Source organism: Portunus trituberculatus, chromosome 21 (assembly GCF_017591435.1).
Source record: "Portunus trituberculatus isolate SZX2019 chromosome 21, ASM1759143v1, whole genome shotgun sequence".
Lineage (NCBI taxonomy): Eukaryota > Metazoa > Arthropoda > Malacostraca > Decapoda > Portunidae > Portunus > Portunus trituberculatus.
Window position 1 is genome coordinate 17,032,233 of NC_059275.1, and position 130,000 is coordinate 17,162,232.

At 42.8% G+C, this 130,000-nt stretch overlaps 9 protein-coding genes across 27 annotated transcripts in view; 6 read left to right on the forward strand and 3 right to left on the reverse strand.

Annotated features, from left to right (window-relative positions):
- The first annotated feature begins 3,401 nt into the window (after window positions 1-3,401).
- LOC123506964 (U5 small nuclear ribonucleoprotein 200 kDa helicase-like) lies at window positions 3,402-12,546 on the forward strand. Its single transcript, XM_045259422.1, is given in 4 exon segments — window positions 3,402-3,559; window positions 4,918-7,903; window positions 7,906-10,050; window positions 10,053-12,546. Coding segments are annotated over 4 exon segments (6,396 nt in total). The 5' UTR covers window positions 3,402-3,514; the 3' UTR covers window positions 11,273-12,546.
- A 1,388-nt stretch (window positions 12,547-13,934) lies between these two features.
- On the forward strand, window positions 13,935-35,056 carry LOC123507182 (myotubularin-related protein 10-B-like). Of its 7 annotated transcripts, none has more exons than XM_045259860.1 (15): window positions 13,935-14,110; window positions 16,916-16,957; window positions 17,750-17,816; window positions 22,073-22,209; window positions 22,581-22,754; window positions 22,916-23,073; window positions 23,608-23,700; window positions 23,875-24,036; window positions 24,751-24,879; window positions 25,208-25,279; window positions 26,965-27,110; window positions 27,492-27,641; window positions 27,774-27,946; window positions 28,146-28,316; window positions 28,523-35,056. In XM_045259860.1, exons 1-15 carry the CDS (start codon window positions 14,048-14,050, stop codon window positions 29,066-29,068), a joined length of 2,283 nt encoding a protein of 760 aa, XP_045115795.1. In that variant the 5' UTR covers window positions 13,935-14,047; the 3' UTR covers window positions 29,069-35,056. The 7 variants fall into 7 exon arrangements, with proteins under 7 accessions (XP_045115795.1, XP_045115796.1, XP_045115798.1 ...); XM_045259861.1 differs by having other exon boundaries at window positions 25,214-25,279; XM_045259863.1 differs by lacking the exon at window positions 25,208-25,279.
- A 767-nt stretch (window positions 35,057-35,823) lies between these two features.
- Window positions 35,824-53,000, reverse strand: LOC123507185 (mucin-5AC-like). The gene is made up of 5 exons (XM_045259870.1): window positions 52,280-53,000; window positions 44,931-45,193; window positions 40,656-40,790; window positions 38,374-39,540; window positions 35,824-38,124 (listed from the first exon to the last, which is right to left on the reverse strand). Exons 2-5 carry the CDS (start codon window positions 45,132-45,134, stop codon window positions 38,080-38,082), a joined length of 1,551 nt encoding a protein of 516 aa, XP_045115805.1. The 5' UTR covers window positions 45,135-45,193; window positions 52,280-53,000; the 3' UTR covers window positions 35,824-38,079.
- Window positions 53,001-56,213: 3,213 nt separating this feature from the next.
- LOC123507183 lies at window positions 56,214-67,898 on the forward strand. 3 transcript variants are annotated; one of them, XM_045259868.1, is made up of 12 exons: window positions 56,214-56,338; window positions 59,103-59,190; window positions 59,541-59,736; window positions 60,054-60,198; window positions 60,529-60,689; window positions 62,422-62,547; window positions 62,878-62,982; window positions 63,107-63,201; window positions 63,954-64,091; window positions 64,391-64,495; window positions 64,722-64,934; window positions 65,291-67,898. In XM_045259868.1, exons 1-12 carry the CDS (start codon window positions 56,229-56,231, stop codon window positions 65,462-65,464), a joined length of 1,656 nt encoding a protein of 551 aa, XP_045115803.1. In that variant the 5' UTR covers window positions 56,214-56,228; the 3' UTR covers window positions 65,465-67,898. The 3 variants fall into 3 exon arrangements, with proteins under 3 accessions (XP_045115803.1, XP_045115804.1, XP_045115802.1); XM_045259869.1 differs by having other exon boundaries at window positions 56,309-56,446; XM_045259867.1 differs by lacking the exon at window positions 56,214-56,338 and adding an exon at window positions 57,565-58,610.
- On the reverse strand, window positions 66,913-72,131 carry LOC123507186 (beclin-1-like protein). Of its 2 annotated transcripts, none has more exons than XM_045259871.1 (8): window positions 71,700-72,131; window positions 70,932-71,087; window positions 70,096-70,247; window positions 69,298-69,504; window positions 68,967-69,154; window positions 68,590-68,863; window positions 68,053-68,273; window positions 66,913-67,753 (listed from the first exon to the last, which is right to left on the reverse strand). In XM_045259871.1, the coding sequence occupies exons 2-8, from the start codon at window positions 71,038-71,040 to the stop codon at window positions 67,633-67,635; spliced, it is 1,272 nt and encodes a 423-aa protein (XP_045115806.1). In that variant the 5' UTR covers window positions 71,041-71,087; window positions 71,700-72,131; the 3' UTR covers window positions 66,913-67,632. The 2 variants fall into 2 exon arrangements, with proteins under 2 accessions (XP_045115806.1, XP_045115807.1); XM_045259872.1 differs by having other exon boundaries at window positions 71,581-71,909.
- Window positions 72,132-73,826: 1,695 nt separating this feature from the next.
- Window positions 73,827-84,800, forward strand: LOC123507187 (histone-lysine N-methyltransferase Suv4-20-like). 3 transcript variants are annotated; one of them, XM_045259873.1, is made up of 7 exons: window positions 73,827-74,010; window positions 79,305-79,481; window positions 79,652-79,814; window positions 80,190-80,308; window positions 80,624-80,963; window positions 81,099-81,235; window positions 81,401-84,800. In XM_045259873.1, exons 2-7 carry the CDS (start codon window positions 79,324-79,326, stop codon window positions 83,388-83,390), a joined length of 2,907 nt encoding a protein of 968 aa, XP_045115808.1. In that variant the 5' UTR covers window positions 73,827-74,010; window positions 79,305-79,323; the 3' UTR covers window positions 83,391-84,800. The 3 variants fall into 3 exon arrangements, with proteins under 3 accessions (XP_045115808.1, XP_045115811.1, XP_045115810.1); XM_045259876.1 differs by having other exon boundaries at window positions 80,777-80,963; XM_045259875.1 differs by lacking the exon at window positions 73,827-74,010 and adding an exon at window positions 74,275-75,415.
- Window positions 84,801-97,510: 12,710 nt separating this feature from the next.
- LOC123507156 (exportin-1-like) lies at window positions 97,511-111,594 on the forward strand. Of its 4 annotated transcripts, none has more exons than XM_045259804.1 (20): window positions 97,708-98,022; window positions 98,879-99,110; window positions 100,585-100,701; window positions 100,975-101,149; window positions 101,322-101,428; window positions 101,657-101,887; window positions 102,176-102,295; window positions 102,547-102,675; window positions 102,813-102,968; window positions 103,145-103,336; window positions 103,603-103,806; window positions 104,036-104,309; window positions 104,497-104,660; window positions 104,883-105,017; window positions 105,314-105,418; window positions 105,556-105,795; window positions 106,025-106,219; window positions 106,417-106,669; window positions 107,349-107,617; window positions 107,786-111,594. In XM_045259804.1, exons 2-20 carry the CDS (start codon window positions 99,102-99,104, stop codon window positions 107,930-107,932), a joined length of 3,222 nt encoding a protein of 1,073 aa, XP_045115739.1. In that variant the 5' UTR covers window positions 97,708-98,022; window positions 98,879-99,101; the 3' UTR covers window positions 107,933-111,594. The 4 variants fall into 4 exon arrangements, with proteins under 4 accessions (XP_045115741.1, XP_045115742.1, XP_045115739.1 ...); XM_045259805.1 differs by having other exon boundaries at window positions 98,954-99,110; XM_045259806.1 differs by lacking the exon at window positions 98,879-99,110 and having other exon boundaries at window positions 97,511-98,022.
- An 894-nt stretch (window positions 111,595-112,488) lies between these two features.
- Window positions 112,489-130,000, forward strand: part of LOC123507159 (exosome complex exonuclease RRP42-like) — a 30,244-nt gene continuing 12,732 nt past the window's right edge. For 2 of the 5 annotated variants that reach the window (XM_045259809.1, XM_045259810.1), the window contains exons 1-5: window positions 112,489-112,790; window positions 113,304-113,500; window positions 113,960-114,125; window positions 114,222-114,416; window positions 114,727-114,885. In XM_045259809.1, the coding sequence (XP_045115744.1) occupies window positions 112,734-112,790; window positions 113,304-113,500; window positions 113,960-114,125; window positions 114,222-114,416; window positions 114,727-114,885 (774 nt within the window). In that variant the 5' untranslated portion in view covers window positions 112,489-112,733. Of the gene's footprint in view, window positions 112,791-113,303; window positions 113,501-113,959; window positions 114,126-114,221; window positions 114,417-114,726; window positions 114,886-116,082; window positions 116,330-118,701; window positions 118,918-121,265; window positions 122,536-130,000 lie in introns of those variants that run through there. The other 3 variants (XM_045259811.1, XM_045259814.1, XM_045259812.1) reach the window with 3 other exon arrangements.
- On the reverse strand, window positions 116,505-122,334 carry LOC123507157 (venom carboxylesterase-6-like). The gene is given in 14 exon segments (XM_045259808.1): window positions 116,505-116,742; window positions 117,108-117,231; window positions 117,364-117,523; window positions 117,752-117,927; window positions 118,324-118,474; window positions 118,910-119,003; window positions 119,216-119,312; window positions 119,713-119,783; window positions 120,230-120,344; window positions 120,427-120,580; window positions 121,298-121,362; window positions 121,365-121,419; window positions 121,787-122,008; window positions 122,192-122,334. Coding segments are annotated over 14 exon segments (1,662 nt in total). The 5' UTR covers window positions 122,198-122,334; the 3' UTR covers window positions 116,505-116,570.

Here is a 130,000-nt window from a genome sequence, read left to right on the forward strand (position 1 = left end):
TGTTCTAATAGAGTGTCTCCACCCCTCGGCCCCTCCCACCGCCCATCCGCGCCCTGCCACCCCCGCCCGCCCCGCCCCGCCCCTCCCCGCGCGGCCTCCACAGGGGCGGGCGGGGCCATTGTGGAGCGCTGGGCCGCCCTCCAATTTTCCTTTAGTTACGGCCCCACAAGCGGGTTTTTCTTCTTTGTCACAGAAAACGGTGATCTTTTCGGGGTTTGTTTATGACGTGAGGAACGAGAGAGAGAGAGAGAGAGAGAGAGAGAGAGAGAGAGAGAGAGAGAGAGAGCGCGGGAGACTGTGTGTGTGTGTGTGTGTGTGTGTGTGTGTGTGTGTGTGTGTGTACATCCATGCTGCGAAAGTCTCGACTGCATAATCATAAATTTCAGTGAGATAACGTCTTCATTACCAACAATTTAAGATAAGAAGAAAACTGTTCGCAAACTTTTCACACACACACACACACACACACACACACACACACACACACACACACACACACACACAGATCATGAAAAGTCAGTGTCTGAGGAACATTAAGAAGTTCAGTTTTCATTATAGAACGGTGGACATGTGGAATGGATTGAGTGAAGAGATTGTAACAGCAGAAAGTGTGCACAAATCTAAGGAAAAGTTAGATAAATATAGATGTGGAGACAGACAGGTCGCTATGAGGCCCGCTCGAACCCTGTAATATACAACTATTTTAGTAGGTAAATACACACCGCTGGCTCACTGGTCACTGCTAATATTCTGCGGCAATACGTGGGTTCGATTCCCGGTGTGGTTGACTAACATTTGTAATTATTGTTTTTTTTTCTTTTTTTAGGAACTTGTATGGATGTGCTTCTTAAGTTCTCTCTCTCTCTCTCTCTCTCTCTCTCTCTCTCTCTCTCTCTCTCTCTGCGTGGTAATGTTCGCTTCCCTTTGAAAAAACTACTCATGAGAAAGCAAACCGCTGAAGAATGCAACCTCCCTCTCTTCCTCTCCCTACTCGTACTTGCTTCTACTTTCTTCCTTCTCCTTCCCTCTTCACCTTTTCTCTTCTTTTATTCCTTTTTTACCTCTTCTTGTTTTCTTTTTATTCTTTAGTCACCTCTTTCTCTCACTTTTCTTCCTCTTTGTGTATATTCTGAAACACTTAGGCACGCATCACCATACACTTACAAAAGACTTGAGTTGAATTAAGTTTCACGGTTTATTAACGGTGGTTTTCACAGTTCTAGCGTCACGTTGACATTTCTACATTATTAGCACGAGAAACCCTTTGAGAACCCGACGGAACATCACTGTGGCCTTGGAAGAATAGTCGTATAGTGAGAGAGTAAAACCTTTCTGAGCCATTGCTTCCGCGCATCACCACCACCACCACCACGAGCAGCAGAGGCGCCTATACAGTAAAAGTACCACCTTGGCCTAATAGTCTCGCTACTTGTCCAGATATAATTACCACTAATCACCCTTATGCTACGCTAGCGCGCCATTAAACGCACCACAACCTTGCAATTATCATGGCCTACCTACCCTCCTATACCACCACCACCACCACCACGGCCACCAGCGCCTCGCCATTACGGAAACCTCATCGCCACGGTTCTTTTAGCATAATTACACACCAGGTTAATTGGATGTACCTTGGAAATAAAAAATCCATTATCGATAAGGCGTCCCGTGGAATCTGTTGGCAGCCATAGCGGTGTTTGGGGCGCGGGGAGCTGGTCAGAGGAGAGGGAAGGAGTCTGCAGCATCTCCCTCCCTTACATAGGTCCAGTTAGGTTAGGATGTTCTGGGGCTCGTAAACGAAAGCAAGCCACATAGAACACTGAGAAGTAAGTTTCGTTAGGATGACATGGAATAAAGGGGCAGTAAAGTGTGCTAGGTTAGTGGAAAAGACTAAGGTAAATGTTCTGAAGCTCATATACTGCAAAGCAGATAGAGAACTGTGGTGACATGGAATAGACGGACGGTAATAATGTCTGAGGTTGATGAAAGAGACGGCAAGACAAATAGAGATGTAAGAGATGAGTTTGTATCCCAAGAAGTAAACGGCAACTACATACAGTACACTGCGTAGGGTTAGATACAAGAGCAGAACTAAGAACATTATCAGTAAGAGATGCAGAAATGGTGGCATGATTAAACTACAGGGACTTTTTTTCATAGTGAACCATGATGGTGATGATATATGGTATTAAATTATATTTTCATTCTTCAGCTCCTTCATCCAACTACTCTCAGTCTCTGCCTGATATGCAGACTTGCTGTCATCAGTAGCTGTCTCTTGGTGACTGAGATTTTAGTAAATATGTCCACCTCCGTTTTGCTAGACAGCGTCACATCTTTGCAGATTATGTCCATACTCGTATCAACAGGGTGGTAACGTACCTGTCAACCGACTGTGGTGTCTTGCCGAAAGATTTTGCGTTAGAGATCATAAATGTGTATAAAATATATATATATATATATATATATATATATATATATATATATATATATATATATATATATATATATATATATATATATATATATATATATATATATATATATATATATATATATATATATATATATATATATATATATATATATATATTTTTTTTTTTCATTCAATATCTATTTGTTTCAAAACAAATGCAGGATGAAAACACAATGTAAACACATGATACAATATGAACACCACATATCCTGAAATTGGAAGAAAATTAAATAGATCAGAGGCTGCTGTCGTCGCATGAAGAAAGCTGCCGCCGTGCTGGGGACAGGCGCCACACTGCATGGATAAGAAGAAAGGGACAGAGAAGAAGAGGAAGACACACCCAAGGACTGACAAGCTGGTGGTGCGTGAAGTGAAAGACCCTTACATCACTGCCAAGGAACTGAAGGAAGCACACCCCGGTGTTGGGAGAGGTGTCATATATATAACACTTGAAAAAGGAAATTTATTTCAATTTGTTTAAAACAAACACATAAAAAAAAAACATCGCATGCAGAGAAAATAAAATGTTAAGATTTAAATCATAGAAATTACGTAAGACTTAAGCAAAAAACGTATGGCTTGACAGGTATGTGGTAAGCTACCGTAGGTGAATTCTGCTTTTGTAGTGTTGTGTGCTGCATCTGTCACCAGCCCTCAGCCATCCCTGCTATGTCCTCGAAATATTGATTGCAAGATGCAGTTGTGACTAGTGACTGATGCGGGAGATGAGGTGAAACTCAAGCGTCAAAAGTGAAGAGTGAAGATCAGATAAGCCCGCGCCCTCTGCCTCGCCTCGCTCCACAGACCACAACAACAACAACGTTTGTGCATCATGGCAGATCAGACCGCTCGCCAGCTTCAGTATGAGTACAAAGCGGTGAGTAAGATTTCTCACGGCCTGTATATACACTGAGACGATCTAATTGGAATTATGGGGTAAGGCTGTGATGGGGAGGTCAGTTGTGCTGGAGTGAAGATCAGTTAAGCCCGCGCCCTCTGCCTCGCCTGGCTCCACAACAACAACAACGTTCGAGCATCATGGCGGACCAGACCGCTCGCCAGCTTCAATATGAATATAAAGCGGTAAGTAAGGTTTCTCACGGCCTGTATGTACACTGAGGGGATGTACTTAGAGCCATGGGGGGAGAAGCTCACTTATAGCCTGGAGTGGTGGGGTGCGGGCACTAGGGAGGCGGCGAGGTCCTGTGGCTGTGCTGCCCCACCGCTAAATTTTAACATCCAGGGATATTGTGAAGGAAATGCATTATTTTGTGGTTTATTGAAGTAACCTTACCTTGCTCATTAACAAACACTGACTCCTTATCTCAGCCAAACTTAATGCACTGGTCGAGGGAGAATACGTGGTGGTTGAGGCAGAAAACGTCGTGGTTGAGGCAAGGGCTGGTGACGAGGTCTCCTAAGTTTTGATACTATTAGTTATTACCCTTTGAATTGACTGGCGTAGTCTACAAATACCTGCAGAAAAATATAATGAATAGAAGGAGTACTGTATTAGGCAAAACCAAAGAGCAGCAGGCATCTTTGTTGGATGAAAGATAGGAGGTGATGAGTCTGATCAGCTGAGTGATGGCAGAGATAGAGGATATAGGAGATCAAGAGATATGGTGGAAACCCTTAAAATTATCAGTGGAGTGTATGACAAAGATGTACGTGAAGGCTTGTTTAAAAGCCAGGTAAAGATTGCAAACTCGTAGTCACAAAAAGAAAATATTTAAGAAAAGAGCAAGATTAGACATCAGAAAGTATTCCTATTGTAATATGGTGGTGAATAACTGGAACAGCCTCCCAGACAGTGGAATAAATGAATCACTTAGAGAGTTTGAAAGAAAATTAGAAAATGTATGGAAAAATGAAGAGCAAAGGTTTAATTATACTGAAAAAATATGGAGCCTCAATCACAGGTTTGACCACACAACCATAAGATCTAGAACATTTAATTCAAAGTTGGAATCACAGGCCTGAATCGGCCTCTTCCAGGAGTTGTCTGTGAGTTAAATTGCAGCCCACACCAGGGGCTTTTATCACAAGGCCTTGCATCCCTGCAGGAGCTTCCAGAGGAATTCATGTAACCTTGTGCTGTGGGCCAGTGAGTGAAAAGAGACTGCATTAATGTTCCATGTTTTTCTCGAGGTTGAAGGTTGAAAATAAGAGTAAAACTGACTGACTATGATTGTTATTCCAGATATCAATTAACATTTGTTATATCAGGATTTTTCTGTTATAATATAATCATAATGTGTGAACTGTCTATTTTTGTAACTACTGGATATAAGAATAATCTTTGTATGTTGACTGTTTACCTGCATTTAATAGCTATATAGGTCACAGTAGATAAAAAGACATTGCAAATTATTTCACTGATGTATAGTCTGTATCCATCAATTACTCACCACCACTGACTCCTTCTCTCCTCCTGACAGAACTCCAATCTTGTGCTTCAAGCTGATGTCCGGCTCATTGAGCGGCGCAGCAAAGATGAGGCAACGGGTGAGGTCATGTCCCTCTCTGGCAAGCTGGAGGGGACTCGAATGGGTGACCGGTACCAGCGCACCAAGCCACAGCAGCCCAAGGAGGAACAGCGGCGTTCCAAGAAACAGAAGCGTGAGGATGCGCCCACCATTGCCGTCAAGAACATGAGCATTCTGGAGTTGGACGACATGGCTGACATCTTCTACCGCCCCAAGAGCACAGAGACCAAGCAGACGTATGAGGTGATCCTGTCCTTCATCCAGGAGGCTCTCGGGGACCAGCCGCGTGACGTGATGTGTGGCGCCGCTGACGAGGTGCTGGCGGTGCTCAAGAATGACAAACTGAAGGACCGGGAGCGTAAGAGAGAGACGGAAGAGCTCCTCGGCAACCTGGCAGAAGAGAGGTTTGCCGTGCTGGTCAACCTTGGCAAGAAGATAACAGACTTTGGCCACGACACTAAGACAGTCGCCAGCGAGGCAGTGCTGGACGAAACCCACGGAGTCAATGTCCAGTTTGAGGACTCAGAGGAAGAGGAGGAAGAGGATGTAGCAGGGGAGGTGGGTGAAGAGGAGGAGGAGGAGGGTGAGAATGAAGATGGAGTGACAGGATCTCATGCTATTCATGCTGAGAACCTGGCTGGCCGGGAGCAGGGCGGGTCCAAGAAGGAGCGCACACTGTCACCTCATGACATTGGGGCACACTGGCTGCAACGAGAGCTGAACCGCTTTTACAACGACCCCATCCAGGCACAGACCAAGGCCAGCGACGTCCTGGAGATCCTTAAGTCAGCCAAGGATGATCGTGAGTGTGAGAACAAGCTGGTCCTCAATCTGGGGTATGACAAGTTTGAGTTCATTAAGGTGCTCAACAGGAATCGCCAGATGGTGCTGTACTGCACACTGCTGGCCTCAGCTCAGTCCGAGGGAGAGAAGGAGGACGTGCGGCGCATCATGCTGGCTGAGCCAAACCTCAAGCGCATTTTGGCCCTCCTGGAGAATGAAGAAGAGGCCATGGATGTGTCCAAGGACGGAGAAGACATAGGAGGCTCCCGGCCCCGCAGGATCAACACAGAGGCCATGGAGACGGATGACAAGACGGGTCAGGTTCCGGGCCACAGGGAGTTCATTGACCTGGAGAGCCTTGTGTTTGCCACTGGCTCCCATTACAACTCCAACAAAAAGTGCCACTTGCCTGAAGGTTCTACTCGACAGATGAAGAAGGGTTACGATGAGATACATGTCCCGGCACTCAAACCTAAGCCCTTTGCTCCAGATGAGACACTGGTGCCCATTGCCAACCTGCCAGCCTATGCCCAGCCAGCCTTTGATGGCTTCAAAAATCTGAACCGCATCCAGAGCAAGCTGAACCGGGCAGCCATGGAGAGTGACGAGAACCTGCTGCTGTGTGCCCCGACTGGTGCTGGTAAGACCAACGTGGCTCTGCTCACCATCCTGCGGGAGGTGGGCAAGAACACCAACGCAGATGGCACCATCAATTCAGATGCCTTCAAGATAATCTATGTGGCTCCCATGCGCTCCCTTGTAACAGAGATGACCCAGAACTTCTCCAAGAGGCTGGAGCCATACGGCCTGAAGGTTGGGGAGCTGACGGGGGACCACCAGCTCACCCGAGAACAGATCATGGAGACACAGATCATCGTGTGCACGCCGGAGAAGTGGGACGTCATCACACGCCGCGGGGGAGAGCGAGCCTATACTCAGCTGGTACGTCTCATCATATTTGATGAAATTCATCTGCTTCACGACGAGCGTGGCCCTGTTCTTGAGGCACTGGTTGCCCGAACACTGCGCAACGCAGAGACCACCGGGGATGCCGTCAGACTAGTGGGACTGTCTGCCACACTGCCCAACTATGAAGATGTTGCTGCCTTCCTGAGGGTCAACCTGAAAACTGGACTCTACTTCTTTGACAACAGTTTCCGGCCAGTCCCGCTCTCCCAGCAGTACATTGGCATCACGGAGAAGAAGGCCATCAAGCGGTACCAGGTGATGAACGACATCCTGTACGAGAAGGTGATGGAGCACGCCGGCAAGAACCAGATCCTGATCTTTGTGCACTCCAGGAAGGAGACTGCCAAGACTGCCAAGGCCATCCTTGACATGTGCCTGGAGAAAGATACGCTCGGAAACTTCCTGCGTGAAGGCTCGGCCTCAACTGAGGTGCTGAGGACTGAGGCAGAGCAAGTCAAGAACAATGACCTCAAGGGTCTCCTGCCGTACGGGTTTGCCATCCATCATGCCGGCATGAACCGCGTGGACCGTAACCTGGTGGAGGATCTGTTTGCCGACAGACACATCCAGGTGCTGGTGTCCACGGCCACCCTGGCCTGGGGTGTCAACTTGCCAGCTCACACTGTCATCATCAAGGGCACACAGGTGTACGACGCCAGCAAGGGCCGCTGGGTAGAGCTGGGTGCCCTGGACATCCTGCAGATGCTTGGTCGAGCCGGTCGCCCACAGTATGACACCAAGGGCGAGGGCATCCTGATCACCAACCACTCTGAGCTGCAGTACTACCTCTCCCTCATGAACCAGCAGCTGCCCATCGAGTCCCAGCTGCTGTCTCGCCTGCCCGACCTGCTCAACGCCGAGATAGTGCTGGGGACAGTGCAGAGCGTACGGGAGGCGGTGGCCTGGTTGGGCTACACCTACCTCTACGTGCGCATGCTTAGGAGCGGCACACAGTACGGACTGCAGACTGAGGGCTCTGACAAGTACATGCAGCAGCACAGGGCCAACTTGGTGCACTCTGCTGCCCTCAAGCTGGAGAAGAGTAACCTTATTAAGTATGACAAGAAGTCAGGCCACTTCCAGGTGACTGAGCTTGGTCGTATTGCCAGCTACTTCTACATCACCTGTGAGACAATGAGCGTGTACAACCAGCAGCTGAAGCCCACCCTGAGTGAAATTGAGTTGTTCGCGTGTTCTCCCAGAGCTCAGAGTTTAAGAACATCATGGTACGAGAGGAAGAGAAGCTGGAGCTGAAGAAATTGATGGAGCGCGTCCCCATCCCCATCAAAGAGAGTGTGGAGGAGCCGAGTGCCAAGGTCAACATCCTCCTCCAAGCTTACATCTCACAGCTGAAGCTGGACGGCTTTGCCCTCATGTCTGACATGGTGTATGTCACCCAGAGTGCCGGCCGGCTCATGAGGGCCATGTTTGAGATTGTGCTGCACAGGGGCTGGGCTCAGCTGGCTGACAAGACCCTCAACCTATGCAAGATGGTGGACAAGCGCATGTGGCAGTCCATGTCTCCCCTGCGGCAGTTCAGGAAGATCCCAGAGGAGGCCATCAGGAAGCTGGAGAAGAAGAGCGTGCCGTGGGAGCGACTCTACGACCTGGGCCCCAATGAGATTGGTGAGCTGATCCGCATGCCCAAGGGTGGCAAGATGATCCACAAATACATCCACCAGCTACCCAAGCTAGACCTTGAGACTCACATCCAGCCCATCACCAGACAGATGCTCAAGGTGGAGCTCACCATCACGCCAGACTTCAAGTGGGACGAGAAGGTCCACGGCCGCTCCGAGGCTTTCTGGGTGATGGTGGAGGATGTGGATGCCGAGAACATCCTGCACCACGAGTACTTCCTCCTCAAGCAGAAGTTTGCAGAGGACGAGCACGTCATAAAGTTCTTCGTGCCGGTGTTTGAGCCGCTACACCCTCACTACTTCATCCGCATCACCTCCGACAAGTGGCTCTCTGCTGAGACTCAGCTGCCTGTATCCTTCCGCCACCTCATCCTACCAGAAAAGTACCCTCCTCCCACAGAACTCCTGGACTTGCAGCCACTGCCCATCACTGCCCTGCGGAACCCCCAGTACGAGGCGCTCTACCGCTCCCTCAACAAGCAGCAGCAGTTCAACCCCATCCAGACACAAGTCTTCAACGCCACCTACAACTCCGACGACAGCGTGTTTGTGGCGGCCCCAACAGGTTCCGGCAAGACCCTGTGTGCCGAGTTTGCCATCCTGCGCACCTTCAGCCAGGATGAGAATGCTCGGTGTGTGTACGTGGCCTCCAAGGACGAGATCGTGGAGAGCATGTACGAGCACTGGCAGGAGAGGTTCAGTAACCTGGACAAGCGTGTGGTGCTGCTGACGGGTGAGACTGGCGCTGACCTCAAGCTGCTCAACAAGGCAAACATTGTGGTTAGCACCGCCGAGAAGTGGGATGTGCTGTCGCGTCGCTGGAAGCAGAGGAAGAATGTGCAGAACATCAGTCTGTTCATTGTTGACGAGCTGCAGCTGATGGGTGGCTCTGACGGCCCCACACTGGAGGTGGTCTGCTCCCGTATCCGCTACATCGCCTCCAAGATCAGCCGTCACATTCGCATTGTGGCCCTCAGTTCTTCCCTGGCCAATGCACGTGATGTGGCCCAGTGGCTCGGCTGCTCCTCAAACTACACCTTCAACTTCCACCCCAATGTGCGGCCGCTGCCCCTGGAGCTCCACATCCAGGGCTTCAACAATCCCCACAATGCCTCCCGGCTGTATGCCATGGCCAAGCCAGCTTACCTGGCCATCCTCAGGCACAGCCCACACAAGCCGGCCATGGTGTTTGTCCCATCACGCAAGCAGAGCATGATAACGGCCAGTGACTTACTCACCTTTGCTGCTGCAGACAAGGAGCCCCAGCGTTTCCTCCTGGTGGGACAGGAGGAAATGGCTGAGTTCCTTCCACAGATTGGGGATGAGATGCTGAGGGAGTTGGTGGGCCAGGGTGTTGGGTACTTGCACGAGGGCCTGACAGCGCGGGACCGCCGGCTGGTGGAAAGGCTGTTTGAGGCGGAGGCCATCCAGGTGGTGGTGGTGAGCCGAGCACTGTGCTGGGGCATCACTGCTCCAGCACACCTGGTGGTCATCACAGACACTCAGAGTTACAATGGCCGGCTGCACACCTATGAGGACTACCCCATCACAGACACCCTGCAGATGGTGGGCCGAGCCAACCGTCCCATAGAAGATGACGAGGCCAAGTGTGTCCTGATGTGCCACTCCTCCAAGAAGGACTACTTCAAGAAGTTCCTGTATGAGCCGCTGCCCATCGAGAGCCACCTCGACCACGCCTCCATGACCACTTCAATGCCGAGATTGTCACCCGGACCATCGAGAACAAGCAGGAGGCGGTGGACTACATCACCTGGACCTTCCTGTACCGCCGCATGACTCAGAACCCCAACTACTACGGCTTGCAGGGTGTGTCCCATCGCCACCTCTCCGACCACCTGTCCGACCTGGTGGAGACCACGCTGCATGACCTGGAGGAGTCCCGCTGCATCACAATTGAGGATGACATGGACACTGCACCACTCAACCTGGGCATCATTGCATCCTACTACTACATCAACTACACCACCATTGAGCTCTTCAACAAGTCCCTCAACAGCAAGACCAAGATCCGCGGCCTCCTTGAGATCATCTCCAGCGCAGCAGAGTATGAGAGCGTTCCCATCCGCCATGGCGAGGAGGACGCGCTGCGCCGTCTTGCCCAGAAGGTCCCCAACAAGCCTGAAGGAAAGGTGTCTGATCCCCACACCAAGACTAACCTCCTCCTGCAGGCACATCTCTCACGCCTCACCCTCAGTGCTGAGCTGCAGCAGGACACTGAGTTGGTGCTTGGACGTGCCCTGAGGCTCATCCAAGCCTGTGTGGATGTGCTGTCCTCCAATGGATGGCTGGCTCCTGCCCTCTCTGCCATGACCCTCGCCCAGATGGTGACGCAGGCCATGTGGTCCAAGGACTCTTACCTCAAGCAGCTGCCGCACTTTGCAGCCGAGATTATTGAGCGCTGCGAGGCCAAGGAAGTTACTTCTGTGTTTGACATCCTGGAGCTTGAGGATGATGACCGCAACCGCCTCCTGCAGCTCTCCGACGCCCAGATGACCGACGTGGCACGCTTCTGCAATCGCTACCCAAGCATCAACCTGGACTATGAAGTGATGGAGTCTGACCAGATCACCAGCGGGTCAATGGTGAACGTGGAGGTGGTGCTGGAGCGTGAGGATGAGCCAGGGCCTGTCATTGCCCCACTCTTCCCACATAAGCGAGAGGAGGGCTGGTGGGTGATCATTGGAGACCCCAAGCCCAACTCCCTCATTTCCATCAAGCGCCTCACCCTCCAACAGAAGGCGAAGGTGAAGCTTGACTTTGTGGCACCCAGTGAGGGAAGCTATGAGTACCGCCTCTACTTCATGAGTGACGCCTACATGGGCTGTGACCAGGAGTACAAGGTGCCTCTCAGGGTCAGGGAAGCTGAGTCAGAGTCTGAGTCAGATAGTGACTAAAATACTAAGAGTTTTTGCTTCCAGTACAACAAACCACTTCATTCCTTCTCCACTGTGTCAGAATAAGGAGTCCCAGAGTTTTGGTGGTGGCTACAAGTGGCTCCCTCTAACTCTGGAACTCTTCGCTCTCATGTGGCCTGGAATGAGCTGTCCAGTTTTATGGATACTTTATCTTAAGGAAGTGACTGGCATGCACTACTGGCCACTGCTTGGTGTGTGTTTTGTGGTGGTGTAGTGGAGAGCCAGTGATTCTCCTTGGGGGCGTTTGTGAACACTTTCCACAGAACAGATGTATGAAGTTGTTATCGTGCCGCCGTGTGTGGCAGCCTGGCAGATGTCCATATGTGTCTCAAGTCATCTGCAGCTCCTTTGCAGAGTACTGTAAACAATGTTATTCCTTTTATGTTGGTTATGTATATTACTGTATGTTGTACAGTATATAATCACATGCAATTGATGTGAGGTTCAAACTTAAATCATAACTGGCAGTGCACAAATGAACCAAGAATGTATATACATTTTATACATTCATTTACTTTGAAATATGAGATATATATTTAATGAGATATATATATGAACTTTGTATTGGAGAGAAAAGGTTCATCTTGAGAACTTAGAAATCACCCTATTAACTAACATCACACTTTATTTAGAGTGAACCTAGATGACTTCAGTAAACCAAAATATATATAACTACACACTGTAGGAAGAATTAATTACACAATTATCCATATATCATCACTAACATCTCATCATCATCTACTAAACTTGCACTAGACCATTTTATTGAACAATAGAATAAAAGGAAGTGAAATAGTAGTATGGGAGACATTTGTTGATTAACTATGTACCTGAAATGTGTGGTTAATTCTGAAATGGGCAGAGGTGTTTGGCATTAAATCCCTTTCACTGCTACTTGTCACAGCTTTTCTTGTTCTGCCATTTCTAAACATTGCACTAGCCAGAAACTGCAATTTATTTATTTATTTTTTTCATTTATTTTGATGTTAGATTGTATTCCTTTCAGTGTTGTAGATGATTGTGAAGACTCCATATATTGCTTGTCTTGTTGTGGTGTGAACTGTTGAATACCACAGTGAAAGGGTTTGGTGAGAGTTGTTGCAGATAGTGAGGCAACATTCCCAACTTCACTTCAACTTCATTTCGACCCACCATTATGTTTGACATCCTGTACAGGGGAGAATATAATTTTGTACAGTAATAGTGCCCTTTTTTATGTACATTTTCTCAGACATTAAAATTATAGAAAGAAAGCAACAGTAGATGTCTTCCCTTGTATTGTTCACTGGCTATATATAGATTTATTGTTGAGGGAAATGCTACCATTGTGTCTGTCACTTTATATTATGCCCCTTGATATCTTATATATAAAAAGAGATGGCCTGGATACTCTCTCTCTCTCTCTCTCTCTCTCTCTCTCTCTCTCTCTCTCTCTCTCTCTCTCTCTCATCAACTTCCAAGCCTACCATTTAGTCGAGTGAGTGAATAATTTTAACAAGGCACTGCAACATTTTAATTTCTTCTATCATCATACTGGTAATCGTTAGTAAGTATCAAAACCACAGGAAACAATTGCATATCCGTATAATGTTGATTTACTTGAACATTGTCTGTGCCTCATAACTCTGTAATGTGCACGCCTCGAGAGTACGCCCACCACGTGCATAATATTATAAGATTGACAGTTCTGGGTTAGCAGCAGGCATGGTGTCAAATACAGGATGCAGGATATGTTGCTATTTATGTCAGTTAGTCACCGCTTTAATTGACAAGTAAATGAAAGTAAGGAATATAGTGAACTGGGAAAAAAATTGTTATGGATGAGTTAAAGAAGAAACGGGTAGGTAGCAAGTAAGGAATGTTGTTATAGTCACCGCTTCGCAAACAAGTGAAAAGTAGAAAGAAAAGTCATGGTAGCTAAAAGGACCTCGTAGACTTGTGCAACATTACTGCTGATGCGTTAATAGAGGAGTTCTTTAAAAAGTAACCAGCCTAAAAAGTTTCGGTCAGTTATGTTCGAACGCCTCTCGATGGCTTAACATATCAAACCCAACTAAAACATTTCACTTTTTTCATGCTGAGTGATTACAACTTAAAGGATATTTATAGTTTCCCTTAATGTAGAATATGGCGATATAGAAAAAGGTTCACTACAAGAGGGGTACATAATGCTGAGCTTATAAATGACAAGAACAATAATTTGCATACACTTACATAGAAGAAAAGGGATAAACATGAATACAAGAGCAATAAATGACACAAGTGGTGCTGTCTATCTGTCTATCTGTCTGTTATAATTAGTAATAACTAATTGTATACGTGTTTACATGAAAAAAGGCAAGAAATGAATATGAGAACAATAACAAATGAATATCCTGTTTATTTGTCTGTCTATCTGTCAGAGTTAGTTATTCTTTATACATATATTAAAACAAAGGAAATAAGGAACACGAGACAAGATATATATATCCTGTCTGTCTCTCTGTCTGTTTGCCCGTCATAGATGGTGATTTAGAAATATATAGCAAAAAAAGTGACAATCTGTAAATATAATAGATAAAACAAGACAATAGAAATTAACCTGTCTACTTGTCTGTCTGTATGTGTGTATGTTTGTCCTTGTGTCTGTCTGTCCGTGTGTCTGTCTGTGCAAGGAATCGGACACGGTGTGTTTTGGGGCAGATATGTCAAGATGAGACCTACATAGAACATCATTTTTACCCTTGAATTACCACTAACCCAGCCTCCTGCACCATGAATTCCCACAGGAAGGGCACGCCCTCGGCCAGATTCACCACCTACATAGACTTTGAGGAGGTGAGTGATAATAAATAAGTGTTTTTCTATTCACGGCCCAGTACACTTCCCATTCATTTTCGAGTCATATTTTTTTTTTTCACCTTTTTCTGTGCATGGTGTGATTTTATGAGCTTATTTTGCGTGCTTTAGTGATGATTTTTGTATTTCGTTCATCAGTTTTACGCCTAACTCCCCAGTACCTAGTTTACCAGTATTGCTTACTCACTAATCCTGTATTCTCACCATTACGGAATGACTAACTTGCCCGTATTGCCTGTTCACCAGTATTATTCACCAGGATGTACTGGTTTGCTGTAGTTTATTTGTTATTTTTTTGTGTATATTTTCCCCAGTACTTTGTTCACCAGTATTGCTATCTCACCAGTCTCATTCATTCACCATTAACTGTGACTGACTTACTGGGGTTGCCTGTCTGTCAGTGTACCAGTATAATGACAGGATAAGTCACTAGTATCTCACCAGTATCTAGTTTCCCAGTATTGCTAACTCACCAGTTTATTGTATTCACCTCTACAGCCTGATCACCAGTTCACTGTTATAACCTAACAGGATAGATCACCAGTTTTTCACCAGAATGATTTAGTATATGTGACTTTTGCTTATCTTGACAATATTTTCAGCTTTTTTTTTTATTTGTTCTTTTAGTTTTTCATTGTCAAATTTTCTCAGTATCAATTTTGGCCACGAGTTTGAAGCTGGTCACGGCAACATAGGCTGTTTCACTGACGCTTGTTCTGATTGGGCAATTGTTTTCTGTCTTCCCAAACTCATTTAAGAGGGAGGTTTCAAGACATTTATCCCATTGTTTTTGGCTAAATATCTCAGACCTGCTTGGGAACTGGCATCAAAGTAGGTCTTTCGGTTTAGTCAGTTTTTTGGTTTCCTTGCCCAGATTTCCCAAACAGAATAAAAAAAATGGTAATAATAAATTGTGTATGTGGTAGCATGTGATTCTTGACAGCTTCTTCTCACTAGACCAATGGCTGTATGTGCAAAGATTCCCTAAGTGCTTACATTGTACTTTGTGTTGAGTTGGGCTTTGTACTTAGATTAGGTGAATGACTAAACTTGAATTGAAATGAATAAGGACAGTGCCAAAGTCCCTCCATATAGTTCAAGAATAAAAAAGAAATAAAGATAATGCATTAAAATTACAAAGACAGTCTGAAAGTCCCTCCATACACTACAAGAACAAGAAAATAATAAAAAAAAAGATTACTTTATGATCAAGCTTGAATTAAAATGAACAAAGACAGTTCCAAAGTTCTTCCATACACTACAACAACAAAAAAACAATTAAGAAAACACATTCTTTACCTTCTATAGTTTACATTTTTTCCAATAATCAAGAAATGACTACCAGATTAACTCTTCCACTGCATCATAAAACACTTCACAGCATTAAAAACACTGTACATATTCTTTTTACTGTCTGTTAAAAAAAAAATGTGTTAAAAGAGCAGATTTTTTGGTTTCTCGTCAGCATCATGTTAAGAAGGCTGTATATTGTAAAGAAATCTCTCAGAGGGGTTTGAGATGAAGGCCACACATCTATATTGGTAGTGAATGTGTTACGGCAAATAGGAACCAGCCATAATGCTCCTGAATCAGTCTTAACTCTAGTAAATGAAGCTGTCACCAGACCCACAAGTGCTAACTGGGGACACTGTAAACCATTCCTAAAAACAACTGCAATCCCTTGTGTCATGGAGAGCTGATAGCATTGTATAGAGTGGTACATTGTTTAGGAGTGCTGTGAGAGAGTGATAAGGAATGAGAGCAGTATAGCACCACATGCCTATCCCTACACTTACACTGACTGGTCTGATATCTGCCACAAAGCTCACACATTAGCCTCCTTTGAATCAGTGAAGGTGTGAGGGCCTTGCAGATTCCTCCCTCAAAGACGTGGAACTTGACTGTATCATTAGACCACTTCCTAACATCATTTTAAGAGATCTAGAGTATGTGCTGTCAACCACTCAGGGCAAACATAGGTTCAGTATTCCTCTTAGCCTATTTTGTGGTGACCAGCTACAGAACCAGGTGAAATTCAAGGAGTCTTTAATCCCCCTCACTAGTTTTCCTCAGTGTTCATAGTGTTGTGCCACCCACCACCATGTCATTTGAGTTGATTAAGGTAAGGCCGGAGTGACATTTAAAATACTGACTCACTCAAAAGTCTGGACACATCAGTAGTATTACTTTTTATAACTTTTTTTTTTTTTTTTACAATTTGAATATGAGTATGTGAAAAGAAGATGTTGATTCATTACTATTGAGTGGATGTGAGGAGTGATTGTAAATGTTAGATATTGAAAACAGAAATAAAAAGGTATACTTTTTTTTTTTTATACTATGTGGGCTTTTCACAGGAATTTATGGGCTAAAGGGGATACTTTTTTGGGTACCTCCTATCTCAAAGCCCACTCGCTAGGAAACCATTGCCCTGAGTGAGAAGCCCAACCTGCACTCAGACCGTGGACAGGATTCGAACCCGTGCACTTAGAGACCCCTTGGATCCCAAAGCATGCATGGTTCCACTGTACCACGGCAGCCTCTGTGTGTCTGGGCTTTTGAGACACCCTGTAGAATACACCATGATTATTAAACACTGCCAAGATCCTGCATGTTAACGTAGACCAGTAAATGAGTAAGCAATGCCAGTTAAGTAACTATTGCATCATTAGTAGCTTTGTGTGGCTAACCTTGAATCTCACGCAAAACACTGACGTACGTGTTAATCCTTTGAATGTTTCTATAGATCCCCTTCTCTTCCTTTGCTCTTCCATAAATGTGCAGATTAACGATGGACTCACTACAGTGGGCGAAACTGTGCCGCTGGTAAGTAGCATCACATACCTTATTGTTGTGTGTCATTACTGTTGCTTTGTTGAGTGAATGGGGTTGGGTGAAATAAGGTTAGGTTAGGTTAGGTTAGGTTAGGTTAAGTTAAGTTAAGTTAAGTTCGCGTTGCTGTGTTTCAAGATGCCGTGTTCCTACAGTGAGTTTTGTTATTGAAGTTATTGAAGTTTTGTTTATTATCAGAAAGTCTTGGTTTGTGCATGCCTACTTGTTATCTCTCTCTCTCTCTCTCTCTCTCTCTCTCTCTCTCTCTCTCTCTCTCTCTCTCTCTCTCTCTCTCTCTCTCTCTCTCTCTCTCTCTCTCTCTCAATTATTGGATATTAGGACATTGATTTTATTGTAACTACTGTTAAAGAAAAAGAAACAAGATAGATTAAAATGAAAGGCTCACTTATTGGATATTAGGACTTACTGATTTAATATACTGTAAGAGAGATAGATTAAACAGCCATGAAAGCGTTAGTTACTTGAGTGTTTAGATATTCAAGCTAACTCTCTCGGACCTGCTCGAGGACTGGCATCTAAGTGGGCCTTTTTTGTTTAGTAATTTTTGTTGCCCTTGGCCAGATTTCCTTTCTTATATCAAGGAAAAAAAAGCTATGGTGTTTTGCTGCATTGGAAGAATAAGGACAAGATAAACTAAAACCACACATGAGACAGCCTTTGGAGTTTTGATATTTAAGTTATAAAATTTTGCAGCAATGAAAGAAAAGGAATATGACTTTCTGAGTACAACATTAACGGTCGTGTGTGTTTGTGTTCCTTCCTCAGAGGCCAATCGATGTTCCCGAGGAGACAAATGTGGACGAGGAGAAGATAGAGCCTCATCTTCTTCCAGGTGAGTGTCATCTTTGTCGTCTCTGCATCCTGCCTTGTGTCGTGTCCTCAAGGTTCTCTCCACATGTTGCCAGGTCTGTTTTTCTTGCTGTCTTCTCCTCCCATACTTCTCACCTCTTTGTTTCATTTTGCTTCTCTCTCTCTCTCTCTCTCTCTCTCTCTCTCTCTCTCTCTCTCTCTCTCTCTCTCTCTCTCTCTCTCTCTCTCTCTCTCTCTCTCTCTCTCTCTCTCTCTCTCTCTCTCTCTCTCCCTGCTCCCCAAATGAGGTTTGAAAACATTATGGTAGTTTAGTGAGGCAGTCTGTGGGTGGTTATGTAATGTTTCTATCCTGTATAGGGCTTAGGGGATTATGGGAGACTATTATTAGAAGGAGGGGCCAAATGCAAGTTGCATTTGTGGGGCTTCCCAAGAGGCTGTAGCAGTGTGCCTCCTTTCCTCACTTGCCTCACTGCTGCTCCTGCTGACCCTCTATTAACACCTTGGAGATATTGAGCATTCTTGCCAACATATGGACGCTGACCCGTGGCACAAGTGCTCACCATGTTCCTGGACTCTCAAGGCTGCTTTCCTATCCTACAATGTTTTGTGTGTACACCCTGACTGCCATGATCACCACAGTCATTGCATTTGTTGCCTTCATCTACATTGAGTACAGGCGCTTCCAGGCCCTGGAGTGGTAGTGGTGCTGTGATTTGTGTGCTAGGAGAGGAAGGCAGTAGTGTGGGTGGTGCAACACTTGAGGGAGAAGCATGATGTTTGTTGAAAAAGAGAAATGTGGTCACATACTTACTGGTAAGACATTCCCTTGGATATGGGTCAGTCAGTGCACTACAGATGAGGTCTGTTCACTCACTCTTGTAGAATGATGAAGGGAGAACAGTGCAAGAAAAGTTAATATTGCCAAGTTAAATAAGAACAAAGTACACATTGACTCTGTAATCTCCCAAACATGGCATCTGTGAGGGATGAAAAGAAGGTTGGCAAGACGGTGCGGAAGACGTCCCTGGAGGCCAGCATTCCCAAGCCCAGCAATGAGGAGTCCATGACGCTGCGCAGGGTGAGGAGTGACACCATGGCCCTTGTTGTCCCAACCTTCACCACTAAGTTCCTGACAGATGACAAGGACGATTCGTCCAAGAGTAAAAAAGTAAACCTAAATATTCCTGGTGCCGTGTCATACCAGGCTGAGAACACGGCAAAGGTCCAGACCAAGAAGCCTTCCAGCGGCCGGAGACGCAAGAGCTCGGCACAGCAAGGAATAGTGCTGGATGTTGCTGCTCTTCACAAGCTCAAAGAAAAGCAGGAGAGTGATGACAGGATCAGCATGTGTAGCTCCATGCAGTCTGTTAAAAGCAGCCAATCACCTGACCTTTCCCCTACCAACCAGAATGGTGAGCAGGCCCGCATGAGTCCCAGCTTCCACATCACCTACTCTCTGGACACTGAAGACCGTGCAAGCCTTGGTGGCAGTGATGCATCCTCTGTGTATCACTCCTCCTGCATGTATCCACCAGAGGAGGGCCCAGTTTCATTTAGTAATCTTCTGGAGGACCCACGAAAGAGCAGGAACCAATACAAACGCCGCATGTCTTCTCCCATCATCCAGAGCCTGAAGCAGCAGCAGTCACAGGATGCCAACAACACCAAGCCAAGGGTGCGGACGTATCCTGATGAGGATCGCTGCCACTCCTCCCAGGGCAATGCCAACTTGTCCTTTGAACTTACTGGATTGCCATCAAAATCAAAGTATTACTCCACTCAGGAAGACCTTGCTGCTACCTCCATCCCAGACCATCCAGCTTCAGTACCAATCCAGCGGAGGGACATCCCAAAGCCAGCCAGCAGGGAAGACCTGTTGACACCACCAAGGAAGGGTTTCCGTGGCAGCATTGACAGTCAGACACAGGAGAACAAAAGAAAAGACTCAAACAAGGAACTTGCCGACCAACACTGCCGTTCCAACTTTGGCATAGTGCTGAGTGTGATTTGCTTCATTTTGTTCCTGTGGTACCTGGCCATGGTGTCCAGCAAGTTTATCAAGTCAGCTCTCTCATTCCAGTACTTCAGTAAAGCACCGTCAGTTGAACTGGGTTCAGTTCATGAAGTTATTGTGTACATCATTGCTGAAAATGGGACCGATGGAAACACATGAGATATTGTCACAGATGCAGGCATGACAGAAAGGTAGTGTGTTGTGTACAGCATGTTGCCAATCACAGATGTAAAAAAAATTTTGTTTGGAAAAAAAAAGTGTTAGTGTATTCAAGCAGAACATTTTCTACACTGCAAAGATTTTATTTCAGTGAATCTTTAAAGAATGTTTGGGGTGCAATTGTGAGAGTAAGTATGTGTAGTGCATGCAGGTACCTTATCTTGGGTACCTTATGTGTGAGAGATGTCAGCCTGGCATACAAACATAATAGAAATGGTCTTTAAAGTAATCAGTGCTGTAACCACAGCTCCATCATTACATGTGTAAGCAGAACATTGATACCTCAGCAGTACATGTGGTGCTCGTTTTATTGGCAAGATCAACAAGAACTTTTGAGAATCCTCCAGCTTGGTGATCACTGTTACAGAAAAGGCTACAAATGTCTTCATAATAACTTGATCAGGATGCCACGGGTACTGTGTGTGTGAAACCTTTTACATGCTTTCTTTTCTTCTTATGCTTTTCACTGCATGCTTGTGAGAGGTGTTTGCATTTTTTCTCTTAATAAGCATCAACCAGGGATTCTGCATCTCTTGGGTGTGAAGCAAGCACTTTGAATACTATGGTACCAGTTCAGTGTAAATCATGTATTCATGTCTGGAAGGCTGCGTGTATTTTCCAAGCTGTGATGTTTGAAAGAAGACAAAGTAAATGTTTCAAATAAATATCCTTTCCTTAGCTGTGTTTCTGTTGCCTCATTGCAGTCCCTCATCAGCAAGAGAGAGAGTGTATTCCCTGAGGTATGTTTTGTTTCTCCTCACCTATTGTATCACCACCACTCCCATTAAGTAGAAGAAGGAGCCAGGCATCCCTATTGTTGTTACCCATCTTAAACTTACCCTCCACAAATAATAGGTAATAAGTATTGTCCACCAGAAACAATGAATTAGTGTGTACAAAAGGTAATGACTTCAGAAACATTAAGCTTTATCCATTCATTGAAGAGACCTTGTGTGCAGGTAGATAACATGTAGCGTTCCTGTAGATAGTAGAAGGTTTTATCTTATCCTGGTCATTGATAGTGATGGGAACAGTAGAGGAGTTACCTTACTTATCACTAACTTTGCCAAGTCACTGTGTTCATTTATATCTTGGCATCTGTACATGAAGGGGTGTTGTTAACAGAGAGATAAAAAAGCATTTGGTAAACCCTTTCAGTGATGGAATTTAGGAGAGTTCTGATTTATTGATATTATGAAGTTTCATTTCGGTAGATTTTTAAGTCGCTTCATTGTTATAAGTATCATATGTAGGAGGTTTTGTGGATGTTGAATGTTATGTTTATTTTCTTATTCTGTTCAGGAATGACAATCTTCAATCTGTTAGTCTATGTATACATAAAGATTAAGGGGATGAAGTGAGACGAGACATTATTACTTTCATAAGCCACTCATGGGTAGAGAAAAAAAGGGACAAATTACCCTGGTGCTTGGTGTAGTGCAGGAGGAGGAGGAGGAGGAGGAGGAGGAGGAGGAGGAGGAGGAGGAAGCCTTATAAAGTGGTGGGTGATTCCGTGAATTGTGTCAGCACTCAGGCTGTTATGCCACCTTATTTTTTTAGCTTTACTTACTAATACACAATGATAATACCCACACATCATTGGCTCCAGGGGGTGAGATGGTGGACAGATGTGAGGCAGCTGTTTTATTATTATTATTATTATTATTATTATTATCATTATTATTATTATTATTATTATTATATTATTATTATTATTATTATTATTATTATTATTATTATTATTATTATTGTTATTGTAACAAGATAAGGAAGGCCATGAATAGATAGAGAATTTTATATTTCATCTATTTTTTATTTATTTGCATATTGTAATTATTTTCTTTATCTGTTCTATTTATTTGTTTATTTATTTACATATCTTATCAGTATAGCATGATATCTTCCTATTTTAATCATATAAAACATTTGATGAAGCTTTGCAGATTTGCAGAGAGTCCATCATTGATCAGGAGAACAATAAACACCAGTAGAACATGCATCTTCTTCATTTCTGACAATCACCGCTGCTCCCTTTCCCTCCACAGGCGAGATCATGATAGCGAGGGCCAACAACGTCCTCAAGTTTGCACCGCTGAAAGCCAATCGAACTGGCATCTCCGGCACCTTGTTTGTCACCAACTTTAAGGTTTCTTTTGTCACCTCGCTGCCGGTGGAGACCAAGGTAAGGCAGGATTTTCTCCTCGTTGTAGACGTATTGCAGTTTATTTTTACCTCCTACTTATTTGTTGCACTTTTCACACAAGATTAAGAAAAAAAGAGATTGGATTTTTTTTTTTTTTTTTTTTTTTTTTTTTGTCTGTTTTGTAGTCTGTGATTTCCCAGCCCCACAGTTCACACCTCTCATTTGTGTGTATTATATTATTAAGTGGCTTTTATATGAATAATACTTTTTAAAGTGTAAGTTATTATCCTTGAAGTGTGTAAGTCGTAGGGTGTCATCGGGTACGGTCAATGAACAGCAGGGGCTTCACAACCCTTTGTGGCTTACACAGTACAATAGGAACCATAGCATGGCTTCCTCTCTAACTGCAGGAGAGAGACATGCACAGCAGGAGCCTTCAGAATCGCTTCCTTGGCGTGCATGACGTATGCCTCTCGGAAGTGGACATGGTCAACCAGTTTTCTGAAGACAGTGCCAAGAAAAAACGTTTGCTGTACAACACCCAGATGCCTCCCAGACTCTCAGGACTGCAGCTGGTGCTTAAGGTGACCTGCAACTACTTCACTTTGCCTGTAGAGTGTTACAAGAGTCAGAGAAATGAATATGGCTTCCTCTTTTCTTGGATTCCTGTGTTATTTGATTAGGAAGACAATGAAAAGGCTGATGAGCTGATGAGATTAAATCACTTTGTCTATTTTCTTTTCAGAGCCTACGTGTCATTAACTTCAGCTTTAAGTTCACACCGACTGGCGAGGACATCCGAGTGGCCCAGGCGTTGCTGCATCATGCTTTCCCTACCTCCATAGACCACCTGTTCCTTTCCTGTGGCTACGCGCCCTCCTCACCTGGCATTCCTGACTTCTGGTGAGCTGGGCAGTGTCTGTCATATCAACTCTGGGTTATTGGTGCTTGCTGAGTTTTAGGAAAGGCTTTGGGATTTGTGTTTTACTTAATTGCATATATCGCTCATTTAATCATCTTGTTTGTGTGTTACTTATTAGTCTTTGATGTCTTTCTTGGTACCACACTGGATATTTATAAGTTGTGTAAGTTTTATTGCTTTTCCCTTTTCCTTTAGGGATGATACTCTCACATTGATGTACAGTTATGTTGTTTTATAATATGAAAATATTTATTCAATGTACTTATCCATTTATCAGTTTACAATTGAAGCAATTCACTGTACATACCCTGTTTTGTTTCAGCAACAGTCTGCATATATATGTTTTCTTGTACTTGTATTATGCTTGTGCAATATTGTGCTCCACTAGACTGTCCCTTTCACCAGGGTGTGACAGGGCTAACAGTATGATTGACATGTGTATGAGTCTGTTGTGCTTTGTTTGTGCCATCCGTTGTACACAGAGTTTGTGTTGCTGAACTTAATTGTACCCACAGCAGACCGGCTGACTGGGAACATGAGCTTCAAAGAACTCGGTGTCCCAACTGGAGGGTTTCCAAGCACAATGAGTTCTTCAATCTTTGTGCATCGTAAGTATTTCACACCTATTGTCTCCTTGTCTGCTTCCCTTTTATTGCATCTCACAACATGCGGGGAATACAGTGTTAGCTGCTGCCATAGAGACTGTGTTAGATATCTCAGCTGGTACAGTATATAGATAGATCTGAGGTGTGGTGTTGGCAGCATCTCATTCTTTCTTCCAGCTTACCAACAGTCCTAGTTGTGCCTCGAGACCTTCTGGATGCACAGCTGGAGCAGGCAGCCCAGCATTTCCAGGGGACCCGGCCGCCAGTGTGGTGTTGGGGTACGCCTGCTGGTGCAGCTCTGGTCCGAATGGCCCAGATATCGCCCAGCATCACTGACAAGTTGGTAGTCTTAATGTTCTTGGTGTAGTTCAAGCTTTCTGTTCACCTAAACTCTTTGCATCTCACAGTACCTGTTGCGTGTCTTTCTACCTCTGGTTGCCTCTCATTTTACTTCTACTTCACCTTATCATACTCTCTTCCTCATTTTATTCTCTCTCGTCTCTTTTATTTTCTTTCTGTACTGAACTGCAATTTATTTTTCTGTCGCATCTTCGTGTCTACATATAGCCCTCCTTCAGACTCACAAGATGTTAATACTGTAATATAATACATAGATGTGTGAGTTTTCTGGTGGCTGCTATGCTTATTTTATCTTGAAGCAAGTTTGAGGAGATTCAAGGAACATTAACTATTTTCTCGCCACAAGTGAAATATTACAAGGTATGATTATCTTATTGTCAAGGTCACTGCTTTGCACAACACCAGTATAGTAATGAGTGTGGTTAAACCAGGGTGCTTTGCTGTCATGTAAAGCAATACGCACAGATTGTTGAGGGGTAAGGGATTGGCAACAGGCTCACCTTTCTGTGGTAGACCAGTCCACCCTCACCCTCATGAGATGCACCTTACCAGGACATCTTCTGTAGGAGGAAACAGTTGAAGGGCTGCAAGTATATATAAATCTTTTAGTGTTTTTACCTTTTAAGTTTTATTGCTAAATTTTGTAGCATTTTATTTTAATTTTTAATTCTGATTCAATTGTTACATTTTTAGCAATGACAATCCGGTGGCCCGTGTCCCTGTGCTAGCCTTGCAAGCTGCCAGTGGCTTCCTAGTGGGGAGGACAGGATGGCAATGGGCGGAGAGGGGGCTACACCTCGCCCTTGAGGAGGGGAAGCCTAGGTTGTTTGAGAGTTCTATCTCTTAATATAATTGGCATTAATATTACACAGAGAAAAGGAAGTACAGTACTTGTTATGTGGAGTATTTACAAGACATGTGACGGACATTAGATTTTCAGGAACATTTATCATTAGAATTCAGTGAGGACAGAATTCATTAACAACCTAATCCACATGCATGGCACCTCATGTAATACATGTAATACAACTGTGTGTACTTTTTTGCAAGGACTAGTTAATTGTGTGAGAAGGTAACATTTATAATGTTCCCATAGAAAGAAGCTATAACAGCCAAAATGCTTACCTGATGTTTTCATGTGTTCTCTAAGCCACAGTAGGTTGTCGGTGTCAAAGTCTGTTGGCAGCAACATGAAGAAAAGGAAAGTGGATGAAGCTTCCCAGTGAGTGAGTCAGTCCTGTGACCATGTGGTGCCCCCCAGCTCTTGTAACCCAGCAGTAGCAGTAGTGGCTTCACACCTGTGGGCTGACTGGCAGGCTGTCTATCTGTCTGTCTGTCTGTCTGTCTGTCTGTCTGTCTCAGTAACCTCTGATCTAAATTGCCTGTGTTGTGAATCCTTATATCACTCCTTTTTCTAGACATGTAATGCAACCTTCCTGCCTCTGCTGGCCTAAGGAATAACATACATGTCCATGCTAAGCTGGCTGTGATTTGATGCTTAGTAAATAACAAAAGCATCACTGGATACCTCAACATGCGGGGGGTTTCCTCATGAGTCAAGCAGTCTGTTTAACACTGCAGGTGCTACTGAATAATATCTAAGCTTTGACATGCATCTTTACCCATTAAGTGAATTAGGCTTGGCAGGGCATCTTGTAGCTATGAAAAAACAGATTAATTACTTGCATTCAGAAATATTGATCTCCTTGTCTTGTAAGTAAGGGGATGCCATAAGTAGTGAATAGTCTCTACTGCAATACCCATAAGTGCGTGAATATGACGTTGCTTGGACTCCTAACAGGGAAACAGCAGAGTGAAATAGTGAGGCAGCTTTGTAATCCTGCTGTAACAATCTTGTCTTTCACTGGAAGACAGAGAGGAGGTGCAGTTTGCTTCACCAGGGAGCTTGGTTGCCTTAGGATCTGGTTGAATGAAATAGTACTAGAGAGCTTAGCTTGCTGCAATACATTGCCACAAACACACCTAATGAGCCATACACTGCATACACTATATACCACTACTAATCACTGCCATCTGCAATGTCAGTCTTGGGGAATGGAGCAAATTTCATTAAAGTGGCTTTATAGTAAAATGTAAGGTAATTATTTTAATTTTGTTTTGGTAAGTTGGGCTTCATGAGTTTATTTTCTTTTGTAGGATGAAGTTAGCTATGTTGTTTTCATGTAAAAATCTTAATTATTCACTGTAAAGAACAAGTAAATGCCAATTTTTTTTCTATGCATTAACATTCTAGTGTATGGACTTATCATATCATTTTTCCTCCCCTAAAACATACATAAATAGCATTACCTTTGTAGGACCTCATTATATATCTACTTTGTCATGTTGCTAAATTTTTGTTTCTTTAGTTTCTTTAACACTCCACAAACATTCCTCTGGTTTCCTGTACCTCCAGCAAGTAACAGTGTAATCTTGGTGTGCTGAACGGAACACATCATTCTGTACGTTGGTTCATTGTGTGTGGAGATGGTGACTGGGATTGAGTGTATCAGAGTAATGGTGACAACAGGAGCATTGCAAAGGTTGGGTAGTGTGGAAGATGAGGGTGACTAAGTGAAGATTGTTAATACCCTACTATAGAGTGTAGAGTCAAGAGTTTGACTAAGAAGAAATATAATTGTGATCTGAGGATGGACTTGAAACCAGAGTGAAGCCGATGACTATGGAAACTATAACGGATTTATTGATTTAAGGATGTTAAGCACATGAAGATAAATGTACACTGTAACCTTTGAAATTAAATGTTATGATTGCATTTTACATATCATCACACATTCACATACTAAAACAATATGTATCACCTCTTGTTCACATCACACATTCTTCATGAGCCTCACAGTCACGTTAGCACATTATGTACCAAGTTCCTTCCCTGGTGTGTTACAGGCAGCAGGAGAACAGGATGATGGGGCTGGTGCATCGCTGCCACCCTATGAGGCTGCAACCAAAGATCTTCGACCTCGACCAAATACTGCCTTCCCTCAAAGAGATCCAGATCTCATACATTAAACTAAGAGAGCTGCACACACCTGGTGAGTGAAACATAGTAATTTTTGTTTGTCTTTTTGGTCATCAGCTTTTTTTTTTTTTTTTCTGTTCCTGTGAACGTTTATGTCTATGCATCCCTCTGTTACATCTGTATATGTACAGGCAACCCTCGCTTAACGAACAGGTTACGTTCCTAAAAACCGTTCGTTGCATGAATTTTCATTAAGCGAACCAATAAATAAGTTTGACCCATGACTTGAACTTCCATTGAGAGTAAACAAAGCGAGAGTGCATCGTAGTGTTGAGTGAACGTTCATTAATCGGGAGTTGCATGTAGTTGATTGTTTTACTGATCTATGTTTCCATATCAATTTATTTTTGTTTTCACCTAACATCATACATCTTTTCACCGTGTCTTTTCTCAGATGACCCAACACAGTTCTGGGAGCAGGACCGCCACTACTTCAGCCGCTTGGAATCCTCTCGCTGGCTTTCCCACGTTAGCAAGTGCCTGGAAGTGGCTCAGAATGCTGCCACAGCCATCCTGCACCAGAACAGCTCTGTCATCCTCCAGGGTGTGTCCATTGCTGGTCACTGTTTGTCTCATTACCCTCCTTTTGGAATGTAGGAAGCCAGGAAAGCAATGACTAGGTGAACAGTTCAGTAATCCCCACAGTAATAAGGCCATTCTCCCCTGTCCACCACAGATGCCAGTGGGTGTGACCTGAGTGCTGTCATCTCGTCCCTGGTGCAACTGTTGCTCGACCCACATGTGCGCACCATCCGTGGTTTTCATTGCCTCATTCAGAAGGAATGGGTTGCCCTCGGACATCCCTTCACCAAACGCCTCGGCCACACCAGAAACCAGGTGGAGGAGCAGGTAAGGTGCACTGAGGGACTGATCAAGCAGCATAGCAGGAGTTACAACCAGTTCCTTTGTCTGTGAGATCTGTATTTGTGTACTACATGACTCAGATACTGCTGATGCTTTAAAATGGAGAGATGGAACAGTTGTTAAACATGAAAGTGTATAGTAATAGTACCAGAAGCCTGGAATAGAGAGGTAACCTTCCATGCAGAGTCCAGTGTGGCTGCTGTTCCTGGACTGTGTGTACCAGGTGAGCCTGCAGCACCACACAGCCCTGGAGTTCACCTCGGAGTACCTGGTGGCCCTGTGGCACGCCGCTCACTGCTCACTACACTCCAGTTTCATGTTCAACTCTGTCAGTGCCAAATATAGTGCAAGCGATGTAAGTATTGGTCGGTTTCTTTCTTGCGCTTGGTAAAAAGAGCAGTTGCATTATATGATCAAGAATTTATGAGATATGCATATTGCATTGATTCTCGTCTACATACACAAGATTTTCTTTTCATGAAAGCTTTGCAGTAAGTTGAAGGTTCTGATAGTATTGATATCCTAAAGTATGAATGACTATTGGTATGTATTGCTTCACAGGTCCTTCAACGAGAGAACCCACAGCAGCCAATTTACTTGAGGCCAGTGTGGAGTTGGTGGGCTGAAAACAAAAGTATTATTGAAAATGAACAGAATGGATCTGATGAGGAACCTTTGGATTGTAAAACCTCAGCTAGGGAGGCTTTCCTCAATGTCCATTATATTCAGAAACTATTCAAATCACTGGCCATCAGTGGGGCAGTGAGACGCATCAGTGACCCACTGTCCAGCGCCTACCACACCTGGCAGCATATTGACTGCCTCATGGGAGAAACCAGGCAGCTACCCTACGACCCAGCCACACCCATCGTTCCCTTACAGCTGGATGGAAGTTTGAGGCTGGACACCAGTCTCAGTAATCTCCGGCCTTGGCTCAACTGCTTCTGTGCCTGGCTGTCCGAGCCGGCCATGCTGACGCTCAATGACTCTGAGTCTTTGCTGAAGGATTCCTCTCCGGCCTCCCACCACTGGTCACACATCCATGAAATGTACAACACTATGAAGGATCTCTTGTCACAGAACCTAACCAATGGAGCTGCTCAGTAGCCTGTCTGGTGGTGCAGTTGTGAGCTGCAATGTAAGACTTCATACCAATCACAGTGTTGGTTAATTAAAAAAGACTTGTGATAATCACTTTTTCAATCATAGACTGTGAAAGTCAGCCAGGCCTGGGTGTCGGCTGTTGGGTGTTAGCTCTAAGAGTGATGCCCTTGTTGAGTATCACAGCTCACCAAAAAAGGTGAATCTGTGAGAAAATTAACTACAGATAACATGTGATTCTTCATACTGGCTCATAATATCAGTATGAATGTTTTGGGTTTTAAACGGTGCATGTGTGTATGTGTGACAAGTGGAAAGGGTTGTGCTGAGAATATTCTTCCATTGTGGCCCCCAGTTTATCCAATGGGAGTGTGTGTGTGTGCATCATGTGTTTATTGAATATGGGGGACTTGTGATTGTGGATGAAGGGAAAGTTTAAATTAAGATGGGTCAGAAGTAATAATGTTTGCAAGAGTAACAACTATGTCTTCCTTCAGCCAAAGTTTATAATCTGTGTGTGTGTGTGTGTGTGTGTGTGTGTGTGTGTGTGTGTGTGTGTGTGTGTGTGTGTGTGTGTGTGTGTGTGTGTGGTGTAGTACTTGTTGGTATACAGGGGTATTGAGACTTTGCTACTTGCTGGACACTGGAATCGAGGCAACAGTCAAGGTTATCTGGACCTGTAGTGGTGTGGTATGTCCTCTGAGTAGTGCCATGTGACCTCATTGTTGTGGCACCATAGAATCAATCAGTCAGTCAATCTATACTTAAGCACATTCTAAGGTCACTGATTGGTCAAAAAATCCCAAAGAATAAGTGTGTGGTTCATTATTGCTCTGCACAATATAGAATGAATGTCACAATATGTATCAAATTATTCCTCATGAAGTGAAGATCGTCCTGGTCAGAATAAGCCGTGATTAATTGCAGGATATTGTAATGTCTTCGTGAAATGTTGATGTCTTGAGTCACAGTAAACATTCAGGATATTGTGATGTCTTCCTAAAATGTTGATATCTTGAGTCACAGCAAACACCCCTTATAATGAAATTAATCACTCTTGTTATGAATATGTTTACAATTTCTTTAATTAGAAACTATGTTTTGATTCTTGCCTCTTGTATTCACACATGGCAGACAAGGCAAAGTTGCTCTTAGTTGTATTTATATTATTTAATTCAAACAGACTTCAGTGCATCATCTTACCTAAATGACCCACCAGTTATGCAGTTTGTAACCTTAACACTCTCTCTCTCTCTCTCTCTCTCTCTCTCTCTCTCTCTCTCTCTCTCTCTCTCTCTCTCTCTCTCTCTCTCTCTCTCTCTCTCTCTCTCTCTCTCTCTCTCTCTCTCTCTGACACAAATTTCAGTTCATTAATTTTTGAGCCAAACAAGACATCAGCTTTGCCTGTGAACCAGTTTAAGGGACCAGGTGGGCAGGTGGAAGCTCTTTATGTTAGGGTGGATACTGTGTGAAGGTTGTATGACTCATCTTATTTTTAATTTCCCCTCTCCCCTTCCCCCATATGTGGGTGTGACATGTTTTCCATTCCATAAGTCCGAATTCCTTAATTTCTGCCTAATATAGGGGTTAGTGTGGGCATGGCTGTGTGTATGTGTGTGTGCATGCATGTTTGTTTGTTTGTATATCTGTCTGCCTTCCTACCTGCCTATCTGTTTGTCTACCTGCCTGTCTGCCTCCTTTTCCTCTGAGTGATATCACTGTGGTGTGTGAAGAGTGCCTTGGGTATCTTCACCACATCTGTGTGTGAGACTGACTGACTGACTGAATAATGAACACACAGTGGGATTGGATCATGGTGTTTTAACATAATGATCTCATGTGCAGATTTAAGTCTCGGTGGAACAACATATAATTACCCAGTATTTGCATTGTAATTATTCTCCACTCCAGAGTCACAAATATATATATATTATGCTATATATATTTATATAGTCATGCATAAGTTCCTCTTTTGGAGTTTTAAGTTTTGTGTGTAGAAGAGAATAAATTCTGCGTCGGCTTGTGTAGCATTTTACGGTGTGCTTGTTTGTCACTTGATGGTTTAGTTGTTAATGTATCGCTGACTTTGCCACTTCAGCCTGTCATGTTCCCTTGAATTAAGAACATTTAGTTATGGAGTTTTCAGTGGCATTGTTTGTCACCAAAATGATATATATATATATAGTATATGTACATGTAAGTACCTATATAGCTTTTCTCTTAAGTTATGTTGCCGTATATGAAGATGAAGGAATTCTTGAACTAAGATGGGTGGAATGTGGGTTGTGCATTCCCTTTACACTTAGTATGTACTGTATTTGCTAATGAAAGCTTACCTGCTTTACAACCTACCTGAAGTCAGAGTGTGTAGGCTGAGTCCCAGGTGTGCGCTGCGTCCACCTGCGCCGGTCATTGCGTGCTACTCAGTCTTCCTGGGGCCACTGTGGGAGCCTGTCACGTCTCAGGGTGAGTGCCTGGTAATGGTGGGTCTGTAGCACTGCACCCCCTCCCTGTCCTTGGCCCCACAGCTCCTCAGCTCCTCACTACTGAGTCTGGTTCAGCTTGTCCTTGTCCTCGTGTGTAGAGTGAAGCTGGAGTGCGGGAGTTTGGTGTATGTATTTTTTTCTTTTTATGTAAATCGTATTCATACCTCATCTGTTTTTTACCATTAATACTTTTTAATAAGGATGTTTAGGGATTAATTCCTCTTCAAATGAATCAATGTTTTGTTATGAAATGATTAGCACAAAATTAATGTTCTAGCACTTTATTTTATTAAATGTGATGCACTCTCTCTCTCTCTCTCTCTCTCTCTCTCTCTCTCTCTCTCTCTCTCTCTCTCTCTCTCTCTCTCTCTCTCTCTCTCTCTCTCTCTCTCTCTCTGCTGATTTTATATATTTGTACATGAACTGATAATGTTTGATGGAGGGAAAAGGTGAATTAGTTACAAAAGCAGTAATCACATTCTCCATACATTCCCAGATCTTCCATTGCTGCTGCACTGATATGAAACACAGTGTGTGCTGGAGAGGACAGTCAGGTGTGTAACAATTTTTTTTTTATTTACTTATTAATCTTTTTTTTTTTTTTTTTTATCTTATTTATATTTTTATTATTATTTTTTTTTATTTATTTATTTATTTTTTATTTATTTATTTTTTTTTTTTTTGTGGTGGAATAGAACTTGAAATATTGAAAGTTTATTCATTGTAAGCATTCATTCAAAATTGATGTACAGAAATAATTTGCTGTGATTATGTAAGCAATAATTAATTGATTTTGATTTGTAAGTTAAAATCTGACTTACAGAAGTAAGTCATGAGAATGTAGTGTCTTGTGGTTATTGTGTATGTAATATTCAATGTTTTTTTCTACATGGAGTCTCAGACAGAGGTTGGGTTCCCAGCACATCTGTGAGGCAGGGGAGTGTTAGGGTCTAGTGGGTGAGGTGCAGCCTTGTGGTAATGGCTGTGCACTGTTGTGGCTCTGCTGGCATCCAGGACTAATTCCTTGTACACTTCTGTAGTAATGAGTGTATAAAAGACACCATGCTTTTATTAGAATTATTATTATTATTATGTTATTTTATTATTTTCTTGAGAATACATATGTGGTTGGCAGCTCTACTTTCTTAAAGAAATAGAGAGCTACATAAGGAAGCATGAGCACCTGTCAGAATTCCTGGAGAAGCATTGATAATGATTAGGAAGTATTTAGAGTAACCATTCTGTGGGGAAGCCAAAGTGTTATTGAGACTCATTGCCTCCACACCCCAGAAGATATGTTTGTTACCACCTCTGCTCAGGCTCGGAGAACAAACAGAAACTGATAAAACTTGATGTTGTGATGTTTAGGTCACATATGAACTGTTGTTGAAGGTACAATTCCTGTACAGCTAAGTACATTTATAGAAGTTTGCTCCTGGTGTTGAGAATTGAAGAATTTAATGTTTTACATTATTCTTATTGAAACTTTATCAAAATTGTTACCTTGGTATTTATTTTGTATGTGTACCTGTGTTAGTGTGAATACCTGTCATTGCCAAATGTAGGAGGAAGCAGGAACCAGCAAGAAGCAAGGCATTCCACCAGGGATCACAGGTTACCTACTTACCAAAGATACTAGAGGTGGTGGTGTGTGAGAGAGCCAAGCACGGACACTCATTAAATGGCATGTTACATGTTTGAATTATGAGGAAGTCTTTGTCTTGATGTCTAAAGTGTGGGTGGAGTGTGATGTCAGATTCTTTATTGGTGAGAAGATTGTCTGGCTGTCTGGGGCCTCAATGTGATGCAAAGATGCCATTGTTTGTGCTCCACTGCATGGCTGCACTTCATTCATGTTGTTTTAACTGTGTAAAATCCAGACAAATCCTGCACATTATTTGCTGAGAATATTCATATTGAATACCATGTAAGTACCATATGTATTTGTCTTCACAGGGGGTATAAACTTTAATTAGTTGTATTTCATGTGTATATACCATTAAGTTTTTCAAGTTGTCTTGTATATGCAGTTTTATGGTTCCATCATCCTGTGACCTCTTGTGGGGAGCACAACAGTGGGAAAAAAGGAGGGTTATTATCACAGTTTGATGTGCTGCCATAACAGCCAAGCCAGCCAGCAGAACTGGCTCATGATATTATTACTATTCCATGACTTGGCCTTGGTCATGTGTGTCTTATTGGCACCCCTGCTTTTTGCAATGCAGTCCTTCTTCCACATGTTGTGTTTCTGCCATAACCATTGTTGTGTAATGGTCCTGGGACATGCTGTGTACTGTGTCCTGAGGAAAGACCTGAGGATCTAATGGAGGCCGGCAGAGTGAGCCTGAGTCTCTGTGCTGAGTCCAGTGGTTTGATCCCAGCCACACTTACCCAAGGGTGACACATTTTCATGATATTCATATCAAAGTGTAGAAAAAAGATACTATTTTCAGAGAATAACTACTATTTTGTGTACGTATGTATCTTTTCCAAGGGACGGGAACAGATTTTCGTGCTTACTTTCGTAGAGGGAATACTTAAAGCAGCAGCAGCAGCAGCAGCAGCTTGGTCCAAATTGATGTCAGAGGGCAAATATTTAATGTATTTAATGATGCTTGCTCATATTGATGATGTACGAGATTCATTTAACCTAATAATGATTGTGAGGATGTCCAGTAGCCTTGTTGGGGAAACTATATGCAATGTAGCTTTTCCTCCCACCAGAGTCAGTGCCCCCACACAACACTGTTCAGCATCACTCACTGTGTGTCAAGGCTCCTCTTATGTTGTAAGCAGATTGTACAAAGGTGTTATCCTCAAGCTGTGGTGGACTTTATTGATATGTTGTTATTTCTCTCTCTCTCTCTCTCTCTCTCTCTCTCTCTCTCTCTCTCTCTCTCTCTCTCTCTCTCTCTCTCTCTCTCTCTCTCTCTCTCTCTCTCTCTCTCTCTCTCTCTCTCTCTCTCTCTCTCTCTCTCTCTCTCTCTCTCTCTCTCTCTCTCTCTCTCTCTCTCTCTCTCTCGTTTCCATCTTATGTTACTTGTTTTCACATGTGGTTGTCTTCCTATATGCTATACACACACACACACACACACACACACACACCATCAACAATTTGAAAAGTTTAAGGTTGTGATTTGTCATTTAAAATACTTCCTATTTAACAACTAATATCTCTCTCTCTCTCTCTCTCTCTCTCTCTCTCTCTCTCTCTCTCTCTCTCTCTCTCTCTCTCTCTCTCTCTCTCTCTCTCTCTCTCTCTCTCTCTCTCTCTCTCTCTCTCTCTCTCTCTCTCTCTCTCTCTCTCTCTCTCTCTCTCTCTCTCTCTCTCTCTGTTATCACCATCCTTGTCGTTGTTGCTGTTACCGTCGTAGTGCGGGGAGGGCCGATCAGTAAGTAAGAGCTGCTGCAGTAGACATTCTAGGCGCCTTCGGTATACTGTACATCCATTGACTGGCTTTATATTAGAGTACTATGAGAAGTAATAATAAAGAAATGTTTAATAGAACTTGAGTTTGCTTTCAGGTCTTGGAAAGAACAAGGTGAAGAGGAGACAGAGAATAGTAAAGATAACAAGGAACAAGAGTTTATGGTCCATATTCCAGAAATGCTTTGTTCTCTCCCCATAATTATTTTCCAAGGCCACAGAGATGATTAGGGGAAGGTTTTCAAGAGTGTTTCTTCAGTTAATAATGTAGAAATCTTGCCACTGCCTATAGAACCATAAAAACACCTTAAAAATGCTCTTCTCTCACTATGGCTATTTTTCAAGACTGCAGAGATGATTAGGGAGGGGTGATTTCAAGAGTGTTTCTCCAGTTAATGATTTAGAGATTTTGTCACTCTGCCTATAGAACCATAAAAACACCTTAAAAATGCTCTTCTCTCACCATGACTGTTTTCCAAGGCCACAGAGATGATTAATGGGGGAGTTTTTAAGAGTGCTTCTCCAATTAATAATGTAGAAATCTTGTCACTGCCTATAGAACCGTGAAAACACCTTAAAAAAAATTATGTAAATTTAGATGAATTCTTTTGAAAGAGTGAAGGTGAAGCACAGAAGTGTTTGAGAATATGACCTTAAGAGTTCAGGATGTTTGTTTGAGATGCTGTAGAGGAGAGAGAGGAGTGTTTTCAGTGACTTGCACTTGAAGATGACGTGTGTGAGGTGAGCATTGAACTAGGAGTGAATGTGTACAGAAGTGATAGTGACAGTAGTAGTAGTATTCATTGATATGCCAGGATTTACTGCTTGTAGCAAATGAGAGACAATTCTGAGGGTTCACATTTTACTTCCAGTCACTTTGTTCACATACTGAGGGTTAATATAAACTAAATAGCTAGTATCAATTCAGTCCCAGGTCACCAGTGCAGTTCAGGCTGACTTATAGAGCAAGAGAAACTCCCAATACCTCTTGCCACACCTGAGCCTTAACACTCCACTCAGCCCCACATTACCAGAGCAGTTCAGGCTAATATGGGCAGCAAGATCAGAAGGAGCCTTTGAACTTAGTGATGCCTGTAGTGCCACAGCTCCATGTCACACCTCAACACCCCAGCATTCCAGTAGCAGGTGAGTTGTAATAATTGTCCTGGAATACTATAGACTGGTAAAGACTGTTCATTAATCCTTTTACTGCTATGAGTGTCCCTTGCTGATATTCAGAGTACCATTGAGAATTACTATCATGTAATAAAACAATACTAGTTATTTTAACCCCTTCAGTGACATGATTCATTTTCATATGTATTCAGGTTACAATTTGGTGACTTATACAGGCTCAGAAACTTGTGGAAGAATAAAAATAGTTAAGACTCTGGCCATTAATCTTCTGACCTCCATAGACCCTTCCTAATGTAAATAAATTTGTCTAATTGTGCCCAAAACTCAAGATAAAAATGAGTCCCAGTACTGAATGGGTTAATGGGCAATGGAATAATTAATCTCACTTTCAAGGTAGCATTTCTTAAAGACTGTTGTATAAATAATAAGAATGTGAATAGTTATAGATGTTTGGGAAACATGTTTAGCTGTGAAAGGATTAATTGTCAGTCTTCAAAATACTCCAGTTGACTTCCATTTCCATGTTCTTGGCCCATCTGAAAGAAACACTGAGCTTTCACTAGGATTTTAGTTGTTATCAAAGGCCATATAATGAGTGATCGGTCGGATTTCTATGGGTGTTTCTTTTTTCTCGATCATGGTGTTTGATTCTTGTTGTAATGTCACTTGAATCATGAAAGCCGCCATTACTGTCCCATCCCATCCTGTAACTTCCGATGTTGCTCAGGGGAGAGAGAGAGAGAGAGAGAGATAATCGAGATGAGACGCTGTAGTGTTTAAGAATGTCTATTATGTACCCAACTCATTCCATGAAAACCATCTTTACTGTTTCCATTATTACGTCAAATGTCCTGGGGGAAAAAGGAAATCACTGAAGCATTGTTTTAGAATACTATTGCCCCTTTATGCACCTTTCTCATTCCATTTACTATGTCTAATGTCAATAATTGGGTTTGGTTCTCATTATTCTCGCACGAATGAATCATGATATGCAGTGTCGAGATTTCTTTTTTCAATTTACCGCTAGCAGTCCATCACGATACGCGCGTGTGGAGCCAGACACACTCACAACACCTTAATACCATACATAACAACGATACACGCGACGCACAAGCTTAATTTTGCTGCCTGTCTGCACTCGGGGTGTCCACAGCAGCACATACACCATACATAGCCACAAGCTAAATTATTCCTACACGTACTGAAAAGTTGAACAACACTATACATGTCAGCGCAGTTCACATTAATTCAGGGTGTCTTTTTGTTTGATTATCCTTTTTAATTTTGTGAGCGATAATGTTCCCAATGTTTGATTTGGACAAACTACAACTGGACAACCCGTACAATACAATGACTTCGTTTTAGTTACAATCATGGCCGTTCTTTTCTCTCAGGAAGCGAAAGTTTTATTCGAGAAACTACAACGCTCTGACATTTTTCCAGTACGTTTTTGTTTCCTTTCTCTCCGTAGCTCTGGCCGGTCAACATTTTTCCCTTAAGACGACTAACACTACGTAGAGAATACTTAGGAGATACTTTTATGACGTACACTAACTTGTAGAAAAAGAGACAAGCTAAAAAGAGCTAAAAAGTTTAATTGTTTACATCGCACTCAAACTCCAGTGCTCCTTCACGCCACCTTTTGCCGAACACCTAACGAAGATCTCTGCCATTCTTTAAACCTTAGATTACCACACCAGTATTGCATGAAGTCATTAGGGCGACATGTATTTATTATGTGCATGCGGTGTTGCGTTGATGAAGGAGTGACAGCGGGATCAATTCGTCTGGTTTGCATACTAATGTATCGTTTAAGCTGAAAGTCACTCACGGAAACGACCTGTGTGTGTGTGTGTGTGTGTGTGTGTTTAATACTTCAAATGGTCGTCCTTTTATACTTGAGAGAGAGAGAGAGAGAGAGAGAGAGAGAGAGTAAGCTGGTGGTAGCAATCCGTGTGTTCTCCATGTTACCAGTTGTCCAGGAAGTCGAAGCCAGTCTTGGGAATGTTGCTCTGAAATCAAAAAAGTCTTCGGTTACTCCCACATTTTCAGAGATAATTCCCCAACCAATCATCAAGTTACCCATAACGAAGAGGAAGATTAAGCGTTAAGCGTGCCTGAATATCCGAGAGAGAACCTGAATAAACAAACTTTATAGGAATTAATGAAGCATAGAAGTTGTGGGCATGACACGTGAAGCAATGTTCAAGGGACCAGCTGACAGCCATTAAGGAAGGTGTGCTGGTGTCGCTGCTACTCACGTCACGATTGTTGGACAGCACAGACTTGAACACCTCCTCCGTGTCGCTGGTGAGGCTCATCTCCCTCTCCCTCCCTGACGCTAGCAGTGGCTGCTCCTCCCTCGGCGTGTCCAGGGCGTCCAGGGTGGAGTCAGGCTCGGAGAATGAGCTGAGGGTGTCTTCCACCTTGGCCAGCGGCGGGCGAGGCGAGGGAGTGTCGCTCATCTGTGAGAAAGTAACGGTGCTTGACGGAGGCTCCTCGCTCAATGTGGGCGTGGGGAGGGGCGTGGGCAGGGAGGTGCAGGCTGCACTGTCCGAGGCAGAGTAAGGCGTGAGCGTGGTCTTGGAGCTGCTCTTGGGCTTGAGTGGTGAGGTGGCGCCGAACAGCAGGGAGTCGCAGGGGGCAGCAGCAGGGGCCGGGCGGGGCGCGGCGGTATAGGGCATGTCGTCATCGTCGTCAGGTAGCGAGCACACGTAGCCAGCTAGAGTGGGGTCGGGGGACAGCCTGGAGAGTGAAGGCAGCGTGCTGGTGTCTCCTTCACCGCCCTCCCCGGGGGTCAGGTTGGTGGTGGTGGTGGTGGTGAGGGTGGAGGTAGCTGTGTGGTCCCCGGACCGTCCGTGCTGCTGCTGCTGCTGCTGCTGCCGAGACCCGATGCCTCGCAGGTCAGATGCCTTCAGGTCAGCCTCTTTGCCTCCCCCGTCACGGTGACTGGAAAATAGCGAACCATGGCCCGGCGAGGCACGCAGCGGCAAACACGTGGCCGTGAGTGCCACCACGGCGCCCCTAATCCTTGTTAGCAGTCCCGCGCCCACGCCGTCCTCTCCACGGCCGCGAACCAGCATGTATTTGAGGGACGTGGGTGACTTTTTGGTCTCTGTGGTGACCTCTCTCGGCAGCGTGGAGGCGCGCGGCGCGGCCACCACCACAGAGGGCGGGTCGGGCGGGTCGTCGGGAGGGTCGTAGTGCCAGCGGAAGCGGGGCGGCTTGGGCAGCGACACGGGCCTCGCAGTGTACACCGCGCGCCCGCCAGGTATAACGCGCCCTTCTCCAGATACAGTGGTGGGCGGGGTCTCCACGGGCGTGCCTGGATGGGTGGGCGTGGCGGGGGGAGTGTCCAGTGTCAAGTCCATCTGGGAGCGTGTGTGCCACGAGAAGGGCGCCGAGTGCTCGTCCCGCCAACTGCACGACTGTTAGAGAGAAGCATCAGTCCACTGTAACACACACACACACACACACACACACACACACACACACACACACACACCATTCTCACACATATAAAACTAATTAGAAAAACTCTTGATACGAAATAAATGAAGAAGACACAACATTCTCACCTACCCTTCCTCCCTCTCCCTTTTCCATCCTTCCTCCTCTCCCTCTCTCCCTCCCTCCCTCCCTCTCTGTGTAATCGCCCCTCACCACTCACCTAAATATATGTTCCTTCACGAAAACCCAAAAATAGGAATAGCCGAACTCCCGACTGACATTCCCCCTCCGGAAGCGGCGCGAAGATGGGGAGGGAGGGTAGGAGAGGCTAATAGAGGGAGCAGAGCGGCAGGGAGGCAGGAAGGGAAGGGGGCTTGCAAGGATGAGGTCAGCGTTGGCAAAAGGATATCCTGAACATACATAAATTATAAATATAGTTTAAATTTGACAAAAAAAAAAAGGAAAAAACAAATTAACAAAGAGAATGATTCACGTTTGTCTCTTTAGCAAAACATACACGAATTTTGTAATGAAGGGAAAGAAAGAAAAAGAAAGTATGTGTGCACAGTACAATACCAGGCACATGTATACTATCATCTTTAACACACACACACACACACACACACACACACAGCCGTCATTTCCTTATCGGCTCGTATACAAACAGCTAATTATCGACTTTTTTTTCACTTTCTTTCTTCCTCTCTCTCTCTCTCTCTCTCTCTCTCACACACACACACACACACACACACACACGGCCCGGTAGCTCAGTGGTTAGAGCGCTGGCTTCACAAGCCAGATAAGCGGGGTTCGATTCCCCGGCCGGGTGGAGATATTTGGGTGTCTCCTTTCACGTGTAGCCCCTGTTCACCTAGCAGTGAGTAGGTACGGGATGTAAATCGAGGAGTTGTGACCTGGTTGTCCCGGTGTGTGGTGTGTGCCTGGTCTCAGACCTATCCCAAGATCGGAAATAATGAGCTCTGAGCTCGCTCCGTAGGGTAACGTCTGGCTGTCTCGTCAGAGACTGCAGCAGATCAAACAGTGAATACACACACACACACACACACACACGCACGCACGCAAAGATACTCACGAAGCCTCTAGCGGTGAGGTTCTCGTCACACACCACCTTCTGTCCCGTCGTCAGCTTCAGCTTGGGGAAGTACTCACACTCTGGTCCTCCTTCGCCCACGCCGCCGCTGCTCTCATCGTACCGCCTCACCGTCGCCTGCATTCACAACACCTGCGTTACTGACTTAGCCCCGTATTCTGAAGCTCTTTGCTCTCTCACTACAAATAGTTTCGAAGGACACAGAGATTTATTTAACCCATTCAGTGCTGAGACGCTTTTTTACCATGAGTTTTGGTTACGATTAAACGGCTTTGTTTACATTAGCAATGGTCAATGAAAGTCAGGATATTGATGGCCAGAGTCTTCATTTTTTGAAGCTGTATAAAATTGCCAAATAGTAAACAGAATAAATGTGAAAACTCGTCATGATACTGAAGGGGTTTACCGTGCAGAACCTGTTTTACACTTTAAAAAATATACAGCTAAGTAATTTACACTGTAGTTAAGACGCATGTCACGTGATGGGAGGAAAAAAAAAATTTATTCATTGTTAGAATAGATAAAACCAACGTACAAATCATCACAGAAATATACCAACGCTAAAATATAAGAAAATAATATACACGACAGCTAGCAAATTCAGTGATGTGATATATATGCAAAAAATAAATAAATAAATAAGATAAATAAATAAATAAATAAAAGGAAGAAAGAAATTATACACTATCAAACATGAGCAAACCACAAATCCCCAGTTGAAACACATTAGTAGCAACACGCAGCCACTCTCCCACACTTCACCAGACAGTTAGCGCAGTTCACAGTTCACAGTGAATGTTATGTGCTAAAAATACACCCTCATTCAATAATCCTAAAGAAGAGGTTATGGTTTACGCCGCGAGAGAGAGAGAGAGAGAGAGAGAGAGAGAGAGAGAGGAAAGGAACTAACTGGCCCCTGGTTCTCCTTCCCTCATCCCCACACTGCCCCTCTCCCATCGCCCTCCCTACCCTCACCCAGCACACAGCCATGTCCTCATCCCTCATCGCTAAACTTCCCCCCCGTCAGGTAGTGAGGATAAACGGCGCCAGCACACGAAGGTCCGCAAACGTACGCGTCGAGGAAGGGAGGGAAAAATGATTAGCCACTGAAATAGGAAGGGAAAAAAATGTACCCTTTGTGAAATTAGCCTTTACAGATATGAGGTTGAAAAGGTATTCTCTGGACATGCAATGAGAGAGAGGAAAAACAATATACAGGCAGCGTTCATGCTCATAACAGATTCGATACCGGAATAGAAGGGTGGGAAAAATGTACCTACCCTTTACAAATATGATGTTTAGGTATTTTTGGGAACATGCTACACAAAAATGGTGCGTTCATGCTTTAAAGTTTGCGTTCAAGTGTTGTAGAAACAGAAAAATAAAAAACTACATGAAATAAATAAAGAGTTTCTGCAGTAAGATGCTGTTATGGAGATGTTATGTAAGAGATTAACTATGTACTCCATGTGCCTTTATCCTTCGAAAGAGTAAAAGGTAAAGAGAGGGAAAAAAAATAAATATACACACTGAAAAAAATAAAATAAAAACGGCGAAAAAACACGCTATGCTATAGATTTCAGACGCCAAAAAGTGACACCACGAACACGCTAGAACGAATCAACAACAGCAATACAAAGACACGTCCATGCTTCGACGCGGGAAACAATCATATCAGTCACCAGGGGAGGGAAGGAAGGAAAGCTATTCAAATGTAACGGTTGTATACAGATATCTCACATTAACCCCTCCAATACTGGGACACATTTTTACCTTAAGATTTGTGTATGATCAGACCATTTTATTTACATTAGGAAGAGTCTATGGAGGTCGGAAAATTAATGGTCACAGTCTTCACTATTTCAATCCTCCACATGAGTTTCTGAAGCTTTATAAAATCACCAAATAGTAACCAGAATCATTATGAAAACGCGTCATATCACTGAAGGAGTTATCCACTTCAGTATAGCGTGACGCGTTCCCATATTGCTGGCCAACTGGTGATTTTATACAGCTTCAGAAACTCATGTGGGGGATTAAAATAGAGAACACTGTGGCCATTAATCTTCTCACCTCCATAGACGCTTCCTAATGTCAATAAAATGGTCTAGTGATACTCAAATCTCAAGGTAAAAATGTGTCCCAGTATTGAAGGGGCTAATATAGTGGAGTCTACATGTAGTGCTCTGTTTATAAGGCCTTTGTTATGCCGCGAGTGTGTTATAGGGAAAGAATACAAAGAACGTCATCCAGAAATTATGCCATGTTTCATTAATATCTGTCAGGCAAAGACGATAATGCTTTCCTTTACATTTCGCTCACTGTATGTGTCAGCATTCTTAAACGCTTCGCTCTCTCACCATCACTACACTCCAAACGCTTTAGTTGAGGACGTTCATGTTTTTAAGGGTATTTTTATGGTCCAGGTGATGAACTGGCAAGATTTCTAGATTATTATTAGGACAAACTGTCTTGGAAACTTGGTTAGTCGTTTCTGTGGCCTTGGAAAACTGTCGTGGTGAGAGAGCAAGAGGCTTCTAAATAAGGGCGCAACTGTTTCTTTTCTTGATTTGCAAATGGCAGTGAGTTACGTTATCTGGTGAACATTTCTGTACAGGAAGTAGAGAGAGATAGAACATAATTCCCTTCATCTCTCTCTCTCTCTCTCTCTCTCTCTCTCTCTCTCTCTCTCTCTCTCTCAAGCTAAAAATATTCCTGCTCGATTCTTTCACGTCGGCTTCCCAAGACACACTCGCGGTGGGCATTCCTGGAACCACAACACACTGCGCACCACGAGAAAGGCTTTTTTTTTTTTTTTTATGAAGAACCGTCTCTCTCTCTCTCTCTCTCTCTCTCTCTCTCTCTCTCTCTCTCTCTCTCTCTCTCTCTCTCTCTCTCTTAGCGTTTCTTATCTTTCTTCTTCCTGTCTCTCTCTCTCTCTCTCTCTCTCTCTCTCTCTCTCTCTCTCTCTCTCTCTCTCTTCTTCCTTTTCTTTTAACTCTATTCCTCTCTCCTCCTCTCCCTTTGCTTCTCTCTCTCTCTCTCTCTCTCTCTCTCTCTCTCTCTCTCTCTCTCTCTCTCTCTCTCTCTCTCTCTCTCTCTCTCTCTGAATTCACAAATCTGGGAGGAAATAGAAAGGGAAGGAAAACACTAAACGGACTTCATATGCATGCTATCGTTCCAACTGTTTAGGATATGACTATTGTGCGTATTAGTAACGCGGCCGAGCATTATCTATCTCTTCACCACACTGTTACCACCACGGGAGCTACACATCCCTCTTGAAGATTGAATGGCGAAATGCACTCCTTGTATCGCCCTCTCGCGTGCTAGAAACCGAATCAGCAGAAACGTGTGGTGAGTATTGTGTCTTTGTGCGTGGTCAGTCTGAGTGTTGGCTTCCTCATTCATGGCTTTTGTCGGCCCGTATTCTGATATGCTTTGCTCTCTCACCACTATTACTTTCCAAAGGCTCCAGTTGAAGATACTCGTGTTTTTAAGGGTATTTCCATGGCTCTGGTGATAGACTGGCAAGATTTCTAGTTTATTATAAGTAAGAACTGTCTTGAAAACCCGGCTAGTTGTCTCTGTGGTCTTGGAAAATTGTTGTGGTGAGAGAACAAGGCGTTTCTGAATACTGGATAATGGGTATAAAGCCAGTATTCTAAAAACGCTCTGCCCTCTTTCACCGCGACCATTCTCATAGGGTACAAAGATGATTAGCCGGGTTCTCAAGAGTGTTTTTCCTCTTAATAATGTAGAAGTTTTGTTAATTAGTCACTAGAACTATAAAAACATCCTTGAAAATACGTGTCATTTCAGCTACAGTATTTTGAATGTATAGTGGAGGCGCGGCGAAGTGTTCAGCAATGTGGCTCCATGTTTGTAACCCCGTGCCGGAGCTTCAGTTTGGCAGCTTTATTTTTTCAAGGTTGTTATTGATTGTGTGGAATTATTGCTGCTCGTGATAGGGTGCAGGTGCAGGTACAGGTACAGGTGCAGGTGCGAGGCGGTGCTTCTGAAACATGTGTGTGTGTGTGTGTGTGTGTGTGTGTGTGTGTGTGTGTGTGTGTGTGTGTGTACAAACGTGCCACTGATTGGTGCTAATACTAATGCTACAACAACTTATGCTGTTACAACTACTACTATTACTACTACTACTACTATTACTACTGGAACACTCAAACACAACGCCAGGTGCACAACATCAATAACAACAACATCAACAATAACACCGATAACAATGCCTTCGGTCACCTCGTCCACGATGGCCTGGTCGATCACGCGGCACTGCTGTTGGTATGACAGTTGGTGCCAGTTCTCCCCCCACGACTCCCGCACAGCCTTCATGTCGTCCAAGAGGCGGCGGCACAGCGGCGACACCCCTCGGAAATACTCCTCCGGTGGGGACACCTCAGTGGACAGCGCGCGGCTCCTGCCCGTGCTGGTTTGTGCGGGCATGGTGGCGGTGGCGTGGTGCTTGGGCGGCCCTCGCAGCCCTCAGCCTCTCAAGCGACCAGCTGGCGGAGGGACGAAAGCACTTGACTTCTTAAAGCGTGTTCCAGAATGAACTTGTTTGCTGGTGTGATGGAAACGTGATAAGAAGGGGAAACACAATTTAAAGGTTCTGTCACGCTAGCACACTTTCCGTTTTTTTTTTTTTTCTTTCTCTTTCTCTCTGTCTATCTCGATCAACTCACGCCTAAGTAAACTAGACTTCCAAGTGCGTATTTCAGAATGGACTTGCTGGTGTGATAAAGACGAGAACATTATTTAACCAGAACTTACTCAGACGTTCATAGTGGTGATTGTTCCTTACAGATTTTGAATGAAAGAGGAAAGGTTAATCTGATATGACAATCGAGCCCTAATTTTGAAAGTGAGAAACAGGAGCAGCTAGAAGGAGGAACAGAAAGGAGAAGAAAAAGAACAGAAAACAACGAGAACAAAGGGGAAAGAGGCCAGGAGAGAAAGATGAAAAAGAACAAGATAAAACAGAATGGACGGGGGAGAAGAAGGAGAGAGAGAGAGAGAGAGAGAGAGAGAGAGAGAGCCCTTCCCTACTTGGCCGCGCGCTGCTCCTTCATGTACGGCTGGGGGCGGCGCGCGGAGGAGGAAGCCCGCCAAGTGAAGGTTAAAGGGCTCAGGAGGAAGGGAGAGGGAGACGAGGGACTGGCGCTGTGTTTGTGTGTGTTGGTATGTGTTTGTGTCCCTCCCCGCGGCGGCCACCATGAGGAACGCCCCTTATTTTTTATGAGAGAGAGAGAGAGAGAGAGAGAGAGAGAGAGAGAGAGAGAGATGAGCTGTTTTCCGTTTCTGATCTCATTTCCGGCGCAATGTCATAAAAAAACAATTGCCACGAATGATAATAATGATGATGATAATAGTAATAACAATGATGATAATAATAATAATAATAATAATAATAATGATGATGATGATGATAATGATGGTGATGATGATGATGGTGGTGGTGGTGGTGGTGATGACGATACGTAAGCCGGGCGAGGTGGTCCAGACAAGGCACCACACACTCACGCACACTTCATTCGCTCTTATCACAGACAAAGCAAAACCTTGAATAATAATAGTAATGATAATAATGATAATAATAATAATAATAATGATAATAATAATAATAATAATAATAATAATAATAATAATAATAATAATAATAATAATCATAATAGTAACAACAATAAATGAAACGATATTTTTTTCTTTCCTTAACTTCATTACAATTGCGGATGTGGAAACAAAAACAAACTTAAAACGAATAAATGAACAAATAAAACAGCACAACAGACACATAAAAAAATAATAATGAAATAAAATCGAAAAAAAATCAGTAGAAAATGAATCAAATTAATCCTTTTCTATATCACAACTACCTATATCAAAGTTTTCGAGCAGTAGTAGTAGTAGTAGTAGTAGTAGTAGTAGTAGCAGCAGCAGCAGCAGTAGTAGTAGTAGTAGTAGCAGCAGCAATAGTAGTAGTAGTAGCAGCAATAGTAGTAGTAGTAGTAGTAGTAGTAGTAGTAGTAGTAGTAGTAGTAGTAGTGACACTAGATACCATAATGCATTGCTTTAAATAGCTCTAAATAACCTTTTCCTCTTAGTAGCCGTGATAACACAACACGTCTTGGCAACTAGGACGAGGAGGAGATTCTGCGTATATCAGATTGTTTGGCTAATGTTTACAAGACGATATGAGTGTTAGTATACTCTCTCTCTCTCTCTCTCTCTCTCTCTCTCTCTCTCTCTCTCTCCGGGGTTTCTGTAAAGAGCGAGCAAGGCGTACGTAGGTGGCGGGGCAGCGAGTGAGTGGCGGGAGATGAGGCGGGTGTCAAGAGATGCATCCTGGTGGAGAGAGGAGAGTAGCGGTGACTGCCTGGCTGAGTGGCTGAGTGGGTCCAGAGAAGAGCATGTGGAGGCGCCGGTCTGGTCTGTGTGCGTGCGTGCGTGAGTGCGTGTGTGTGTGTGTGTGTGTGTCTTTAATTGTATTTTTGTAAGGTTTGTGTGTTTTTTGTTTTGTTTTCTTTAATAAGTTCGCTGTTTCTTTTATTATTGTTATTATTTTTGTCTTGTCAGTTTTCCTCTCTCTCTCTCTCTCTCTCTCTCTCTCTCTCTCTCTCTCTCTCTCTCTCTCTCTCTCTTCACTGTTACTTCATCACAGTTTAGACTAAGAGAGATAAAGATTTTTTCGTTCTTTTTCTCTAATCTCTCCAGAAAAAGAGGTAAACAACAAGACCTTAGATAATTCACCAGCCGAGCGCCACTCCAATAATATTACGATCTGATATCGGAGTCAAGGTTCATTTCTTGCCTTTACTGACAGAAAACGTAACGCGAGAAATATTTTAATGGGCAACCTCTTAAGCAGGTGCGTCGTGTTTCCCGCTCAGGTGAAGTGTCTGTCTGTATGTCTGTATGTATGTCAGTATGTCTGTCTGTATGTCTGTTTGCCTCTCAAGAAAGAAGGTTGAGAGATTGAGAGACATTCCAATACTGTAAACACATCTACTGAGTCATGTGAGCTTCTGTTTGCTGCTATGTGTTCAGTAATCAAATGTGTGGTTCTATATTGCATTTGTCTAAAGCAGCGTTTCCCAACCTGTGGTGCAGAAATCAATTATAGGAGTGCTGGGAAGCGATGCACACACTTCACTTTCTTTTATCCTTCTAATACCATGATATTAGTTAGTGGTGCTGGACTCCATGACAACAGGGTGTGCTATATATGGTCGGAAAAGGTTGGGAAACGCTCCTCTAAAGGGTCTATTGAATTAAAGTTTTGAATAATAATAATAATGTTTACTTAGCATGTCTTTATATTATAAAGAAAAAAAAATGGAGGCAGCTTTCCTCCGTGGCGATGATTACTTCCACTTAACGATACGGACCGAAAAATGACGACGAAACGAGGTAGAAGTTGATGAAAACCGTGGAAATTATGAAAATAAATAAATAGATGAATAACGGAAAGTGTACTATTGCGACGGCGCTTTTTAGTCTCCTTTTCCCTCATGTCCTTGTTCACTCTTCCTTGGTATCACACTCCTCCTCTTCTCTTTAATCAGTTAGCAACATCAGTCACGCTCGATTACAATACATCAAACTTTAATTACATCGGTTAATTAACGAAGACTATTAGCTCTCTCTCTCTCTCTCTCTCTCTCTCTCTCTCTCGTTGGCTGGTAAACAAAGGAGGCCCAAATTAAGCAAACTATGGCTTAAGAAACGCCTAGTCGGGTAGAGAACAGTAGTCCTTATTAAGCATCACGCAAGGGTAACTATTCCTTGCACGGTGCTGAGTGGAAGGTGAAAAGTTTACATGATAATCTGACTCCGTTTCATCCAGGCTACTTGTAAACATTTACGGCGAGTGTAATCTAGGGTGGGGCTGTGGGGCTCTGAAGGGTGAAGGAAGAAAGGAAGGAAGGAAGGTAGGAAGGTACACGAAGGCAGGGCCTGTATCGTAAACTTCCAAACTTCCAGACGCTGCGGTATTTTGATTTGGTTAGTGTATTTCTCCTTATTCTCGTTCCGTCAAAGGCCTGTATTCTGAAACGCTTTACTCTCTCACCACCCCTGCTTTCCAAAGGCTATAATTGAAGATACTCGTGTTTTTAAGAGTATTTTTATGGTTCAGGTGATAGATTAGCAAGATTTCTGGTATATTAAAAGGAGGAACTGTCTTGAAAACCCGTCTAGTTGTCTCTGTGGCCTTAGAAAATTGCCGTAGTGAGAGAGGAAGACGTTTCTGAATACAATCGTAAATCACGTGCATATGATGAGGTATAAGAGACAGACGACACAAGGCGATAGAGAGACGAGTTAGAAAGAGCTGTCAGATCAGAGAGGGGCAAGATGGACAAGCCACATAAATACCAGTAAGTAGAGCCAGACAGTTGTAATGCAGTCAGAGTACAGTGTTGGTGTTATTGACAGAGGGGGATCGGGCATGTGTAGGGTGTGGCTCCTTGTTGAGTATTAGTTGCAGTGTGTGTGTGTGTGTGTGTGTGTGGGATGTGTTTTCTCATTGAGTGTTGATTGTATGGTGTGAGGTGAATCAAGAGGTGGATTGGGCATGTGTAGGGCGTGGCTCCTTGTTGAGTACTGGTTGCAGAGTGTGTGTGGGATGTTTTCTCATTGAGTGTTGATTGTATGGCGTGAGGTGAATCGGAAGAGTAACGTGAAGAGTTTCGAGAAGGAAGATAGAGGTGGAAGAAACGAAGCCAATTTAAGACACTTCATATTCTCTCTCTCTCTCTCTCTCTCTCTCTCTCTCTCTCTCTCTCTCTCTCTCTCTCTCTCTCTCTCTCTCTTTCTTAACCCTTTCAATACTGAGACGCATTTTTACCTTGATTTTTAGCATGATTAGACGGTTTTATTTGCATTAGGAAGAATCTATGGAGGTCAAAAGATTAATGGCCACAGTCTTCACTATTCTAATCTCCCACCTAAGTTTCTGAAGCTGTATAAAATCACCAGATAGTAAGAAGAATGTATATGAAAACACGTCATGGTACTGAAAGGGTTAATTGGCTTGAAGGGAGATTAACACAGCTTTCGTCGCGTCTTGGTCCCGTCAGAGCGTTTTCATTATTTGAGAGTCAGCGTAATTAAGACAGTTCTGATGAAGCTCTAACGGATACGTAAATATAGATATGAATAGTAAGAACAAAAAAAAATCATACAACAAAGAATAATAAATGAAATAATAAAACAAAACTGACTGATAGACTAGTAAACTTGATAAACTTGAGAAATAAATGCATCGAGTAACGAATGAATAGAAAAAAAGGTTTGAATATACATCTTTTTTAAACAACACAAGTTGATCAAAAATACAACAACAATACAAAACGTTATGCATTTCTATTTCGCCTCGTGGTTGGTTCTCACGCGCTGGAGGAACTAAAAAAAAAAAATGAAAAAACAAAAAACTGAAACAAAACAACCACAAATAGAGAGAGAGAGAGAGAGAGAGAGAGAGAGAGAGAGAGAGAGAGTAGGCCATATTTACACCAACAAAGTCTTATTTTTACCCCAACCTGAACAATTTGAGTGACGCGCACCAACCTCAACTTTTCGTGCTTCATTAGTTTATTTTCTTTTTCTTTTTTTTTCGTTCCTTTTCCACCAAACTCGTCATTCGTGAGTTTATTTTATTGTTAGGTGATGTCAATTTGGCTTCGTGTGGACGTGTTTGTGTGTGTGTGTGTGTGTGTGTGTGTGTGTGTGTGTGTGTGTGTGTGTGTGTGTGTACGTACCATGACGTTAGTTGCTCTTATCTTAATGTTGTGAGTGATTGACAGCCTCTCACCTCCATGCACACACACACACACACACACACACACACACACACACACACACGGTCCAGCTGTTCAAAGTGTTTTTAATTAACTTCAAACCCCTCTCTCTCTCTCTCTCTCTCTCTCTCTTCCTCTCTTCCTGTTTACCCCCTTTCCTCCTTCTCTCCCCCGTCTTCCTCCTCCTCCTTCACTCCCCTCTCTCGTTTCCCTTCCTCATCCTTCTCCCCTTCTTTCCCTTTCGTCTTTCCCTCTCCTTAATCCTTCTCTCTCCTTCTCTTTCATCTCAATCCCTCCTTACTCCTCTTTTCCTCCTCCTCCTCTTCGATTTTCCACATCCTTTTCCCCCACTTTCTCCTCTTATGTACATTCCTTCTTTTCTGTCCCTCCTCCTCCTCCTCCTTCATTTCCTCACGTCCGCCCTCACGCAGACCGGAAGGAAAGAGGGGAAAAATGCAAGGAGAAATAAGGGGAGGAAGGAAAGAGAACACCAACTCTCTCTCTCTCTCTCTCTCTCTCTCTCTCTCTCTCTCTCTCTCTCAGATCATTGTTGGGGAAGTTACAACAAATTATTTGGTTTAAACACACACACACACACACACACACACACACACACACACACACACACATTAACAGTAAGTAATGACCCCAAATCTTCACCTCGCTGCAATTCACGTTTAGTCATCAAGCTCAAGTCTTTATGCTCGAGTCCTCACGTCAATTTAAGTCCTCACGTTACTGTCTGGCCAAGAATTAAGAACCCAGCTCGGTGGACAGCGTTGCAGCCCCGACGTTAGCCGAGAGCTGGGATGAGTGTCCGGCCTGAAGGGATCTAGAGGGGCCGAAGAGGGAGGTAAGAAGAGGAGGAAAGGGGGAAAGGGGGATAGGGCCCTCACTGGTCAATACATCGCCGTTATTACCCATCCTTCTTCCCCTCAGCCGATTTGAATCACTTTAAATACAGTCAGATTAAGGTTACGCCGGATTGACTTACAGTTTAGACGAGGCGTGTACTTTAAGAGATGTTCACTCAGTCTTAAAGTTCTACGTGTGTGTGGGTGTGTAATGACAGGGCTGCTTTACTGTCTTATTTATGGATCTATACTAGAAGCTTTATTATTCACGAAGCGTTGGAGAAATGGTACTGTCGTGAGGGAGAGAAAGTGTCACGGCTTCCTCGTAACTAACAAAGGAAGAAGATGTGCGTGATTTCGTCTAGTGTTCTATCGCCTTGATCCGACACCCACCAGTCACCACCACTGAAGGTGGCAGATGGACACCACACTGATACATATTTCCACAGGTGACGACACTGGATCGTTAGCTGGCTTAAGGTTCCCGCACTCGAGATGTTTGCGTGACTTGCACATCGCGGGGTAAACAATCAGACATCACCACGCCTCCTCCACTCCTCACTCCTTGAAGATCAACGCAGCACATGAAGGAGCAATACACATACACATGTTTTGTTTTCCGAGTGCAGTGTGTCTGTTCCACACACTGCTTGCTAATGTATAGTGCGCGTAGGTGTGTCGCCCCCACCAGTGCACGGGGATTGTTGATGGAACACGGCTTTGTCCTCTCTAAGGTTTACAGAGCACACTGGAGACTATCCTTGGTTCACTCCTGTCCCGCCACCGCCTGGAGGATGTCGGCCACTCGGCCATCCTCTAGAATTAAAGTCACGGATGACAATATGGTCTGCCGCGCCCTTGGATCAACAGTTCGCTCATTTCAATAGAGTGAGGTCTCGTGTCTGTATGTGTGTGTGCGTGTTTGTGTGTGTCCTACCTTGGCAGGGCGTTGTGGTAGGACAGCGGCTTGGCGGGGCCCGGCGGCTAACCCAAACAAACACGCCGCGGCTCACGTCTCCTTCACTTGGAGCAGCCCCTCATGGCCCCAGCCCCAGCCTTGTGCCGTGTCCCGCAGCTAGCTGGCAGGAAGTCTACAGCTACGCACTGCAGACGAACAGAAAGGCCAGAAAGTGCACTGTTCAGGGGAGAGACGAGGGGGTCGTGGAGGCTGAGTGGGCGAGGCTGGCGCAGCGTGTGATGTGCAGTTCCCTGCGAAGCGACCGGTGTGTACTGACTGACTCGCTCACTCGCCCTCACTCCCCTCAGACCTGTGCGGTGCTCCCCTCGCCTCGCCTCGCCTCGCCACGTCGCGTGTCTCCTAATCATGAGGGAATCGATTCACGGCAAATTTAGGCTTAGGTAGCGCTTGCCCTCCCACCCCACCTCACGGATACCGACACAGGGCCACGCCAGGTCAGCGCCCCGACCCGACCTGCCGTGCAACAAGCCAAACAATCACCAAAAGCTGAATGAAACACCACAATGCTAAGGAGAGAGCTTGAATTCACGCTGCCTTCCACTCAGACGTCACTGTACTTCGTGAGCATTGATGTAGGTAGTGAAGGAATGTAAGTGCTCTCTCCTTCCATTCCCTCACCTCCCCTCCCACTCTCCACATCAGTCACACGAGCAAATATTGGTCACCGGTGCAAAAGAACGTCGCGTGTGGCAACTATAGCGGAGGAAGGAACGGAGGGAGGCAGGGAAGGGAAGGGATGGGGTAGGGAGGTATCGATTGACGAGCAGCAGGAGGGGCAGAGGGAGGGCAGGAGGGGAAGGAGAGGGAGGGAAATGCGAGGGGTTCTGAGGGGTTCTCTCCTACCTATCTACCTATGCCCTTCCCTCTCCCCTCCTGCCTACGCCCAGCATTACTGTCAGGTTGTCCTCTCTCTCTCTCTCTCTCTCTCTCTCTCTCTCTCTCTCTCTCTCTCTCTCTCTCTCTCTCTCTCTCTCTCTCTCTCTCTCTCTCTCTCTCTCTCTCTCATTCGATTATATTTGTGTTTTATTAATACTTTAGTTAGACCATGAATTTTATAAAGTAGTATTGATTTAGCTGCAAATTATGGTCAATAAACATGTGTGTGTGTGTGTGTGTGTGTGTGTGTGTGTGTGTGTGTGTGTGTGTGTGTGTGTGTGTGTGTGTGTGTGTGCGCGCGCGCGCGACTGAAAGGAAAGATACCGTGGATAAAGACGAGGAAGGAACACAAAAGTCAAAAGTTCAAGTCAAGAACTCTTCCCCCTTAATGACTCCTCGCAAAAAGTATAATGAAATAGATATAGAGATGAATACAAATGGATAATGTAATAATGATAGTAATAACATCAATAATAACAACAACAACAACAACAACAACAACAATAATAATAATAATAATAATAATAATAATAATAATAATAATAATAATAATAATGATAATAATTGTATAGACACTCGGACAAGTTGGAGGAGGAGGTGGAAAGAAACACAGGTTTAAGGAGTTGAGTTTATTCCCGACTAGTTTCGCTTGTGGCTTCTTCAGGGGAAGAAGCCTGAAGCGAAACTAGTCGGGAATAAACTCAACTCCTTAAACCTGTGTTTCTTTCCACCTCCTCCTCCAATAATAATAATGATAATAACAATAATAATATCAATAACAATGATAATGAGTACCCCACCGGGCCCACCCTACAAAAAAAAAAAAAAAAAAAGTTCCAGGTTCTGCGAGTTAACGAAATGAAAGAGTAAAGGCGGCGGTGGCTGTGGCGGTGGCGTGGCGGCTGGCTATTCACCGCCACTAGTGAGGTGGACAGGGTTACAAGAACCAGAGTACAAAATTTAATTGGGTAGTGCATTGTACAGCAAGGACTGGGAAGGGGAAGAGGGAAACTTGTAATCTCTGCGGAGTGAAAACGACAGCTAGGCTCAGAGGTAGACTGACAGAGACAGACAGACAGACAATTAGACGGATATAATACATAGCATCATAGGAGAATATATATATATATATATATATATATATATATATATATATATATATATATATATATATATATATATATATATATATATAAGAAAGTGTAAGATGACATCATTTAATAGTGATTTCGTAAAATAACTTAGCCATCGATCATCCTAAGCTAAAAGAATTAACGATAACGATATTGTAGCTGTCGCAGAAAATGTCTTTTATTCCTGCTGACGCCAGCTAACATTGGAAATAACTGCTGGGGACCAGTTTTACCAGTCTGATTAAAAATAATCCCTTTCACAAAATGAAATGGATTATATAACTTAGAAAATGGAATATGCCTTCTCCCTCAGGCACCGTGGTCTGAGACCTGTGCTTCTTCCTATGTAAATGAAATATAGAGATGCGTATTTTGAAACTCTTTCCACTCTTACTATACGACTATTTTCAAAGGCCACAGGGATGATATATGTGACTGTTTCTTCTGTTAACAATGTAGAAGTCTCGTAAATATGTCACTGGATTAGTAAAAGCATCCTTTACAACCCATGTAGCTTTGACTAGAGCTTGTTAAATGTAGCCGAGGTGCGGTGTGGAAGTGTTTGAGACTATGATCCAATTAACTCGTCAACAGAAAACTTCAAGAGGGATGCGCGATGCAGTGAAAGTGTGCGGTGTATTGCCCGACTATTGACAGTACGTGCCAGGAAGGGCGGAGGGGTAGGGGTGCATGGTTATCACTGACCCTCACCATGTCCTCTCAGATAATTTTTGTTTTTCCTTTAGTTTCTGTCTTACTAACGCCAGATAACAATTCTGTGTCCAAGGCCAAGATTGCACTCTGTTCTATTCTATGTACTTATCATAAAGTAGTGTACGAAATGTTTTTAAGATATCGTTCCTTTTTTTTTTTTTTTTTTTAAAGAGAGAGAGAGAGAGAGAGAGAGAGAGAGCATTCTTTAGCTGTCTCCTGTCTCCCTTTTTTTATACTTTCGTTTATCTTCTTTTCTTTCTTGCCAGTCAGTTTCCAATCTTTGCTAAACGGCTACTACTATTACTGCTGCTACTACTAAAGAAGATTAGATACATTTATGGATGGGGATGATAGATGGAACTAAGTAGCTTTTCTCATACAGGGACTGCCGCGTGTAGGCCTGACAGCCTCTTGCAGATTCACTCTTTCCATATATGTTCTTAAGTTCTTACTACTACTACTATGACGACAACCGCTGCTCCTTATCAGCACTTTGTTGGTGAACGGGCCAAGTCTACATCAAATAATCGGGCACAGCTTCAACATATCGTGCCTTGTGAGAAGAGCTCACGTCACTCCACCGAACACACTGTCACGAGGCACAAGGCACGGGTATGTGGTGTACCGGGGTGTCTGTCGGCCATTGTGTGTTGAGCCAGATGGCCTCACACTGCATCGCTGTCTTCACGCTGTCTTGTGCTGTTGTCTGTCGAAGAATGTAGGACCTAAAAAACCGTGGCCTGCCGCAGCTAATGTGTTGTTCATTTAATACCACTATTCTTACAGACATGCACACATACCATGACTCTCTCTCCTCCCCCCAAACCTTCACAACCACTCCCCGCCCCCGACCCCCTTCTCCCACTAGAAAAAAAAATAAAAGGGGTAACCAACACAAGGCACTCGATTTTTACAGATAAACTTGAACAACTATCTTAATTCATGTGTGTGTGTGTGTGTGTGTGTGTGTGTAGCAGCATTGCATTTTCAATGTAGCTGTCTATATATGAGTGTAACGCTTCTAATACCTTATGAAGTCATCTTTATTTTATTTTGTTTGTTTATTCATGTACTTATCTTTTTTTAGCAAGTTTAACTGTAGTCACATCTACTTCATATTAGTGTAGGATGGAGGCTGTCCTGACGCTCTTCCCTTCTGCAAATGCATACTTATACAACAATTAATGCAAGTTTCAATTCAGTGTGGCAGGCGGGCAGCGGGACTCGGGCGGCGCTGTTACAAAAGTGAGGTGCGCCCGCTACTCACCGCCACACACGTACGCACACACACCATGTAAACAAACCCAGATGCGTCAATTTTCCAGTAATAATGCTGCTAGTGTGACCTTGAGGAGCCGTGCAAGTATAGGCGTACATACAATTGGGACAGGAGCACGTGGAGGTGAGGAGGGGGCGAGGTAGGAGGGCAGGAGGAGCGAGGATGGTAAGGTGACAGGTGACAGGAGCGGCGAGACACACCTGCGGGATGAAAGGGTTAAGGTGGAGTGGTAACCTGTCATCACCTTGCACTGTGGCGAGATGGAAGGTTTAAGGTGGAGTGCTGTGCTTACCTGTAGTGTTGTCATGCTGGCACTTACCTGTAAAGGAGACAGAGAGAGAGAAAGGGCCAAGGTGGAGTGCTTGCCTGTTGCTTCCCCCTGGCAGGACTTGCACTGTGGAGGACTGTAGTGTGTCTGCATGTTTACCTGACGTGTCTAGCTTAGCAATGGCACAGGTGTGAGGTGACAGGTGACAAGACACACCTCTGGGATGGAAGGGTTAAGGTGGAGTGCTTACCTTTCCTTATCTGTAATGTTTCCTTGTAAAGACTTTCTCTGTTAACTCATATGTTTGCTTGTCTGCTTGACTTGCCTTCCTCAGCAGTGGTGTTTAGTGTTTGCCTGGTTTGTATCATTGCAGTGTTGGAGCTAATAAAACAGTAATTAATGCTTTTTAACTGTTCATTTATCTACTAGGGTGTGTCTTACCTCAGAACAGTGGTGTGGAGATAGACAAGGCCAACTAAACCAGTTAACACCATGTGAACTCCAGTAATCATTGAGACCCACTTTTATCGCACACAGTCACACCTTAATGATTGTGTAATCAGGTGTAGAGTAATCAATCACCCTTGACTGCCCACCCACCACCACAGTTGTGTGTGTGTGTTCAGTGTCTTCTCAGTGGTTAGTTCTCTACCTGTCCATTGTTATGGTTTAACTTTGTAGAACAATTTCTCTGCATTATCAATCATATTTTTCTATAGCTTTGTGATGTAATGGAAGGAAAACTGTACTTGTATGTTATGAACTCTGTTGGTACTGCATTATGTTGAACTATGCCTGGTAGACAAGAGTAGTCTCTCTCTCTCTCTCTCTCTCTCTCTCTCTCTCTCTCTCTCTCTCTCTCTCTCTCTCTCTCTCTCTCTCTCTCTCTCTCTCTCTCTCTCTCTCTCCAATAATGGCATGTTACACACTATACTCACCTGAACAACGAGACAGGTGAATCACACTAACCGTCCATGCTGGAACATTATCACCGTAGCTCCTGAACTGGTGAATGGATGGCCTCTTGTAATGAGCTCGATGTTTTCTGTATACTCAATTATCAGGACCTTGGTTATTTTTCCTATGTGAAGTGGAGAAAGTGAAATCCACCCTTGACTATGATAATGCAGTTGACAAGTAGTCTTTAACGAAATATGAAGATTTCGCTTTGATCAGATAAGAACAACAGTGATACAGGACAGGATGAATATTGTATTGTAGTAAAAAATTTCTTAGTGGCAAAGTAGTACAAAAAATGTGCATGTCATAGGATGTTTGTGTGACAACTATAAAAGATAAGGCAGATAATGTTGACGATAAGGAGATAACTTGACAATAGTAAAGCAGATTAGCACATGTGCAGTTGTCAGTTGTCAGAGTGTTGTGGTGGCAAGAGTTTTGATGGATGGTGTGGTCAGGCTGACCTAACTTAAGTTAACACAGAGTGGAGCAACAGAGAGGAACATTTGCTAAGATCTGGAAATATGGTTGCTGCTGGCATGTATCATGCAGCAATTCTCCACATTCCTTTTGCATCCCAGCCATGTCATGAAGAGCCACAGAACGCCATTGCTTGATCAGCACTTAGAGAGCATTGTGGAGGAAGTTTGGGCAGTCTGTAGCCATGAGTAAGAGCAGCACCCCACTGCCTGACTCTACCTCACTGGAGGCAACCATGGAAGAAAAAGCATCTTTTTCTGGATTCACATTGGAATCTACAGAGGGAGGCTTGAAGACACAGAACCTTCAGGAGTCCATGAATGTCAGGAAAGTCAGTCATGGGTCTTTCTCCTCCTGCTCTTCCTCTTGCTCCTCATCCAAGTCTACATGCCAGAGTTGGATGTCTGACTCATGGCCAGACAGCAGTATCAGCTGTGACAGGAAAAGTGATATTGTGTTGACTCCTGATGAAGGGTTTAGAGATGAGGGAGTGACTGACGGGGAGCTGTGGGGATCAGGAGAAACTAGAAGAGCAAATTCCTACCATTCAATTAATCATGATGCAGCGGACGGCTTCATGTAAGTTGTTCCTAATAGACCAGTTGTGTCCATTGGTTGTGAAAAGGTAGGACAGAAGTGGAAAGGATTTGATAAGGTTGGCACTCAGTAACCACTAGCTGTGACTAAAGAAGTAATATAGCATGAAATTGATAAGTGTTTACATGAAATCTTACACCCTGCTCAAGGTCATAACATTCAACACAGCTCATGAAGACACTTGAGCCCCCAGTGTTGTGTGTTGATGACTGAAGGCTGGGCCAGCTTGACTTAATATTGCACGTTAGACACAGGATAAGACACAGACACGTTCAGCAGTGTGCAGGATGAAGATTCAGTAGACTTGATGAAGGTGTTGGTGACACGCATACAATGGTGCTGACACAGAAGTATGCATAATTAGTTGTTTTCCTCATGCAGGCTACAAACTTTTAATTTCCATTTTAGGCAGGAAAATATCATTAGAACAGGAATACTTAAGATGTACTACATATCTCTACTTCCTTGCAACAGATCTGACATACAAGACGTCATGTCTCGGTCACGGTCAGCCTCCCTGGCTTCACTTGAGTACTACAGAACTGACAATACTGCCTTTCAGGTGAGGGGGTCAGGCCAGCACATATTGCTGAAATGAGTCCTTATGAACCATAATGAAGAGACAAGGGAATCAGAACCAGGCATCACAGTCTAATGAGCCATTGACAGTCATCACTATGTGGGAGGAAAATGTAGTGTATGACTCAGTCTGCTGGCTATAATTTTCTTCACCTTTTGATTTTGAGTCTTCAGTCCCTTGCACTGTCCTAGACGTTTGTAGACACAATGAAAAATGTTTTTTTTAGTTTTTAGGAGCATGATCACATTGATATATCTCTAAAAAAAATCCATGAATTCCTTATACCTTTATACCTACTGACATAAAGCAAAAATTTCACTTGTATTGCACAGGTGACAGCCCGTGAAGAGCTGCAGGGAACAGCTCCAGGACCTCCTCCCTTCGACACTAGAAGTGTGCAGCAGTCTAGGCGGCTCCCCTACTGGCTATGGCTTATCATTGCTAAGAGTCTGGGCATCAAGCTTCACCCTAATGACAAACCCATCTTGGCCACTGTGCTGTACACCCTCACCTTTGCAAGTGCCTTAGGTGAGGAGTATTCATATGGATGGACACTAATTATTTTGAAAAAAAGGCAGAAGCTGATTGGATTTTATCAGTTTCGTGTGTGTAAAACAAGAGTCATCTTCTCCAGGCTGAGCTGTTGCATCATGATCACAACACACAGTACCAGCATAACCACAAATAAACAAGCTTCATGAGTGACATACACTAGTTGCTCAGCCTCTTTATCATTTTATATATAATTCAGTGAGCTTGAACCAGTCAGTATCATCATTCCATTATAGTATAACATTTTAATGGAAGGAAGAAAATCTCACATAATTTGTTTTGCCCACCTACAGGTTTCTTCCTCACCAACTGGTGGTTCACAGGGTTTGACATTGCCAGTGACTACACCAAGACAACAGTCATTGATGGTAGTGTCAGCATCTTCTACACCTTGCTGTGGGGTGCTCTGGGTTTGTACGCCAACAAGCTGGCATACAAGTGAGTGTCAGACTGAGAGTTATTGGTTGGTTAGATTGGTGATGTCCTGTCTCAATTGTTTATGACTGGAAATGTTAAGAATAAAGCCATATTTGTTTATTGTGGACATAGAGAGGGGGCAAAAAAAAAAAAAAAAACACGCACAAATATAAAGTAGAATAAGGTACAAATATAAGAAAGAGACAACAAAGAAGGGTGTTGCAAAGTCAAACTATTGTGACTAATACATACAGTTTTTGAGTATTGTTCTGCATACAATAACTTGTTTTGAGCATTTTACACTTTCTCTGATGGCAAAAGAGGTTGCTTACATTTCTTCACTGGTACCAGATTATTCAGTCACAAGAAGTTTCTGGACATGCTTCGTCTGCATTCCAAGACCATCCTCAAGTTGAATGCCTCGGTGGTGCTCTTCACTCTCATGCTGCTCATCGCAATCTTCAATGACATCAATGCTTTCCAAGACTTCATGGACGAAACTTGCCACACAGGTAAGGAACTTGGGCTGTCTTCCACCACTCACCAGTGAGGGAAGGGCTTGATGCTGTGGCGTGTGTGTGTGTGTGTGTGTGTGTGATTCACTGTTTGATCTGCTGCAGTCTCTGACGAGACAGCCAGATGTTACCCTACGGAACGAGCTCAGAGCTCATTATTTCCGATCTTGGGATAGGCCTGAGACCAGGCACACACCACACACCGGGACAACAAGGTCACAATTCCTCAATTTACATCCCGTACCTACTCACTGCTAGGTGAACAGGGGCCACACGTGAAAGGGGAGACACCCAAATATCTCCACCCGGCTGGGGAATCGAACCCCGGTCCTCTGGCTTGTGAAGCCAGCGCTCTAACCACTAAGCTACCGGGCCGTGTGTGTGTGTGTGTGTGTGTGTGTGTGTGTGTGTGTGTGTGTGTGTGTGTGTGTGTGTGTGTGTGCGTGCGTGTGTGTGTATGTGTGTGTGTGATGATTTCAGATGGGAATGATCATGCAGACAGTTTAGGCCAGCCAGTCAGCCACTCTCATTGTGCATATAACGACTGCATCATGTGCATTTCATTGTCATGCTGGTAAATAATTTTGTGCAAACATTTCCAGTGACAAGGCTCAGAAGAAAGGGGATGGAGCTTGAATCAAAAGATGTATGTATATAGAAAGATTTATACCCAACAGTTAGCTCCTTGTTGAGATGCTAAGTGTTTGTGTCACTTGTTTATTTTCTATAATGTATTATTTGTTTACTTTTTTTTTTTTTTTTTTTCACTTATTTTTATCTTAGCATGAAAGCATATTTTTGTTTTACATTCTAGCATATACAGTGTTTGTTTTATTATCATTACTTTTGTAAAGCTCAACGACACTGACAATCACAATCTTAGACAGACCGTCACAAGCTCTGCCTTGTTTTATTGCTGTGACATGCATGACTTTGTGGTCTGAGTTGTATGACAAAACTTTTGTGTAAATTTACAACAAAGATTTATTTCCTCTGCAAGATAATGGATCTTTACAAAATTTTGAAGCTTCAAGGTTGTTATGTTGCTTGCCTCATCTATTACAGTAATGAGTAGTTATCTTATGTGCCTCAACTAAGGAATGTCTCACTATGATGTTATTCTGCATTTAGTCTACTTGGCATTATAATTCTCTCTCTCTCTCTCTCTCTCTCTCTCTCTCTCTCTCTCTCTCTCTCTCTCTCTCTCTCTCTCTCTCTCTCTCTCTCTCTCTCTCTCTCTCTCTCTCTCTCTCTCTCTCTCTCTCTCTCTCTCTCTCTCTCTCTCTCTCTCTCTCTCTCTCTCTCTCTCTCTCTTTTATCCCACACAAAGCAGGAAGGTTCAGGGAACTTGATGTGCGTATGCTTGTAAGAACAAGTGGATGCATTTGTATTGGTGATATTCCTTCAAACAGACAGTGAAGTTAATACAGCACCAAGAGAGTGAAGGCTCACTTTACCCTCTTGACTGTGAACTAACAAACATGCCTGTGTTTTGTTAAGTTTATAAAGCAGTGTTGTTGCAATTATGTAAAATGAAAATCACACAAAAAGGAAAGAAATAACCAAATAACTAAGATGATTTACTTTATCTTGTGGTTTTGCTTCCTCCTTAATCTTATCCTTATGTTGTTCTCACACAAAAAGGAAAGAAATAACCAAATAACTAAGATGATTTACTTTATCTTGTGGTTTTGTTTCCTCCTTAATCTTATCCTTATGTTGTTCTCAGTTGGTGTGGAGGTGATTGTTTGCAAAGCCCGCTACATATTCCGAGTGGTGTACTCTATATTTGCTGTGTTGTGGAACTACCTCGTCGCCTTCGTGCTCGTGTCCACATGCCGCACCCACGTCATAGGTAGGAGCTCACTGTTTTCCTTCATAAGCTAGATAGGTAAAGCATAAGACATGTGCAATATAACTAGCAATCCTAGAATCTGCTCTTGCTGTAAGGTCTCTGTTTCAGCTTTTATTGAACTACATTTATATGTGTATTTATTTTTGTTCTTTAATCATGATGCATTGCTTCTTGGGTTTAATCTTTCTCTCTATAATGTTGAAAATTTAATTTGTGTAGTTCTTTTGCTAATAAGAACTTTGATAACTCCACTGACATATTTATGACTACATTCTTAATGGAGATCAGTGCATCCGACTCGCCTCACATTTATATGATCTGTCATTTCAGGAATTCGAAGATTCATGAAGACACTTGAGAAGGATGCACGGATCTATGAAGCCAGGTTCATGGGGCAGGCACAGAGCTTCACATCAGAGAGACCTGTGCTGGAAGGTTGGTAGCCCTTCACGTTGATTCCATGGGTGACTCTTCATTCCCTGATAGACAGTTGCTTCTGGTAGTGTGTTCTGTGTGAAAGTTCTGACCATAAAGTAATGCTGTCTTTTTTCTCTGTCAGAGTACACTTGGGTGGATGAGGACTACTTGGAGGAGCTGGGTGAGCAGGGAGGTGGTGACATGGATACTGCATCATCCATCATGATGCCCAGGCAGGTATGCAATTTAAGCCTTCATCTCTTTAGTGTGTGTTATTTTTTATTTATTTATTTATTTTTTTACAGTAAGGCCTATAGCGCCTGTAGGCACACTTGAAGAGTGTATGGGAAGCGCTGTTCAGCTTCCGCCCATTAGTGGCGCAGGCAATTTTATTTATAGTGGTACCCATATTAGGGCCCATATCACCGCCCAAGCTCATCTTGAGTGTAACCACCTAGAACCTGGGTATCATGGTGATATGTAGGTAACTTTAAACCACTCGACAAATGGCAAAGTGTTTTAAGGCTGTACGTGGTGGGATTCGAACCTACGCGTAGACGTCTGCCCGATCCCATGCTCACCACCTTATCCACTATGCCATCGCCTCCCTATGGGGGCATGATGAGAAGTTGTTCTAGTAACAGTAATGATAGAAAATTGTAGTTGTTGTACTAGAAGATAGGATAAGAAGTAGTTGTAATAGCAGTAATGATAGCTAATGGTAGTTGTTGTTAAGAGGAATTATAGCAGCAGAAACCATTGTTATATTGACAGCAGTAGTAATAGCATTAGCAGTAGAAATAGTAGTGATAATAGTTGTTTGTATCACAGATATCAGTAATAGTTCTTTGGAATTAAGAAAAAGATACAAAAATGAATTGTAAATCATTCAATATATCCTTGCATTTCTCTACATACATATGAATTCTTCAGACAAGGCTTTGATAACACATGTATATTTCTGTTTACAAGACATTTTTCCTTCACAGAGAAACCGTGGGAATGTTGAATTCAGTGACCCAAGAGGAGAACCAGAGGCAGCCCAAGCATCCGTCTCATCCATGGCCAGCATCACACCCACCGCCAGCACCCAGTCCTTCCACTCTGAGCCACTCCAGACTAGCAAGGTGGCAACTCAACCACATTGTCATTTACTTGGTGCAGAGTGACAGTTATGATTGATTTTCATCCTTTGAACTGAGCACTTGGTCTGTCTCTGTCTTGCCTTACGTGCAGTATCACCTGGTATGGATCGGAATATCATGAAAGATGCAATTGAGGCTTTATTGAATGTTCCTCCTTGTTTTAGTTAGGTATAAAAATGAGTTTTATTTATTTTACTTACTGATTTGTTTTTATCATTTATTTGTTTATTTTATCTTATTCTATTTTATGTATTTACTCTTTCTTTCTTTTCCCTGTGTAGATGAGTTCAAGTGGCAGTTTTCCACCACCCTCAGAAGTCCCACAAGTTAGACCACTGACAGTCATGAGCAACTCAGAAATCCTCTTCAGGTTCTGGAAAATACAGGTGGGTAACTGAACCAACTAGAGACGAAGTATTAGAAACCTTTTGTTTTTGATAATTGGGAAAAGCAAAGTTGAAGTGATGATTAACAAGACTGTCGGTCTGTCAGGAACTCTTGGCTCAACAAACTGTTGCTGGTATGTATGTGATGTTCTGTTTATTTCTGTGACATTGGCAATAAATGCACTCTTCCTTTATACTGAACATGTTCACTGTTGTCTTGCCTCAGACACGGCTCAGAATGTCATCAATGGCACTGCAGCGATGGATGATGTCTGTGCTGTCACTCGTGGTGTTGTGGCTGGGTATGAATCTCATCATATGGCTTAACTATGAACCCACTCTCATTGACATGGCCAACCTCTTCCTTCCATTGGCTCTCCTTCCTCTCCTGGCGTCAGCATATGCTGAAGTCAATCAGGAAGGCCTGCGTGTCTTGAAGGTGTGTGTGTATGTCTGTATGTGTCTGTTCATCATGAAAAAGGCCTCAGTTGCACTCTTATAGCTGTGGCTGTGTTTTTTTCATTATTTATTTGCTCTTACTTTAGTTCTTGTACCCCTATTTCTTCTTGTCTAATTAAGGTATACTGTGTATATATATATATATATATATATATATATATATATATATATATATATATATATATATATATATATATATATATATTGTTCCTCTCTTTGTAGATATGTACTATGTAGATTTTAATGTGATCTTTTTATTACCTCTAGACAATTATTAATACCTTTAAAATTTCCATAAAGATTAAAAAGCTTTGTTTTCCATTTCTTTCTTTGTAGTTCATCTGTCCACTGGAGGAAAGACTGCAAATGATATTTGTGCTGCAGAACTCACCACCACTGCAGATAACAGTGTATGGATTCACCCTCTCCTATTCTACCATCACTACTGCAGCATTTGGAATCCTCCTGGCTTTTGCTTCCAAGGTTTTGATTCAAGAGGTGTCTGGTTAGTGAGTTGGTGCCAGTAAGTATATGGGTGAAGAATGACCTGGACGGTAGGTAAGGTTGTGTGCCGTATAGATGCTTTAGACTGCACAAGTATTACATGTGGCTGTGTGACTCAGTGATGTGCTGCACTTCTTATGAGTCTACTGTAAGTAGATCATAATTATATTCCTTTTAGTTAGGAAAACATTGATGGAATGTGTGTAATTTTTAATCAAATTGTCTAATCATGAGTATATGCTAATGGTATATTTAGTAGTCATGTATTTTACATCATTTGTGAGTTAGTTATATTTTGATATGGTGAGTTTTATATCCAGATATAATGGCCTTTAAGAGTCATCCATGTGTAAATTAAGGTGTTACTATCAGATGAATATGTATTTGTACTGAGTGACCAGAGTTTATTGCTACAATTAGGATATTTTCTCTTAAAGACTCTTCGTTTGTGAATACTTAATAAGATTCTCAAAGAAAGTTCTTGTCTTATAAAGAACATGATTTTAGTCTTCACTGTGCAGCTTTACTAAACACTCAAGTACCCAAGGTACTATTATGTAGAGTGACATAGGGTAATGTTTTATAAGTAATGTCAATCCTTGTGTACAGAATATGTATCTTGTAAAATTATCCATTACCTGTGGAATATATTTAGGTGACTGGTTGTTGATTGCTGAACACTTGGAGTGTTTTGCATTATCTTAAGTCTGACATCCATTTTGTGCTGGATGCCACATCAGTTTCTGCATCCTGTTACCTGATGTTTATCTTTTACTGCAGAATAATGTGATTATGTGTATTCTTATTTATAGAGCCACTATATCAATTATTTTGGCATCTTATCTCAACTACTTTTAACTGGCTCTAGTAAAACACATCTGATATTGATGTGCAGACCAGAAAGAGGAAATGTTTGTGTCTGTACTTCCATGTCATCATGACAGCTCTTAAAGTTAGGAGCACCTGAAATACAAATATTAAAATTGTAATCCTATACTGACATGTGCCAAGACATCTTCCTAGAGTTGGCCAAGTGATGTTTTCTTATGTTACTTGTATCTAGGACAGATATTAACTTTTTAATGAGAGTCTTTTGTGTAATGATATCTAGTTTTTACCACAGTTGTGTAATGATATCTAGTTTTTACCACAGCCCAGTAGCAGATGTGGCTTATACTTATTGCATCATGATAGGCCTATCTCTTTTCCCTGGGTCCAGTCCAGTCAACTGACTGCCACCAGATGCAGCCAAACAAATATAGTATGTAATGATTGACACAAACATCATCATTATCTCTCTCTCTCTCTCTCTCTCTCTCTCTCTCTCTCTCTCTCTCTCTCTCTCTCTCTCTCTCTCTCTCTCTCTCTAACACAATACTAATGATCAATATTATGTAAACAAAAATGCTCACAAGCCACAATGTTTTTTGTGTAGGTGAAGGAAAGTTTTGTCGCAAAACTTTATAGATTAATCTATTTCATAATCACAAATATGTTATATAAATCACAGTATATCAAGCACAAGTTTTAGTAGACAGCACATTCACTTTGGTTTACTTAAACAGTTGTTCAATAGTATGAAAATAATGGCATCCTCCTCAAAGCAAATAAAACCCTCTTTTTTCATCTGACAGCAGCACAATAAATTTCTGTGCATCTGAGGAGAATCTATATTGTTGGGAACACTCACACCAACAGGGACACTTGTGATGTTTCATGTGATATGCAGGTATACAGGGCAGCTGAAAAATTATTTATTCATGAAATCCAATCACTGTCAACTTATTTTAGCATAAAATTTGTTCTGTAGTGGATCCTAACACACACACACACACAGACACACACACACACATTTTATAAAGGAAAAATTGCTTTGACACTCCATAAATAATGTAACTGCATAAATGTAGAATATATTGCTGTCATCATTGTGTTCTTATGAGTCACTGCAGTCTATGGTGAAGCTGCAGTCTTCAGGAGGGACTGTTTTCCATGCACTATCCATACTAAGATACAGATGCATACATCAGTACTAAAACCAGCTTCAAGTACTGTCTGCCAGTGCAGAAACTTGTGTATACTTGTCTTTTTATGTTAGAAAAGATCAGGTTTGTGTGTTTGCCATGGACAGTGTCCCAGCACAGGGTGGTGAGGAAAGGTGACTAGTTTCACCCCTAGCTTGTGTCCCCAGGGGTGCCTGAGAACAAGGTGGAGGCCCAAGTGACTCCCCATTTCAAGTTTGTCAGCAGGAACTTGAGTGCCTTAGTCCACTGCTCCTCACTGTTGAACTGCATTCTGTAAAACCAATATCACATTCCTTAGGCAATAGTCATACACTGGACAATACAGAAATATATAGCATGTGAAAATTTTCCTTCTTAGGGAGCAATAGCTGAATACATAATACATATTTATAATGAATAAAATTTTAAACTTCAAAGTTGCATTTTATAGCATGCCAATGTGGTAGAGATCCATCTTTTACCACCTTCACACATCCACAGTGCTGCTAAGTGTAGTGATACAATGAAATGCAACAATAATATAATTGAAGACAGACCAATTAGCCAGCGGAGCTACGTTGGCTTACTTACTTGATAGAGAAAGAGTTATTAGAGTTGTCCTCAATAAAGTTCTTGTTAATGCGATAAGGAAAACAGAAGCAGCCTTTCTGTGGTCCCTGAGCCTCTACATGTTGCTGAAACTCTGCCTGACACTCCAGGAAGGCAGACATCCCAGCATCAAATTTGGTATCCCACAAGAACTTGAATCCACCCGATCCATACAAAGGTAATTCCTTGTTCTCTCCCACCACCTGTTGAGGGAAGACAAGATCACTCCTCAATGTAAGGAGGAACAAATACAGTAGATGATAGTGTTGATAAAAACAAGAATGACAGAACTATTGCAAACAAAAATTATATGCACAGAAGGTAAAACTTCTTGATTCATGTGTCAAGAATGGAAGTTTTTGGAAAAATCAAGTGTTCTACCAATGTTGAGTGTTTGTTACAATATTCTTCTATTTTGGCCTCACTTACAATGTCATAAATATAGCAATCACCACTGGACACAAGAGCAGAATTAGTTTGTGATAATAAGTAAGAACACTGAAGCTTATAATTGCTTACCTCAATGTAAGAATGATTACCAAAGGGTACCAATCTGTACTTGGAGAACTTGAGTCCAATCTTCCGGGCAAGGGAGGCCAAGAGCAGCACAGTCTGGCCCCACGCAGCATTGATCTCCTGCCAAGTGACGGTGACGGTGGGCAGCCGACCAAGCCGCAGGTTGTTGATGGTGCCAAAGTGTCCTGAGTGCCAGATGTGGAAGGTTGTATTGAAGATGTTAGTTTTCTTCAGTCGTTCCAGCTGACCCTGTGTGTACTTCATCTGGTTCTTCAGGCTGTAGAAGAAGGAAAGCATAAGTGGTACTGTTAGTTACATCTTACTATGACCAGAGCACAAAATGTTCTGCTAGTTCTTGATTAGACAAGTTGACTCCTTACCTCCGATTCTCATCTTCCATAGCAGTAAGCTGAGACTTGTGGGTGCAATACTCTCTCCAGTACCTTTCCTCTTCCTCCTCCAGACGTTTCTTTTCTTCCTCATGCCTCTTCAGCACCTTCTCCGCTGCCTTTTGTTCTTTCTCTACCTCGGCCAGTTCCTCCACCAGCCGCTTCTCCTCCATCTCCAGCTGCAGGGAAAATAATCTATGAAGCAGTCTTAGATTAAATCTTTCCAAGTAGAAATATCAGAAACTAATGTGTTATTTAATTTTCTCATATCGAACATCCCAGGGCAAATGAAACCCATACATTCGCATCACTCACGACTCACATTTTCCAGCTCGTTCTCCAGGGCAGAGACATCTGTTTCAGGCATGTCGTTGAGGGAGGCAAAAAGCTGGTGGCAAAGCTGGGCCTGTGTCTGGGTACGGGACAGTGTAGTGTCCATCAGGTCAAGCAGGGCATCAGTACACTCCTCACACAGGGGATGGTCAAGGTCACTGTTGGAGCTAACCAGATCAAACAGGCCTGTTGCTACCTGAAAGATAATGTACAGCATTGCTGTTACAATGCATCCATACTGTGCTTCATGATGCACTGCATGACTATATTCTGAAATATTACTGTGCCTGTGTCCCACCACCACTCTCAAGAGGCTTTAGTTGAAGTAACATGTTTTTTTAGGGTGTTTTGATGGTTCTAGTAACAGAGTAATAGATTTCTACATTACTTGGAGGAGAAACACTCTTAAGAACCTGGATAATCATCGCTACAACTTTTGAAAATAGTCATGGTGAGAGAGCAAAGCATTTTTGAGTATGGGTCAAGCTGTTACTGGCTAGCAAGCAATACAGCATTGTGTTGGGCAGCCTCCCCCATAGTGTGGATGCTTACCACTCGACCCACTCCTAAAACCACATCCCATGGTATGTATGGCACAAGGACATGGCTGGGTTAGCAATCATGCTGTCTTCTGCAATACATCCACTTCTTTCTGTGACTCAAATATTCAAGTTGACCTAGAAACCTAAAACAATGGTGGTTTTAAGGGTTTTACTATGCTTTATCATGTTAATACCTGTTCTTGCATATAAGAATAGAGATCCAGACTAAATGGCACTTTATTCACCTTAAGGGGCTGAGTCTTCTCTGTGTCCCCAGACTCCCCAACCAGTGTGAAGCCATGGTGGTGTGGACCAGAGTCTGTCAGTTGCAGGGGAGGCACCAGCTTATCTATCTCTGATGGGTCAAACTCCACCTCCTCACCACAGTAAATGGGCACTGGGAAAAAAAAGTAGAGAATTTTCCTCTATTTTTTCTTTTTTACTGATAAATACGCATGAGTAACAGTTTATGAGTATTCAAAATTATGGATGACTTAGTATTTTCTACTTATTGATAAATGAGGAATTTGTATCTAAAGGAAAAAGAAAAAAGAAAAAAATTTACCTTATAAAAATTTGAAAGAACTGTATATGAAAACTGTCATAACATACAGTTGATCTCAAATCCCCAAATTGTGTGTAATTTGAAAAATGTAAATTACTTATTACACTTAATCTCATCACAAAGCAATCTGTACCATGAAAGACAAGGCAGCACACGCACACACACATTCATATTACATCACAATCTGTATCATGAAAGACAAGGCAACACACATATATACATAGACACACACACACACACACAGGAGAGGAAGATTATGCAGTGACGTTATGATTGTGAGAAGGGACAGGGCATGGACCAGGTGGGAAAGGTCAAGTGGGTGGAGCTAAAGGCTTCGTTTTCATATCCAAGTTTACAATGACAATGATTACATGCTAAGTTAACGAGTCACAACTTCCTTTCCAACAGGTGCTGATGGCTAAGAGAGCGAATGACTTGTATGAATGTGTTTCGTATGAGCTGCCCCACACAGGATTGTTAGCCTGGTACATAGATAGAAAGACAGTCATAACTCACATGCCAGCTCAGCCAAGGTGTGTTCATTGAGGTGTGAGAAGGCCGGTTCCAGTTGAATAGGGTTGAGGCATCGCTGGCACACAAAGTTGACTGTCACACGTGGGTCCATGGCAGCAGGAGGGAGCAACACAGCACAATCACGGCCACTCACTACTCCTGTAGTGTTAGTTTTAGTGAAAGTGAAAGAAGACTGTAGATAAAACACAAAAAATGCTGATAATGACTTACAGAAGGACTGATTAACAATGACTGGTGAGTGATAGCTCATCAAACCATGGAAGTTTATTTCATTGTTGAATCCTTCACTGTGTAGGTCATCATTTCAACAACCTTGGTGTTTCTTTGCACAGGAATGAATAACCAGTCTTAAAATCATTAGCGTAAGGTTAATTTCATAATCACAAAATTTGTAATATCGAAGTCTTCTCATTCCTTGGGAGAATATTGAAATAACATTAACATTCTCATCCCAGAGTTGGGAAAGGTTTAAATCAACTCATTTCACTACTTTTACAGATGAATCTTTCACTGTGTAGATGACAACTTAAAAAGCATGTAATGTTTTTGTCCAAAAATAATACACACTTATAATGGACTAAAATTAACTACATAATCACAAAAAAGTACCAATTATTCAGAAATATCAAACCTTTCCGTCCTTTGTGTGCGTGGAAGGGAGACTGTTTAGCTGATCACCTGCTGAGCCTTGGGAAGGTACAGCAAGGGGCCAACCTCAGTCAACATCTCTTATTCCTACGTAGTTCTTACCTTTCCCCTAATGAAACAGTTCTCATGAGGTATAGCCAGGCTGCCACCATCTGCTACAACCGAGGCCAGCTGAGTGTAACACGTTCATCAGTCATTCTAGGTAGCGCAGACTGAACCAAAACACAAAGAAAATACGATAAACTCTGTGAAATGTTTCCTTTCTATCAACAGCGCAACCCAGCTCGCATCTTTCCAAGGCTCCTCCTTCTCTTCCTCCTTTTATCACTTTGGCATATATATCTCTCATCATAAGTTTTCTTCGTATTTTACATTAATTTTTTCCTTCTGCTTAATACTACTTAGTCAATAATCAATTTGTAGCGTTATATTTCAGCTATGTGCGTAATACGTATGACTGGATCTTAAAATAGTTTATTTCAGCTGATTTTTCTATTATTGATTTTTTTTAGGTGCTGTGTGTGTGTGTGTGTGTGTGTGTGTGTGTGTGTGTGTGTGTTCTATAACAGGCTGTATTGCAGGCCTCAGGTTAACGTGTGTATTAATCTGTCATTGAGGCTGGTGCGTTTTCTCTTCTTGTCTTTCAACTTTTGTACATCATGTGTGTAAGTTGACATATTTTTCATGTTTTACATGCCGCTCTCGTCCTCAATGGTACTTGTGATATGTGCCAAGGTCTAGCTTATCTCACACAGATTCCTAAGTGCACATAACTAACTTCCTCTGAAACGGAGCAAATCACGTAATAGCTGCTCATTCTTCATTGTTATCTGAAACAATAGATGCACTGAGCCCCTTAATTTTTAATGAAGAATGAACAGTAGGAATCTTTATGTACCAAGGGCTCCAGTCCTACGTACCCTTACTTTTACCTATATGGACCAATATGTCAACTCAAATTAAAGGATATGGATATTGGATACGAAAAAAGTCTTATTCCCGTATGATTTGGTACGAGGTAATTAAGCAAGTTGCAGAGCACATGCATCAGTTTACAGTGCATTATGCAATGCCATCCAGTGGCTAGAAAGACGTACAGCATGACAAAAATATAAAAAAGACTACAATGTTAATGAAAATTAATAGCATATTATCGTGTATGTAGGCTACTGCAAATGAAAGGCAGCTCAAAAGCAAACGAAACATGAGTAGATACTTTATATACTAGGTAGAGGTGAGATTCTTCTTGTGAGCCAAACTCATGCATGGTGAACTGTAAAGTGATAAAGGGCAACCCATGCACAGGAGGAAGGTGGGGAAAGGAGATGTAAGCCTTGCGAGGAGAAGGTGGAGGTGGAGGAGGATAAGAAGACGTTACAGAGAAGATGAACCTTCTATAGAAAAAAAAATAATAATAATAATGTAAAAAAAATGCAATGAGACGTAGTGTTGTGAGGGGGGAGGGGAGGAGGAGGAAGAGCAAGAGGAAAAATTCAACTCTTGAAGAAAATTTCCTTTTGACATGGATAACCACAGAAATTAGCCGACTCGCAATTCCCTCAGAACACTGCGTTAGCTGCTTATGGAATTACTAGACTAGCCATGGATTTTGTCCTGCACCAGCACATATGATTTTCTGAGTTTTGATCCGCCCCAGCAAGTAGTGCGGTCATCTACCTTATGTCAATATTCAGTGGCATCCCTTGGTCATTTTTTCACTTCACCCAGTTGGAATGTAAAGTTTAGTAAATATTAACTAGTGTTTATGTCTGTTTTGCCTACATTAGCCTTAAGATAAGGACAACAAAGACGAAACAGGGGTTTAAACATCCCAGAGACGGCGAATGAATACTGCGTTCTGCGGCTTCCTCGCACCCAGTTCTGCCAACCCTCGGGGTGGGGAGCCTTCATTCCTGAACCTAAAATGATTTTTACAAATTGTTACACATACAAATAACTTTTAATTACCCTATTTGTGTTCTCCATAACTAAATCAGTGCATTTCCACAGTCGGTTTTCTTACTTGAATCACCAATGCACCTGCAACCAGGTGTTAGAGACAAAACAGGTGAATTTTTCAAACTCTTTGTATTTCAATACAGAGAGATTGCTAAAAGTGTATCTCAATGTCGTAATGAGAATAAATATTCTAATAGGCACAATTCCGTATGGTTGTGGATAGCTGTGATGAGGTAGTGTGAGGAGAACCTTTAAAATGTGGTGAGTGTTGGCACGCCTGACACACCCTGTAGTCAGCCATGATGCTCCTGCAGAGTCACTTACCAGGGTGAAGGAAACACTCAATTCTGGAGCAATACTCAACTTACAGACAGCATGGCGGTGTAACTGTATGGACGGGGAACTAATCTCGTCGCGAGAGTCACTTATAGACGAAGAGGACGCGGGAGAAGTGGTAAGATACACCAAACTTGCTTCGGCGAGCTGGGAAAGTTTCGGGGCGGGGGACAAAAATCGGCTGGTTTGTTGATCCCCTGGGCGGCCTTGGCCTTTGCTGGGGTTTTGACAGGACCGGAGGTGGAGTGCCTTTCCATACCACGTGGGGCACCTAGCTGTGTTTTGAATTAGTGGTCATCGAAGGGGTGAAGGTGGTGGAGGGAGGAGGGGTGGAGGGGGAGGAAGGGGAGCAGACGGAGGGAATCAGCTGATAGAGAAAACGTAGCAGGGAAGTGAAGGAAGGGCAGTGATAAAGAAAGGGAGACATGCAAATGTGATGGAAGAGTCGTGATCTGGAAATGTGGAAGAAGTGACTGTTGTTCGTGTGATGCGATGAGTGGAAATGCGTTATTGTGATAAAAGAAAGAAATGAAGAGGCAGAGCAAAGTTGGTAAAATGAAACCTGGAATTCTGATTGAGTGAAACCAATTTTTTTTTTCTTTCCTTTTAGACAAAGTTGGCAAGCAGAGTTGATAAGGCATTATTTACTCTAGCGTGATAAAGGAAGGAGATAACGAAAAAAATTTCAAATAAGATAAATATATGAATAAGATAAAGCCGTGAGCACAATTTTTTTTTTTATACAGAAAGAAGACAGAGTTGATAACAATGAGACGTGGCGATATGTTATCCTGACGAAAGGCAAAGTGGGTCCAAACAAACCGCCTAACCATGATAATACTTGTATTTTAGTCTCCACAGATGTCTGAACACCCATAGCAAAAGTGAAGAAAAGAACAAAAGAAATTATTTTTCAGAGACTGCCCCTGAGCCAATCTACTGATATAACTGCCATTACTGCTGCTGCTCTATCGCCTGAAACTTATGCGGTGACTGTGTTGAATGAAACCATGATAATGTGATGAAGAAAATAAGTTATATTCATGAAAGGAAATGCACAATGAAACAGTGAAAGCTGAACGTAAGGGAAGGAAAAACAATGAACAGTATAAAAGGAAACTATGATAACTGTGAATAGGAAAAGTTTGTGTTCGATGAAAAGTAAATGAATAGAAAATCTGTGAGATGAACAATGAAAGTTGGATATAGACAGAGAGAGCAACAATGGAGAGGTGTTACATACATGAAAAATTAACTGATTTAACCTTGGAAATGCACAGTAACCACCAAAAAGTTAGAGGGAAAGATACAGAAAGAGAAAATATGGTGACCAAAATTTGATAACGGCTATTGAATTAAACAGTAGTAATGGAAGAGGGCAGGTGAGGGAGATGGTGAGAGGCTGCAGACAAAGTAGAGGAAGTGGTACATTGCAAAGGACAAAGACAAGTGCTGAGAAGTACATAGCATTCAAAAGCTGGTGATGAATAGTGGCCATAGAAGTAAACACCAGTAACTAAGAGGTAATGGGAAGGTGTGGGCAAGGATAGGATATAATGATAAGACATATATGGTGTAGATTGAGAGAAAAAAAATGCCCAATGGAAAAGCAGAGAAGTCAGAATATGACAAAAACTTTACAGACATCACTTGTACGGCAAATGTCACCATGAAAGAGTGTGATGTGATGGAAATAGACAGGCCTACGTTTCAGGACAAGACTGTTGTGATGTTTATATTGGTGTGTATGACTCGTGGGGGAGACTCTTAATGGCTCCATGCACTCAGGCGGTCGTCCAGTCATCTTTGCAAACCAGGACTGTTCGGTCAAAATTGAGTCTGTTTGGGACGTTTGGGCTACCTGTAGGCTGCTGGAGAGGCCGCCAAGCACTGGAGTGTTTGTAATTCACCCCGTTCGCCTGCTGGTCACCCAGCCAGTCTTCCCCATTATGGAACAAGCTCAAAGCTAATAGACCGATCTTTGGCTAGGACTGAGCCCAGTAGTGCTCGTCTCATCAAGCACTGGAACGTTTGTGTGGGGCCAGTGGTGCTCATCTCACCAAGCACTGGAGTATTTGTGTAGGGTCAGTAGTGCTCGTCTCACCAAACAATGGGGTGTTTGTGTGTGACCAGTGGTAATCGTCTCACCAAGCATTGGAGTGTTTAGGTGGGGCCAGTGGTGCTCATCTCACTAAGCACTGGAGTGTTTATGTGGAGCCAGTGGTGCTCATCTCACCAAGCACTGGAGTGTTTATGTGGAGCCAGTGGTGCTTGTCTCACCAAGCACTGGAGTGTTTATGTGGAGCCAGTGGTGCTCATCTCACCAAGCACTGGAGTGTTTATGTGGAGCCAGTGGTGCTCATCTCACCAAGCACTGGAGTGTTTATGTGGAGCCAGTGGTGCTTGTCTCACCAAGCACTGGAGTGTTTATGTGGAGCCAGTGGTGCTTGTCTCACCAAGCACTGGAGTGTTTATGTGGAGCCAGTGGTGCTTGTCTCACCAAGCACTGGAGTGTTTATGTGGAGCCAGTGGTGCTCATCTCACCAAGCACTGGAGTGTTTATGTGGAGCCAGTGGTGCTTGTCTCACCAAGCACTGGAGTGTTTATGTGGAGCCAGTGGTGCTTGTCTCACCAAGCACTGGAGTGTTTATGTGGAGCCAGTGGTGCTCATCTCACCAAGCACTGGAGTGTTTATGTGGAGCCAGTGGTGCTTGTCTCACCAAGCACTGGAGTGTTTATGTGGAGCCAGTGGTGTTTGTCTCACCAAGCACTGGAGTGTGTATGTGGAGCCAGTGGTGCTTGTCTCACCAAGCACTGGAGTGTTTATGTGGAGCCAGTGGTGCTTGTCTCACCAAGCACTGGAGTGTTTATGTGGAGCCAGTGGTGCTTGTCTCACCAAGCACTGGAGTGTTTATGTGGAGCCAGTGGTGCTTGTCTCACCAAGCACTGGAGTGTTTATGTGGAGCCAGTGGTGCTTGTCTCACCAAGCACTGGAGTGTTTATGTGGAGCCAGTGGTGCTTATCTCACCAAGCACTGGAGTGTTTAGGTGGGTGGGGCCAGTGTTGCTCATCTCACCAAGCACTGGAGTGTTTGTGTAGGGCCAATAGTGCTCGTCTCACCAAGCACCGGAGTGTTTGTGTAGGGCCAATAGTGCTCGTCTCACCAAGCACTGGAGTATTTATGTGGAGCCATTTGTGCTCATCTCACCAAGCACTGGAGCTTTTGTGTAGGGTCAATGGTGCTCATCTCACCAAGCACTGGAATGTTTGTAATAATAATAATAATAATAATAATAATAATATACGGTTTATTAATTTGGCAATGTAAAAAATTACACTGAAAATGTACAGGGGGGACATTAAAACAATGAACTGAAATGCTTAACCTAACTATGGATATAGCTTAACCTAGAATTCACTTATTAATTTACTTATTTATTTAAGGCTCGCACAATAGTGGGCACCGCGCTAAGTTGATACCGATCAGTGCGCGGTGCTCTTAAGGGCGCCACGCGATTCTGGTGTCGGGTGGCGCGAGCAGGGGGAGGCACGTCGGGGGTAGCAGGTGGCGGAGACGTGGATGACGCAGCAGTCCTTCCCAAATTTTTCCAAGGCTTCCTGGTGTCTTGTGGCCAGCCTCGGCAGACTCAGGCAGGTCAGGGCGTCCTCGTAGGACCTGTAGGCAGGCCCAAGGATGACCCTGAACGCCCTCCTCTGAACCCTCTCCAGCTGTTGTCGTTGTGTGAGGTTCAGGAGGAGGACCACGCTGGGGCGGCGTACATGAGCTTAGGGAGTATAAAGGTGAGGTACACTCCCCTCAGCTCATCTGCCGGTGCTCCCAGGGACCTGAGTCGGCGCAGTAAATAGATTTTGTATGAGGCTGACCTGATGATGTTGGAAACATGCTGCTTCCATGATAATTGATCATCCACCAAGACACCTAGAAGCTTGGTGCTGCGGACCACCTGGAGGGAGTGAGGGCCCACAGATAGCTGGGGAGGGGGGACTGCTGCTGTGGAGGTACAAATGTGCATCACCACGGTCTTGGTGTGGTTGATGGTCATTTTGTTGTCCTCCGTCCACGTCTGTAGTTGGTTTAGAGTGGACTGCAGTGCTGAGAAGTCTGGGTTGGTGTTGTTGACGGGTACGCCCACGGTGCAGTCGTCCACATACTTCCAGCGGTGGGGGGTGTGGACGAGAGCATCGTTGATGAGGATGAGGAAGCACAGTGGACCCATCTTGGTCCCCTGAGGGACCCCGCATGTGAGCTGTTGGAAAGAGGAGACAGAGCCCTGATAACGAACGGCCTGACGCCTTCCCGTGAGGAAGTCTGCCAGCCACGCTATCAGGTAGGAGAGAGACCCAGAGTGATGGCTTTCTTTATCACAACAGTGTGATCAACAAGATCAAAGGCCTTTCTGAAGTCCACAAAAGCAATAGCTAGAGAAGTGTTTCGTTTGTCCAGGTGGCTGTGAACGAATTCCAGGAAGCTGACAAGGTAGTGAGATGTGGAGGTGGATTTAATATTGCCAAATTGTTGTGTGTCAATAGAGTTACAAATTTTGTTATAGGCCCAGTCGAACACAAAATCTTCACAGATAAGGCTGGGTATAGGGGTGATGGCGACTGGTCTTAGATCATTCAGTGATTGTGTGCTGCCAGTGGTGCTTGTGTAGTGTAGGAGGCCCGAATTCAAGTCTTGTGGGTAGTGAGGCAAGCCTCTTAATGTGTAGGGTGTATTCACCTAGCAAGAAGTAGGTACAGGATGTAACTCGAGGGGTGGTGGCCTCGCTGTCCCAGTGTGTGTGGTGTGGTCCCGGTCATACCCAAAGATCGATCAATATGAGCTCTGATTTTTCCTTAAGGGAATGGTTAGCTGGATGACAAGCAAATGACTATAGGTGAATTTGTGTGTCGCCAGTGACACTCTTCTCACCAAGCACTGGAGCATTTACGTGGTGTTTGCCACACAATGCAAACACTAGAATAGTTTCGACATGAGTGATGTTTGTGTCTCCAGGCACAGCAGTATTTATGGCATCAGTGTTCATCTTACCAAACACTGATTGTGTATGTGGCATTGATGATGGTGTTCTCATGAAGCTCAAGAGTAGTTATGTGGCATTGGTTGTGTTTATCTTAGCAAGTAGAGCATTGTGTTTTTGGCACTCATCTTACCAAACATTGAATTTTTTCTTGGCATCAGTGGTGTTTGTCTCACCAAACAACTATATTTTCACAGCTTTAAATCTTGCGTGCTTGAAGAACTTGATCAACTTCTTTAAGAATCTTTAAAAAATTCTATGGTAATATCATGTGCAAAAATTTGATCACTTTTCTCTCTTTAAAGACAAAATTGACATATGCAAGCTGCAGACCAGCAGGTTCACTAATGCTCTGTGTTAATTTCAGGTGTGGGTGGGCCGGCAAGATGGTGGTGGCTCAGGGTGGACGGCTGGTTCGTGGCGGTGGGGTGGCCAGCACTGGCTGTGGCATGACACCTCGGGAACTCTCAGACTATGATGATCTGGCCACCTCCCTTGTCCTGGACCAGTACCTTGGCTTCGTCACCCACAAGATGAACATCAGGTGAATGCTGGGAAGTCTGGTGTTTGTGAGTGATGGATAATAAATTAAAGAGGAAGCTGCCGTTGTAGTGTGGTACCATGCATGCCTGGGAGCAGAGGCACACCATACTTTAACCAGTAATATTTGCCTTAACACTTGTAGACAATCAAAACAACTTGCATCTTTGTCAGATATCGACCTCTTCGGGGCAACAAGGACCACTTGCTGGGCATAATTGAGGACTTCATACAACACCAGGACTATGAGAAAGCCTTCAAGCAGCTAGTCTCGGGAGATTGGATGCCCTGGACCTTCTTCATCACCAAGAACAAAACATTGCAGGCCACATTCAAGGTGAAAGAGAGAGAGAGAAATTATTATAATGGTGTTTTATTGGTATATCTTGTTGAATATTGCAGTGAAAGAGTTAGGTTGACTTTTTTTAATAGATTCCTTCATGTGCTCTTTGCTATGATTGAGGACTTTTCTGGAACCCCTCTCTGCACCTCATCTACTTTCAGAAGACTAATTGAAGTTATATGGGCTTTTGTGGCTGTAGTGACATATTAACTAGATTTTTACATTATTAATAGGAAAAACACTCGAGAACCTAGTCAATCATCTCTGTGGCTTTTAAAATATGTTTGGCGAGAGAGCAAAAAGCTTCTAAATACAGACCTGACTTACGGGACTTTTTCGTGGCAATTGACACTTGGTTTCATCTAACAGGAACATGTGATTCGCTATCTGCGGGTCTTTGACAAGGACAGTGGCTTTGTTGTAAAGGCATGTTACCGATATTCCATGGAAGGCTGTGTGGGGGCCAAGATCTGCGCCACCAAGAAGTGGTACGTATGTTGTCTCTGCAATGGGCCTAGTATCTTGGAGAATATCTTTTCCTTGTAGATATCCTGGGAGTGTGCTGTAGGTGACTGTTTTGTGTCTTGAGGTGACAGAAAACCCTCATCCAAAAATAAATGAGGTAGATGTGGATGTTGTGTGTGATGTGGCATGCAAGGATAGCATATCATAGAGGATAGATGTAATGAGATCCAATTTCCATTACTCTGTTTTTATTGTTCTTTTTTATAATTTTCATTTCTTATATTCTTCAGTTTTTATTAATTTGTTAATATAATTTTTGCTATGTTTCTGTGTTTCAGTGTGGTAGGAGACGTGGGTTTGCCACAGTCTCGTAGCATTGTTGGAAGGATACTGCCATCATGCTCCTCATGTGGTGGAGAAAGTGAAATGAAGTGTGGGAATGAATTACTTGTGTGGGACTTGCCAGTGAAAGTTGAACATGTCATTTCCAGGTACAAGAATGAGCAGATTGGATTCCTAGTTGGCTGCATTGCTGAACTCAGTGAAGAGGAAGAAACCCAACTGCTGCACCCAGGCAAGAATGACTTTTCAGTGATGTACTCCTGCAGGAAAAACTGTGCCCAACTATGGCTAGGACCTGCAGCGTTCATCAACCATGACTGCCGTGCCAACTGCAAGGTGTGTGGATAATCTTACTAAACAGTACACATGTAGCATAAGTTTTTGCAAACAGGTATTGATGTTAGTTTAGAAGACAAGGATGCATCAGAGTAAAGTAAGAATATATTAGCCATGATCTGTTTACTCTTCCAGTTAACTGCCACTGGACGTGGAACTGCCTGTGTGAAGGTCCTGAGAGATATTGAAGAAGGGGAAGAGATCACCTGTTTCTATGGCGAAGATTTCTTTGGAGACAATAATTCTTATTGTGAATGTGTCACCTGTGAAAGGTTGATATCTTAGAATTATCTTGACAAAATATAAACTTTTTGCAGCAATATTTTTATACATAAATTTTCCTTCTTATTAGACTGTTTCTGGTGTATCTTTTTGTTTTCTGTGCACTCTGTCTTTTATGAAAGTAAGTAGCCATTAATAGCATTGACTTGTTGCAGGCGAGGAATGGGTGCCTTTGCTAACAAAAAGAACAGAGATGATGCTGAGAAGGGCTACCGTCTACGGGAAACTGATCTGAGGTTGAGGATAAGCCGCCAGAGATTACGCAACCAACAGAAAACAGAACAGGCGATGGGAAAAGGCAAGAGTGAAGCGGCTGTGAGTCTGAAAGTGGATGGTAGTGAGAGCAAGTTGAAAATTAATCACTTGTCCGCTAAAGTGGATGGTGAAGTGGTGCGACGTGAGTTGAGGACTAGAGGAGGGTCACGGGACTCTGAAAAATCTGATGCCAGCTCGGAGAGTGGTGGTGTTGGTGGTGGGCCACAGTCACATGTGAAGCGTTCTGGGCCAGAGGACCTCACCCACCTGAACGGCCTCTATCCCAAAGCCAAGAACAGGAGAACAAGTGCAGACAGTGCTCAGGAAAACATTGACATTTCAAATGGAGACTGTGATGAACCTGTGAAAGCACATGGAGGGGAAAAATTTGGCAAAACAACCTCAGCCAAGGGTCGTCCACAAACCAGAAGTTGTGTGGTGGCCCTTGGAAGTGCAGTTAAGGAGGGAAGCATTGGGGACGTGGCGGCCAACAAGGTTGAGCAGAACGATAACTGTCTGGACCCCAAAGGAATCAAGTTGCGGAGCCGCCGCCAGCTGGCCACAGCCATGAGGGATGTGGGCAACACGCGCATCCTTCGAGGCCACCACAACCGTTCTGGTGTGAAGGGTGACGGAGAATTTTTTACGGAAGTGGTGGGAAGGGAAGATGGGGAGACGGTGGCAGGGGCAGAGGAGCCAGCCAGTGTCTCAGGGAGTGATGCAGAGGAGAGTGGTGGAAGGGAGGCCCCAGCAGTAGTAGCGAGAGAAACGGGGGTCAGAGAGGCGGCACCAAGCTCAAACTGCTTTGTGGATCTCAGCCGTGTGAAGCTGACAGGTTGCATGCAGGTGGATGTGCTGGGGGAAGCAGCAACAGCAGCAGTAGCAGTGCCGCACCAAGGCCACGGCACCACCAACCCTGGCCTGCAGTGTGCCGGGCGACCCCCTCTGCGCAGGCTGCGGAGGCCTCCTGGTGAAAAATGTGATAATTCTAGTTTAGGTTACCTTAGTGTAGGAAGTAATTGTTCTAGGAATATAATTACCAATAACAACAACAACTCCACGGACAAGTTGTCGTCTTCGTCGTCAGTTGAACAGTCACTGCCAAGTTCTCAATTACCTCAGCAGTCTATTAGTGATAAAAAGGCGTTAGACAATAGCTTGATGCCTCACAGCAAGAAAGCCAGGCATTCCAAGTGCAAACAGACAGCTTTAAAAGACAGTGTAGTAGTGACAGCAACAGTGGAATGCCAGTCTAGCCCAACCAGCCTTGAGGCTACCAATCTGTCACCAACCAAGGATGTGTATGAGTTTGAGGAGGAGGATGATTCAACCTCCCCAGGGTCCCTTCGGGTGAGCAAGCTAGCAGCAGGGCGGTGGGGGAGGAGTGCCCCACAGTGCGAGTCTCCACCACACCCCCTGGCAGGCTACACCCCTTCCTCCCCGTCTACTGGAATGGTTACTCCAGAGAAGAGTGGCGGGCGGTGTGGCGTCAAGCTGAGGCTACGGATGAAACGTTCACCCGTTTTAGACGAAGTCATAGAAGTTGGGTCACATCTCTCGGACTCTGGTGGCGGCGGCGGCATGACGTACGAGCCAGAGTACGAGGTGCTAACTGTGGAGGGCATCACCACCCAGGACTATGAGGAGCATCACCACAGCCACCACAACCACAACCACCACCACCGCCGCCACCGCAAAAAGCACCACCGAGAGCACCGTCGCCGTTCCGACTCCTCCGAGAGTGAAAGCACTGATGGAGACGGATCATCTGCTGCCGCCACTGCTGCTGCCACCTCCACCCCGAGGCCAACTATGAAGCGACTGCGGCTTATCTTGGGCAACGAAACCCATACCATCACCATCCCTGGCACCCACCTGGACAGGAAGTGAGACACCACTGCTGTCACACCACCCTGCCATTTCACCCCAACAAGCCATGCCACACCAAACACCAACACCATAAGACACTGCCAGACATTTACTGACAACATGATACTGTTTCCCACACCACAACACACCACACTACACTTCAGTACATTCATCATCACTTCACTACACTGCACCACATCCCATACATAACCCTTTGGACAACCCAGCTACCATCACCACCGCCACCACCACCTGCCTCCCCATCTCACCTCCCTTCCACAAACGTACCGCCACATGTTTCTGTAAGCAGTTTTTTCAAGCAAGTCTTTCAGTTTTCAAACCAATAAGTACATTAAACTATTGTAGTAGAAGACAGTCCCTCCTCCCTCCCCTCCCACAGCCACCACTGATAACATGGGACTCCACCATTGCCATTTCATTGACATGTAATATATCTCAAGCCAGACCCTCATCTGCTCCACTCCATCACAGCCTGGGACAGTGTTTGGCCAAGCACTGGGCTGCATTGTACGCCTCCTGAAGGACACCATGGCACAGTTGACCCATTGCATTGTGGAATGAAATTGGCACTGTGTTTTCATGGAGTACAGTAAGTTTTATTTATATTTTCTTAATTTTTTATTGCTAGATTTTTTCTGAATCTTACTTTTACTTATTTTTACTCGGGTCGTGGGACTAGACGTGTTAAGTGCACTGATCCTACCCTTTTTATCCCCAAAGATAACTTCCTTTTACAATTTTAGTCAGTACGGTAATGGAAATTACAGGAAGAATTTTAGGTGAATTTTTCATGTTTTAGAGTTGATGGGAATAAAGTAAAATGGAAAGTACCTTTTCAACAGCAGAGTACAGATGGAAGGGTAATGTTTTGTTTTGATATATGTACACCTAGAAGACTGCACAACAAAAGTTAAGCCACTTGCTTAGATCTGGGGTGCTTTATTACAGAGTTTTATTTTTGCTTAAATTTTTATTTTGATGAAAAGATTAATACTAATACAATGTATGATGTAGAGTGTAAAGCAGTTGCTGCAATACAAACCATTTGCATAGCTATGGTACATGTCTTGTTTTTTCAGCTTTATATAAATGTAATTGGTCACAGGTGAGGGAAAGTGTATGTGGTCTCAGGTGATGCAAAGGTATTTGGTACACTTGGGTTAGAGAAAGGTATTGGTGAACGTTTAATTTCAATATGGGTATTGTATGTTAATGTGATGCATGTAGTAACAGCCCTCATGTATCTTGATGTGCATTCCATCTGCACAGAATTTGATGAGCCACAATTATTTTCAGTCCAGAAGGTCTGTAGGACACACACACACACACACACACACACACACACACACACACACACACACACACACACACACACACACACACACACACACACACACACACACAAAACACGGTCCGGTAGCTCACTGGTTAGAGCGCTGGCTTCACAAGCCAGAGGACCGGGGTTCGATTCCCCGGCCGGGTGGAGATATTTGGGTGTGTCTCCTTTCACGTGTAGCCCCTGTTCACCTAGCAGTGAGTAGGTACGGAATGTAAATCGAGGAGTTGTGACCTTGTTATCCCGGTGTGTGGGGTGTGCCTGGTCTCAGGCCTATCCGAAGATCGGAAATAATGAGCTCTGAGCTCGTTCCGTAGGGTAACGTCTGGCTGTCTCGTCAGAGACTGCAGCAGATCAAACAGTGAATTACACACACACACACACACACACACACACACACACACACACACACACACACACACACACACACACACACACACACCGCGTAGTGTAGTGTAGTGTAGTGGTTAGCACGCTCGACTCACAATAGAGAGGGCTGGGTTTGAGTCCCGGGAAGTGGCGAGGCAAATGGGCAAGCCTCTTAATGTGTGGCCCCTGTTCACCTAGCAGTAAGTAGGTACGGGATGTAACTCGAGGGGTTGTGGCCTCACTTTCCCGGTGTGTGGAGTGTGTTGTGGTCTCAGTCCTACCCGAAGATCGGTCTATGAGCTCTGAGCTCGCTCCGTAATGGGGAAGACTGGCTGGCTGACCAGTAGGCGACTGAGGTGAGGTGAAATCACACACACACACACACACACACACACACACACACACACACACACACACACACACACACACACACACACACACACACACACACACTCATAAACCCCAGGCCCTGTAAAACTACAACTAGGTAAATATACTCTCTCTCTCTCTCTCTCTCTCTCTCTCTCTCTCTCTCTCTCTCTCTCTCTCTCTCTCTCTCTCTCTCTCTCTCTCTCACACACACACACAGGCATTATGGGGAGGGTTGACAAGTTGTCATCTATTTATTTTGCATTATGTTATGATAGGCCCCTGCGAGTAGGCCACATCTGAAAGCTAATGTTACCCATTGTGATATGTAAAAAAGGGGGTGCATTCCTACACACGTCACTGTTTCATGAACACACTAAGACTTTGCAGTACCTTCTGGGTCTGATTGGATTGGAAAGGATCAGCTTTAATTTTTAACCCGTCGATGACAGCACAGCAAGGATGCATTACGGCTGTTACTGTATTCATTGGCCAACAGTATATTGTTTTCCGGCTGTTACCATAGCCATAAGCCCCAGAGGTTATTGTGGTTATTGTTATACTAATTCTATTTATTTTATTTTATTTATTTGTTTTCAAGTTTTCCATAGTTCAATCAAGTTTAAATCCTGTCCGATATGACAGTTTTGTATTTTGATTGTTCTTCTGTTAGCCATTTTATGAAATTGGTATGAAACTAGAAAGCAGTTTTGGCACACGTGCTGCGTGCAGAAGCTAGTACAGTTGCGTAGCTGCAGAAACAAGACCATGCTGTACATGGCTATGAGTTGACAGGCCTCTTTGTATTACACTTCATCGTCACCATTCCACTCTTTATCTGTCTTGACATGATTTTTTGGAAGACTTGTCAATACTGTGTATTGATGTTTTGAGTACCATGTCACTGGTAGCTCCTTAACGGCGATGTTAATAAAAGTTGTAGAAGCCAAAAGATATGACTTTTTCTTGTGTCTTCCACTTGGGGTGTTGCATGTGGGCTGTTTGGGTGTTGTGAAATGGCCGCTCCCTCTACCCGTGAAGCTGAGGAGCTAAGACATCCCACGTGAGGAAAGATGGACATTAGAATGAATTTCAGTCTTATCTGTCAGTACGCCTTTGTGCTATACAGCTAGCTGGTTAGGTTACCAATACTAGCTTGGCTGCGTTCAAGTGAGTGAACGCGTATAGCAGATGGGGCTCAAGGTTGAGAGGAGGGTTCAGCCTACCTCTGCTCCTCCCTTTCCTCCCGCTCCTTCGAGAAGTAATTTACATACGAGACACTGCGTTTATTAGGTTTATCAAGTTACTGTTTATCTTGTACCGAGGATTAAACATTATGAACAATGAAAACAGTTGGTGGACGTAGCCATCCTTTACTCCATTAGTTTGTTGTTGATCCGCTTCCTTCTCTCCCGTTCCCTCATTGTCCTCAGTGTCCTGTTGTGCTGGCCTTGAGTCTCGTTTGAATTTCCTCCAAACCGTTTGGTATCTATTTTCATATATGCGAGATACGAACCGCGCGCTTTGATCTGAAAACTAGTAGTAGTAGCCTACTATCGACTTTGCTACTGCCATCCTCATTATGATTCGCTCGTGTGGTGACTCGGCCTCTTTATGTGGCGATTAAGCAACTACCTCTAGTATTGCAGAGGATTATGGCAAAACAAAGAGTCCTTTGAGGTAGCGGGAGAGGAGAGGATTTCCTGTTTGCTCTGGCAGATTGGTCAACGTGGGATAAGGGGAGTGAGGGTGTGAGGGATGCAAGTGGCGGCGAGTGCTCCTCCATAGGCCATTTGGGAGGGAAGCACTGATCATTCCGTTATTCAACTGCCGCCTTTTAATTCCTTGCTTCATTCATTACTATTTCATGAACTTATTCTATTTCTAAACATAACGTTAGTTCTTTTCATGCATGTATATTTAGTATTTTGTGACAGCCAAATCTATTATTTGTCAGCTAGAACAAATTATTACATAAATTCCCAACCTGAATTTCCCGGATTCATATCAAAGTTTTCCTATTTAAGGAGAATACATTACGAAGTTTTATTCACTTTATGCGCGGCGTGACAACAAACGCGCACACTAACAGATGCAGATATAGATAGAGATATTTGATGTTGATTGTTAATTCCAGAATACCTATCATTTATCTTCCCGTCTGATAAAATTCGATAGTTGTACTTCAATAGGGATTTTACGATTTTATAATATATATATATATATATATATATATATATATATATATATATATATATATATATATATATATATATATTCTTGCTTGATAACGTTCTTACAATTATACATCATACATCTGGGAAACTTCTGGACCTTTACATGACAGATGCACCTTGACAAATCGGAAGACGTAGTAAATGTCACGGCGTTTCCGTGTTGGCGCGGAGTGTGTAGGATGAGGTGGCTGACCTTCACTACGGCAACGGCGCGATATTGCAATCTGCTTGTCTGGCGCACGCCACCAGACAAGTAGTTATCACATCCGGACAGGTTCGTGATATTTGACCAGGAACATACTTAGCAGAGGGTGTGCCGGGGTTACAGCAGAACGGAAACAGATAGAACTGGTTGTTGGAGGGAGGCACGTCGCCACTCGCCACCTCCAGCCAGCCGCCAGCTCTCCCTTGTCTGAAACTGTCTGTGTGAGCATCGCCCCCACGCGGTCCAACTCCCCCGCTAACCAACCTTACAGTGGCAGGGTCATGTATGTTGTGTCTCACTCACCCTCGTGTTGTTGCCTCCAGTACCAGAGCGCTGATGCTGCTGCCGTAAAGAAGAGGACTGGCTGCGTCATGAAAAAACCATGCACCTATAAAATTGTTACCGCGAATGAGTATGACAATAATAACTGGTCTGCTATATGCTGAATCATAACTTGTATTTTGTACTTCTCTTTAATTTTCATTCACAAGTTGAATTTTGTCATGGTAGAGCGGGAAATAGTTTCTGAGTACAGGCGCATTCCCTGAGTGCGGTACAGCAGCCCACACCCTATGGTGAGGCAGGGATTTGACCCTTCCAACCTTGGCAAAGGTCAACCCGCACAGACCACGCCTATAATCAACTAAACCTGGCCTGGGTTCAACGGCAGTCTGTTTATTTCCGTTCTCAGAAATGCAGACTTTATTTCGATTCAGATGAGGGATTTTCCTCATTCACTAGCTCGTGCCTAGTTACTGATCCCACCAGTAATCAACGCGCCTCTGGAGATGATTCAGATCCAAAACAATCGCCGCGCGTCTCAACCAGGTGGTCATCTCCTGTGTCAGCCAATAATTCGTCGAGAGAACTCGAAAAGGTAAAATGTGGCAGTGAAGTTGTCTCAGTGAGGAAAATCCAAAGGTAATAAAGGTGATATTATTCAACACAGAATAAGAGATCAAGAAGATTAGACAAACGTGTTTCCTGGGTCAGTTGTTTCCTCGGTAAACCAAACATAGGACTATTGACTTACTTGTGTTAATTGTAAATTGAAACGTCCCAATTTCCCTCCATTTCATGAACATTGGAAATTCAACTCCGTTCTCGTTTAATTTACAACTCTTTCCGTTATGTGATATAAACAAATAAATAAATAAACAAATTAACAGACAAAAGCTTCGACGTTATGATCAGTTGCATAACGTAAACTACGAGAAGGGTGGAGGAGAGGTGGTGCTGAAACAATATCACTGACCCTACCCGTGTGCTCTATGACCATTTCTCCGCGAGTACCTTAAAGTTCAACTAGTCTGCAGTGGACAAGAGCCTTATTACCTTTCTCTCTATTGTACGTACCACAATCACATTGCGCACACCCATATCAGTATCAAAATGACCAAATTGTTTTGATAAGGTCAAAGTTACCAATATCTTCGTCGGAAAACTTATTACATACTTCAGCTTCCTTTATTGATCAGCACAGTGAACAGACACTCAACTGTCCTGTTCATACTGGTCCAAAGCAGTTATGTTTAAACAGAATCCTTTGATGCCTTGCGCATCAAGTTTTACTCTCATAAGGAATATTTTCAGAGTACATGCATATAATTAATCGGGTTTTCATGAATATTTCTTCTTTTACTCGTTGAAACAGAATTGTTAAAAAAAAAAACTTTAATTAGAAGTATTATGATAACGTCTAAGAAAACTATAACGAAATGTTTACGCAATTATATGGCTCATTATTCCTAGCTAGCTAAATAACAACTCTTAAACACATTTTTTCCCTAACATAATTAATTAATCTATACAAATTCTCTCTCTCTCTCTCTCTCTCTCTCTCTACGGCATTTGAATTTCTAAAGGACACAGAGGAGCCTTGTGTCTAAGAGAAATAGTGGTAGGAATGTGGCTTTACATCTGCATTGTCAATAGCACGGACTTCTACATCAGGAGACATGGGAAGGGATATATCAGAGTTGCAGATAATGGTTAAAATAGGGAAAATAAATGATAAGACGGAACTCAATGAGACACAGTTAGTTATTGATAGGAGAGAGAGAGAGAGAGAGAGAGAGAGAGAGAGAGAGAGAGAGAGAGAGAGAGAAAAATAAGATAAATAACAGAGGAAGAACAGAGGAGAGAGAGAGAGAGAGAGAGAGAGAGAGAGAGAGAGAGAGAGAAAGAAAATAAAGAAAATAAGATAAATAACACACAAAAGAAGGAGAGAGAGAGAGAGAGAGAGAGAGAGAGAGAGAGAGAGAGAGAGAGAAATAAAGAAAATAAGAAAAAGAGCACACAAAGGAAGAAAACCAGAGAGAGAGAGAGAAGGGAAACTCGAATTCAGTGTCATGCCTTAAGTTAAGATACCACCAGTAGGTCAGACGAGCAGCCGAACGTTTGCTACTGCTATTATATCTTTCCTAGTTCGTGAAGGCATAGTATAAAAGCATGAGATGGGTGCGAGTGTATTTTCATTGCGCCATGCTTCGTACGTGTTGTTTGTTTTGATTGCGTCATGCTTCGCCTGACTCAGATGAGGAGGGCTAGGTTGAGGCGCCGTGCTGCCTTGCATACATTTTTTTTTTTTCTTTTAACACTTTTCCTTTCTCCTTTACTGTACGTCTTGTTATTTCCCGAGTAGAGGCGGTAATCAGCAATCACTCTATAGCCTTCCATCTGTGAGCCAGCGACGATGATACGTTGAGCAATGTAGAAATGAAAATAAGAAGAAAGGCTGCAATATTTTACGTGACTAGCCCGTTGTTGCGACAGTGTGTGTGTGTGTGTGTGTGTGTGTGTGTTATGAAATAAGAATAACAATAATATTAATCAATATACTGCATGTATTTAGCCTGAAAGTTGGAAAAATAATCAGAAGAGTTGGATCTTAAAATTACTTACACACGTCTGCGGTAAAACCTAACGGAAACCACTAGGCAAGAAATTCAGCTGGAAACCTTTAGCAATATTCTGACATTTACGCTGCAGTAAGATTTTGTACTTGAATGAATGACAAGGGAAGGCAGCGTTGGTTATACATCTGCACCTAACTTCTCCTTAGATCCGTATTCTGAAAAGCTTTGCTCTTTTACACGACAGTTTTCAAGATTATCCGGGTTCTTAGAGGTGCTTCTGTTGATCAATAATGTATAGAGCTTGCTAACCTGTCACTAGAACAGTAAAAAAAAAAGAAAAGAAAGAAAGATCCCTAAAACACCTATCGATGAGAAGAAAGAAGAAAGAAAGTTAAGAATACGGGCCTGAGGCAGCTATAGGTAAATCTCACCCTTCCTGTCAGTCTGAAAGGAACAATCACACCTATGACATTCTAAATAAGTGTAATACCATAGTGTGTTCTGGGGTGTGCTTGATGAAATGAACCTCTGAGCCTTGCAGAGTGAAAGCTGAGCAGGGAATGGGCGTATAATACCTGGGAGTGTTCAGGGCCTTGGTTCAGGGACAGCGAGGATGAGAAAGAAGTTAGCCTCCGGATTGGAGTGTGTTCTTACCTAATTAAATCTTTGCAGGAGTGAGTCAAGCTTGCGTTCTTTCTTTTTGTGCCTTTCTTATTTCTTCTTCTTTTACTTTGCTGTTGTTGTTTACTATTGTTTGTTTTGTGTTGTTGTTGTTGTTGTTGTTGTTGTTCTTGCTGTTGTTTCTTTGAAATCTTAATGATTTCAGCACACACACCTGAATTTTTAAGCTAATATATTGCCTCGTTTGTTTATTTCTTTGTTTTTCTAATCTTTCTTCTTCTTCTTCTTCTTTTCTTCTTCTTCTTCTTTTCCTTCCTTTTCTTCTTCTCCTCCTTTTTCTTTCTTTCTTCTTCTTCTTCTTCTTCTTTTATCATCTCTAGCCGCACCTTCATCGTTAGCGTGGAAAGGTACAGAAGTGCAGGGAGCTAGTACAGGCGGTTACCATGTGCAGGAAGATCAATATTAGCGAGCGGGTGCAAGCCATTTATGCGCACCTGCTGCCTGTCTGCAGAACCCTATGACCTCTGTGTTGTGACGCTTTAATCTCAAGCAGTCGATCCTCCATCCTTATCTTTTGTGATGGCGGTGGTGTGTGTGTGTGTGTGCTCGGTAATAGGTTGCAAAGTTATGGATGAGGATCGGTGGAAATAGGCTTGTATGTTTCTTAATATCATAGGTTGGCATATGTAGGTCTGACGGTTTTCTGAAGCTTCCCCCTTTATTTTATTATGTTCTTTTTGTTACGTTCTTATGTCCATTACTAGAGGTGTGTGAGGTTACGAGCACACTTTTTGACTCAGCATGACTTGAGCCTATACTCTGAAAACGTTTTGCTTTCTCACCACGACTGATTTTCAAGAGTGTTTCTTCTTTTAATAATGTAAAGATCTTATTTATCTCAAGCACTGAAACCACGAGAGAAAAAGAGAAAATCACGTGTAACTTCAACTGGACTTGAACGTTTTGAAAGTAGTGGAAGTGCGTCGATCGCAGAGGTGTTTGAGAATAACGTCTTGTGTCTTGGTGTTAGTCGATGCAATTTGTTGTGATCATCCGCTTCATGGCACGTGGTCAGTATTATGATTTGAGATAGCCATGTGGGAGCCTTCCTGCAAACATTACCTGGAGGATACCCGTTCGTTCTTTGACTATATGATAAAAAAAATAAATAAATAAGGATAGACAAATAAGCATATAGAGTAAAGGAAAGTAAAATAGGCATCTGTAGTACGTTCGTCTTTAGATTTCCTTTCTTCAAAGAAACACACACAAAAAAAGAAAAATCTAGCATTTCCTATTACTACATATCAAGGAGTGGAGTGCAACAAATCTCGTATCAGGTATTGAAATAGGATAGACTCTGAGTGCGTTGAGAACCTTGAGCGGCGTGGAGGCTGGAAGCTGGTGGACCAGTCACAGCATACGTCCGCCTCAGCTGTGCAAACTGTGGGCCTCCCCTCAACGGCCGCCCTCCACAGGAAATAACAGCACGTAGAATGGCAGAAAAAGGTCGGGAATTTCCGACTGAACGATAACGAAAATGAACAGAGAGAGAGAGAGAGAGAGAGAGAGAGAGAGAGAGAGAGGCGATTGTAAAAACGGAAAGAAATATTCATCTATACTAGTAAAACTGCATTCCGTTAGTGGGTGGGTGGGTGGGTGGATCACACCTAACTAATTCCTACCTCCTTTTCCTTTAACTCCTACTTTCCCTCCTCTCAACTCTAACCACCTCTTTTCCGTAACTTCAACGTTCCTCTTCCTAATCCGCCTCCGTCTTCTCAATATCAACCTTTTTATCAATAACAATCACATTCACAACCTCCTTCATGAATTCAGTCTCTTTATTCTTACCACCAACCCCCCATAACTAACGGTCTAATTTCCTTGGCGTACATTAACTTCTCACCTCCCTCACTCTCACCCTCCATTTTTTTTTTTTTTTACCTACCAACTCCCACCACCAACTCTTACACTTTCATCTCATCTTCCATTTCCAAACTCTCACAGCAGAAGCTGAAATTCTAGTCGTGTACATTCAATTCTTTATTAATCCTGTGTCTCTCCTTTGTGTCCACTAATTACCCAATGTTCTGGTAATGAAACCATCTATCGTCATGGCAAGACGTTTAATTGATAGATTTTCGTTTTGTGGAATTTCATAACACCCCATAGTCTATTTTTTTTTTTTTTTTATCTAATCTTCTCTGTCTTCCTTCCTTGTTATGATTGTCGTTTTCTTTAACAACTAGTACAATGTTTAATACACCCAGCGACAACTTTTCGAAAAACCTCCAAACTTGTAGCCACCTGTCTATCCGTGAGCATAATTTCATCTAGATAAGATTGTCAAGGTGGCAACAGACACGTGACAATTCCTTAGCAAGTTATACTGGTTCCCGCTAATCTCGAGGTGAAAATCAGCCATGTATAAACTAAATAACAAATGAAAACCACAGGGAGAGCGGAGAAGTCGAAAAGAAAACAAGGTGAAAAGAGAGTGCGAGTGGGAAAAGAGGAGCGGAGCGCGCAGCGAGGTGTAAGAGGAACCTAATCTCATCTCTCCTCCCTCCCCTTCTCTCTCTTGCCAGTCACTTCACGGGGGCTGTGGGTGGGTCAGGGAAAGTATACTCAGCGCTGTGTCACGTGATTCACCTTTCCAGAGAGAGAGAGAGAGAGAGAGAGAGAGAGAGAGAGAGAGATTCCTTTGTGTGACTCCCCCTGCAAGCACAATAACGGGTCAAAAGGGGCGGGCATGCGTAATGATAAATAGATAGCTAAAACTTTTTATCTTTCAACTTCTTCCAAATCTAAAGAAGCTAGGTGTTGCAGTGTAGATATGATAATGTAACGCAACGCTCACACTCTCTCTACTTTCAAATTCAGTGTTGGCAATATAATTATGTTCTATTGTATGTTCTCAGTAAGTTCACATACAATTGTCTTAAACTATCTTTCTTCTTTGTTGCGTATTGTGGAGTGTGATGTTACGCTTGTGAAGTTAAACGCATTCAAGACCATAAAACTGAAAGATATGTTCATTCTGCATGGCTCTACATCATCACTTGCATATATAGAAGTTTGTGCATTTAGCTCTGTGTGTGTGTGTGTGTGTGTGTGTGTGTGTGTGTGCAGAATGAAAATAATGTAAACGAGGCCCCATTATGTGCATTAGTTTATGTTCATTATTTTGCCATATACGTAGGGTACAGATTTCGAGTTGTGATTTGGGAAAGTGAGTCACTTAATACGTCTTTATTTTTGTATTTCAGTATTGAATTAATCTCTCTTAGCTATTGCGTTGGTGATTATCATCATTCTTATTATGATGATATTACTGGTGATTATTATGACTATACGTAGTGTTTCTTCCTAGTCTAGCGGATATTACTGAAACTTGTGGTGAATTGTGAACCCTATCAATTCACTGCCTCCCTCGCTTTGACTGATACCAATGTGAAGTTCATAGCACTGTTCATAGGTACGGAGAAGACCAACTTTCGGATCTCTTCACTAATTAAAAGTTATGCATTTGTCTTGTCGTATTCAACCTCAATTAACGTAAGCAGTGAGAAAGTTGTCTCACCAAAGTAGGTGTGTAAAAGAGTATCATATGGGTGTCAAAGCAACTAAGTGCGTAGTAGGCTGCGTGGGTTGTGTATGCTGAACGTGGGAGGGCAAGAAGAGAACTTCAGAGAAAGGCTCGGGCATGCCGTCTCAGCACAAAGCTGCAGCTCCTCGGAAATGGGCCGCAGAGGAATGGATCACGAGGAAGTGTGTAAACTCAGAGAGGACAAAGGGTGGAAGTGGCCTCGCTCGACAAGGGAGGGGAGGTGCAAAATAGAAAGGGAGAGAGAGGCGGCGGGGAACGAAGCAGCGGTGGCGGGAACAGAAAGAGGTGCACCAGTTGCAAGTTGCATAAACAAAAGGCAATCTTGGTGCTGTGAACATGGATCCTGAACTTATTTTCAGCACAGAAAATAATGCATATGTCTCATGATTGATGAGACTGCTGATAGCCAACAGGAGATCATATATTACTAATCATTTACTGTATTTGATTCCTGCTTACACACACACACACACACACACGGGGAGACAACGCGCCACACCCTCACCAGCCCTGCCAACCCCTTACATAACACACTTTCATCCTACCGGACTTTCCCAAGGAGATTTTGATTATTTCATTCCTTTTTCTTTGTATGTACACGTCATATACACCTTGAAGCAGTAAACAACCTATGTTAACTTGGCATCAATATTCATGCGTTGCTATATATACGAGGTAACTCCATCCGGTCGGGTTCTGGCATCATGCACACAGACAGACAGACACTGACGGTAGACTAGGCAGGGGTCAACGTTATTCTACGCGGCGGTACTTTCTTCTCTCATTTTCTTACTCATATAGGGCCGAAGACATCACCATTGTGCATTCCTGTGATGCAGGTTGTCCACGTGTGTGTGACCATGTATCTGATCAGCATTCATTATAACAGCACACCACCGACAGGACTTACATCGGCTCTAGGTTGAGTTTACCCTTTCCCCTATACTAGGATTAACACATAGAAAGTTATATATATTTCATTATTGTTTTAGAATACCTATCTAACGTGTCACTGATATATGTACAGTGTAGACTACCCCGACTTATTGAAAGTGTTTACAACATGAGGAAAAAATGTCCTTAGTGGGAAGCACAGAACGACGTCATCCCGCCACGTCCTCAGTTTCCGATGAAAGGATCCCAGAGTATGTAAGAGATAGGAACTGCAGAGAGCAATACCATGGAAGAAGGCTTAGAGGGAAGGGGGGAGGCGGAAAGAGAGAAGGGAGGGAAGTGGCAGGGTAATATACGTGCGCAGTATAAAAATACTGCTTCCTGTCTAACAGGTGCATAAATGATTGACAACTGTAGTAGCTTTGGATCTTCATCGGGGGTCTCTTACTACGAATGAACTTAATCCCACCACTAGTGACCCATAAGATTCCTTTTTCTAGATAAACAGGTGAGACATGCGCCGGATGGAGTCATATTCCAGTGTTTTATTGCAACATTTTCCTCGCCGCTCAGTCTCTACAGTTGCAAGCTACTCTTTTCTACGTATTCTTCCCCGGTGAAGAACAAGTCATTGTGACCAGTGGCATGGACTCCATGACTTAAACCTAACCAGAGTACATTTATGCCATAATCCTGTCTGGGAAGACCAGGAAGTAAAGGCCTCTTTCCTGCACGCCACGCCGCGGAACATTGTAGAAAATCTCAGAGAAACACCTCGGACTGACTCCACCCACTTTACGTCAGCGGGTTGACGTCATATCTATATCACGTTTTCTGCTCTGCTCACGGGTTTTAGGGAAGACTCGGGCTATTTTCTGGGCTTTATTGAGTGATGGTGAGCTCTTTCCCTAAGTCGATATTTCTTGGATCACACCTGTGAGCAGGGCCACGCCTTTCTGTGTCTGATGGGTAACCTCCACACGTACTTGTTACTTGATTCTCGGCTATCTGCTTCATTAATATAACTATTTAGGTGGAAATTCATCTATAACTATTTCATCATGCTCATCTGAATTGTAAATCTAATTAACGAAACTGTGTGCACCACAAAAAAAAAAATGCCAATGAAAAGCAGGGTGATGCAACACACTATTGTTCTGTTCAAGGTTAACTATAATTGCGCATTTCGTTCACATTTATGCTATAGAACACTAAAATATTATAGCAAGTCAATAACCAATCAAAACTAGTACAAATGTCATATACAAATGTAATTAATATTTTTTCCTTCCTCTGAATGACATTGTTTTAAAAATTGGCGGGGAGAAGAAGAAAACGTAGTGGTTTGTAAGGAGATCGAGGAGTGGCTGGCAACTCGTGACGTTGGCCAATGGCGGGCGTTGATTTACCGCGGGAAGAGAGGACATGCTGATGATGTTTCTCAAGGTACAAAGAAACGGGCTAAAACTAAGTCAAACCAATGATTTTAGACCTATACTAAAGCCTACATGACCTCTGCCACAATAAAAATACCTCAGTAGTCTCTAAACATCCTAAAAACCCGCGAATTAACGGCAATCGAGGGGCCAAATATGAAGGCCTCGTCTGCACTATCCGGTTTGTACCAGTTTTAAACCGAAATTTTCATGGCGAATTGAACTCCTCTCAGCCCCACAGGCCCCATTTATCCTTATTTCCAGGGGGTCTATACGGTATTGGCCAAGTGAGGAAGGCGAGGCAAGGAATAGAAAGGCACGTGGATGTCCCGGAGGAGAGGAATAGCGGGAAGCAGAGGACTTTGAGCAGAAGGTAAGACGCGTGTGGCAGGAATGTTGTGGTAGGGAGTGTGGTGCGGCCTCTATTCCACCACATTACTCCTCCACGGCGCTCCATTCACCCCGCGTGCTTCACCTGTGATAGTGCCCTGGGTCTACCTGTCCGTGTGTTGTCCGTGTGTCCTGCAAGAGTGCATGAGAGTGCTGGAAAATAAGGATTACTAGTGTGTGGTGACTGGTGAATGTGGTGGTGGTGAGCAGTAAGGAAATTGCTGTGCACGTGAAGGTTTTGTAAGCCACTCCTGTTCCTCCATCAAACAGTGCCTTCCATCACCTCTACGTCATCACCAGCATGGTAAAAAGTGCTTTTAGTTCATTTCAAATCCTATTTTTTAACATATTTGCTATACATACATGGAACCATAGGAAAGAAATGGCATGTGTGCGTATGTGACTTACCTATGACTTAATAGTTATATATATAAATATGGCTCTCCTTTAAGCCTCATTCCATAACCCAGGCCTATGAAATTGCTATATGTGAGAGAAAAATGAGAAAATGCAAAGTAGAAGCGTAGTATTTTCTTTTCTTCCATGATGAGTCAGTGGGGGGACGAGGTGGCTGCCCTCTACGAAATTTTACCTCCGTGCTTTCCAATGCTTCCTGTGCTGTCTTCCTGCTTCATAGTGCCTGTGTATGGGGAATGTGCTGTGGTGTCTGAAATGTATAGTGACTGTGCACGAGGAAAGGAAAGTACGTGTGACGCCTAGACCCCATATCTCCTCACCAATCCTAGGGTCACTTACTACTTTCCTGGATTATGGAGTTGTGCCTGTGGTGTATATGATCGTGTGATGTGCAGTGATGAATGTTTTGGTGTTGAAAGGAAAGAAATGTTACCAATGCCCCTATAGGTAAAGTTTTTCCTTTAAAGTGGCGCTATATGACCACGATGTCGCAGTGAATTCACTTTAAATCAAACAACCAATCCTGGATTGGAGTGTGGGGTTCTGTTGCCCATGGTGTGTGATGTGTAGCGGTGAGTGGATAGTGAAGTGAATGGTGTGGAAAGAAGAAAATGTGAGTCACGTAGACCCTAAGCTAACAGAGGCCTTTAGGGGTCATTCAGTAGCTTAACATGACGGGTTCTGGTGACTGTGTGCGTGTGTTCAATAATGTCTGGAGTCTATAGTGTGAATGTATGCTGCAGAAAGGAAAGAAAGTGATGTGACTGTACCCTATACCTAACACCCTTAAGGGCCGTCCATACTTTTTCTGGATATAGGGTTATTTGTGGTGCTAGTGTGTGTTTGTGTGATGTGTAGCAGGGGATTGTTTTGTGCTGAAAAGAAAGTGCTTATACTGTTTGAGGTGCTGAGACGCCATACCTTCCTGACACCCTGAAGGGCTGTCGGGGATTTTTAAGGAACACCATGATGCTGGTGAGCTTTGTGGGAAAAGACTGCATGTTTGTTGCTTTATTGATGCTTATTCATTGGTAAGGCATTAAATTGTAACATGAGCCAAGTGGGTATTTTTGTTTTTCATGTTTAAGTGGAGAAATCAAGCCAAGGTCAACAAAAAATGATTAAACAAAAAGGTCCACTTATATGCTAGTCCCTGTGCAGGTCTGAGAAAGAGTTAGCCAAAAGAACCGGATAAGTGAATGGTTAATTATCTTACCTGTATACTCACTAAACACAAGGACTACTTCGCATTGCAAGTGACAATCTCCAGTCCAGTACAGGACATTGATGGAGGCCCAAATAATTAATCACTCATATAGATTAAAGCACCAGAAATTCCATTAGTTATAGCCAAAAGATGTGTGGCAGCCTGATTGTGAAAGGGATTCAAGAAGGAAAATATGAGTAAGATTTGTACAGGAATTGAGCTGGTTAGGACTAGTAGCATTGAATTCATGTGAAATTGGTGTAGTGGCCAGATCAAATAAGGAATTAGGCACAAACTGGTTCACAAATAGATATTCCATTGGTGAAGCAGGTTTTCTAGCTAGTGTCAGCTGAATATGATTGAGATTATGTATTTATAGATGTTATTCTGGCATGGTTAGTTTAATATTCTGCAAGCATGACCTATGTGCTCCCTAAAATAGTTACGTGAACATTCAGTGGTGTTATACCTGTGATAGACACAGCCTACCTTGTAGACTTTCTGTCAGCCAATGTTAGCGATTGTTAGACACACACACATTCATTTAGTTGAAATGTTACTATACCTGATCCTAACTTTTGGTGGGTCTTTCCTATGAACTTACTCCCCATAAGACTCATTAAGTTTGGATAGATGAAGTGAAGTAAGTATGCTGAATATCAAGTCTATAGCATTCTTCTTGCCTCATTTATTTCCTACACTGAGAAAGACTCTGAGGAGACTTGCACAACTCTCATTGCAGCACATCCTGCCTTGCTGTGGCTTGTGGCATTGTGTCAAGGGGTGTGTCTTAGGGTTATGTTTCCTTGAAAGCATCTTGTTTATGAGGTAGCATCTTGGGAAAAAAAAAAATAAAAAAAAAAAAAAAAATATATATATATATATATATATATATATATATATATATATATATATATATATATATATTAATGATGGGTGTGTATGGGAGATTTATGATAAAGATTAGGAATTATTTGGGACCTGGCAATTGTTATGGTCTTGATGCTTGGTTAGGGACTTTACCTCTCAACTTGGTAGAGGCTTCTCTCATATAAAGATTTATCACCGACAATGTCAGGTATATATTAATAGTGGTTTTATATGGAAAAAAAAAAAATCTTAAGTACAAATTCAAGTACACTTCTATGTTTACATTGTTGAAATTAATTTTACTTTGTGCTGTTTTATTATTGCCCATAACTTGAATATTGCCTAATATGCCTGGTTTCTTCTCTTTTACAGATTGAAAAGATGAGTCTAACAGTTGAAGCATCAAAACTTTTAGACTTCAACCAAAAATTGGACATACCTCTTCTTGACAATGTCATAGGTTTTATGTACAATGGGATTGGAGAACAGGTACAGTTCCTTCATTAGTATGTTCTGTAGGCTCTAATAGTATTGTTGATTTTTGTATTATATCAACTTTAGAATTCTGGAAGAATGATGTGCCCTTACTGTTTTGTAATTAGTAATGTTATTTGAGGACTTTCAGTATGTATTTGTGACTTCAGAACTATTTTAGGAATGGGAGATTAATTGTATGTGGTATGGAGTTCTCCATGTGCAAGAATCATTAGAAATGTTCTGTATTGATAATGTGGTCTTGAACTCTCTCCCTCCCACCTGCAGCAACGCATTGCCCAGGAGGTCCTCACCACACTCAAGGAACATCCAGATGCGTGGACGAGAGTGGACGCGATCCTTGAGTACTCACAGAACCAACAGACCAAGTACTATGCACTACAGATCTTGGAACAGGTGATCAACACTAAATGGAAGGTGTTGCCTCGAGACCAGTGTGAAGGTTAGTTTGCTGGTATCATTCACTATGACAAAGGGAATGGCTATGAAAGCTTCAGAGGAAATGGCTCCTATACTATTTGTAACATACTAAATGTTGTGTATGACAAATTTTTGTGGTTTGATGGAGGAGGAGGAATACAGTACTGTAACTAATGTTAAGTTTTTCCTTTCAGGAATCAAGAAGTACATAGTCAATGTTATTATTAAATTGTCCAGCACTCCAGAATCTCTTGAAAGAGAAAAAGTATATTTAAATAAATTGAACATGATTCTTGTACAGGTAAATGTTGTATGGTTTCTGTTGTATAATCCTGAAATATCTTACTTTACCTAAGAGTTCTTTTAAAATATCTTACACTTGCACTGTTCAGCTTTAGATTCATGGTGACATAATGTAACCTGAATTCACACTCCATTATATGTTTGAGTGAACTGCATGAGCTACTGCTACTGCTACTGCATGAGTATGTCATTGAGAGATAGAATTGTAATAAACTTTTATAAATAGATCCTCAAGAGAGAATGGCCCAAGAACTGGCAGTCATTCATCCCAGACATAGTTGGAGCAAGCAAGACCAATGAGTCTATGTGCCAGAACAATATGGTCATCCTTAAGCTGCTCTCAGAGGAGGTGTTTGACTTCTCTACTGGCCAGATGACCCAGACCAAGGCCAAACACCTCAAAGACACCATGTGTTCACAGTTTCAGCAAGTTTTCCTCCTCTGTATATTTGTCATGGTGAGTGTGGTGTGATCTTGTTACTCTGAGACTAGTGATAGAAATATATTGTTCAGATAAAATATCTTAGGATTATTTGAAATTGTAGAAAAGTACATGACAGATTTATATTTGGGTTGTCGAAGATATTGGATACTTGCTGAACCTCATTGGTGTGTGTAATTAATTTTTTTACGTAATGAACATGACTTCATTTTACCAAGTGACAGGTGAAATTGGCTTCCCATGTGGTTTAAGGAATGGGAATGGCTAGTGTGATATGTGTTATAATAATCTTCATCATTTCAGGAAAACTCTCAAAACCCAACACTTGTCAGTGCCACACTAGAAACCCTATTAAGATTTCTCAATTGGATTCCTCTTGGGTACATCTTTGAAACCAAACTGATCAGCACACTTATCTATAAGGTAAGTCCTCACATTAGTTAAACATCTGTTATTATGACCACTTGCGTGTCTTTCTACTCGTTGCTTTGTATACACTAAGTGTAATGCTGCTTCACTGTTATGATATGATTTATTTTCCTTTGTGAATTACATAAGATTCAGAGATAACTTTGCTAAAGCAAGGAAACACAATTGAATATTCTCAATTTGTAGTTAACTGAAGATGGATGGTGTTAATGTATTCTGAGATAGATGCTTTTGTCTCCTAACAGTTCTTAGGTTTGCCACTTTTCCGTAACGTGACGCTCAAGTGTTTGACGGAGATAGCTGGTGTGGCCGTCCCTTCCTACGATGAGTCATACATCATGATGTTTTCACAGACCATCACCCAACTGCAGGAGGTGAGTCAATTCTTTATGGAACTGAATTGATATTTATAAAGATTCATGCTTTCCACAAATATGACAAATACTGGGATTGGTGTTAGTTAAAGCAAGTTGTGTTTGGAGTGTAATTTACTAACTGTTAATGTTTGAAGATGCTGCCGCTGGAGACCAACATCAGAGAAGCGTATGCCAATGGTCAGGATGCAGAACAGCAATTCATCCAGAACTTGGCACTGTTTCTCTGCACGTACCTGAAGGAGAGAGGCTCATTGGTTGAGAAGAAGCAACTCAGTGATGCCTTGATTAAGGTATGTGTGGTGATACTCATTCAAAGGTGTCTTAGTGAATACAAAAGTTGCATTAAGTCAAATATATGAATACATTATTAATTGTGTATTGCATTTAAGTTTTCTTTCAATAAAACCAAATGGTGTCACTTTATATCCTTTAATTCCTCATCACAGTTTTATTTTTGATGTTCCAGGCATTACAGTACCTGATCCTGATATCTGAAGTGGATGACACAGAGATATTCAAGATCTGCCTTGAGTATTGGAATGCTCTTGCATCAGACCTGTACAGAGAATCCCCATTTTTGCCACCCACGAGCGCCTCACCACTTTACCTCCCCAGACCGAACTCACGGCGCCAGTTTTACCAATCCATCCTTACCAAGGTAGGCATGCAATTGTATCTTGAAATTTGTAAGTATGCCACGAGTTTAGTACATTTTATTATTATGAAACAGTCATTAGCATTAAAATTAAGGTAGCTGCTATGAATAGGATATATAGAATAGTCTCATTTGTATAGACTCTTGTATGTTGAGAAGTGTTGGTATAAATTTTGAGCAGTTTCTGTAAAAAGAAACCTTACATTTTTACATCATCTATAGATAATTATGGCAAAGGAGATCAACTTCCATGCCTGTAATTGTCACAGGTGAGGGCGTTAATGATCAGCCGGATGGCCAAACCAGAGGAGGTGCTGGTGGTGGAGAATGAGCAGGGTGAGGTTGTGCGGGAATTCATGCGAGACACAGACTCCATCAACATGTACAAAAATATGCGTGAAACTCTAGTGTACCTCACTCATCTGGACTATGCAGACACAGAGCGCATCATGACGGAGAAGCTTGCAAATCAGGTATGCACGTTTTGGTGTTCCTCGTAATTCCCTTGGAGGGTATTTGTCATTTTACTTTCCTGGTGATCTTTTAAGTAATTTGCTCTACTTTATTGATGATGAAACAAAGCAAAACACTGTCTTTATTACACTATTTCCAATGCAATATGTAAAGCCATCTGTTCTCACAAACTGTGTGTCATTTGTTCCTGCTGTGATTGTTTTATATTTATTGTTATAACACTTTCAGGTGAATGGCAGTGAGTGGTCTTGGAGAAACCTGAACACACTGTGCTGGGCTGTTGGGTCTATAAGTGGTGCCATGCCTGAGGAGGATGAGAAACGATTTTTAGTGATTGTGATAAAAGACTTGCTTGGCCTTTGTGAACAGAAAAGAGGAAAGGACAATAAGGCGATCATTGCTTCAAATATCATGTACATAGTGGGACAATACCCAAGATTTCTGCGTATACATTGGCGTTTCCTCAAGACTGTCATCAACAAGCTTTTTGAATTCATGCACGGTAAGCAGCTCTGTTCATTTTGTAGTTTTCAGATTGGTGAATTTATATTTGTCTACAATGTTGGGCTTTTCTCTTTGTGGAGGTATGTATTAATCAATAATCCCATTGACACGCCATTAGATAGGTAATCATCCTGCAAGAACACTGGTCAGTGCCTGCATCACCACCCCTTTGTGTGCCCTTGCAGAGACTCATGATGGTGTGCAGGACATGGCATGTGACACCTTCATCAAGATTGCACAGAAGTGTCGGCGGCAGTTTGTGCAGATGCAGGTCGGGGAAGCCATGCCATTTATTGAGGAAATACTCTCTTCTATCAATTCCATCATCTGTGACTTACAACCACAACAAGTAAGATAGCTTGACGGAAAAATGTATTGTTTACTTATGCAGGTTTCCTTATTTGCATGCTTTCATTGGTAACAGTAAGTTTAGTGTATATTTCTTACATCATGCTTTTGCATCTATAGATGTGTAAGGATCATTGACACTTGGACACACACACACTTTGTTACAGAGCTGTCACAACCTCCAGCATGTACCATTGTGACTAAATTCTGTTTCTGCCACCAGGTGCACACCTTCTATGAGGCAGTGGGCTACATGATAAGTGCACAGACTGACCAGGTCATCCAGGACCATCTCATTGGCAAGTACATGATGCTGCCCAACCAGGTGTGGGATGAGATCATCAACCAAGCATCCAGGGTGAGTCACAGCTTAGCTTTTATCCCCCGCAACACTCTCTCTCTCTCTCTCTCTCTCTCTCTCTCTCTCTCTCTCTCTCTCTCTCTCTCTCTCTCTCTCTCTCTCTCTCTCTCTCTCTCTCTCTCTCTCTCTCTCATTAAATGTCTTTATTACAGAAAATTGTTAAAGAAGCCTGAAAGATTAATCAGTATACATGGAGCGTGATTTCATAGTAATTAAACTTCTAAGGTTACTGTAATAATGCTGTAGCACTTCATAACTGCTTAGTTAATCCATCATTTAACTTTTTTCCCCAGAATGTTGACATTTTGAAAGACCCTGATGTTGTGAAGCAGCTTGCCAACATCCTGAAGACCAATGTTCGGGCATGTAAGGCTCTGGGCCATCCATTTGTATCACAGGTGTGTAGTGCGATGACATGCATGAGAGAGTACACTGATTTGCACTTCTGTACAAAACAGTCAACAGCAAAGCTTGGTCAGCAGTACTTCTATGTAAAAGTGGAGGGCATTTCTTAACACCTTTTCTTTATTGGCAGTTGGGACGCATTTACCTTGATATGCTCAATGTGTACAAGGTAATGAGTGAAAATATTAGTGCAGCCATTGCTCTCAATGGAGAAGGAGTCACCAAACAGCCTCTCATCAAGTCCATGAGGGTGGTCAAGAAGGAAACACTGAAGTTGATATCAGGGTGGGTATCCCGGTCTTATGATCACACCCTCGTCCTGGACAACTTCATTCCACCATTGCTGGAAGCAGTCTTAATGGATTATCAGGTAGATTTGGTCTTTTGTTTGTATTATCTTAATGAACTTGTGTGGATTTCCTCAAAGAATAATGATGAGTGACAGAAATGCAGGGAATATGGACTGTCAACATATTTCTAGTGACTCCTAGTTTTCTTTCCTGTGGAGTAAGGTTAAAGATTCGTAATTAATTTATCTTCATTTAGGAAAATACTGTGTAGAATTTTGAGATAAAATCCAATTCACATTTTACTTGCAGAGAACGGGTGTGCCATCAGCAAGAGAACCTGAGGTTTTGTCCACCATGGCCACTATTGTCAATAAGCTAGAGTCACACATCACACAGCAGGTTCCCAAGATCTTCGATGCTGTGTTCCAGTGCACTCTGGCTATGATTAACAAGGACTTTGAAGAGTTTCCAGAGCACAGAACAAATTTCTTCCTTCTTCTGCAGGTAAGAAGGGAATCATGTTTTGAAACATTGATCATTATACTCCAGGTGGATATTGGTTGAACTGATGTTTTTTTTAATTAATGACATTTTTTTATTTATTTGTCACAGTTATTGTTTGCTCTCCTTTGGTCTTGAGTCCAATTTGATAAATCACAATAATTTTCCTCTGCTGATATCTTGTGTTTTGTCCGTTTCAGGCTGTCAACACCCATTGTTTCACAGCGCTACTCAATATTCCTCCAGCGCAATTCAAATTAGTATTGGATTCAATTATCTGGGCATTCAAGCATACTATGAGAAATGTAGCAGACACAGGACTCCAGATCCTCTACCAATTACTACAAAACATTTCCGCCCATGAACATGCAGCAAGCAGTTTCTACCAGACGTACTACACGGACATACTGCAGCACATATTCTCTGTGGTTACTGATTCATCTCATACAGCAGGTGAGTTTGAAGTACTGGTTGTAAAGGAAGGTAGAGGTGAGGTGGTTTGTAGGATCAGGTCCAGGCTGTGTAGGAAAGTGTCTGCACTATAGTGAACCTCCCACTTGTTCTTGTGTTCTTCACAGTTGAGGAAGAACTTTTTTGTGAAAGAAAAATGTATTTGTGTGAGAAGCTCGTAGAGGACCTTTACCTGAAGGTGATCTCTGATCAACCTAGGCTTGGTACTGCTAGATTTGTTATGGCAGTGGAAAGCTGAATCTGTAAAGGGTTCGCGCCTAAATGCTCGGTACTTAATATATTTATGACTTGTAATTATTAATCATGCATATTCATGTCTGCTACCAGTGGTTAGTTATGTTGTGTATTTGTGTGTTTATGACTATGTTTATGAAGCATTTCACTTACATAACTATTTACCCATTCATCTTTACCATACATTGCTTTTGATATGGATCTGCTAGATTAATTGCTTGTTGTCTTGGCCCAGAAGTGATCTCATGATAGAATATAACGTGTAGATAGCAGTAAATTGTTAATGTAGCTTACCATCAGTGTGTTAAAGCTAATAAGCTATTCCTTTATTGAGTCAATACATAGTCAGTGTTGTCATGTCGCTTCATGGCTTATGTCAAACACCATGTCTGTACACCATCATCTCAATAATGCACATTCTCTACAGGTCTGACAATGCATGCGTCCATCTTGGCCTATATGTTCACACTGGTGGAACAGAACCGCATCACAGTGAGTCTGGACTCTGCCAACCCTGCCTCGCCAAGCACAAACAATGTCACCTTCGTTCAGGGCTTTGTGGCTAACCTGCTCAAGGCCGCCTTCCCCCACCTCTCTGAGAACCAAATCAAGATTACTGTGCAGGGCATGGTCAATCTCAACCAGGATATTCCTGCCTTCAAGGAGCACTTGAGGGACTTCCTTGTACAAATCAGAGTAAGTTTAATTTCTTAGGAAATCTACCCAGTACTATTTATTTTAACTTTCTCCTAAAGCCAATCAGACCATGTAAACCAGTTCATGTGTATTGCCTTTCCACAGAGTAGATTAATATAGTTCAGATGTCTTTTCTGTCTTTAGTGATAACATGTGTTATTTCATCAGGAGGTGACTGGAGATGATGATAGCGACCTTTTCCTGGAGGAGAGGGAAGCCACCCTCCGCCTGGCCCAGGAGGAGAAGCGCCGTGTACAGATGAGTGTGCCAGGCATTCTCAATCCTCACGAGATCCCAGAGGACATGCAGGACTAAGTTGAGTTATCAATGTCACAGTCACAGCTCCATTTTTCTATGTCACCTTGTTGGGTATTATGATTTTTGTTTTCATTATGTATTAGAATGTGAATGAATGTTTTCATATTTTACAGTAACTACTTTTCTTGAGTCATTAAAGGTCTCAATGATCTCATTAACAAAATCTTCATTGGACAATTGTAAATTGATGGGGGTTTGTTGCCCTCCTTTATTGATTTGTTAGACTACATTTTTTTTTTTTTTTTTTTTTTTTTTACATGCATATATAAAGTTCATTAACTCTGAATGTTTATAAAGGAATATTCAGAGTGTAAATATTCTTTTTCACTCATTATTCCTTGTGAAGCCTTAGGGCTACGGAGCCTTTGTCCACTAGTCTCAACAGAACTGTAGCCATCTCACTGTCAAAGTCAGAGCAACTATTGTTAAGCATCCACACTAAATATTGTTGATGAAAGGATGAAAGGCGGCATAGTTTCTAGTGTCTCACTCCATTTAGCTTTACTAATTTGTTCTTTCCATGAGATATAATAGGGACAATTTTTACTTGTATGTCTGCATTTTTCAGACACTTAATGTTCAGTTGTTCCAATTTATATCTTAAAAAGTGACCAGTTTGTTAATTCCAACTGTTCATGCCAAAAGGGAGACATCTGTATTTTGTAATTAATTTACTGTTGCCAAATGAGGTTGTTCGTGATACTTCAGACCAAACAAGGACCAGCATTTATCTTTTGTTGTAAAGGGAAACATATTATTTAAAAGAAAAGAAAGAATATTAGGAAGTAGAATAAACTCAATATATTGATCTAATTGCAGGGAGATCATTGACAATAAAGGAGAAGCTTAAGAAAAATGTGGTGGTAGGAGTCACACTGAACTTCATGTGGTATGAGGGGAAAGTTCAGTGTAAAAAAAAAAAAAAAGAAAAGAACGAAAGGAAATTCAGTATAACAGGGATTCAATATAATGAGGGTTTACCGTTCAAAGTGTTGTGGTCAAATTTCTGCTTGGTCATGTATCACAGAAAAGTTCCTTCTGTTCCTTGGACACTTAATTGTCATGAAAATCTGTCTTAACAGGATTTTGTATGTTGACAGTTGTGTGTAAAACGTACAATAATCTCAAGGAAGCAATGTTCCTCATAATTTTCACTTCTGGTATTTATTTGAATTGTTCCAGGTCACTACATAACAGACTGTGATAACACAGGATGCTGCCATATGAGTGTTTGTGTCCTGTGATACCATGTCTTTGACTTGTTACACGAGCAAAGCTAGGATTGGCTAACAAGTGGTTATGCTTCCCATTTTAACTGTTTACTGAAATCAACTTTATTAATCCTGTGTTGATAGAAATTAATATTCCTGGTGACAAGTGCCCCAGTGAGGTAGGTTCCATGCTCGTCTATCCAGCACATAGGCTCCCCTTCCCCACCATGTGGTGTGGGCAAAGTCTGTGTGTGTGTGTGTGTGTATGTGTGTATTGAAAAGTGAAAAAATGAGTATTGAGTCAAAAATGAATGTTTGTTGTTTATCAGTCACTGCTCTGGCTTTGGAGTTCAGATTGGCATTTGTATTGTTAATTAGAAATAATCTACTGTTGCAGGCCCAATGGGCTTATGGTGAAACCTCAGTTTTGTAGAGGATTAGCTGAATGTGAGACTATATTTGCTATTATCTGAATGTGTCTTTGATTTGACTTTTTTTTCAGGAAACATATAGTTCGTGGTAGTAAATATTAGAGACAGATGATCATGTGCCAGACCTGTGTGCTTGTGGATCCCTTTCAGCTGCACTGCCGGAGTCCGGACTTATGCCTTTTGTTTTAACAAATGTCTTTTCAGTTTCTGCTTGAATGAGCTATTCAAATAGGGAGCAATAATAGTGTCTCCAAGGGCTGTGGAGACAGTGATCTCTCCCAGCACTCCTGTTTGACCAAAGTGTGTGTTGTGTGCATGCAAGGAATGATTGTCATTTGAGAACTGCTATTGTTTAGATACGTGGTGAATGATAGCAAGTAATTGAGCATTTTGAAAGCTGTGTCAACCACCTTTTTTTTTTCACATGTATCTAGTTATTTTATTTGTTATTTTTGTTTTCTCTGTAGCACATGCTCCTATCAGTCCATTCTCTGTTTTATCTGCAAGAACAAGTGAAGGTCACCAAAGCAGATTAATGTTTGAGTGGCAGTTCTTGCCCTCAACATGTTCTTTCACACCTTGGTCCGGCATTATTACCAGGTGTTTCTTAAAATGTGTTGATGCCTCTTGACCATTTCTGTTCACTGTTAAGTAAGCTTACTGTTATATAATCAAAGCATGATACAAGCTTTTGGGAGCTATTTTAAGTCTTGGTGACAGGTTCCAATCATGATCTAGAAGTTTGTGCTTTGTGTAAGCTACAGATATACAGATCAGATTTAATTCCTTTCCACATACAAATGTTTGCACAAGAGCTCATGGAAGAATGGTCTGATCCAGTAACAGGATTGGCCAGATTTCCAGCCAGAACTGTAATGTGGGGAGAATTTTCTTCCATCATTATATACGTGCTTTTCCTGCAAAATTGTGGGAAAATTAATTTTCATTAGGCAGGGAAATTTTTCCTTTGGAAAGAAATCTTAAATACATAACCTTGTTAAGGTAATCTTTGTATGTAAGGTTGTATGTGTGTAATTTATTAGAAATCTCCTCTATTGAATGTAAGCTGTCGTTGTATTACTATTATTATTGCTATGATCTTTCTTAGTTTGTCTCGCAAGGGGCCACTTTGCCGTAGTAAAATTATGAAGCGGCAGACAAAAATAACTTTTTGTTGAAAATTCTGCATTACGCTTATGCACCCTTGTGTATTATCCTTTCTTGTTTTTGAAGTTTGAGACAAATTATTGTACGTCACTCTGTAGCAAATTCACCAGGGATGCTAATGTGCATGTTTCATCTAAATCTTTGTCATGAGATCTGCAGGAGTAATCAAGATCAGTTTAGTTTTTCTCAGGTGTTAATTGAACTTTATTGATCTTGAAAACCTATGCAGACTTTTTCAGTATAGAACTTCTGTGTTGCACTTTGGGTTTTGTTAAGTTTACATTATAAAATCTTGTTCATATATGTCTGTGATTTGCTATAGTGTTGAATAGTGTACCTTGAGCCTCAGATAGTAGTTGTACCACTAACTGAGAGCATCCCTAGTTAGAACGTTCATTTTGGAGCAAGACTTGAACTACCACTAGGTTGAGTCTCTGGTGAACCCTCAGATACATCCCCTAGGGCAGCAGACAGACTTCAGCTGCAGCAGCTGTGGCAGGAAGGCCCCTCACTGACAGCATCTGACAGTGACATACGGAAGGGATGAAGGAAGAAAACACCAGAAGCAGTGTAGTGTGTGTGGGGATCTCTGGAGAACACTTGTACCTTTCTGTAGCTTTGGCTGGAACACTAACATTCAGAATACCATCACATTCAGGACTTACCCTTTATACATTTCATGGTTCATGTTGTTCTTCCACCCCATAGTATGTGTGCTGTGTGTCTCCTTCAGTGCATTGAGCCTGAGTCGCAGCGTCTCTGTTTTAAGAGGCGACGAGTCTGTGTGACTGAAAGTTTTGATATTCTGCTACTTGTGCAAGACTTAGCAAAATAAATATTTTACATGAAACAGTTGTTTTATATACATATGCTTGAAAGAGGTGTGAAGATTTTTTTCGTAGTTTTATTTTGTTTGACAAACCACTATACTGTTAACAAGCACGAGAGGCTGTATAATTAGTATTTAAACCTTAACTACCACGTGTGTATGTCTGTGGCGATCAGAGATGAGTCATGAAGCTACACATGTGGTATTTAACTTGTACGTACACTTTTCCTTTGTTACTAATCTCTTTACAGCCACATCCAATCTTTAAACCGGGTAGAAAGTGAAAAATATATTCCAGGCGCAATTCTTGCAGATGCTTATAAAGATCTGATACACTGCATATGGGGGTCTTGTATCAAACTAAAAGGCTTAAAGGTGTGTGTGTAAGGACTAAGGAGAGGAGGCCGTAAGCATTCGTAATCATTGAGGTACTCAAGGAATTAGCATTAACACATGAAGGGTGTCTGACAGTGTTTATTAAGTCATCAAAACAATGTCCAACCTTTTGCCACGCCTCAGGAAACGGCCACCCAGGGCCTGCCATGCCATGCTCCATCCACCATGAGCAAGCGGCTTGTAGCGATCATCACAATATTATCATGTATACTAGGTAGGTATGTACTTCCGCTGCATGCATGAGAGAGAGAGTAAGAGAGGCAATGCTGATGATGAGAACTTTGGTAATGTTGATGATGAATTGTGAGTGATTGATGATTAATTGATAACGAGAGAGAGAGAGAGAGGAGGAGGGGTGCTACTCTTATGATGACAATGATTCACTTTAGTTTATTACAATTATAACTACTAAAATTATAGTTAAACATAATTTGCTGTCATTAATACTATTTCACCTCTCGTTTATCTTTTCGCTGCTGCAAAATAAAGGAAGCGCGACGCCGACGTGAGGGTGAGAGGCGGCGGCCATGCTTCATTTCGGCGAGTCGGTGTGATGGTGTTGGTGTTCGTGGTGTCTGTCTGTGTGAACGTCTGAACTGTGTTGTTGACTTCTGGTGGTGGTGGTGGTGCTGCTGCTGCGCGTGGAGCAGGACGAGGGGGGAAAGGGAAAAAAAACTCTTGGCACCTTAATAACGCCAAGACTAATAGAACTCGTAAGAGCCAAGAGGCGATATACAGGCTTAGGTGAAGAGCAAAGAGAAGTAATGGCAGATATCAGCTTGAGTGAGGCGGAGAAGCGATACATTGTGGATGGAGTGAAGGTAAGCTGCAATGATTCATGCTCACCTACTCTATATAACTAATACTACCGTTGTCATCTCAGGGTTAGCTTTAGATATACTCACTTCACTAACCTCAACGTTGAAGCTGAGTGATGTGCGAGGACAGATCTTGAGATGAATTTTGGAGTCTTTAGGGAATATTTGTAATTGTTCAGAATGGATGGTGGTAAGTGGTTGACACATTAGAAATAACAAGAGTGAAAGCACAGAGTCCATCTCACTGCGGGGAGAGAGCAGACACATTCACACAGCAGTCTTTGTCAGGTTTAGTTGGCTAAGGCTATTCCCATGATACCACTGCCCAGTCAAGCAAGTGGAGGAAATTGTCTGTGAAATGTTAAGGTTGGTCATGTGTTGGCGTAGTTTTTTCTCACTAAGTGTTTTTTCTTTAATGGGCTTTTTTCTTCTAGTTTGTTCCCTGTGGCCAGAATCCCCTTGACAAAAAAAAAAAAAATACTGAATATGTTATGAGTACAGCACCTCTTTTGACAGCTGGGCATTCGTGTGGATGGGCGGGAGCGGCTGGACTACCGGCAGCTGGAGATTGAGACAGGCCTGGTGTCTACTGCCAATGGGTCAGCACGAGTGCGCCTCGGCTGTACAGATGTTCTGATCACCGTCAAGATGGAGATGGAACCGCCACCACCGCAGCAGCCCAACGATGGACAGATACACTTCTTTGTCAACTGGTATGGAAATATGGGAAGCTGTCTTTGTCTGTGTGTGTGTGTGTGTGTGTGTGTGGATCTGTTTTTTCTATTTTATGAATGTTCTCTACTGTAATTTCCCTTAAACCAACTCTGAAGATGCAGTAATTTTTTGGCCATTCTTTAGAGCTTTTTAGAGAATTTGAGTATTTTTCTGAAGTCTACTAGTTTTGCATTACCCTGTGTAATGCTGTAACCACTTGCAGGAAAAATTAGACAAACACATTGAAATCTTGGTACATAGAATTCCTGACTATAAACACCAAGACAATCACTTGAGTCATCTATCCATCTAACTGTATACCTGACCATTAACCCCAAACAGTATGGTCTAGATAAAGCACCACACTCATACACACATTATTCACACTCTTAACCCTTTAGCTCTGTCATCCCCTATTGATCTTACAGTTCTTATCTCTACATGCTTTTCCTTCACAGCTCAGCCAATGCGGCCCCAGAGTTTGAAGGTCGAGGTGGAGAGGACTTGGCTACCAGCCTGAGTGCAATGCTGGACCGCCTCTACTCCTCCCCTCTGTCCCTTGACACAAGCAGGCTGTGTGTGGTGCCTGGCAAGCATGTCAAGGTGCTCTATGTGGATGTGGAGGTGAGTCATCCGTATCTTGCCAGTTTATGGATGACTCATGTGCGTTCATTTAGCAGTTGACCGTGTTTCCATTGCTTTCACAATATTTCCTTTCAGATTCTAGAATGTGGTGGGAACTTGTTTGACACAGTGAGCCTGGGAGTGAAGGCAGCACTGTGGGCCACCAGGATGCCTAGAATATACATCACTGGTGAGGATGGAGGAGAGCTGGAGTTCATGGTGTCAGACAACCCTCAAGAAGTTGACAGAGTGGATGTGTCCAATGCTCCAATCCTCATCACACACTTGAGGGTTAGTGTTATGCTTCATTAAGGAAGGTTAGAACACTGGGTGGTGTGAAAATTTAGACTCATGAGATTTAAACTTTAAAAAATGTATATCTGCATCCTTCTCAATAAACTGAAAGCCATGTAACATTTCAGAACAATTATTTCCATCAATTGTCCTAAAAATGGTGTTGGGAATGTATGTTATTTTGAGACAGTTTTTACTATATTCTCTCACTATTTCATTTCATTCAATTACTCAGAGACAGGTGGACAGGCAAATAGTTGACAGGTTGTATCACTGTAATGTGATAAATGCCCCTTTCATCTCACAGATAACAGAAAACTTGACAGTGATTGACCCAACCCCTGAGGAAGAGTGCTGTGGGCCTGTGCAGGTGGTGGTTGGTGTCACTCCCAAGGGCCTCATCACCACCACACAGCAGTTGGGAGCTGGGACTTTCGCACCGCAGACTCTTTCAGCTTCTCTCAAAGTAAGTGATCATTAATATCATCCACATCTTGTCCATACTGCTTGAGTGTGTTTGTCCTTGTTCACTCTGGTGCTCTGAGTGGACAACTTTCTTCTAAAACCTACTCTTTCATTGCTGTCATCACATACTTTGTCATTAACTTGATTTCACTTATCTTTTAATTGTGTAGCGTAGCTGCTGCGTTTCATCTTTACAATTTGCAAAATGTGTGAATTTTTCTAACAATTATCGATTTATGTTGGAAGTTCTCAGTTTTTGCAAATTTTGTAATGAATTGAGTGGTGATATATGATGACAACCATTTTATATTTCATTACCATTGGGATCCTCTGCCATGTATAAAGGAATCATGAGGAGCATTTTGAAGCTATAATTGAAATAATTCTACTAGAAGAATGACAAAAAATTCAAAGAAACAAATTTGAAGTGGAGGTAGTCAGACAGCACCTTAAGATGGGTTTAAAAAATGGAAAGAAATGTAAGAATAACATGAAAATGCAACGGTGAAGTGGATGTTTTGGGTGGCAGAGAAAGCCACTTATGAAATGGAAGGGGCATACTACTAGAGTATCAGAGGGATGAGAGATTAAGGAGTTTGAGTATTCAAGAATGGGACATACGGGCAGAAACAAAGGGTGGGGACCTCTATTTGTGCCACCCAGAGGGAGTTTGAAAGGAAGAGCATATGGTAAATTAGATTAGGCTGGAATATAAGGAAGATATAATGATTGTTTTTCATACTTTCTTTACTGCTTCCTATCTTCCTCTCTACTTGTTGCTCGCCTACTTGTTTGTTTGCTTGCTTGCTTTTCATGGGCATCATACTTTGATAAGGTATAGGTTAAAGTTGAAATATTTACTATGGTACAAACAAATTTGTATTCTGTGACTTGTTTGTACTTAACCCAGTCAAAGATGTAATGAGTCTAAAACTTGATAAGAATTAATCATAAGACACTGTTCTAAGGTCTGTTTCTTGAAAACTGTTTGAATTAAAGCGGTAATTGTAAAACAAAATGATAATTGAAGGTAATCATGAGCCATTGATCTAAGGTCTTGTTTCTTGAAGACAGTTACTACAGGTCATGGGGATCTCAAAACCGTCCAAGTTCTGAAGACTATTTGATCAAACGTTTTACAACGATGAGAGTTGACACTCCAAACTTTCATTCTGACGTGGTATTCTTGACTCAACAGAGCGCACAGGAGTTGGGAGTTAAGATCCACCATCAGCTTATGCAAAGGTTACTACAGGAGGAGAGTATTCCCAATAGAAAGACGAAAGGCTTCTTGTAATACATTGTACCAAAGTATATTCCTTATCCCTCTCATTTACCCCCTAATCCCTGACTTCTCACCTTGTTATATATTAAGAGTAGTGGTAAGATAATTATAAATGATGGTGCACCCATGTTTTTTAATAAAGTTTGTTACTTTTTAGTATTATGGTCCCTTTTTGTTATCTTAATAGGCATAGTCAAGCAATAGTTTAGTAAGATTCTCTCTCTCTCTCTCTCTCTCTCTCTCTCTCTCTCTCTCTCTCTCTCTCTCTCTCTCTCTCTCTCTCTCTCTCTCTCTCACAAAATTTATTGTTTCTGTCTTGTGTAAATAGCACTACGGTCGGTGAAATTGTTTATTCAATTAGGCTAGTGTTAACATCTAAGGTATTGACAGTAGGAATACATTTAATGATGAAGGAGGCTGTTAATTCTAAGAGGCAGTGATTCCCAGAAGGCTCTCGTCTGTGTCCTCTTATCTGCTTCCATGTATGGCTGTGGCAGGATCTTGAGGTGCTGCATGTTTGTTGGGTCTGTTATCTCCCACGTGAAGCCAAGGGAGTCATCAGGTGTTGGGTTCCTGAGGGCAAGGTGGTCAAGATTTACCTTTTTTGAAAGTAGGAAATTATTAGATATTCTTTATATGAGGTTGATGTCCCATTGTAAAGGAAGATAGTCAAGATGGGTTTCAAAATTGTGTTTATCTATCTTTCCGTGTGTATAGTGGCCCAGACAAAGCACCACACACTCATCATTCACACTTTTAACCATTTCAAAATGATATTCATTTGTATTCTCTTTTGTCTCACCTAGGAGAAACTAGTGACAGCACACTTTCATCTTTGGAAAGTATATTCAAAAATTTTTTTTTTCTGTTGCTGTTTCCCTGATGTTGGGTCACCATTGTGTATGAATGTATGTATGTACTAGGTAAGGGCTACTCACCCAGTGCTAGCAAAGTTGATCCACATTGAGGTGAAGATGTTGCCCACCGTCTTGTCCTCTGCTGTGTGTAGGTTGGCGTATTTTGGGTACATAAGATACTGGTTGTTGTCTCCATGGGAAATGTCTGAAGCAGAGGTAGATAGCAATAGAACAATTCAGTGATAAATTAACTTTCATCATCCTTTTGCTCATGTCAGGTTCTAATTCTCAGTATAGGAATTGAGTAGATCATTGAAAGGAGCAAAGGAGGACTCACAGTTTCTGGCTTGTGGCAAGTCGAGCCCAACATCAAGGAAGTCATTAGTAAAGCCATGTTCCCCGCGGTGGTCCAGCTCATAGGTGAACAGTAGGTCAGTAGTGCTCATCAACTGTGTAGTCCAGTCATGAGGGATGTGGAACAGGCAGTCGGTGAACATCTACCATGTGGGAAAAAATAAGTAAAGGTGGATGGAAGAGCAAACAAACTGCAAAGACCCCTTGTACTACTATAATTTTGAGATAATGAATGTTTTTCACTGTGGCAGGTATTTATTAATGACATTTTGTTTTTCCTCATCATTTACAAGACTACAGTCTGTAGGTGCTCTAGTCATTGTTTACCCTGTGCTTCATCCTAAGGCATCATTTGCAGTGTACTGAATTACCTGAGTGAGGTTGTTGGCATCGTCCTTTGTGATATGAATACCACCAAGGTAGTAGTTGTAGGTGGTGGTGGCAGTAGTGGCTGGCTCCTCATCAGGGTAGAGGTGGAGGCTTGCTGGCCCACTGGTGTTGAAGTGCCCCAGAAGACTGTTGATAAGGCTGGGGACTGAATACATCTCTGGAGAAGGAAGGAAATTAATCTTGATTGTGAAGGAGGAAGAGAGAGATGAAAAATAAAGCTAGAGAGAACCACTTGTGAATGTAAACATGACAATTCCCTGCTGTCTGCTTTGGTCATGCCCATCCCAATGTTTTCCAGCTGTCCTCATACATAGATAGCTGCTGCCCTGTACAAACCCATGATGACCATCCTTACTAATAGTCCCCATGGCCATCATAAAAGAATATTGACCCTCCTTCATAAGTGATGGAAAATAAGCTAAAAAAAATAATGAACCAAGCAGGCAATACCACATACCACCTTACCAACAGTCTACATAGCTAGCAGGGAAAAATAGTCTCCATAACTGAGGAATTACTGAATGATGTCAATAAGTAAGTAATGCCATCTTACCAACAGTCTCCATGGCCATCTCATTTCTATTGACCCCCATGATGGTAGGCACGTGGTTGTAATTGCTCTTCTTTAGCAGCAAGGCAGGTTCCTCAGGCAGGTAGTCACCATCCACACGTGGCCCAATGTAGAATGGCTGCAGGTTCCATTCCTTTGTGTGGAGTGTGGAAAGGACGTATGAGAGAGTATTAAGTATTTGCTTGAGGGAAAAATGGAGGAGTATACATAAAAGGAAATACATAGGTTTTGTTTGGTATGTATTTTTTTTTAAAGGACAATAGGACATACGAAAAGGTATTAGGTTTTCGTTTGAAAGAAAATGTATTTCTTTTTTGTCTTTTATCTTCACTTCTTTAATTTTTATGTCTGATTCTGCAGATGGAGGTCTGTGGGAAGGAAGGAAGGGAAGTGATGTTGATGTGTTATGGAGAAAAGGCAGAAAAGAGACGTAACAAAGTGCTTTCTTTCATGGACAGGAAGAGGAAGAAGTGGTGTTTGTGTACTGGAGTAAGGATAGGAAGGGAATTTGACTGTTTTTTGTCCGTACTGAGGACGAAGTGGGTTACAAGTCTGTGTTAGGTCTTACATAGAGAGTGAAGTAAGACATGTCCAGAAGGTGAGCCCCCACCGTCTGCAGGCAAGCCACCAGGTCGTCAGTGGGCAGTGTGGGGCAATCAAATCTGCAATGTGGGTTCACGTATTACATTGGTACTCCAGACACGCAACCTGAACCATGTAACTCAATGGGTTATTGTGAATGGAATGTTAATCTTTTGGGGAGTGGCCAGCCTCCTTGATATAATAATAATAATAATAGTCGGTAAATGGTCATGAACATTTTCCTTGTTCTTTACTGTAGCTGACTGACCATTGTTTTCGGTAAGCGGCTTACCTCTCGGCGACGGCCTGAGCTGTGGCCAGGAAGTCTCGCCCCTTCGCCCATGGACTCAGCGTGGTGCCACTCTCCATGATGGCACCCGTGAACAGCCCTGGAACGACACCAACCCGTATTACTGATGTCCTTCCAGAAAGTGCCTGAGACATGCCAGTCACTGTCTCCCGGGCTAAAGAATTTTCATTCAGACAGCGTCTTAATTAAGAATGTTGTAAGGAAGTAAGGAATAAAGCCAGCTGACGATGACTATTGGCATATCTAGAAGCATGGTCTTAGTTTGATGGAGCTACAAGAAGAGTGGAACGCCCTGATAACGCGATGATAGTATAAATATCTGGCTCAAGTGAAGCGAAATTAGGAGAGGAGAGAGCGTCCAGATGGTGGTAATTTGGTTATCTGGAAGCATGTGTTTAGTTCATGAGAGTTCCTTGTGAAGTGGAACGCTTTGTTAACGCCGACAACACTACACACTACAGTAACTGCACTTAATTCACCTGCCGCGGAAGGGGCCAGCATCTGGTAGTGGACGGAGGTGGAGCCTGCGCTGGATCCGATGATTGTGATTCTGCAGGCATGAGAATAGCCCGCCGTTATGTAGAGCGTGTGGTGCAGTCTGTATGATTCCACTACTACTGTGTTTGATAAAGGCTGTTTAGGTGAAGGTGCATGGAGAATGTATTGGCATGCATTTGATGAGAATAGCGGGTTAGTCAAGGAGTAGAATGCGGTCTATATGATTGTACTTCTGTCGTAAAGATTAAAAGGCCCGTATTCTGAGATGTTTTGTTCTAATATATATAACTATATATTTTTGAAGTCCATAGAGATGATTACTCAGGTTCTCACGAATGTTTCTCAAATTGATAATGAAGAAATCTCGTTAATCTGTCATTAGAATCATAAAACACGCTTAAAATTTTGTATAACTTAAAATAAAGCCTTGGGAATGCAGTAAAGCAGTGACACAGAAGTATTTCGTTGGTGGAGGCGTCAGAATGTATCGGTATCCACCTGGTCTCGTCGCCTCCAAAGTTAGCGATGTTGTCCTTTATCCAGCGGAGTGCGAGTGTCTGGTCCTTGAGGCCTTGATTCCCTGGGGCTGCCTCGTCCTCCGTGGATAAGAACCCTGGAATGAAGATGTGTAGTCAGAGAGAGAGAGAGAGGGAGGGAGAGGGAGAGGCCCCATATAGTTTCACACCAGTCCTCACCAAACAGTCCAAGGCGGTACTGCATCAAGACCACCACCGCGCCACGAGACACAAACTCCTGGAAGCCGTGGTTTCTGTAGGAGCCCCCGATGTAGTAAGCGCCGCCGTGAATGTAGACCATGACGGGCAGCGGGTTGTCAGTCTCAAGGGCGTCCTGCAGCGCACAGAAAATTCATACACAATCACACACGCAGTAATCGTTACACATCAATGAAAGGAAAGAAGATAAAAAGAAGGAACGGCTGCAAAATGAGAGTGAAGGCAAAGTAAATGGATAAAATAAGATAGAAAAATGTCTGAATAAATAAACAAAATTTGATTAATATACAGGCAAAGCAAACAATTTTGTCTTCTATCGTATTCAAACATCTGGAGTTCCTTTCGCTTGTCGTGCTTTTAGCCCCTTCAATACCGGGACACATTTTTACCATGATTTTTGGTACAATTAGACAATTTTATTGATATTAGCAAGGGTCTATGGAGGTCAGAAGATTAATGGCCACAGTCTTCATTATTTTAATCCTCATAACAGTTTCTAAAGCTGTATAAAAAACCACCATGCAAATAGTAAGCAGAATGAATATGAAAACGCGTCATGGTACTGAAGGGTTATATATATATATATATATATATATATATATATATATATATATATATATATATATATATATATATATATATATATATATATATATATATATATATATATATATATATATATATATATATATATATATATATATATATATATATATATATATATATATATATATATATATATATATATATATATATTTGGTTATTTATGTATTCATCTATTTATTCATTTTCTTTTGTAGGATAATGATACGGTGTTGCATAAGTTCCTCACCGGCGGAGTGTATACGTTGAGGTAGAGACAATCCTCCCTACCCATCAAGACGAGCTGGTCACAGGAGGCGGCAGGGTGGAGGCGTCAAACTCCCCCTCCCACGGCGCGGCAGGGACTGGGTTCTGTCACGCACCCACAGACGAATGTTAATTAGCATCCGTTTGTTCTTTGGTAACTTTCCCTCAGAATCACTCAAAATTATCGGTTCATTCTTTCGCTATTATCCGGCACGTCTTTCTTATCATTGATCACTCTGACACATCTGTTTTTGCTCTACGCCCACCTCACAAAACGATACTGGCTAGAAATTGCAGCATATAGTCTTTTCTAATCTATTTTTTTTGTTGATGCTTGTAAAGTTTCCACACATTGAGTTTATTATTGTGGCGCTCTCTCTCTCTCTCTCTCTCTCTCTCTCTCTCTCTCTCTCTCTCTCTCTCAGTTTATCCCATTCCTATAACCTGAGTTATTGACTCACTACCATTTCACCTTGAATCTGAGAGGGCCGGTGGGCGGGGTGGCATAGGGGATCCCGAGGAACTCCAAGTAGGTGATATTGTAGAGTGTTGTGGTGAGGCCCCGGATCAGCCCCTCATTCACCTCTACCAGCGGCCGATCCTCCTGCACCGTGCCCACCCTCGCCGCTGCCATTGTCGCCGTCACCACCACCAACGCCACTGTCGCGGTCACCGGTAGCTTCATTGTTACTGACTGAGAAGAGACAGTGATGTTAGGGTTTTGAGTTCATGAGTGTTGGTTCCTTATAGGGTGAAACTTTGCAGAAAGGAGGAATTAAACGTTAAAAACGGAAGGGAATCAGAAATTAAAGGAAGAAAGCAAGAACGATAAAAAGAGCACTATCCGATCACGACGAAGAGAAGATGCTAAACTTACCAACATCGATGGGAATCAATTAACGTCTGCGCTTCCTTCTGTGCTTACATTGCCTCCACACCCCTTTACTTATCACGCCCTCCACCTGTGTTCTCCCATGCAGCCTCTTTCAGCCTCGCCCTCAAGGTCATGTATAGAACATTCCCATCAACACCTGGCCGCCTCGTGCTTTCCTAGGGGTTGCTGCTTTGGTGAAGGTTGCGTCACTTTAAAAATACCTGTACAAATAAATGAAGAAAAACTAATGAAATGTTTATCGATAAAGCCGTAATCATACTGTACATTATAATATGGGAAATAAAGACCATAGGGTTAAAAATGTGTAACCCGTGTAACTTCAACTAGAGTGTTTATGAATGTTTCGAAACGCTTTGCTTTCTCACACTGATTGGCTTTGTTCTCACGAGTATTTCTTCTCATGATGATATACAAATCTAGTTGATCTGTCTCTAGAGTCGTAAAGAAAACATCCTTAGTAACTTCCAGAGCCTTTTTTACAGTAGTAGAGTTGCGGCGAAGAAGTGTTTTAGAATATGAGAGAGAGAGAGAGAGAGAGAGAGAGAGAGAGAGAGAGAGAGATGGACCGTGAAAGGAGTCTTGAGCGGGATGTGTGGTTTGCTCGGCCAGACTTGCTATATGAGACTGCTGTGCCTTCCAAGTGAGTTAATTGATGACCAGCCACCTTGCAACCAGTTATTTGGGAATCAATGGTCGCTACCCCCACCCTGTGACCTTCCTTGCTCCGGAAAACGACGATATGGTCTATTCTTTACGCAATAATTACAGACTTTGGTTCCGCCAGACACGCGAAGCTCCCTTGAGTGCTGTATTCTTTTCACTGAGGTTTGCACGGAGCCCTCAAGGTGTCTGGTCCGTTCAGGGAGTGCTTGGTTTGGAGAGAAATTGGGGCACACTAATACTTAAAAAGGCGTTCATTTTATCTCTTGTCCCTTCCCTGCACCACTCCCCAAATAAGTAACAGGACGACAAACCAATGAAGTAGCTACTAAGTGAATGCAAAAGAATAGAAGATGGAAAGGAAAAACTAATAGGCTAGAAACGTTTTATTTTTTTTTTTCCAGTGGAATAAGAGGAAAAAACTATAGGATTAAATAACCAATTAAGTGATAAGTAAGCGCAAAAGAATAGAGGATGGAAGGGTGTAAAAATAATAGGCTAGAAACGTTATATTCTTTTTTTTTTCAGTGGAAGAAGAGGGGAAAAATATAGGACTAAATTAATAAACTACATAAAAAAGATGATAAATCGATGCAAAAGACCACCTGAAAAATTACGGATTGTTGGGAAAGTTTTTTTTGATTACCAAGGCTTCGGTGGTGGCCCAGATTTACCATGTCAAGGCTCCTCATCGATAGCTTCTGATAAGCCTATTAGTATTGGGCAGTTTTCACATCGTCACATAACTTTTCAGATTCTTGTTTTTGTACTACAGCCGCACAGTCTCTTAAATCTTTATGTAGGTTGGAAGCGGCTTTTTTTTTTTTTTTTTTTTTTTTTTTCTGTCCATGCAAACATTTATGAATTCATTTTGTTAGTTTGTCAATTAGTAAAGTCAGTCAGTCAGTCAATCGATCAGTCAGTTAGTTTAGTTAGTCAATCAATTAGTCAGTCAGTCAGTCAGTTAGTTAGTTTGATAGTTACCTAGATAGCAGAGTAAGGTAGAAACCCTCGCCACACGTTCTAAGTCACTTCAGAAGGACAAGTCTAGATTCACTCTCCCCTTCCAAACCTTTTCTATTTCGAGAGCGTAATGAGCAGAGGGAAGGCCGGAGAGGGGAAGGAAGGAAGGAAACAAGTAAAGCAACACAAGGTAGCTCTGACGGCATATTAATTAGTATTTATTATTCCTGCGGCCCCTTGTAATGAATTATGTCGCGCGGGAACCACATGCGTCATTCGTCACCGCACGGACTGGTTAAGTTGGTGACATTGAGCTTGTTCCTTATCTACTCCCTAAAATCGATGACAGATGAAGTCTCACTGTTCCTTTTCGTGTCATTGTCACCACATTCTGTAGCGAGACGGAGGCGAAAGCAAAGTTACGATATTCGCGTATAGAGAAGCGAAGTTTTCATCATAAAGGCAAACTCTGGGTAAGGCGTGGAGATGAAAAGGAATGAGAGGAGTTTTGTATCCGTTGGGCTGTTGGTTTATATGCACAGTGGATTACTTTTTGCTTTACTAGTCTCATTTCCGTCACCTCTCCCTCTCCCTTTTTTTTATTTATTGATTTATCTGGTATTGTGGATAGGAAGCTTGATCTGTCATCATGTGTGTGTGTGTGTGTGTGTGTGTGTGTGTGTGTGTGTGTGTGTGAATGACTATAAAAACCTGGATTATCGGGAAGAGGAGGAACACACCGCCTCACAAAAGGCAATAATTACACATTTTCACAGCGTCCTTGGTCTTCGCCAGTCACTAGGAACCTTAAAACCTTCATTTCAACAGATTAAGTCGCATTTGATTCCCTTGATAAAGGATCATTACTCGCATTTATCCGCTAGCTGTGGGATTCGAGCCCCGAGAGACGAGCACAATGGCCGGTAGGGCAGGGAGGGGCAGGTTGGAGGTGTTTTGTCTCAGCCTCGTGTCGTGTCGTGTCCCTAGATCGTCTGTTCTTCGCACATGAATCTATTTAATGACACAGCACTGGATCTGGAGAAAAAATATTGGAACGTTCATGCATCCTAGCGTTGTTCTCTCTCTCTCTCTCTCTCTCTCTCTCTCTCTCTCTCTCTCTCTCTCTCTCTCAATTTAGTATGTGGGAGACAAGACAAGATGGAGGGGAGAAGGGGAGAGTGTAGAGGAAGAGGACGTGGAGGAGCAGGAAGGGAAGGGAAGGGAAGGGAGGGACAGACCGAGGAGAGGAGTGTGTGAGGAGGGGATGTGGAGGGGGCAGGAAGGGATATTCAGTTGGCTGCTCCGTGTAAACGAGGAATCTTTATTATTTACTTTTACATCGTTGTTGTGTTGGGGTGGCGGTGGTGGTGGAGGTAGTGATGGTGGTGGTGGTAGTGGTGCTGGTGGAGGCAGTGATGGTGGTGGTGGTGGTGGTAGTGGTGGTGGTTTTCTTTTTCGTCCAAGAATCAACATTTACTGTGACAGAAGAAAACAAGTGTCGTTGTCTTTCTCAGGTAGAAATTGGAGGTTAACATGAATAGGAGATAAGAATTAAATAGTTGAAATTAAATAAGGTGAAATAACTTGATAGATAGATAGACAAATAAACTACTACTACTACTACTCCCTACTACTACTACTGCTACTGCTGCTGCTGCTGCTGCTGCTGCTGCTGGTGGTGGTGCTGCTGCTGCTGCTGCTGCTGCTGCTGCTGCTGCTGCTGCTGCTGCTGCTGCTGCTATATATACTACTACTACTACTACTACTACTACTACTACTACTACTACTACTACAAAAACTTCAAATCATTCACAAATGCACTACTTTTACAACAACAACAACAACAACAACAACAACAACAACAACAACAACAACAACAACAACAACAACAACAACAACTACTACTGCTGCTGCTACTGCTGCTGCTACTACTACTACTACTGCTGCAAAACTTCAAATCATTCACAAATACACTACTTCTACAAAAATAACAACAACAACAACAACAACAACAACAACAACAACAACAACAACAACAACAACTACTACTACTACTACTACTACTACTACTACTACTACTACTACTACTACTACTACTACTACTACTACTATTACTACTACATATAGGCCTAGATATATAGATTTCTAAAGTCAATATGATTATGTATACCTTTGATTTCTTCCCCACTCCCCTTGTGTGTGTGTGTGTGTGTGTGTGTGTGTGTGTGTGTGTGTAATTCACCTCGGTCGCCTGCTGGTCACCCAGCCAGTCTTCCTCATTACGGAGCGAGCTCAGAGCTCATAGACCGATCTTCGGGTAGGACTGAGACCACAACACACTCCTCACACCGGGAAAGTGAGGCCACAACCCCTCGAGTTACATCCCTTACCTATTTACTGCTAGGTGAACAGGGGCGATACATTAGGAGGCTTGCCCATTTGCCTCGCAGCACCGGGACTCGAACCCGGGCCTCTCGATTGTGAGTCGAGCGTGCTAACCACTACACTACGCGGTGTGTGTGTGTGTGTGTGTGTGTGTGTGTGTGTGTGTGTGTGTGTGTGTGTGTGTTGGTTGGCTGCAGGGAATGTCTTAAGTAATAAAAAAAAATGAAAGAGAAAGAATATAATGGTTAAGTTAGCATAGTGCGGATTTGCTTGCTGCTGCTGCTGCTTCTGTGCGTTTGTTCTTGTTCTTCTTCATGTTCATCTTGTTGTGCATATTGTTACTACTACTACTACTACTACTACTACTACAACCACCACCACCGCCACCACCACCGTTACCGCCAGCAGACGACCTTCACGTGACTGTTTACAAATTGCATTGCGTCCCGAGCCTCTCATCGCACGGAATGTGAGGACAGGCTGGTTAGGGCGGGAAGGCGGGATGACGGGCAGATCCACCTGAGGGAAGACTAAATCACTACTTCCATTCAAACCCCAAGTCCCTTATTCAGAAATGCTTCGCGGTCTCGTCACAACTATTCAAAAAATGCGGAGAGATGATAACCCACGTTCCATTGAGTGTTTCTTCTGTTAATATTGTAGAAATTTGTTTAATCTGTCACTGAAATCATAAAGAAAAGTCTTTAAAAACCCGTGTCACTTCAACTAAATAAAGCCTTTTGAAAGAAATCGGTGTGGAGCGAAGGAGCGATTCAGTGCCATCTCGTCGCTTCCAGTTGACATACAATTTGGTCTATTTCATCCCACATCCACCTGCCTCACTACGCCCCGCCTCCCTCCCTGTGTTCCCTTGCGTAGTGTTACTGCTTCAGCCCTCATGGTCCGTCCACACTAGCGGGCAAAGTATGGCGGGCTTTGCCCGTGACGGGCAAAGCCCGCCGTGCTCACAGAAACCGACGTCCACACAGCAACGCTTGCCTGTTTCAGTCAGAGGCGAGCACCCGTACAACCAGGCAGCGGATCCGTGTATCTGATTAAGACTGCGGTATGACAGCATGAGAACCAAGGACCGCAAAAAGCTGTTATTGTGCTCAGTTATACTTTTGCTGACCTAGAAAAAGAAAAAGGAGAAAGTGGAGAAAAAGAAATGGTGTAAAGACTGGCAAACTGGCAGTCATGGACATAGAGCCAACATTGTAATCTCGTATGTCTGCAGGGCCTGGCGAGCAGTGCCCGGTGAAATCGCTTGTCTACAAACGAGCAGTTTGCTTGTCTGCAGCCGGTCAAAGGCGGAGAAAATGTTGGCGGTCAAACGCTTCGCTTCTGCCCACGTGCACTGCCCGCTAGTGTGGACGGACCATCAGTCAGGTTCACCGTCCAGCCCCGCGCGGCGGTGGTGAGCGAGAGGCTGTGTGTCGGCAGCTGGGAGGGGCGGTGGTCCAGGGAGTAGTCAGCTGTTTGGTTAGTGCTGGGAAGCGGTAAAGACAGTGTTCCTTTGTATTTTTTTTGTTAAATTTGACTTTTTCATTGATTATTTATCATATTTTTCATGATTTACTCGAAAGTCGAGCTTCCTTAACGCGGTTAGTCATACAGACACCGAGTCGTTGGTGAAGGTTGATGAAAAACTAGGTTGTGGTAAAAGCAGGACGTGTCATCCGCCAACAGATTCGTTTCATCTCATTGTTTCAGATGACGAGTCTTTCAGTATTGTAACCTATTTGGTTTGGAATAAGTCCCGATAAATCCTCGTGGAAGCTTAGTTTGTCATCGCGTTCCCGTGAAGTTGAAGTACTGAGGCATCGTCACAGGCTCACTACATTCACTTCACTAAGGAGGCTTGATTGTTTCAAAGGAGAGGTTCTGCTGCCGGGAAGTGGAGGCTTCGCTCGCCTCTCAGCGTCAGCGTCTCCATGTGACACGTGGGGCAAGGTGAACCGTGAGCAGTCTGCCTGGGGTGCACATTGGCAAGGTTGGTGCTCGGCAGCTACTATACATCTATGCTTAAGGTTTGTTAAGTTTTGATATGTTAATTGTAATATTGTGTGTATCTCTTTCAACCTTTCCTATCAAGGTGTTAAAAATTTTAAATGATCAATATAATCCTAATTTCCTTCAGACTGAGGGTCGCAGGTCACCGCTGAGGTAGCCATGGGGATCGACGCCCCGCCGAGTCTTGCTGTTCCTGACGCGGGACGTCCTTCACCATGCGCCTCCCAATCCAAGAAGGTTGTCAAGAGAAAACCCAGCGAGGCAGGAAGGAGTGTACCGGCGCGGGGGGCGGAGTGTGTGGTGGAGGTGCTGACGGAACTGGGCACGGGTGGGCGATCCCAGGCTGCAAGGAGGCACGGCTGGCGGGGGCCAAACGATCCGGAACCAACAGAGCAGACCGCCTTCAGGTGAGCTGTGCATCCCACGGAGCAATAAAAGACCATTCACTCTTGTGTGCCTGGAAACGGTCTTTTTGCATCGCACTGGGCATTTCTTATAGTATGTAGGATGAGAAGTTTGATTGTGCCTCCCCTCCTTTCCTCGCTTTGTCTTCTCCCCCATTCCTTCTCTCTCTCTCTCTCTCTCTCTCTCTCTCTCTCTCTCTCTCTCTCTCTCTCTCTCTCTCTCTCTCTCTCTCTCTCTCTCTCTCTCTCTCTCTCTCTCTCTCTCTCTCTCTCTCTCTCTTCCTTCTATCCCTTTCTCCCTTCCCTTCATCACCACCGCATCCCTTCTCTCCGTCTCTTCATTACCTCTCTTATCATCTCCTCCCTTCTTCCCGTCCCTTCCTCCCGCTGCGTGATGTGGATGGATGAGCTCCACCAACTCTCTCCTCGCTTCGCTGTGGTGGTGGTGGTGGTGGTGATTTAGTGAAGGGATTTATTTGGCGGGTGATCGCAGCGTGAAAGGTTGCAGGGCGGGGTGAGGTGACGAAGTTATCCGCCAAAATAATGTTGATGGATTGGATTGTTTTATTACTTGAGATGATCGTGAAAAGTAAATTGTGGTTTGGAAAGTTGTATGAGCTGTTTTTTTTTTATTTGTTTATTGCTATTATTACTGTTGTTATTGTTATTATTATTATTTATTATTGTTATTATTATTATTGTTATTATTATTATTATTATTATTATTATTATTATTATTATTATTATTATTATTATTATTATTATTATTATTATTATTAGTTTATTATTATTATTATTATTATTATTATTATTAGTAGTAGTAGTAGTGGTATTATTATTATTATTATTTAGTAGTAGTAGTAGTAGTGGTATTATTATTATTATTATTATTATTAGTAGTAGTAGTAGTGGTATTATTATTATTATTATTATTATTATTATTAGCAGCAGCAGCAGTGGTTATTATTATCATTCATTATTATCAGCAGCAGCAGCAGCAGCAGCAGTGGCAGCAGCAGCAGCAGCAGCAGCAGTGGTGCAGCAGCAGCAGCAGCAGCAGCAGCAGCAGCAGCAGCAGCAGCAGCAGCAGCAGCAGCAGCAGCAGCAGCAGCAGCAGCAGCAGCAGCAGCAGCAGCAGCAGCAGCAGCAGCAGCAGCAGCAGCAGCAGCAGCAGCAGCAGCAGCAGCAGCAGCAGCAGTGGTGCAGCAGCAGCAGCAGCAGCAGCCAGCAGCAGCAGCAGCAGCAGCAGCAGCAGCAGCAGCAGCAGCAGCAGCAGCAGCAGCAGCAGCAGCAGCAGCAGCAGCAGCAGCAGCAGCAGCAGCAGCAGCAGCAGCAGCAGCAGCAGCAGCAGCAGCAGCAGCAGCAG

Coding starts and splice junctions, on each gene's coding strand:
- LOC123507182 (XM_045259860.1), top strand. CDS start 14,048: ATGAATTCCCACAGGAAGGGCACGCCCTCGGCCAGATTCACCACCTAC. Junction 22,210..22,580: donor CGCTGCCGGTGGAGACCAAG/GTAAGGCAGGAT, acceptor CTCTAACTGCAG/GAGAGAGACATGCACAGCAG. Junction 28,317..28,522: donor CCAAATATAGTGCAAGCGAT/GTAAGTATTGGT, acceptor ATTGCTTCACAG/GTCCTTCAACGAGAGAACCC.
- LOC123507156 (XM_045259804.1), top strand. Junction 101,888..102,175: donor TCCTCTGTATATTTGTCATG/GTGAGTGTGGTG, acceptor TCATCATTTCAG/GAAAACTCTCAAAACCCAAC. Junction 102,676..102,812: donor CCATCACCCAACTGCAGGAG/GTGAGTCAATTC, acceptor TAATGTTTGAAG/ATGCTGCCGCTGGAGACCAA.
- LOC123507186 (XM_045259871.1), bottom strand. CDS start 71,040: ATGGACCCACGTGTGACAGTCAACTTTGTGTGCCAGCGATGCCTCAAC. Junction 68,864..68,966: donor ATGGAAGATGAGAATCGGAG/GTAAGGAGTCAA, acceptor CTTCTTCTACAG/CCTGAAGAACCAGATGAAGT. Junction 67,754..68,052: donor AATAACTCTTTCTCTATCAA/GTAAGTAAGCCA, acceptor TTGGTTTTACAG/AATGCAGTTCAACAGTGAGG.
- LOC123507183 (XM_045259867.1), top strand. CDS start 58,216: ATGAGTAAGAGCAGCACCCCACTGCCTGACTCTACCTCACTGGAGGCA. Junction 59,191..59,540: donor CTGACAATACTGCCTTTCAG/GTGAGGGGGTCA, acceptor TGTATTGCACAG/GTGACAGCCCGTGAAGAGCT. Junction 64,496..64,721: donor TCAGGTTCTGGAAAATACAG/GTGGGTAACTGA, acceptor GTCTTGCCTCAG/ACACGGCTCAGAATGTCATC.
- LOC123507187 (XM_045259873.1), top strand. CDS start 79,324: ATGGTGGTGGCTCAGGGTGGACGGCTGGTTCGTGGCGGTGGGGTGGCC. Junction 79,482..79,651: donor ACCCACAAGATGAACATCAG/GTGAATGCTGGG, acceptor CATCTTTGTCAG/ATATCGACCTCTTCGGGGCA. Junction 81,236..81,400: donor GAATGTGTCACCTGTGAAAG/GTTGATATCTTA, acceptor GACTTGTTGCAG/GCGAGGAATGGGTGCCTTTG.
- LOC123507185 (XM_045259870.1), bottom strand. CDS start 45,134: ATGCCCGCACAAACCAGCACGGGCAGGAGCCGCGCGCTGTCCACTGAG. Junction 40,791..44,930: donor ACCAGGCCATCGTGGACGAG/GTGACCGAAGGC, acceptor TTGTGAATGCAG/GCGACGGTGAGGCGGTACGA. Junction 38,125..38,373: donor TGCTGTCCAACAATCGTGAC/GTGAGTAGCAGC, acceptor TTTTGATTTCAG/AGCAACATTCCCAAGACTGG.